A 102105-nucleotide genomic window follows, 5' to 3' on the forward strand; every position below is an offset into this window, starting at 1 on the left:
TTCCTGGTTACTAGTGGACTGATCAGATCACCCCATAACTACTGCTTTACATTGCAGTGCAGCAAGGGAGGTCTAACTGCCAACACTAGTAAGCGCTCTCTGCTTGAAGCATGCAATGGTCTGCAAGCTGTTAGATCACTAGGATGATTTGACCAAAAATCTAAAGGAAGAGGGAAATAATCCTGGTAGAGAGCAACTTGTCAGGGTCCACATATGCTGTATCTAGTTGTCTTTGAGCAGGAGCCAAATTAAGGATTTGGCTACTGTGGGTAATGAGATACTTGCCTTGGCAAGCAAGGCAGTAAAACATGGTGACTTAGCTTTCAGATGCCGAAATAGACACAAGAACGGTTTACTTTCCTGTCACCGTAGCTGGGTGGTTCTGAACCTTTTTTAGATTCAAGACCTCTTCAGAAAATGCCAGCTCTGAGCTTTCACTTGTTTGTTGACAATGGAAAAGTAATAGAGTAATTCTCTTGTTGCAAAGAACTCAAGACTATAATGGGTCAGAACGTTTGTGATGGTATGGATTTGTTTGATATGAGTTTACTTGCAAATTGTGTGTAGGTGCATTAAGAGTGCTAATATTATATGGCACTCTTAAAAGGATTTTGCACACCCCGATTGAGAATCGGTGCTTTAGGTAAAGTGAGCCTTGCAATAAAAGGTCACTACAGTTCTTTTAAAACCTTTTCCATGCCTGCTCCCCAGTTAAGAGTTCTGTTTCTCAAGCTGAAGTGTGTTGCAGCCATGTTTATCTGAAACCTCATAAAAAAATGTGGCTGGAAAGAACCTATGGAAGTCATCTCCAACCCACTTCATCATGTGATTAAGTGAGCTTCAACCCATGAAATCTTGTGTTATATATAATCTACTTTGGTCTATAAAGTGCAAATCAACCCTGCCTTGTGCTTGACTACAGACTAACATGACTAAGTCTGTCTACTAAAACTACACACAATCATTCCTGTCACAGCCACAAGGCATAGCACCCTTACCTGCCACTGGTAAAGCAGGGGGACAATGGCAGTCAGTGTCAGGTGGCTATTAGGGTTGTTCAAACACATTTGAGAGATCCAAGAAAAAGGTCCTTCCCCACCACTACAGAGGAAAGGAAAAAAACAACAAAAACTGCAATCCACACCAGTCTGACTGTGGGGTAAAATTCCTTTGTGGCAATTGGTCTGACCCTGAGCAGAGGGGAAAGATCCTCTAGCCAGAAACGACCTGGTTTTAGGACCACTAGCATACCTCAGTCAAAATCCCCAGCCTTGGTTACAACCAACACCCGGTGCTTCTGAGGAAAATGGAAATACTCCTCCCCCTCAAAACCTGTAGCAATAAAGGAAAGAAATTCTTTCCCAGGCTTGTGTGCCAATCAGCAAAGCCCAGAAGCACAGGAAATACCCACAATATATTATAGGCCTAACTATTCTTAGATTGTCCCTGACCAATGAATACCCAACTTCTTGACAAAAAGATTCTACAACCTCCGTAGGGAGTTTAATCTGCTACCTCACTGTCCTGACAGTGATGTTTTTCCTGATATCCAGTCTGAACCTACTTTGCATTGGTCCGTGTCCTGCTCTGTAGCAAGAGAGAAAAGGTGTTCTTCTTTTTTTATGGCAGGCCTTTAGATATTTGAAGACTGTCGTCAAGTCCCCCTCTTGAGTGCCTTTTCTGCAAGCTGTGTGCGCCTATTTCCTTCAACTTCTTGTATGGCTCGCTTTGCAAATCCTTTATCACTTTTGTTGCCTGCTTCAGGACTCGCTAACCTCTGTGCCTTTTTAAATGTGGAACCCAAAACAAAACACTACTTTAGATAAGGCTTAGCCATTGTGCAGAGGTGGATCCAGGGAGGGTACACCAGTGCAGTTGCAGCCCCTCCCTCTCCCCCTTTGATTCCTGCTCTGCCCAAAGTTTAAAACCAACTGCCTGGCAGTGGCAGCAGCATTTCTGTTCAGGCAACAGTGAGCTTGAATTCATGGCTCATTAAAATCTGATTCCTTCTACACTCTTCATTCCAAAGGTGTTAATGACCTTTTAGTCATTTTAGTAGTCTTGGTGTTTCACTAATCAAGCTAGCCTTTCTTTTGCAATTCTGCAGTCTGCGGGCTGCTCCTGGTAATGTAGTTCCTATTCCACAGCCTTGCAAACTGGTTTTAACTTATTCCAATGAAGGCTGGTTTTTTTTGCTTCAATGTTAAACTGAATAATGCAGCCCTAGGCCACTAACAAATTAGTAAAACTTCTAGTTTTTTTTTTACCTGAAGAAAAATATATGTTCTGTTATATGGGATGATGGACCACATTATCTGCACACTCCTTTTCAAAATCTTAGATCTGCCTATGTCACTGCAGAGTAAAAAGGCACTATTTACCTCCAGTGTCTTGCACCTAATGCTCCTCTTGATCCTGCATTAGTCTTTTGTGCAGCTGCATCACACTGCAGACTCATATTAAGGCTGTGATCCACCAAGACTCCTAGATCCTTCTTTGCAGTGCTGTCATCCAGAGAGATGTCACCCATTTTGTATTTTTTTTTTTTTATTATTCCCAAGATGTAGCACCTTGCATCTGTCAGTACTGAACTTCAGTCTGTTAGCTCCTATTAAATTACATTAAGCAATTTTTGCTTTTATTTCAGTGAGCTTCTTATTTTCAACAAGATAGCTAACAATAACATGGCATTCATCCTTATGACTGGCAGCAAGGAGTACTGTAATAACTGTAGGCCTCAAGACTAGATCTTTTATGACAGCAAGGGCCAACCTTTTTGCAGGCATGGCAAAAATTATAGTTTCATAGTTGGTAGGGTTGGAAGGGACCTGGGCAGATCATCAAGTCCGACCCCCTGCCATAGTTAGGAAAGGTTGCTGGGGTCAAATGACTCCGGCTAGGTGATTATCTAGCTTCTTTTTGAAGACTTCCCGATGTCTAGCCTAAACCTACTCTCAGTCAACTTGTGGCTGTTATTCCTAGTTACTCCTGGTGGTGCTCAGGGGAACAGGTCTCTGCCGTTCCCCGCTGGTCTGCCTTGGTAAGTTTATAAATGGCCACCAGATCACCTCTCAGCCTTCTCTCGTGGAGGCTGAACAGGTTCAGATTCCATAGCCTCTCTTCGTAGGGCCTGCCCTCCTGCCCCCTGATCATGTGAGTGGCCCTCCTCTGGATCCTCTCAATGCTGTCCACATCCCTCCTGAAGTGTGGGACCCAGAACTGGACGCAGTACTCCAACTGTGGCCTGACCAATGTTGCATAGAGGGGGAGGATCACCTCCTTGGACCTGCTCATGATGCACCTGTGGATGCATGACAAGGTGCGGTTAGCCTTACTGACCGTGTCCCCACATTGGCGGCCCATGTTCATCTTGGAATCAGTAATGACACCAAGATCCTTTTCTGCCTCTGTGCTGACTAGAAGGGAGTTCCCCAGCCTGTAGGTATGCTGCTGGTTCTTCCTCCCCAGGTGCAGTACCTTGCACTTGTCAGTATTGAATCCCATCCTATTCTCATTTGCCAACCCCTATAACTTGTCCTAGTTGTAGCCTGTCGCTCCCTTCTATCATGCCCACTTCTCCCCACTTCTTAGTGTCATCTGTGAATTTGAACAAGGTGCTTTTCACCCTCTTGTCCAAGTCACTGATGAAGATGTTGAACAGTGCGGGTCCGAGGACCGAGCCCTGGGGGACCCCACCACCCACATCCCTCCAGGTCAAAAATGACCCATCTACCACCACTCTCTGGGTGTGGCCCTCCAGCCAATTTGCTACCCATCTGACTCTGTAGGCATTGACACCACAGTTGCCTAATTTTTTAATGGGAATAGGGTGAGAGACAGTGCCAAAGGCCTTCCTAAAGTCCAGAAACACTACGTCCACCGTGACACCTGCATCTAAGGATTTTGAGACCTGGTCATAGAAGGCCACCAAGTTGGTCTGACAGGACCTGCCTCTAATGAACCCATGTTGGTTGCCCCTCAGCATAATCTCCCCTGCTGGTCCCTCGCAGATGTGCTCCTGGATAATTTTCTCAAAGAACTTCCCCAGGACCAAGGTAAGACTAATGGGCCTGTAGTTTCCATGGTCCTCCTTCCTCCCTTTCTTGAAGAGACCACCCTCCTCAAGTCCCACTCTGTCAGCCCTGGTGCTGTATTGCCTATCTTCTCCCTGATATGCCACCTGACAAGAGGCTACTCACGCAACTTGTGGCACATGTACCAAAGGTTAGCCACTCCTTTTAGATGCTCCAAAACTTTAAGGTAAAGGTTTTGTTGCTGTTGTTGCGCGCTTTTCCTGAAATGCATTCAGCTATAATCAAGCCACAAAACAAAGACCTGGGGTACAGGTTGCCATCAGCTTTCCTGGCATGCAGAGACATGTGTTGTTGACTCCATACTCTGGCAACATATAAGGTGCCTAACTTTGTCTTTGGGTGAATGGCATTTTTAATGCCTTTAGTTTCCCTGGTATATCTTTAATTTCTCAGCATCCTTGTGCTGCCAGCTCACAGTCCAGCTCTCCTTCAGCAATGTCTATGGTATACAAGAACACTCAGTACATGAATTAAGAACCACTGTATCAGTTCCTTCACTGTCCTCAGGAGAAAGCACACCCTCTGTGCTCTTACTACAAATATCCCGTTCACTAAGCAGAGATTCCACAGCAGTCCCCAACCAGAGGAAGGAACAACTCTCCAGCTAGCATCCAGCAAGGGGAAGGAACTCTAGCCTCACCTTTTCCTCAGGACAGAGCTGCAGAAATAAACTGGAAGTAGAAGTTAAAACAGTAGAGTAGAATGAAGAAAAGGGGTAGGGAGTTATAGCTGTGCTTCAGATTTAACCCTCTGAACTTCCCCATGGGTGTAGCCTATCTTTCCTCTGCCCCTGTTATGCTGAGACCAGGACAGGTGAATGGGTACAGCACATAGTAATGCTACAGATGTTTTCATCCCCAGAAACAAATGGAGCAGGCTGTACCTTCCTGAAGTTTCTGTTATAGATGATCTATTCACTAAACCATGACTTGGGATAGACTCCACATATTCACTCATTTGTTCTTTCCTACATGCAGTCTTTTCATAGCCCCTCCAAGCTTGTAAGATCAAAGAGAAGGCTGGAGTGGGAATACAAGTCAGTGGAGAACAGGAAGTAGTTGGAGGAACAGACTTGATGGAAAATAGGAGAAATAAATGATGCTGGAAGATTCAGCTCTGTTCCCCCTTCCTCAGCATTTACGGACCAAATCTAGAGGCTCTGACTTAGCCCAGAACTTCTTCAATGTTCCCTGCTCCAAAAGGCAATAGGCCTATGCATTAAATTAAATAGTTCTTACCAATGATCAGTTTGCAGAGGGCCAGAGCCATAATCAGTATCCTTTCTCAATTTTGTAGAAAGCTATATTCACAAGTCCAGACTCACTAAAAAGAAGGGCAGCTTCCCAATTAGGAGCACTACCTGTAGCAGCAGTGGGCAATTATTTTGACTGGAAGGCCACTTACGGAGTTTTAGGCGTCTGTTGCAGGCCAGATTAACCCCCCACTTCCCACAACAGCTCACCAAAACTCCCTAACTGGCCTCCCATGTGGGTCCTGGCTGGTCTCCATGGCGATCCCAGGATCACAGGGTGGTGATAGCGTAGGGCCAAGGCAGAGCTGATTCCTGCATACCTCTCCCTGTGAAACCAGCACCAATCACGGGGGCAAGCAGGGGGCAGATAGTGGTTCTACCCTGGTCCTGTGATCCCACACCTAGCCCCAATGCTGGCCCTGCCTGCCCATCCCGGTCATGGATGCCTCTCCGCATCGACCCACAGCCCCATCCCAGCGCAGATGAGACAAGGTCATGGGCAGGCAGGTAGCAGCATCTGGCAGCAGGATGGGCAGGCAGGTCTGGGGATTGGGATCACAGGGCGGTAACAGCACAGGGCCGGGGCTGAGGCAGAGCTGCAATCTGCTGCCCGCGTGCCCCTGCCACGAGGGCCGGTTCCACAGGTAGAGGTGTGCAGGGAGTGAATCGCGGCTATGCCCCAGGCCCTGACCCTGCACTCACTGCCCCATAATCCTGATCCCCAGCTCTACCCCACCACCCTAAATGAGGTTACCTGCCTGCCCGCAGCCCCATCCCGTCTGCCCAGCCTGCCTGTGCAGATCCCACCTGGTCTCCATGGAGACTGGGCTTGCCCACTCACTCCATCTGGTGCCCTGAACAGACAGGCTGGAGTGCCTGGGCAGCAGGGCTTGTTCCAGAGGCATAAACCGGAAGGAGCCACCACGGGCTGCCAGGAAATGGAGTCTGGCTGCTGCTCTGTCCCAGCCCTGCTGTGCATCTGGCGGTGGCGGGACCAGCTGCATGCACTACAGCCTTAGCCACGCCCGTGCCTGGGCCAGGTGAGGCCAAAGGACCCACTGCAGGCCAGATAAAATGCCTTCGACTGTATCCGGCCTGCAGGCTGTATTTTCCCCACCCCAGACCTACAGGATGTGGTGGCCCATTCTATGACAGAGGCTACCAGCACACCAGTGTCACTTGCTATTGTAGCTCAGATAGCCATACTCAACCTAAATTGAAACAAGTCTGCTCAGATGCTGGAGTAGGTTGGCTGTGACAGTATGGAGCTTAACATGGGCTAGCCACCCAAGCATTTCGTCAGCTCAGAGTTTTGCAGCCCACACTAAATTTCATGCTGCAGACATACTAAACAAACTACCAAGTTTAAAGTTAGCCTGTCCTCTATCTATTTGCACAAGCTGTAGTGACTCTATAACCAAGATACATTGCTTCATTTACTGCTACCAGCAGTTCCCCTGATTGCTTCATTGTCAGTATTAAGGATCTCAGTGTTGGGCTCTATTACACCATGCATGTATAAAAAGGAATGGATCATTGGTTGAAAGTATGCATGGGAACCATGAAAAATCATAGTTAAAACTAGTCAACTGTACTACTGTCATCATCACCTTCTAGAACAGTGAGAGTCAACCTTTTTGGCAGGCATGCCACAAGTTAGCCCCAGCTCTTCCCCAAGTGCCATTCCAATCCCCTTCTGCTGCCCAATCTGCTGTGCTGTTTTCTGTTCCACTTTCTGTGCTCCCTGCCCAATCTCCTGCTCTGCTTTCTATTCCTGCCCCCTACCTGATCTGTCATGTGCCACACAAAGAGGTTATCTGTGCCATTTGTGGCATTCATGCTGCAGGTTGGCTACTCTGCTTTAGAACAAGGAGACTGATTATTTAACCTGATTTCCCTTATATGGACTATATGTGGTTTGCACAAGTGTGCAGTATGCACAAGTGTGATCCAAAAGCCACTTTAAGTAATAAGAGAAATCCCCAGAAATTGCTATTTTTAATGACCTTATTCATGGACTTGTTCTTTAAAGTAGTCTGACTCACCCTCACTTGAAGGTTGGAAAAGCTTTATCTGAGATTACAGGCTACTAGGTTGTCGTCTTCACTCGCATCCTCCAAGGAATATATTCAAGTAACATTTTAAAAATATACCTGATTAGGATCCCCCACCACTCTACCCCCTTTTACAAGTCAGCTTCAAAAAAGGAATAGATTATGCAAACCATTTAAATAACTGCTACTGCTCAGCAACATTTCTGTACTTATGTCTTTCTCAGTTTCTGTAGACTGTTTCTATTATGCTGTGGCCAGAACAGAAAGCAATTTGTTCTTGTCTAGCAATTTTGATGGACAGGCTTAGTGTATCAATCAAAAGAGCAAGGAGCCATGGTTATAATTCTTGTAAACACAAAACTTGGACAGTTAAGCTAACAGCAATAATTCACCTAACCAACACAGATTATTCAATTTCCTTATTTCCAATAAGCAAGTTTGGTTGTATATGTCACATCCTTTCACCACACCAGCTGCCCCAGAATAACACAGACTACAAGGTATGCTTGCATTTATTTAGAAACCTAGATAGCACAACAGCATTCATTTTAAAACATGAGACCAGAGTTGGGATAGTTTGTTTTACCCTTGGCTGCCATCAGCAGAAACCAAGTTGGCATATACCTATCACCAGCAGGATAAACTTTCTTCTCCACTAGGGTCTACAACACTTGATGAAGAGTTATTTTCTCCATCTTGCCCTCAGCCCCTGGATGAAAACTGAACTCAGCCCAACAAACCAGCCCTGTAAGGAGACTGAATTTAGCAGAAGGGAGTCACCCTAGGCACTAGTTCCCTGTTAATGCTTCCTGAAATGCTCAGTTAGTGCATCCAAAAGTTCTTGCTTCTTCCCAACAACTTTTAGCCCATAAGCCTTGCACGCCTCCTTCAGAGCAGGCACAGTGAGCTTGCCAAGAGTGCCCTTCTGCACAAAGCTCCTCAGCTCATCCTCAGAGATTTCTATCTTGGGCTTTTTCTCCACTTGCGCATCACCACCTCCTATTGCAAAAAGGAAGTTGGATCATTGACGTTAGAAGGACTATTAAAAGAGGAAAGAGAGTTCAATCAGTCTAGTAACAATTAGTACATCATGCCATAAAGGCAATGCATCATGCATGCATGCAACAAGTTTCTAGGTTATGTATTTCACCCTAAAAGCAGCTACAGTTCATTGTGCAATGAAAATTTCATGCAAAGTCTTCTCTCAGCTGTACAAGGGGGTAAAAAAAAAAATGAAGGGTTTTTATTAGCCTCTCAAAAATATTCAACTTGGGCCAAGTAAGCAACCACGCCACTTCCTGCAACAAGCTGAATATCCTTCAGAGGTTTCGCATTCAAGTGACCTAGTTTGACCCCACACTACTTTAGCTTGCAAGATTTGCCAAGATCATAGTCTCAGGTGATATATTACTCTATTTGAATGTGGATGTGGAGCAATTTATAGAGAGTACTTTTCACTTTAAACCCCCAAGAGAGAGAAATGAGAAATACAAAAGCCTCTGAACAGCTGACAACAACAGCATGTTGTATCTCACAAAATCCTGGCCTGTTGCTTTCACTACTCACCTTGCTTTCGTTTCCCAACCTTTCCCTCAGGACTGTAATCAGGTGGATAAACCAGCTGCTTAAACTCTTCCACTAGATTACCCAGTCTGCGATTCATCTCCTCATCTTTAGGCACTGACAATAGAAACAAACTTGTGCTCACCAAAATGCAGCCCACACAAAATATAATCACCAAATTCTACTGTATTAAAAAATAAATGCTCTTAAAGAGTAGCCATCCTTTCCTAAAAGCTTTCCAAACATGAAAAATGATGAAATGCAAAAGGTATATTAACACAACAGTAACCACATTTTGAATGTACAGGAATCAGGAAATGAGAAGGTAAAGGTTCTCAATACTATCACTAACATTGTATAATGCACAGTTGATTACACTTTGTTGTATACCCGATAGGAAAAAAAAAAGTACATGCCTATACACAAAGGAAACCAAAGAGAAAACATAGCAGGATGTGGGGAGAAAGGTTTGCCATCTCTTTTATTTCATAATCTTTTGCTAGCCCTATTTTTTTTTAAGTTACCTGTTTTTTTTCTCATCAAGACTGTCAGTTCTTTGTGGCAGAAAGTCTTTTTGTCATGTCTCTTTATACTGCATAGTACAATAAAGTCATGATTCTTAAGTGGGGCCCTTAGACTCTACTATCACAATGCAGGAAAGCAGTAATTTTACCTGAAAGTACAGAGAAGTGAAAGAGAGAGAGAGAAGTTACTGCTTTTCTTGGGAAGAGTACAAGAGCTATGTGCTCTTACTGGCCATGGGGTGGCATCTTTCCCCACCAGCAGACAGCCAATTAATTCCATTCATTTTTTCAAAGTTAAATGCCAGTGGACTTTTAGGGAAGTGAATTTTAAGCCAAAAAGCTGTCTGCCAGTATAGAAAGACTGTTCAGTCATTATTTTAAAAGATAAATTAAATAATTCCTTTTTACTTTCATTGGTCATGATTTTAAGACCTACTAAAATATTCTGTCAAAAAAAGAGAAGGCAGGGCATAGTTGCTCTTTAACATCTCAAGACCTAAATTTTTAAAAGTTCATGTTTAGGACCTTTGGAAAAGCAGTTGCATCTCTCATGACTAAAGTGAAAAAATGCAGAAAATTTAGCTCCAAGTGATATGAGTTTGGTCTTAATTTAGCCCATGCAAATATTTGCATAGACAGAAATATCACCAGTTTCTCAACAAGACTAGAAGGGATGTTTTAACAAGTACACATTTTGGGAGTGGGGGGAAGCAAAGGGCCAGGGACAGTAAAATAACTGCAACAGCAAAACCAGAGCTACAAAATTAAAAACAGACCTTGAAGCAGATCAACCATCACCACATATTCCAGATTAAGTCTTAGAACTGCACAATGCTAACAGTTTTGTTTTGCTTTTTTATAAACATAAAAGGAGCCCTTCTGGATTTTCCAGTAACACATTTCTATGACCAGAGTGGAAGATGCAAGTGACCTCTCCCCCACTCTTTTTGTATCAACTAATAATTCTCACTTGTCAGATCTTCAGCTCGTTCAGGCTCCATCAAGCCCAGTGCCAAGGCCTCCAGGTTCCTGAAGTGCTGCTGCAGGACGGGGTTCTCAAAGCTGTCACTCCTGTCAACAAAATCCAGAAATATTCAACAGAGATACCAAGAAGTAAGTGTAACTTATTAGCAGGACTGAAAACATGCTTATTCAAAAGCCATCGTTAGCCACTTTTTAGTAACTCTTATGGGAATATGAAAAAAGCCTAAAGGGGTCACTATTCCACATTAATGCTTGTTTCACTCTTTCTACATACCCAACATCTAAACATACATCTCCTTTAAAATACTCTCCTTCTTATGGTGGAGAGACCCCAGCTCATTAATAACTATTATCTTGTGTTTTCATTTCAAAGACCCTTCAATACCTTCCTTACAAAAAGTTCAGGCAAAGGCTCTTATTCCATCACTCAAATATACTATCTCTGGACCATGGTATAACATCCCTTTGAGCCAAGTCAAATGTTTAAGAAGTCTCATAACGTACTGGTACATTTGCTGTAAGGCATACTGTGTATGAGTACATCAAAACAATTCTATCAAATAAGCAGAGCTGCATATACATAGTGACTATTATAAGGGTAAAAAAAGGTAGCAAACTACTTTGCAATCAATGTCCCTGCAAGTTTCCCAGCTAAGCAGTGAGATAGGCTACATCGGAGACTACCAAAAAGGGTAGAAAGTCCCCTTCCTTTTGTGTACGCGCACACACACATGCACATGTGCTTCTGCAGATGTGTGTGCATACATATTCTACAGGAAAATGAGGCCTCCTTTGTTAAAAAAACAAAACTAATTTTCCCTTATAAAACCAATTTGGGCCTGCATATGTAATTTCTACATGTGAGACAAATTAATTGAGTGACGAAGATGGCAGGACTAATTGAATTTATCTAGACAATGCACCCACTACAGTTATGTTTGATCAAGTATAGCTATATGCATGTCATGGAATTTTGACTCCTGGAGCAGAAACCCAACGTATTACACCAGACCAATGAGAACAAATCTTTAGATATGTTCTCAAGTTTTGCAACCAACCATTATAAATTAACATTTGTAAGAGGTCCAATTTGGCCATCATGTTTGAATCCATCACACAGTTCAAGTGTTACACAATCAATTTCAAGCAATGTTTTTTTTCCAATGTTTAGTGTCAATGTGCTCCTGGATGTCCAGAAAGCTTACTGGACTCAGAGGTGTTAAAAAAAAAAAGCCCTAATTATATTATACATTGCAGAGTCTTAGCTCCCTAATGTGTTGAAATTTATGATTTTGTGTGACTGCTATAGCTGCTTGCCACTGAATAATGTACAATATAGCAGGTGACAGGCTTTATAAAAACTTTCATGTCCCACACCTCCAGCTTCCATTCACCTGTACTTGAATCGAAGCTTCTGGACTATTTCCTTCATTTTGTCCACTTGTTCTTCATTGGCTGGCACCTTCTCTGTAAAGTCAATTTTCCGTATGTCATCTGCATAGGGCAGGAAAATGAGGTGGAAACCTAGGTGGCAGAAACAGATATACAAACCTGTCATCCAATGACAACTTCAAACCACATGACAGAAGCCAAGAATGGCTGTGAACAGTTTATTCATACTAACTAGACAGTACCATATGCAAGTGCACGCACAGGATTAACAAGTAACTCTTTCTTTTTCAGAAATGTCCCTATTCTCAGTCCTGAATTGCCAAGAGTATCTTTATATGAATTCAAAGATCGCCTCAAACACTTAGGCTTCTGGACATTGCCAAAACATCATTACCACTAATAAAAATACTAAAGAACACCTGTGAGAGACTAAATACATGATGGGAAGCTAGAAACTGAAGTTTAATGCCATCCAAGTTTCCTGCATCACCTTCCAATCATTTGAAAAGGTAAAAATCCATCTCACAGGGATGTTAAAAAAAATTAAAACTGGTGCTTATAAAGCACTTCTATGATAACACTCACTAAATGTGGGCACCATTATTCTTTTTCCTTGTCTTCCCCAACACGAGCTTCACCAGCTATAAGAGGAGGGAAGACAGAAGGAAATAATCTACTCCTGCTTCCTAATAATATTCTACTCAACTGATAAAACTGGGGTGATCAATACATGGAATTTGTTGTCTCTCATTACCCCTAAGTGCCCGACAACAGAAAACATTCACAGAACCGCAGAGGACTCTAAGCAACCAGTAGTGAAAAAGGTTTCTGTGTTTAAAGGTCAATCACCTACCCTGCTAGCAAGGAACTAAGAGGGAAGAGAAGTATCACACCTATGTTAATCCTGGAGGTTATGTTTTCTTGGGCAAGTATGGACTTAAATGGAGGTTTTCAAAAGGCTTTACCTACACTGTTATTTAGGCTCATCAGATTAACGTGGCATAAACTCAACTATACCAACACCATCCTGGTATTAGAAATTAAGGGTGTACCAAGAGAGATTTTGGGAGTCAATACTGATAGCTGATTTTTAAGGAGGTATATTGGCCAATACCAATCCGATTTCCGATACAGCTTCGTCCAGCTGGTGAGTCATAGATTTCATAGATTTCATAGACATTAGGGCTGGAAGGGACCTCGGAAGATCGAGTCCAGCCCCCCGCCCAAAGGGCAGGAATTCAGCTGGGGTCATAGGATCCCAGCAAGATAAGCATCCAGTTTCATCTTGAAGGTGTTCAATGAAGGTGCTTGAACAACCTCCGGTGGCAGGCTGTTCCAGACCTTGGGGGCTCGGACAATAAAGAAATTCTTCCTTATGTCCAGCCTGAAACGATCTTGTAGTAGTTTGTGACCATTCGACCTCGTCATCCCTTGGGGCGCTCTGGGGAACAAACGTTCCCCCAGATACTGGTGGTCACCCCTGATAAACTTGTAGGTGGCCATCAGATCACCCCTGAGCCTGCGCTTTTCCAGGCTAAAGAGCCCCAGGGCTCTCAGCCTGTCATCGTAGGGCCTGCTTCCCTGACCTCTGATCATGCGCGTGGCTCTTCTCTGGACTCTCTCAAGCTTCTCCACATCCTTTTTGAATTGTGGAGCCCAAAACTGGACACAGTACTCCAGCTGCGGCCTCACTAAGGCCGAGTACAGGGGGAGAATGATGTCCCGGGATTTGCTTGAGAAGCATCTATGGATGCAAGCCAGCGTTTTGGTCGCTTTACTAGCTGCAGCATCGCATTGCAGGCTCATGTTCATCTTGTGGTCAATGATGACCCCCAAGTCTCTTTCTTCCATAGTGCTAGCCAACATAGCACTGCCGAGCCTATAAGGATGCTGCGGGTTTTTTTCCCAAGGTGGAGAACCTTGCATTTATTGGCGTTGAATACCATCAGATTCTCGTCCACCCACTTGCTGAGCCTGTCCAGGTCAGCCTGGATCATCCGCCTGTCTTCTGGTGTGGATTCTTTGCCCCAAAGTTTGGTGTCATCTGTGAACTTGGCCAGTCCGCTTCTGACTCCAGTGTCCACATCATTAATGAAGATGTTGAACAGTATGGGTCCAAGGACAGAGCCCTGGGGGACCCCACTGGTCACAGGACACCACGATGAGTGACTTCCATCAATTACTACCCTCTGGGTCCGACCCCAGAGCCAATTTTCCAGCCAGTGGATCGTGGGGGACCCAAGGCGACAATTGGCCAGTTTCTCCAAGAGACGATCATGGGACACCAGATTGAAGGCTTTTTTGAAGTCAAGATATATGACATCAATCTCATCTCCCTTGTCCAGGTGATAGGTCACCTGGTCGTAGAAGGAAATGAGATTGGTCAAGCAAGACCTACCCGCAACAAACCCGTGCTGGCTATCCCTTAAGATGTTGGCGTCAGCCAGTCCATTAAGGATGGCCTCCTTAATAAACTTTTCTAAGATCTTCCCCGGGATAGAAGTCAGGCTGATGGGCCTATAGTTAGCCGGATCCACTTTCCTCCCTTTCTTGAAGATAGGCACCACATTGGCCTTCTTCCAGTCTTCGGGCACTACACCAGAGCGCCAAGAGTTTTCAAAGATCCGCGCTAGAGGCTGGGCTATGATGCTCGCCAGCTCCTTGAGTACCCTGGGGTGAAGATTGTCAGGGCCGGATGACTTGAAGGTATCCAGCTTCTCAAGATGTTCCTTCACAAAGTCAGCATTAATGGAGGGCAGGGGATCACCCTCACCCGGACTTCCCGGCCCTGTAGCGGGCATGGGCGTCCCATGGGGCTGATGAAAGACTGACGCAAAGTACCTATTTAATAGGTTGGCTTTTTCCTGGGTGTCAGTTGTCAGTTGCCCCATCTGGTTCAGCAGGGGTCCCACATTGCTCCTGCTTTTCCTCCGGCTCCCCACATATCTGAAAAAGGACTTTTTATTGTCCTTGATGCTCAAAGCTAGCTGGAGTTCAGTTGCAGCCTTGGCTTTCCTGGTCAGCTCCCTACAGGACCGGACCAGTGCAGAATAATCCTCCTTGGAGGTGACTCCCATCCTCCATCCTTTGTAGGCCTTTCTTTTTAGCCTCAGGAGGTCTGCTAGGTCCCTGAAGAGCCAGGGGGGCTGCTGTGCCCTCTTGCTGCCTTTCCTCCGAGATGGAATAGACTTAGTTTGTGCATTGAGGATCGCTCCCTTGAGGAGCAACCACTCTTCTTGAACTCCCCTCTCCCTGTGGTCACAGTCCCTTAGGGCCTCACTGACAAGCCTCCTGAGCTTGTCAAAGTCGGCTTTCCTGAAGTCAAGGACTTCTGTGTTGCTGACTGACTTGCCAGCTTTTCGGTGGATGGTGAAGGTGATCAGCTCGTGGTCGCTGTCACCCAGCTTCCCATCGATCACTAGGTTGCCAACTAGGTCATCCCCAGTAGCCAGTACCAGGTCTGCTGTAGTAGACAGGGAACAGGGAAGGAAGGGGTGTGGGGGGGCAGATCAATGCCCCCCATGGTGAGGGAGGGAGTGGGGCAGGGGCTGCCCAACCAGGGTGGGGCAGGCATGCAATGGAGCCACAGTTCATCTGGGGGGCGCGGGAAGGGGGAGCAGCTCCCACTGCTATATGCACCCTGGGAAGGCATTGCAGGGGAGGGGGGGGAACGTGTGCCCTCAGATCTGCGCAGGGCAGGGCAGGGCAGGCTGCAGCTGCAGGATGGGGCCAGGGTCCACGCTCTTCCTGGCACGTGTCGGGGGGCCTTGGCCACACTGCACTCAGGGAGGAGGCTACAGGTGGGCTACGGCAAAATTTGGGGTGGCTGCAGCCCCCCCCGGAGCCACTCTCCCAGTGCCACCATCACCTGCCCAAAGCGCAGCGTGGCCAGGCCCAGTGTGGACCCCAGCTGCAGCCTGCCCCACACAGATCTGAGGGCACGCCCCCTGTGCCCTCCCAGGGTGCGCACTGCAGTGAGAGCCATTCCGCACCCTGTGCCTCCTGGACAAGCTGCGGCTCTATCCTGCACCCTGCCCCACCCCAGCTGGGCAGCACCTACGTCAGCGCCATTCCTTCCCTCACCACGGGGGGCCTTGATCTGCCCCGCCATGTCCCATCCCTCCTCCCTCCCCTTCCACCACAACAGACTTACCAGCTGCATGCAGCTCTCCAAGCTGCTGAGCTCCGCTCCTCACCGCCTATGTACTGCGCTGCAGCTGCGCGCACACCCAGACGTTTATTGGCCAAATTATCGGCCACATCAGGCCGATTTCCAATATAGTCAATTTTCTTTATATTGGTGCTGATCCAGTATTGGATCGATGCATCGGTGCACCTCTATTAGAAATTCTTAGCAGCAGGCATCCCATGTAAATCTGTCTCAGTACATTTATTTTGCGTGAGTCTATCCCAACATTTTAAGCAAGAAACTCTGGCCAGAGTTGCTATGAGCAGCTTGCTGTGTCAGATTCTGGACATGGGAAAACGGCAGCAAGAGATTGCGGGCAGTTATTTTCTCTTCTGTTTTTGAGATGCACAAGAAACACCTTGCAGTACACAGCATGCTTGCTGTCTAGTTCCTTCTTTTCTACTGTGATAAAGAAAAATGCAATTTTTCACACACCTGGAGAGACTGTCTGCACATTCTGCTCATCCAGCTCTTCCTCTTGAGGGATCATGGCCACAAAGCAGGGGGGAGTGTTCCGGCGGGGGACATATCTGCACAATGCCATCACTTCTTTCTCCAGGCACTTGGTCAGTAAGGCATTAAACAGAGTCGTACTCCCTACACAATAAAGGCTGTATCAGTCAAATTTGGGTACAGGGCTCACCTCTGGAGATTCAGGCACATAGTCTGAAAGTATTGCAGATTTGGCACCTGCCTCTTTTTGGCAATATCTATAAGACTCCAGACAGGAAAAACAACATTAAACTGTTGTGGGGGACTGGGAAGGGAGGGAAACCCTCTAGGATGACGACAACACGTTCTCTGGACAAAAAAGGGCAAGAGAACTCTGATGAAAGGGCAAGATTTGCCAATATATGAAAGAGGAGGTATTTGTCCTGATAATAGAGGTGTCACCCTTTCAAAGAGGATATAAGGGACAACAAAATCAGGTTTGCTATGATGTGAGCATAAACACACTCCATCCTTGGAGATCCAGTCAGTGGCACACCACAAGCCTTCAGTACTAAGAATCAGGGTCAAAACTGTTTTTCAAGAACAGCCAACATTAGCCTGTTTTTTTTTACCAGAGGTTGGCAAAAAAAAAAATGCATACCCAAACTGTACATCCACTGGACAAGGCATGTTGCTGGAAATACTACAAGGCAGTCAAGTGGACAATCAGGTATCTACTCTTACCTCCCTGGAGATGTTGCACCCAGATAGCAAGTGCGTCTTAGACTCTGAGGGAGTGGAACAACCTGTTATGACAGAGTCCTTTTTATAAGCAACACACTTACTGAACTACTTCACTTAATCCCACTTCCCTTACACAACGTGACATTGTCCCTATCCCAAATACACAGTTAACATGGTAAAGGGAGACAGAGACACCCCTAAAGTTCTCTCCTAGCTAATATAAACGAGCATCAGAAAATGCTGCTAGCTCGCATGTTCTTTCTTAGCATTGCACCTATCCTTCTAGCTGACATAATTGCAACTTCTGAATCCAGATGTCCTAATCATCTCTCTCAAGCCCTATATCTTGATCCCCTTGTTGATTGAGTCTCCATACACCTCAGGTTTCAAGATAAGTATTGCCACGAATGACAAAAATTTTATGGGGTGAACATTACGTCAACAACAACGAGAAAAAAGAAAAGAAAAAAGAAAATAGGGTCAGCATGGCAAATGAAGATGAAAACACAGGTTACAAGGGCAAAAGTGTGTGTTAGTCAAATCAATGAATCAAAGTTAATTTAAACTTTTGTTCTAGACAAGGAAGCACAAATGAGTCTGAATATCTCATGTCCCTCTTCAAATGATATTTGTCCCACCCTTCCCCTGTCCCATCCCCCATTTCCCTCCCTGCTAGGAATTAGTTTGCAGCCACACTACCAGATGATTGCCTGTTGGGTCTTTACACCCCGCCTTTTCTTACCACTCATCAAGGACTCCTCAGGATAGATGAACTGGGAGGGCTTAATGTGATGATGCTGTTTGAGCATTGCCAAAGGTTTGAAACCAATCAAAACCAAACCTGGGGAATCAAATTTCTTCAGTTCCTCAGTCTCCTCTTTCTCCAAAACAATCTGACGGTTCCCATATGTCTAAAATGGGGGGACGGGGGGGGAACAGTGTTAAGAACAGAGATGTTATCCATTCAGACGTTACAGAACCAATTGAATTGTCCCATATATCATGAAGAAATAGAGGAGGGGAGGCAACATCAGTAGCAAGGGTGGGGGGGCAGGGAAACCAATAACCTGGAAGTATTTGTCCATAATGAAAATAAATACCGATATGCTATCCTTAAAGCCAATTTAAACAAAATTTACTGTGTTAAAATCTGAAAGGCAGCAGGCCTTAAGAGAGGCACATAGCCAATCTACAAAGAATTACTAGCAACAAAGGAGAAACTCATGCTCCTTTCAATTGTATAATCATTTTTTTTTAGCTGTTATACACACAATATTTTCATTTAACCTATCCCTTGCAATTCTCCTGAAGATTCACTTCATAATCCTGTGCCTTAGTTTCTATGGCACCTCAACAGTCATCTCTAAAAAAGTGGTGGTGGGTTATGGAGCATTGCTTGCACATGGAGAAAAACCTGCATGTGAAGGGCTAATCTTTTGCTGAATTAATTATTTAAGGTGAACTAATTAGCCACAATCTTCCACAGCAAAATTATATTAGCAGTCCCTTGCTTAAAAGCGCTGCTGTATATTTATATTCACAAAGCAATTGATAACTATGTTCAGTTATGAACTTCAATCCAGTCTACAGATGTCAGAGAGATTTTGATCTTAGGTTTATGCTTTTTTTAGAGATCTTTTACTGCAAAATGCTGTGTTTTTGACACACTACTTGCTTACTCTAAAGATACAAGAGCCAATAATCTTATATTTCCATAACTTCCTCCATCCCAAAGCTTTCTGAAGCATTTTATAAACTGCGTCTTAGTAGTAAAAATAAAAATTCATTTATATCTGACCAGAGACTGTCGTAATCATTCTGATGAACAATGCTAGGGCATGAAGAACAAGGAAATCTGTTTTGGCTTTAAAAATAAATAAATAAATAAATGTCAGAACCCTCACACCTTTACTCTTTAGTAAAGAAGTACCATAGTATCATTAAGTGATTAAAACACTGAATAGACTATCAAGATGCAAGATCACCAGCAGAACAAGGCCTTCTACTGTCTACTCTTTCAGATAAACTTGAATCATTGCAAAGGGAGAATGCAACCCACAGCCCCCAACCTCAATTCCATCAACAGCTGTCCTTTTCTGGAGGCTCACCCACATAACCTACTCCAAGTCTGCCTAGCTTCTGAATGCAACAGGATCACATTATCTCTAAGAGAAAATGGATCAAGCAGTATAAACCTGTCATCCTCTGCATTTCTGCAGCTCACTTAAGAGCCATACAAAAAGAAGTAATGGTTTTGGTAAGTTTTTTGGTGTCCCTGCAAACCCCCCACTGAGAAGAAAAGCAAGCACATATGGGATGTATTACCTGAGCTTTCTTTGTATCACTAGGTAGAAGCAAACTACCTGTCTCTTGGTTAAATGTTCGTGTCTTAGTTCGAACTGGCTCGTTGGTTTCCCGATAAAGCTTCACTGGATATGGCTTTATTGCTTTTTGGACCAAGTTGTAAACACCAACAGTGAAGGATATGTCTTTGCACAGATAAAAGTTTATCCTGTATGGGAGTTACAGACAAACAAAACGAAGACTTCCACAGTCAGTCTCCAAAAAAGTTCTCTCTTCCAGCAATTTATTCCTCAGATTCTCTTTTGTTCTCCCCCAAACATCACATGCATTTCTGAAATAACATTACCAGCATTGTAATGCTGTTTCTCTAAAGATATCTTAATTTTGACACAGAACTGAAAAGTTCTTATTAAAATGTTGTGGGATATTTTAAAGGGGAGGTTTCAGAAAGGTCAAGCCCAATCTCGATCAGATAACAAGAGCCTGCACAGATACTGGTCCATGTGAGAGTAATTCATAACAGACTGACACAGCTCTTAAGCTTATTCCATCTCAATGTGTTCAAATCACACTCGAGCACAAGAGGGTCAATTGATCAGTTTTGTGCCAAGATTCAATTTAACAGTAACCAACTTACAGACTTTTTGTTGTTGCTGTTTGTTTGTTTGGGGTTTTTTGGGGGGTAGGAGTGTAAATAGTTTCTGAAATGCCAGAAAGACAAGTGATTTAGACTCCATACCCATGTATACTGACCAAATCAGGTTCCTGAGTCAGGATGGAGCAAGCTGTCTTTTTTCCCCTTCTAGGATGATGACTTCATACCTGACTCCATTGGGAAGATGGCATATAACAACCAGGACAGGGCTTAGTTCAAAGCTCTATTCCCCACTACTGAAAGCCTCTAGTCAAAAATCTCCAAAAGCTGGGGAAGTTTCACCAATCTTGCACTAAGTAATTAGGACCTAGGAGCGGAAATGCTGCTCAAACACTACCTTTACAGCACCATGCTTCCACCAAGGAAGCCTTTCCAGAGGCTGCTGATGCTATTTCAAATGTCGATACTTGGCACGCACCTGGCTAAAGCCCGTTTCTTTGTCTCCTTTGCTCGTACTTTCTTCATGAGATCTTCCAGTTTGCCTGACTCAACAGGCTGGACTCCTAAATCCTCATCTTCTGCTACGTTAATGATATCTCTGTAGAACATGGAAATATCAAACCCCCCAGGCTTCTTCAAGTGCATTAAATCAAGGATGATACCTAGTCACAAAGTAAAGATGTGAGGAGGGTTATGTAAATTGATTTCTATGTACTTCCAGCAGTACATTTCCACAATACTCAGATATTTCCTTAAAATGGGAAAGGAAGTTGAAACATGCATAGATTTTGCTTTTCTATTTGTGTTGGTCACTAAAAGAAAGCAATTAAGGACAGCTGGCTTGTTTCTTTCACATTTGATCAAGTCACATAGCAGAAAGAGTAAGGATGTGATCTAGTAGCTAGGACACAAAGCATCACTGACACGTTCATGTCCCTTTTACCAAAAATGTCCAAAATTTGTGGCTGTGACATAGGTAATGTGATTTTGTGCTGCTATTTTGTGGTTGACATCTGACTTGCTTTAGGGCAAGTAAGCATAGGCAAAGCAAACCAGAGCTCTCCATGCTCTCTGGCTGCCTCAGGCAGGCATTCCCAGGGTTTCAGGGGAAATGGGAATCTCCAAGATGTGCTGATTTGATCCCCTGAAGCCCTGGGAATGCCTGCCCAGGTTCCCCTATTTTGGAGTCATCTAACTGGTGGTCCTAGCCACATTACCACGCTGGAGAGACTCTAGGCATACATTTCTATAAATGGGAAAACCCTGTTTATACCCTTAAATTCTATTTGCATACAGGCACCTCAAGCATTGTCCTGCAATATTGGGCACTGGCTGCTCCTGGAAATGACAAGGGCCCAACCTTGCAGGGCAATGGGTAACATTCATTTCGCGCAATGAAGTGGCTCAGCTGTGCCAGGACTTATCCCAGAACTGATCCACTTTACCTGGTGATCTTTGTTTATACCCCTACTCTTCATGAAGCTCCATCACTAAATGAAAAGTGAAAATGCTGACCTGTGTCTCGAAGGTCAGCAGCTCTGGTCCTAGCCAGCTTGGCTTTAGTGCTGTCATTGGCATGAGGGTTATCTTCATTGGTGAACAGCATGATCCTTTTGTGGCTCATCTTGAGCTGGACATCACTGAAGAGATTAGAGCAAGCCCAAAATGCCTCACCCAGTGAGTACTCATTACTATGGCCAAACAACTCATGAAAGAGTGCTTTTCCCCGGTTTCCCTTGTATTGGTCCAGTTCTAGCACTCGCTGTGCACCTAAAGGCAAAGAGAGCAAGAGCAGAAAATTGGTCTGTATTGCCTATAGTTCATGCTACATTTCCAACCCAAGAAGCCTACAGTTCTTTACAGCTAATGTTTCATTGCATTATCACAGCACTGCACTCCGAAGGCTTGGTTAAGATGTTCAATACTTTAGGTGCACAAGCTAATAGATAACTGGTCTATTTTTCAAACTCTACAGGTTACCCAACTTTGACCAATACCTCCTCCTCCCTGTTTGTCTATTTGCAGCTCCCCTCCCCTCTCATAACTACTTTGGCAATGGGTGACGTGTCTTCTGTCCTGTAGCTGCTGTTTGATATATATATATGTTCTTCGTATCTTGCTTCCTCATTTGCTTCTCCATTTTTAAACTTTCAACCACAAATAGATCTTTTCTCCCTTGCCTAATACTTAATTTCCTTTCCCCCTAATCTTAGTTAATTAGCAACAATTTTTAAGGTTGAGGGGTGAGACCCTTCAAATAGAATTGACCGCAGGGAAAGGAGTACAGCAGCCAACATAAGAAAATCAAACTACTAACAGTATTTTTTGCCTGACTGGGCAGGGAAGCACCAACCAGAGAAGCTATTACACCTATGAAAAAACTCCTCACAAAAACTGTAGCATTCTAGTTTCTCTCACAGCATCAACTCCCTTAGGCATGACAGAGAGGGAGGCCTGATCGTATGGACTTCCCTAGTTCCTATTTTTCACAGAAATCTTCAGATCACTGTTACATTTTACCTGGATTGTCCAACTCCTGAAGAACATAAACATGTTTGAAATCTGCTGAGTTTTTGTTTTTCTCAGTACCATAAAACACAATGCTCAGGAGGTCTCTGTCACTGCTGATAATCTTGTTGGTGTACACATTCCGGATGCACTGGAAAGAAACCACGCAGGTCAGCAAGGAAAGAGTGCAAAACATTAGTTTCAGGAACCATAATAGAGTTCAGCTGTTGGCAAGCAAACAGTTTGCGCTGGCAATGCCAGGGACTGGCACAGTATTTTAAGCCACATCTCAGCACCAGGTGGGCTTTCTGGATATTTATGACTAATAGTTGAACATTAATACTCCATTGCTACAGATGAGGGCAAGAAAAGACAGAGTTTTCTTGAAATGTTATTCATAGATTCATAGATGTTAGGGTCGGAAGGGACCTCAATAGATCATCAAGTCCGACCCCCTGCATATGCAGGAAAGAGTGCTGGATCTAGATGCTTATCTAACCTCCTCTTGAAGACCCCCAGGGTAGGGGAGAGCACCACCTCCCTTGGGAGCCCGTTCCAGACCTTGGCCACTTGAACTGTGAAGAAGTTCTTCCTAATGTCCAATCTAAATCTGCTCTCTGCTAGCTTGTGGCCATTATTTCTTGTAACCCCTGGGGGCGCCTTGGTGAATAAATACTCACCAATTCCCTTCTGTGCCCCCGTGATGAACTTATAGGCAGCCACAAGGTCGCCTCTCAACCTTCTCTTGCGGAGGCTGAAAAGGTCCAGTTTCTCTAGTCTCTCCTCGTAGGGCTTGGTCTGCAGGCCCTTAACCATACGAGTGGCCCTTCTCTGGACCCTCTCCAGGTTATCCGCATCCCTCTTGAATTGCGGCGCCCAGAATTGCACGCAGTACTCCAACTGCGGTCTGACCAGCGCCCGATAGAGGGGAAGTATCACCTCCTTGGACCTATTCGTCATGCATCTGCTGATGCACGATAAAGTGCCGTTAGCTTTTCTGATGGCTTCGTCACACTGCCGGCTCATGTTCATCTTGGAGTCCACTAGGACTCCAAGATCCCTTTCCACTTCCGTGCCACCCAGCAGGTCATTCCCTAGGCTGTAGGTGTGCTGGACATTTTTCCTCCCTAGGTGCAGCACTTTGCATTTCTCCTTGTTGAACTGCATTCCGTTGTTTTCTGCCCACTTATCTAACCTGTCCAGGTCTGCTTGCAGCTGTTCCCTGCCCTCCGGTGTGTCCACTTCTCCCCATAGCTTTGTGTCATCTGCAAACTTGGACAGAGTACATTTCACTCCCTCGTCCAAGTCGCTGATGAAGACATTAAAGAGTATTGGTCCAAGGACCGAGCCCTGCAGGACCCCACTGCCCACACACTTCCAGGTCGAAACCGGCCCATCCACTATGACTCTCTGGGTGCGACCCTCTAGCCAATTCACCACCCACCGGACTGTGTGGTCATCCAAGTCACAGCCTCTTAACTTGTTCACCAGTATGGGGCGGGATACCGTATCGAAGGCCTTCCTGAAGTCTAAGTATATGACATCCACCCCTCCTCCTGTGTCCAGGCGTTTCGTAACCTGGTCATAAAAAGAGACTAGATTGGTCAGGCACAATCTGCCTGCCACGAACCCGTGCTGGTTTCTCCTCAGCATAATTTGTCCTGCCAGGCTCTCGCAAATGTGAGCCTTGATAATTTTTTCAAAGACTTTGCCAAGGATGGAGGTGAGACTGACTGGCCTATAGTTGCCCGGGTCCTCCTTCCTCCCCTTCTTGAAAATGGGGACCACATTGGCCCTTTTCCAGTCCTCCGGGACTTGGCCCATGCACCACGAGCGTTCAAATATTCCTGCCAGTGGCTCTGCAAAGATGTCAGCCAGTGCCTTCAGCACCCTCGGATGGAGCTCATCCGGGCCTGCCAACTTAAAGGCATCCAGTTCTTCCAAGTGACCCTGCACCATCTCGGGGTCTACACATGGAAGTCTGGCGCCCTGCTGCTGCCTCTCTACAACCCCAGTGAGAGACTTGTCGTGCCCCTCACTTAGGAACACTGAGGCAAAGAACTCGTTGAGGAGTTCAGCCTTGTCCCCCCTGTCCGTCACCAATTGTTTCTGCCCATTTAGCAGGGGTCCTATTCCTCCCTGGGCCTTCCTTTTACTCCCTATATATCTAAAAAACAATTTCTTGTTGTCCTTTACTTGGGATGCCATCCTCAGCTCCATGGTAGCTTTGGCCCGTCTAACTGCCTCCCTACAAGCACGAGCAGAGGAGGTATATTCGTCTTTGGTAATCTCTCCCTGTTTCCACTTTTTTCACATGGATTTTAGTCCTTATTGTATCATCTTACTGATGAAATCCAAATGCTACCTTGTCCGACTAGGAATTTGATCTTGCCAACTCCTGGCTGCTGTTTTTGCTGCATAAGACCTACCTATTTCTAGGCCAGACGTCTGTGTTCAGACATCACCATGACCTACATAAACAGGTTAGCCAAAAAGATGAACTACATTACAGCAAACATAGAATTTTGTACACAATTTCTAAAGCACTTTAGGATCCTTTACACTACAAGACAGGCATCATCAGTCATATCTTTAATACCCTTACCTGGATTGTCATCTCAAAAGAAGTCCAATCATCATCATCCTCACCTTCTTCATAGGACTGAAACATGGCTTTGGAGGCATCAACTAAGAAAATCAGACTGTCCCGACCTGAGTACTGATAATCTCCTTTGAAAAGGAGGGGAAAAATCCATAGAGTCATAAAAATCAGGCTGTCCTTTTCTTTCTAGGCAAAGCACCCAATACTGGTTGTATTTTGTAACAATAGCAAATATAAAGAGGGCCATGTGTTAACATAGGCCAAGTGCAGACCTTCATTTCAGCTGGTAAGAGTTTCTCTAACATTCTTACCAGTAGAAAAAACACTGCAGGGAAGTGGGGGGAGAAGGGCCAGACCATCCATGCATTTCAACCTTCAGGCTGGAGAGCACTACTGGCACTCTCTCCTGCCAAGGGGCAGTAGTGGGCTGCTCCCTGGGTCACCACTGCCCTTAGGGAAGCCTATTCATTGACAACCTACCTTCTCCCCTACGTGGGAGAGACAGATAGCCCAGGGAGGGCTCCAGGATGCCTGCACCACCAGTTGTCTGTCTCCTTTCCTGCCAATCTCTCATCATGGGTACCCTCCCAGCTCCTCCCACAAGGCCCCACAGCGATGGATGCCCCAGGCCAAGCCAGAGCAGCGTAGGGGTGAGGTGGGTAGAGCAGTGCCGTGTGTACAGCGCAGCAGAGACAGCAGCAAGGGGCCCAGAAGCTTTTCTCCCAGCAGAGATGCAAGGCATGTGCCTGGGCTAGGGCTGCCAACCCTCTGGGATTGCCCTGGAGTCTCCAGGAGTTAGAGATAAATCTCCAGGAGATTGCGGAGTCTCACGGGAGAGAAATGAGAGGGTGTTCATTAAAATAAATATTGAAATGTTGAATCTGATTTATGTAACACTCATGTGCATTTGCTTTCCGGAAGTGAAGTCATTTATGTCATTACATCATGTGAGGAAACCACCCGGAACAGGTTCAAATGGAGTTGGCAACCCTAGTCCGGGCACCATCTGGTCTCCTGGCCGTGGCCGCACCAAGCCCGGCACCTCCTAGCCGGCCTCCTCCTGCCCCGGCCGAGCCGCCATCTCCCAGCCAGCGGGGAGTCTCTGGCCGGGGGGGAGGCGCGGAAAGAGGACAGAGGCCCCGAGCTACCAGCGGGGACCCGGGCCCGACACTGACCGGCCGGCTCCGCGCCTTCCTCCGGCTCCTCCTCCTCCTCCCGCTCGCTGCGGTAGTAGGACACCCAGTCCGACATAGCGGCGGTGCGGGAAGGACGCACAGACGGGGTGTGAGCTGCGCTGCGGCCCAGCACCTGCTGCGGGGGTCCGGACCCGGCCCCGCACGCTCCGACTGCCAGTTACCTCCGCCCCACCGGAAACCCGGTCAATCACCTCCCGCGGAACTGAAAGCCACCCAATCCCACGAGGCGGAAGTAGCGGGAAGCCACCCCCTCGCGGAGGCGGTGTCGCGTTGCTATGACCACGCCCACCCCTGGCGACCGGGCCTGCAGAACGCACGGCGCATTTCCTGGTTATAGCCTGGCCCGCCAGGCCCCCTCCTTAAGCGTTACGGCTCCTCCGCCAATCACGGCCGTCGCTCCTCAGTCCCGCCCAAGAGAGGGCAGTAACGCCCTCAGCGCGTGGCCGCGCTCCTCTAGCCCGGCCCCACCCCGCCCAGACGCCGGCTGCCACTGCCGCGCGGCGCAAGCGCACGGGGAGAGCTCCTCTGTCACCTCACGGTCGGGACCGCCGGCGCCGTCGTTCGCCAGCATGGAGCCGCCGCCCGCCCTGCACCCGGTGAAGCTCTACGTCTACGACCTGTCGAAGGGCATGGCCCGCCGCCTCAGCCCCCTCATGCTGGGTACGGGGCCGGGGCCGGGGCCGGGGGCGGAGGGAGGAAGGACCGTTGGATGCTTCCGCGTCAGGGAGACGCCGGCTCGGCCGGAGGCGGGGAGGGAGGGAGACCGACCGACCCGCCCCTTGCGGCCCTCACTTTATGTGAAGAGAGAGAGGGAGAGATATAGAGATATATATCTCTTTTCATATATAGAGAGAGAGAGACACACACACATGCACAGAGGCGTGCTTCTTTAGACCCGTGTACAGACGTGCATGCCTATAGACCTGTGTACACATGTGCATATAGACCCGTGTTCACACATGTGTTTGTGCCTGTAGGCCCATGTACACATGCGCATGGGAGCATATTGTATGTGCACGCATAAAGACCTGTTTACCCACGCAGGTGTATAGGCCCATGTACATACATGCATGTGCATATAGACCCATGTACACACACACACGCGCGCGCGCATGCATTTACATGTATACATACATGCATATAAACACACACACGTCTAAATCCAGCAAAAGGAATTAGCTAAATGAGCAGCTGGAGAGGGTGAAAGGTGAAGGGGAAAAAAAACAGCAAAAGATTATAATAGTGAGGCAGAGAGAGTGAGAACTAGCTGACTGCCCCTTATATTTTGATTAGGTTTTTTATTTAAGTGCATTATACCCAGTGGCACTTTCCAGGCCATACATGGGGTCCTTCAGTCACCAAAGAGTAGCAGACTTGAGTAGCAGAAGGCAGTGTTTGCATCTGAAGTCAAATGAGGCAGTGGAGTGGTTGGTGGGGGGCAAAGTAAGATGGTCCAAGGAGGCGCACAGGAGCTGGCTCAGGGTCAGTGAGGCTGAACGATGAAGCCTGGCGGCATACTCAGTCAGGCTGGTGCTTGGGTTTTTTCCTCCTTTGTTTAACCACTGTAGCTGTACTGGGTGCGACCCTGGCGCTTAATGCATAGACCACATCCATGGCGATCATGGTCTTGTGCTTGGCATGCTCCATGTAGGTGGAGGCATTGCAGATGGCCTTCTCCAGGAAGACCTTCAGCACCCCTTGGGCCTTCTTGTAGATGAGGCTGGAGATACTATTCACACTGCCACAGCAAGCCAAGCAGCAGATGGCCAGCTTGGTGATGCCCTGGATGTTGTTCCTCAGCACCTTCCTGTGGAGCTTGGCACCGCCTTTCCCCAGTCCCTTGCCGCCCTTGCTATGCTCAAATATGTTGACTGAGATTTCACGCAGGCTGGGGCTTGGACCCACTGGTATCTGCAGCCTCACTGGGACCCAGCTGGAACATAAGAGCTGCCATTGCCCAGGTCTTGCCCAGTCTCCTCTGTAACACCACAGTGGAGCCAGGTCTGGCAGCAGCAGCAACACTGGCAGTGGCAACTGAGCGGAGAGAACTGCTATTGCAGGGGCTGCTAGGAAGCTGAGTCTGGCCACCAAGCCAGTCCCACCCCACTGTGTGCCTGGGGACAGCAGGACTGGACACACATGCCATGGTCTGGGCTGTGCCTATGCCTGGGCCAGACGGGGCCAAGGGATTCATCACAGGCTGGATAGAATCCCTTGCTGGCCAGATTTTGCCCACCCCTAGCCCAAGACGATGACCCTACAGAACATCAAATAGGCCAAAATAAGTCAATTCCCTCAATCTCTCTTCAAGAGAAGTCCTGTTACCTAGCCCTCCAACCATTTTTGTTGCCCTGTACTGGACTCTTTTCAATTTGTCCACATCCTTTCTGTAGTAGAGCCCCAAAAATGGACACAGGACTCCAGTGCCCAACAGAGGGAAAGAATCACTTCCCTCGAATTGTCCTTTACAAAGTCCTGACTTTTTAGTGCAATATATGTAGATTTAAAAACAGTTAATGTCAGTGGAGCCTTCCTGTTGGTTTTTAAGCAAATAGTTTTTACATTACTGTTTCTAGAAGGGGAAATATTCTTTTTAAACTGAAGGAAAGTGTGAGTTTGTGCAACTTGCTATTTAACTGATGAAACTTTTATATGGCATTTAGTTACTTTCACCTATACTCTACTTTGGGGAAATAAGACCTCTGTGTTTTTGTCATTAGAGGATCTCTTCTCTCCTAGCTCTCCTTTTTAAGCTCTTGATTGCAGTTGTCATTGTTTTATCCAGTGACTTGAAAGATTTATTGTTGGTGTTCTGTATCTTTCTCAAACTCCTTTTCAATATGAAGCAAAGCCAGATTGGAGGAAGAGATACTTTGAAATCAAAGATGTTACATGCTGAGGTAAAGCATTCTCTCACCCACTGAAACAGCCATAGTTTTCTTTAATAGATGTAGCTATTAGTTATTTTAGGAGTCAAAGTACTGTTATATTTGCAATGTTTTAAATGTGTTTACTAAAAGCGCTAATCTGGGGTCAGAGACTGTACCCCTAAATCTCTTGCTACTAATAGCTACTGAAGCCCCTTTCTTCCAAGAATGTGTCCAATCCCTTTTAGCTTATTTAGCTTTGCTTTGCTAACTTAAACTTAACCTGAGCCATAGAATAAACTTTGCTTGTAGGATAGCTCAAAATCAGTTTTCCTTCAACATAGGTACTCTCACTCCTTGGGGGTTTGTGAGGAGCTTCTAGGAGTTGGGCTCCTTCCCTGCTCTACCCCCTCTCACCACTGGATGGGAAGCAAAAAAATGTCTAAATTACTCTACTGTATCACTTTGATTTTTGGAGATGTGACAATGTAGTTGTAGGGTCACAAACTATTACTTTTCCATTGTCCACAACATGGAATCATAGGGATACAGTGCAGCTTGGCCCAAAAACGTTCAAGAACGATAGCCATTGATGAAAGCAGTTTGTGTTTCTGTTCAGTTTTGTTTGTTTTAATGGAGTTATAGGAGATGTTTTCAGTCTGCTTTTTATGTGAGAAGAAGACAAATTCCTGACTAGCAGGACTGAGAGGGAGGAGATCTGATTGGAACCAAAGGTTTTTCACGTGTTTCAATATTATTCAGTTCTGATGGATTGATGCTATCTTCATACTTAAAAGGAGGCAGTACACTCCAGATTGACTGCCGTACTAAATGGACTATCAGCCTGGTATGATGGTTTGACAGGTTCTCACCAAGAACTTGTCCTTTGTTAACTGGCTGGCCATTGGTTTGCTGACTTTGAAGTACTTTGGCTACTCTGCTTTGTTTCTAAAGTGTGAAGTAGTGATGAAGGGAAAGATCAATCTGTAACTTTTTTGTGGCAACAGCTACATGTCCCGCTAGCAGTCTGATGTAAAGCTTCCCAACAGGCTCAGTCTCTGAACAGATGCCCCATGTACTGTTATCTCAGAAATTGCTGGCATTAGTTTGATGTGCCTGTCCTAAGAGAAAGAGGTGGTTTGCTATCCTGTGGGCTTAAATAGATGAGAGCCTGAATTATTCTGAGCACGAAGACCAGTACATGCCAACAGCAAGTCTGCAAGATTGACAAGAAAAATATTCCTGTGACCCAAGTCAATAAATTCAGTCTCTGTCTGATATACGGAGGCAGCATTTTAGAGATATGTAAATTAATCCTAACTGCAACCAGATAATGTAAAAAAAACTTTGTCTTCAGGCTTTCCTCTCTTGAAAGTTATACTCTCACTAGTGCACCAGTAATGATTTTTGTAGCTAAGTTTTGACTTATGTTGAGAGAGGCCAGAAATATGAATCAATATGTACAAACTTGTACTGATTTAACTAAACTGAAAGAGGTTAGCTTGCTTTAGCCAGACTTAATTCTGACCCAAGTATCCATATGTGAACATGTATGCACCCTGTACATATAGGTAAAGCAAGCTATCCATACATAAAACAGGTTTATTTCACTACATGTTCCATTTTATTTCAAATTCATAATGTGATCCCAGAACTAAGGTTTTTAGTTGTGGTACCACCCACTCAGATGTAGATCTGAGATTTTTATTGCTTCCTGAATTTGTATCTGATAACTTTTAGTACTTGTATCCTTTTCTGAATGGTAAAAATCTGCAGTGATTTTCACAGTATCCAAATATCTACAAAATGGCATTCTGGAAAAACAAAGCACTCGGGGCTAACCTGTATGAGGCTCCACGCATGAAAGAGAAGATTCATAAATCAGAACAAAGTTCATGCAGTAGCTAATAACTGGTTGAGTTGAGGCAAGCCATGACACAGTCTTGGAATAGAGCCTACTAGGCCTTGCATGATCACAGTGACAAGGCAAACCTCAGGATATTCAAGGTCACATGAATTTGGTGACTAGATTATTCCAAGGCGAGATGCTTGGGTTTTATCCTCTGTGTAATAGTACATCTTTAATGTGCGTTTCTCCCTTGCTATACCTGATCTTTATGATTTTCTAGAGGTTTCCCCAAGGGGACGAAGAAGGGTATCCTACTTGCCCCACATATACCCCATTCTCTCTTCAAAGGGCCATAAATTCCACATTAAGTTCCATGTAGCAAACAGGATTGTTTTCTTAGAAACCCCGAGCAGTTTCACCCTGTGAGATGCATAAGCTTAATAAAATCACAGAAGTTAGGGAGGAAAAGAGCTTTATTACATGATTTAGTGCTAAAACCCTTGTCATCCCTGGCCAGAGCAGGATTATTCCTTACAGTATTCTTGCCATAGATTTACTCAGTTTAATTCAAACAAGGCAGCTTTCACCCCTTTCTTAAGGGTGATAATCCCTCAAGGCCACCTTCTACAATACAGGTATTTTCAAGGAAGATGAGTAAGCACTAGGCAAACCATGATTAAGAAATTCATAAAGTGATCTGGAGGAGAGGCAGGAATTAAATGACGTGTGTTGAGGGGGAGTAGATTTCTCTGGCATGGCCCACCACTCCGAAGAACAGTAAGAGGTCTTATGCCAGCAGCAGTCTCTGCCCTATCTCCTTACCACTTCAGAGGAAGAGGGCCTGAGATGCCTGAGAACATTCTCCTTTCTATTGGCATCATGCTGCAGCTTGAATGCTTCAGGCTACATGTGGAAAAAAATGCTTGACTAATTAACATAATATGCTTTCTTAAATGGCATGGCAGCTTAAGTGACTAGAAGTGCTAACCTTTAATACACCCTATTTCCTTACTTCACAGATGAAGGAACAGGTGCTGCTGTCAGTGCCACAGTGCCATGTCAGTGCAGACACTGGCTTTACTCTCATTCAGGGTATACAGTATCTTGTGTGGTGCCTGTCTCCTTATATAACTTTCATGCATCACAGATGCACCCCAGTTCAAACTGATTAATCCAGAGCCCTCTACAAACATCTTATATGGAATTAAACTACATGTGTCTACTCTCTGTTCTGTAAACCCTCAAGATTATTAAATGAACCTTGCCAATACAACAGACTGGCAGCCATCTAATCTTCCTTCTGCTTGGCCTTCAAGACAAACCCAGACGTGGATGGTAATTCTATAAAACAGTCTGAGTTTCTAGTTTAAAATGCCCTTACATTCTAACAATGACACCGTGTCCCAAGTTGATCGCAGAACATGCAAAATCTAGTCATTCTTCCAATTCTTGCTGTTAATCTGAGGGCAGTGGGATTGTTGTCCATATCCAAGAGTGTTGGCCTTTTGTCTTGTTTTCACATTGTTTAGATTGGCTTAACAACTGCTTGGAGTTAACAGGGGGAATTTTAAATAAAGCAGCAAACAAAAACAGTTCTGCATGTTCCCATTCAGTGAAGTATCTAAACCTACAATTGGTTCCATTGATTTCAGAGGAACTCCTTGCACCTTTAAAGACGCACAGGATAGAACTAGGTTAGGGTATCCTGCATCTTCCTGCTGAAACTGTTGGACTGTGCAGAAAGGAATGCAAGATTTGGTAGTGGGGTAGAGTGTGCAAAGAGAAATGTGACTCTGCAGCTTAGTTGGTGGAGCACTCAGCTGGGAAGGGGAATTCTGGATTCTGGTCACTGCTCCCTGAACTGTGCATTTTACATTAGTCATTGTATAGTACAGTGATCTCCAACCTTTTTAAGTAGATCACCTTTGGCATTTAAAAGCAACCCAAGATCTACTGTGCACTGCCACCATCCCCTCCCCCCCCTCCTCCCCGCCTACCAGGTAAGCCTGTGGGGAGGGAAGGGGCAGATCGAGGCAGAGGGAGAAAAACTTATTTGGGGGTGTGCCTCCTCAGCAGGTAAGTCACACCCGACCTGGGCCCCACTTAATTTACCCCTCCTCCTGCTTCTGCAGCACTGTTTCTCACCGTGGGAGCCTCAATGTAGCCCCTGCCCCTTCCGTCCCCCACGGATTGACCTGCTGGGCTAGGGCATACATGTGCATGCACAAGGGCACTCAGACCCCCACACCAGCTCGGATTAACCACAAGAGGCTCCGAGATCTACCGCAAGAGGCTCCGAGATATACCGGTGGATCAAGTTCACTAGTATAGTGGAACAGTTGCCAATAGAAGGGTGAAATGTGTCTCCACCCAATTTAGCCCATAGCCTGGTAGTCCAGAGTACTTGTCTGGCAGTAGGAGCAAATATGGATTTGAACCCCCTCGGACAAAGGAGGAGATTAGGGACACATTTACATCAGTGTAATTGGTTTTTACAGTAGTATAAAAAAGGAGTGGATACATGATGTACTGCCCTACACCATATAATTTACTCAAATCTGGTATAGAATGATCTTGGGAAAAATCAGGGTAAACTACAACAGTGTAAGATACATAACTGTATGTACTGTGTGTCTGCAGCTTACTCTGGGGTAATTTTTCTCAAGGGAAACAAGCTTCTATGCTACTCTGTCACCTACTGGCAAGGAACTGTATTATTGCCTGTTGCAAGCAGTTACTTGAAGAGAGTTGGCTGTCTGTCCACTCTGGATCCTAGTGTAAATTACAAGTATACAAAACTAATATATAGTAATCAAAATATCTCCAGTGTTCTGTGTTTCCTACTAGGCAGATATATGAATCTCCTGGCTCAGGGTGTGAGGTTTTTGGACCACCCTTCTGAGCCACCTAACTCTCCTCCCCATAAACTGTATATGAAATGTAGGTGCCTAATCCTGGGTTCCAGCTTGGAGCCGACATCTTCAAGGTTAGACTTGGTGGTGTCAAGCTCATATCTGCTTATGTCCCTTATTTGATTTAGTGCCTAATTCTAAATTAGTATATTTTTTAAAAGACAGTTGGAAATGTCTTTATTATTTTAATTTAGATATTTTTTCCTGCCACATGAGGAATCCAACCACTGCATCTCTTTACTTGTAAATGGAATTCATAAGGGGAAGTATCCAGTATAGCAGAGCTTCAGTATCCAGGATGAGTGACGTACAAAAGTAACGGTATTCCATATGTCCAGTGTAAACTGACACTGCCTGAGAAAATACTGAATCTTGATCTTGACATGAATAGAAGCAGCTATTTTTACATTTAGTTACTAGATGTGTTTATAAATTTTAAGTCTATCCCAGCCTAGTATTTTTAAAGCCCTGTATTTTCTCTTTAAAACAGGGCCACACTATTAGTGTCTCTTCGAGGCAAACTTAGTTATATTCCAGTAATACATATAGGGGTCACATTATTCTAAATGATACACAGAAATAAATGTAGACATATAATTTGTTGTTCAGCACTGTTTTATGTCCAAGTTGGAAACTAATTCTTCCTCCCTGAGCCAAGTCAGTTTGAATGTGATCATTTTTAGTTCTCCTCCATTTAATGCCCTGAGGCTCATCTTTCCATCTCAAAGTGAAAACCAAAATAACCATCTTATTTCATCCTCAGTGTGATGAACAGGAAAATAGCTATCTTGTTTCTTCTGAATATTATTTGTGGTTTGGTTTCCCTGGTCAATTTTGTACCACTTCCTCCTTGAATGCAAACATTTAAGGCAGCTTGGAAACAAGGTTTGACCTAGACAGGAAATTAAACAAAAGCTTTGGGCTTACCTACACAAAGAAGTAACCTGGAAGAACCTAAATGTGGAACAGCTATTCTGCCCTAGCTCACTTCATAGATGTTCTTATTCCACACTGAGAGTGCAGTGCCTTAGAGTTTAGCTCTTTCCACCTTGGGAAGTTACTGTAGAATAACTTGTGCTTTAAAAGTACGCCTCGCTATTTCACAACAACTCCCCTGCATAGACCAGCCCTAAAAGAAAAGACAGCTTCAGGTACACATCTTCAAAACAGCTGAGGGTAATAGGATCAACAGGGATGCTACCTTCAGTATTCAGTGAGGGTGTTAGGTTTTGCTTTGCCCTAAAAAAAAAAATCAGAAGGCCCAATTAGTTTTAAAAAAAACACCCTTGAAAGAAACATGGGAAGGTTATACTCGATGTTTGCACTTTGACTGTATTTTTAAGGGGCAGAGGGACTAGGACAGAGCTAGATTTTCACTCTAAATCACCTGTTCCAATCTGGCCCCTCAGTAGTAACTGAAAATGAAAAAAATTATCATACAGTGACTCTGTATCAGCCTGTGCAAAACTTCAGTGCGGCTAGTCCTAGATGAGCACCCTTGTGGTGGAGGACTAACTGGGCTACTGAAATGGAATACTTTTCTCATTCCTAGTATCAAGCCTGGGGAGGGTCAAGGAGGTGTTTATTGGCAAAAAAAAGCTGTGACCAAGCTGTCATTTAAGCAAACAGAAATTAAGTGAACAGAGGAGGCAGTGTGGTTTCCCTTACTAACACCCCAAAGAAAATTAACATAAACTGTTTCCTGTGCCTTTGAAAAGAATTATGTTGAGGTGAAAGCTGCAGTCTGGGGTTTGAGGCCAGATGAGATAATGGGGGAAGATAAAGGTGTTGGTTGTAGCCATGTTGGTCTAAGGACATAGGCAGACAGGGTTGTTTGGGTAAATGTGATATCTTTTATTAGACCAACTAAATAGTTGGAAAAATTGTTCTTTGCAAGCTTTCAGGTGCAAACACCCTTCGTCAGGCAGAGGGAAGTGTCTGCATCTGGGGGAAAAGATGTATTGGTGATTGACAGTAAGTGGGCTGAAAAGTATAAAGTGAATGGCTGATGACTCTTTCTCTCTTTTTCCCCCTCTCCACACAGGGAAACAGCTGGATGGCATCTGGTAAGTCACTAGATTTAATGTGCATTAGATACTGAGCAGTATGGGAAGCATTTCCAACAGGACATCATTACATATGCTTCAGCCATTAAGAAATTGTTCTGATGCTGTAGAGAGTGTTTCTGAATGTTTTTAAGATTCCTGGAAAACAAACTAATTTAGGGCAGACACAGTGCAGTCAGGTACTGTTCAAATCTTTGAGCTCTTGCCGATGGACCTGAGTACAAAAATTATTAAAAACAGTTGCATTTTATTGCAGTATCACCCAAAGCTTGTTGGCCCTTTCAAACATAGCGTGCTGTCTCTTTTTTTTTTTTTTAAGCAACTCGACTTCTAGCTGCAGACTTGCCAGCACACAAGAGTAGGTGGGGAAGTAGGTGGGTGAAAGATGAGGCTTATAAATAAGGTCACATGGTTACTTACTAATGCATGCTTCCTGATACAAAACAGCACTACATCCAACTTGTTAAAATTCCCACCTCCAGTAAAGTGCCCACTTAGCTGTCTTCTGCTGCCCTGCCAGTGGGCTCAGCCTCCACTCACTGTCCCATGTTTATATCCACTTCCCACCATCCAGCCACTATCTCTTCTCTGCCTACTGGGGTAGTTCATGCTCCAGGCTCTCCCAGTTTCTGATTCCCTGAGGGTACTGGTCCCACAGCTGGGAGTTCTTCTGCCTATCTGGCTGGAGGAGGGAGGCCACAGAGGACCTTGTGTTCTGGCGGGGAGGGGTCTTCCTCCTATCACCCATTTTAGCATCTCATTATGTGGTTGAGCCACATCTCTCCCACCTATCTGCAGTGTGACACAAGGCTTGATATTCATGTGGACCATTTTTATGTTAACATCCCAGCAGACACTGGGATATTAGAATTTGTTCATGATCATAGAAAGGCCATGATCTTTTCTTTAATCTTGCTACAGTTGTTTGCCTTAGTAACATCCTTAAGTAATAATTTTTGTGGATGATATTTATGCTGAGTAACCCATTTCCTCCTCTCTTTACATGGCTTCTGGCCCTCCCATGACAGGCATACCTCCATAATTGTCCATAAGGATGAATTCTTCTACGGCAGTGGTGGAATTTCCAGCTGTGCACCTGTAAGTTCAGCTTTCCTAGAACTTAATTTTTTCAAGCTCTATTTCCCAAATAAATCCTATTAGTCTGCAAAAAATTATTTCTTTAATCAGGAGAACCTTGCATCTCTGCCCTCTAGAAGAGCAGGTGTAGTGTATTTAGTCTGAACAGTTTTCAGAATGCAGCTAGGTGAAGTACTGTTTGCCATAGGGACTGGTCACCTCAGGGGGGAAAAGGGAAGCTTTTACTAATGATATATAATACAGCCAGAAGTTAAAGTTTGTTTCAGCCAGCGTTCCAAAGAAATTGTAGGGCTTCCTGCCACTCAGAGTTCGAGAGGGTAAATGCTTTCTGTTGCTGAGCTACCTATAGGCAGCCTTGGCCGGTCTTAAATTGAAAGGTTTTTTAATGGTCTGACCTTGATGACTCAAGATGCATAAAAATATGCTCATGCCTTTACATTCCTTCCAGTTTTTGAGTCCAAGCCCAGGCCCTCCTAAACAGAAGTTAGCCACATGTCAGAGGTCTGTGTGGAAAGCATAGGACCAAGTGGCAGTATAAGCCACATGAACTCTGTTACTTCATTGTCTAAATAGGGAGTGAAGGGAACAGCAGGGCTTCTCTCAAGCTAACATAGTCTAAATTCCTTTCTCTGATCCTAGGCAAACAACAACAGCTGGAATGGCATTATGGACAGTAGGAAATTGCCAACCTCTAAGTGAATCCATTCTGTCCATTAAGCTTATTTTCTTGGTTTTCAATTTTACAGGGAGGAACACTGCTTGGTCCCCCAGACTCAGTTGTTGACCTAGGAAACACTGAAGTTACAGAAGAAATTTTCCTGGAATACTTGTCCTCGTTGGGGGAATCGATGTTCCGGTGAGCATTAACTTTTTTGCTGCTTTTTTTTTTTTAAATACTTTCTTGGCATAGAGCTGCTATATGCTAGAGAAAGGTGGGCTGGGGAGCCCTGGGGCCAATTCCACCAATACAAAACTTTATCTGCCCAAAAACCTGTTTGGTGTTAGTCAAACATTGGGGCTAGATCTAGCATGTTGGCAAGTAATAAACTGTAAGCTACACAACAGTCCAATGGACCTAGACCTTTAGCTAGACTTTACAAAGCATTCTGCCAGGAAGCCTGCAGTGCCAATACTTGACAGCAAAACAGGGTCATAATGCCTTGGTGAGAGGATCTCTAGGGAAAACGCATGTGGTGCAGGAAATGGTATTTCATTAGCATGTGGTCTTTCCTGAGAATCAGTACTGAAATGTTGCAATAATGCATAAACTTGAGATCCTGATGCCACTTGTGTTTGTTAGAGATCCTAGTGTGCATTCCACAAGAGTAGGAAACATAATACGTAGTGTTTTTAATAAATTCCAACTTTTGTAATTCATCTGATCTCATAGCCCTTCTGTAGTTTCACTTGAAGAAACTGGTCCGCACTTCCCCTCCAAAAGACTGTTTTGTAGCATCAGTGATACAGAATGTCTGCTGTCTTCCACCCCCACCTCAGCTGAATGTGTAGTTGAACTGACTAATGTACATTGCCTAAAGAGCCATGCATTCTTTGGGATTCAAGGTGCTTTTCTAAGGGGTTATTTCTCATTATTGATCCGAGTTCCTTTTAGCTATAGCTGAGTCTCTCTTTTCTGTTTTTTAACTCCTTCTCCTGGGCACAGAGGAGAGTCTTATAATCTCTTTGAACATAACTGCAATACCTTCAGTAATGAAGTGGCACAGTTCCTGACAGGGAAGAAGATCCCTTCCTACATCACTGATCTTCCATCCGAAGTCCTTGCCACGTGAGTTTGGCTTCTGTTTGTATAAGGAGCACACTGTGTCTTGCTAATGTCACACAGCACAGATAAGGCCCTGCAGGAGACTGGCATCTGTTCTATTTTATGAGATGGGGAAGAAGATGCTTACTTGCTAAACTTTAACATACATGTGTAATGACAGTCTGTGTACCACACACACCAGGTACAATTGTACCTAAAGAAGGGTGGAATGTTTTCTCTCTCCACCCTCAGCAAACTTAAAAACAGTTGCTTCCCTGTGAGTTTGTCTCACTTAGCAAGAGGAAGAGAGGAGGGATGAGAGTGCTTCTAGGTGTACTGGCCCAGGACACTAATACCTTTTTTAAACTCCTGTAGGCTGGGCCTTAGCTCAGGATAGAGCCCAGCAATGCTTAAATCCCTGTTTCTATCCCACTGTAATGGACTCTGGCTTTCCTTAGAGGAGGGCAAAGGGAGTTTAAATTTTTAAGTTGCTCTCGAGACTTAAAAGTTATGGTTGGTTGGAAGCATTTGGAAAGGAGGGCATGAGAGAAAGTCCTCTAACATTCTATTCCACCAGATTGGAGTTTGGAGACTAACCCAGGCTCCCTTGGTGCATACCCTGAGTTGAGGCAGTGAGGAAACTGCAATCAGATGCTCGGGGGGCTGCTGCCTTGCCAGCTCACATAACACTACCCATTTTGGGATGTGCAATACCAATTGATAGGCAAGTTTTTCCAGTCTTGGGAAATCATCCCCTTAGATTTCAAAAGTCAGACATGGCATATACTTGAATGGGAAACTTTCAAAGAGAATCCAGATGCTGTAGAATTCAAATAGGAATTAGCCTTTGATCATTTCATCTGACAGAACAGCCACTTGCACCTTTGCGAGATGTTGGTTCAATGCTCAAACTGGGGCTTGGGCTACTCATGACTATTCAAGACTCCATGCCCTTTCCCTTTTCTAATACAGAGGTTACTTTTTTAAGTTATGGCATTTCTGGCCAAGTTCAAACTTGACCTTCCTCTTCCCTGATTTTCCTCCTAACAGCTTCAGTTGGAAACACTATTACTTCTCTGTTTAAAGTTATTCATATGATACCTCATGGAAAACTGCATTGCAAAATGAAATTCTGATCTTACATCTAGTTCAAGTAAGTTACTGGGAGTTTCAAACAAGGTATCACCACCATGTCAGTACTGCATGTTAGGTCTAGAGCTAACATGTTATAACGTGCTAGTACTGTATGTTAGATCTAGAGCTGGCTCACCTGAAATCAAGTTTGTACAGACATTCCTAGTTAAATTCTATTCCAAGAAGTGGCTGAGTTTCAGTAGGGCACAAGAAAGTCTTTTGAATATCTTCTGAGCACTTGAAGATCTAGGTCTTATTTTTTGCCTCCTCAGACCCTTTGGACAAGCTTTGAGGCCTCTCCTGGATTCCATCCAGATCCAGCCACCAGGCGGGAACACTTTCAGCAGACACAACGGACAGAGCTAACAGGAGTGGAGGGGTGTGCCCCACCTCACCAGGGCTTCCCCTTTTTAAACACAAATCTGCCAGATTTCTATTTTATAATTTTACATCAGAATTAACTCCAAGAAAGCAACAAGATGGTTTTTTAGACTTTGTAGGTGGAGGATTTATCAGGTTGCATGTAAGATGCTACCAAAAAGGTTGTCATCATTTCTGATAGCATTATACTAATTTATTAAGGCTGTCTTGTCCAAGCACACTGATGCTTTCTAAGTAGCCCCCAAGCTAGTGAAGGGGATTTAATTCTGTGAAAACTTGAGGACCTGCCAGACAGTTGGGAGTACCCATAGGGAAGCACTGAGTTATAAAGCCTAGCCATCCCTTAGCAGACTACATCTTTTTTTCCCCACTGCCCATAATATGGAACATCTACTGCATCCATGATGGGAAAAAACAGTGAGTTTTATAACCTTATAGTGAGGGCCCACCAGTATTAAAGCCTTCTGAGTAAGTATTAATTTAATGTTGTGTTGCTTACTCCATGCAGAAGTTGACCTAACCTGGTCAGAACATGCCTAGGAGCATGGTTTCAGGGGAGGAGTGTCCTGACTGAATTAGCTGCTCACTTATCAGTGATGCTTTTTTGTTACAACCTTCTATGCAGTTGGGTGAGTGGGAGAGCATCTACTGCAGAGGCTCACCAGGAACAGACAGGAGAATATTCAAAAGGAGATACTCACAGATCATCATCTCCTTAAGTGAGAAGGGACGAAAAACCACAGTCGAGTAAGAACAAAATGCAATAAAACTTTTTCTTCTCCCCAGTCTCATCAGTGCAGGTACAAAACCCTTGTAACTTTTGCATGGGAGCTGATGAATCAGTGTTGCATGTGCATTAAGGCAAGAATAGCATGGCAGCTGCATAAAAACATGTGGGCTGTGGGCTCAGCCTTCAGCATCTAATGACAGCCACAAAATAGGCAGTAAAAGTCCCAGCCTTGTCTGATATCACAATCCTTTCCATGATAGTTGAATCAGATGGGAGTCTGATTAAGTGCAGGTGGGGAGTAGATATCAGGTAAGCTGTCCAGAAGCAGCTCTCTAGTCTTCATGCAGATTTGCCCAAATTTAAAGGGGAAAAAACCAAAGCTGAAGCAGCTGTTTCTAAATTTTATTTTTTCCCCTTTTTTTCCAGTGGGTGTCAAAGATACTCAGGGGCTATTGCTGGGAGTGAGCAGGGCTGAGCTGAAATCCAACAGTTGTGTCAGGACTTCATCCTCTGACTAAAGATTACTATAGCCTTTTACAAACCTTCTTAGGGGAAGGAGGTTATGGAGAGGAAGAAGGTAGACCAGAGTACTGGTATCTGCTGTTTCTAGTTTAGGAGTGCTTTCTCCCTCCAGCAGTTGGATTTAGGAAAGACAACATGAGACAGACTTTGCCATGTGCCCTGTGCAAGGGAAGTGCTCTGACCTGCCTCTCGATCTCTAATTGCACCAAGTGCACTGAAAACCTCCTAGGATACTAAAATAAGCATGTCCTTTCTTTGCTAGGCTCCTTCTCCCCTTGACAACTGTTCCAAAAAGATGCGTATTAGGAACCTCTCCTTTCCCTCAGCTTTATTCAGTAAGGCCTCCCAAGTAGCTCCCAAGAGTTTGAGGGTGGAGGAGGAGGATGACCTGGTTTCTTCCGGGTGTGTGCAATTCCCCATTGCCCTGGTGTAGCCCCTAGCATACGTGCAAAGTGGGAGTCAAATGCCTTCATCTGATGTGGCAGCATTTTACATCCTCTTTCCACAGCTGCAAGTAATTCTTCCAGGACCAGGGCACTGGTCAGGGTAGCCCAGAATGTCTTTGATTATTTTATCTGCTTGTGCCATCGCAGACCTCTGCAGAAGCCTTTCACTGTAAGAGATTTGCCTCTAGGTTGGAGAAAACATAAGCAGTAGGAACCCAATGGCCTTAGGATCAGGCCTTGCTTTGTTACACAAATTTGTAGCTGGCAGAAAGTGCATAGTATGCAGAAACTTTTCTAAAGTAAGTGCTATCAGACCCCTCCTTTCTTCCTAATCCAGAGGCACTAATAGGTCTTTGCCTTCCGCTAAGGAAGGTATAGCTCAGTTTTCACGTGCTGTGTATGTCCTGTCCTTCCTCATTCTATTGTGTAACTCAGGACAAACCTGTAACCTAGCTTTGTATCTTTAGGGAGACAGTGGTCCTGAACCAGGTGTCTACTTGACTGCCCTTCACAATTTCAGGACTTTTTACATCTTTGCTGGGAGGAGGGGAGAAGATGAATGACTTCTCCTTCTATGTTTTGGAATCTGCCCTTCTTTTTCCCTAGAATCTTAGTACAGAAATAATGCTGCTATGTGAATTACTTGGCAAAATTTTACTCAACTATACTGTGTTTGCAATAACAATGCACCTCTGATGGGGAATTCCCCAAAGGGTCATCTCTGTTTAAGACTTAACTCTGGGTTGCACAGCAAATGGACTCTATGAAAAGGAGTCCTCTTTGCTCTTAACTAATGCAGTTGAATAGTGAGTACTCACGCTCTGTATGCCTTTTAGAAACCCACCCCTTCAAAAGATGGTTATGCATAAGTTGCAGAAACATATACTCAGCATTCCACCCAACCACACTTATTTATAGGTATATAAAATAGATCGAGATAAATATGTAGTGTATATAATGAAATACTTCTGCCAGTTGACTGACAAAGGGACAGGGAAACTGAACTTGTTCTCTTGGAAAAGAACAGAATCCCTTTGCCCCAAATCCTAGTTCTGTCTTGTATTGCTGGGGCTGCCCCATGCCATTTTTAAAACATGAATTAATAATGTTGTTAGGCAGAAAGTGGTGTTTGGTTTATTCTGTTTTTTTCTATTACAATAAACAGAATTCCACCAGTGTTGTATATTTGTTCCTGTGTCTGCACAGCCGTCATGTTAGAGGCCCTTCTGCTTCAGTCAGGTACCAGTGGTCTAGCCCCAGTAAGATGCAGACTGGAAGAGTGCCCCAGCTTGTGCTGTTTCATATTACAGAAGGAAGTTGTGGCTGCCTCACACTGCTTATGACTTGTCCTTCCACATACACTGATCTTGCATTAGGGAGATTTCTTGGGGGCTGGGTGCAGCTCTAAGGGGCCTGTTACTGTGCTGAACAATGGGTGGACTGAGTTAGGTGGTCTTCCCTCACTTGAGATTAAGATTCCTTCATACTGCTGCTCCCTTCAGGTGGATGGTGAAAAATGAAACCTGATCTCTCTTGGTAATGGAGGAGCCCAGCTTAGTTCAAATACAATGGAAGACAGTAGTTTGGGGAGGGTGAAGGTCTTAAGTTGGAAAGTCGCTAAGCCCTTCTCAGTGCTCTTCGCGTTTCAGCTACTACCCAAACACTATCATGGGGAGGAGGAAAGATTAAACCAAATGGATGCTTAATGTCTGGCTTTCCCAGCAAACGCAAGGGAGAGATTGCATGAGATACCCAACTGCTCTTAATATGTCCATTTCTGAACTCTGTCAACATGGCTTTCCTAAGAAAGAAATATTCCAGTCCAGTCATAGTAATTGCCTCAACCATCTGAGTGTAAACAGGTTATTATGGTTGGGATCTCTCTGCATGATCTTGTACCACATCTTTATCCAAGTGACAACCCAACCTCCTAATCTCTTTTATTGCTATGAAGCTGGATTCTGTCACTAAATGGTAGAGGGCAGAACATTTCAAATGGTGGTTGCTGCACTTGAACAGAGGGGTCAGGATTGCAGCCGTGGTGGAAGGTACCTTGTTAACAGAGGTGGATTGTTGCATGGAAGGGCTGGTTTCATGTTGGCCACCAACAGTTGTCTTGGGGAAAGTAGGTGTTTCTACAGCCAAGCGTCAAAACTGGATATAGCTGTTGCCTCAGAGCATAATGCCCACACACACAGTTACCTCCTATTCTAGCTACAAAGTATTGGCCCATCCCAGGAGTCTTGAAACACTTCTTTTATGCCAGCAGCAGCTGCTTCAGATCTAAGTGACAGCAGAGGGAATGTATCACAGAATCTCCCCCATGCAGTCAGAACAGGTGGTTTGGGAAGATCTGCAAAGTGTTGAGTAACATCAAGATGGCAAACTGTTTGCCCAGGGCAGCTGCATGCTTAAAGCAAACCCAGATGATGGGAAAATGGGGAAAGTGGTGATCAGAACATACCTAGCTGGCTGTTACTGAGCAGAGTCAAAGAGATGCCTGGGTTCCCTGTGAATCCTCCAAAAGAGGTGTCCAAACACCAGGTGGGAGCCATAGTGGGGATACAGGTTGTGAAAAGCACAACATACTAAATGCATCGCTGGAGCAACTCAACAAATTGAGAGAAAAAGGTTATAGTGTCTGCTTATACAAGCAAAAGAGACAAAGCTTAGCAAAATTTCAGTCGGATTGTTACAAGAAGCTGCCACCAGGTGGCACTGCTATTATGTCCCTGGTTATGCAACTCATTTTCTGTGAAGCACCTTTGGCCTCATTACCACGCTCCATAATCATCCACATTAATACTCACTGGGAAACGGTGCTTGAGGGTTGTTACCAAGGGCTCTGGTGGTCCAGGTGTAGAATGTGTTTTTCAGTGACCTCTGAGGGGACAGGCATCTGCAAGCAGGACCCTTCACTAGCCTCTTTTGAGATGCCAAGGAACGAACTGGTTGAGTTGACCTATAAAGGCAGACTCTTCCTATTAAGCTAAGAACCCAAACAGAATTGCAGGTCTTCACATATGCCAAAATGCCAGTGAAGTCCTCCACTCTACCAAGCCACAGACTTTTAATTTGTTCCAGGTTTTTAGGATAAACTCTATTTGAGACCAGTTCCTTGTCCCTCTAACATTATATAGAGGGAGAAAGCATAGCTGTTTGAAACATGGGCTTAACCTCCAAAGGGCTCAGCCAGCACCTGGTGTGCTGTATTCTTATCTAAACTATCTGCAAAGCCAGGCTGGAGGTCAGCCCTTCCCCCTGAAAGCAAAGAGTGCAGGGAGAGCTGTGAAATGGAAGGCAGGGAGGAATTGGGGAGCACGTCCCCAGCTCTTCTGATTCTCTAAGAAGGCTGGGATTTCACACAGGTTGGAGTAGGTTTGTTCTTTCACCTTCATTTGTTGCCCTCCTCAGGGCTCTGCCATTACATTTAACTTGTCTGAACATCTCTGGTTGGGACCATACCAGCTAAATACCAACTCACTGTGAGGAAGCTACAAAATATTTACCGGGCAAAATATTTATTTGGGCAAAATATTTACATTTATGTATGAGTGTTGTGCCCCAAAAGGGAGAAAGTGGAGACCCAGCTGTAAGCAGACAGAGGACAGCTTGGCTTTACTGCTACAGATGCTTCGACACATGGGCAAGTGAGCCCTCCTCAACTTTCAGAGGGGACAGGAAGTCAAAACAAGAACATCTTTCAAACCGAGAGCATGATTTGGAACCAGGCAAATGAAGATGAAGATCAGGGCTGCTTTAACTATGTCTATACAGGGATTCAAAGATCAGAGCTTGAAACCAGTTCCTTCCAATCATTCTGCTCTACATAAACATACAACATTTTGTTCAGCCTGCAGCTTAACACGGCAACCAGACCCCAGGTTGGTGAGGCATACTTATTCAAAATTCATTGCACCCTCACAATGAATTAACAGGGACATCTAAACAAATCAGTCCATAGGTAAAATAGGTTCTATAAGGACAGCTTGTTTCTAGATCAGTTTCTCAAACTGCAGAATACATTCCTGGGATTATGAAGCCAACTTGGAGCTGATAGGAGAGAGGAAGGACTGCAAAAGCAGAAGAAAAAGGGAAAATGTGAGTGAAGAAAAAGGAAGGAAAAAAGAACAAGTCTGTAGTGCCTCGCAGGTTACTGGTGAGGGTACAGTATGGTTCTAGTAACATAAAACGTTACTTTATTATTCATAACATAAAATCAGAGCAGTGCATTTAAATATTACAAACACCATGTGGTATGTGACCCAAAGAGCTTGAGAACCACCATTACCACTAATCACCCAGCTGCGCTCCAGCCATCTTAGACACAGTTTGCCAGTGGCTCCACACCCAGGGAGTTCATACACATCCAAGAGCTAAGTCCAGACTCCCTGTCTCTCTCATACCTGGGTGATGGAAGAAACAGTACAGAAGAAACCATATATGCCACAGAGACACCAATTGTGAGGGAAAAGAGTTTGCAGTGCATATCCAAGAAGACCAGACCACAGCACTTCACTCCCCAACATGTGGGGAGAGGAGTTATCCTGGTACCTGACCATCTCCCAGTTTGCAGCCCATTTTCACACACAAAGCAAATAGGAAAATCACCCTTCTGAGGAAAAAAATCAAGAGATCAAAGATTAAAGGGCACAAAGATGCCAAGAGGGTTCATAGACTCATACATTGTTAGGGACTGGAAGGGACCTTGCAGATCATCTGGTCCAGCCCCCCCCCCCACTCTAGGCAGGAAGACAACTGGGGTTAGGTGACCCCAGCGAGGTGACTGTCTAGTCATGACGATGGTGGAGAGGAACAGACTGAATGACCTGGAAGTCTCCCATTCTATGCTGACAGCTGGAGCTGCCAAGCTGCCCCATGTCTGTGCACTTGTGGCTAATTCCTGCCCAAACTCACCTTCCAGAACCTCCTCACAGGAACAGCTGCCATTGTCAAGGGCACGGTGAAAGAGACCCAAGCCCAAGCACATCTGTGGCACAGCCCCTGACTTTGTACAAAGATGGCAGAGGGTACGTTTGTTTTGCTCGCTCACTCCTTGGCTACACAGCAGCAGTGGGACTGCAACTCAGCTGTGTAGGGTGGTTAATGAAGTGCACTTGAAAGCTCCTGGGATTGTGTCTTTCCTGGCTGCTAATTGCCAAAATGGTGTGGCTTTTTGTGAAGGGGCCACAACAAAAGTACTCTGTCCTCTACTGCTACAAAACCCAATGTCTTTATGTTCTCTATGTTTCTCTTCAAGAGAAAGGCATTGGGTTTCGTAGCAGTAGAAGACAGAGCACAACTGGACTGTCCTCTATGATGGCCACCCTAAGGCCATACCCAGGAAGTGTGCCCACCAGATAGCTTAACCCAGACATCCAGCCCCATGGCATATAACTGCTATGAGTTCAGCACATGCAAATGTGAGGAATGTTGCCATCTGTGTTTTTGGAAAACAAGCTGTGTTCACATAGCAAGGAAGGAACACCTTCACAAGCATGCCAGGTGACCAGCTAACACTTCTGGAGTTCCCAAAACACCTGTATGGAAAGAGTTTAAGTAAAACATGCTTGCTAATGCAGGTTTAGACAGCTCTTTTCCTGGTTTACGCATGGCTTGAAGCAAAGCCAGGACCTACGGCAGAGTGATCTGCTCAGGCATCTGCTGTTCCTGATAGAGTAGTTAGTGCAGAAGAGACACCTAGTCAAGTAGCTATTGTCTGTAAGGGGTAGGGCTATAAGTACACTGCTGTACCCTCTGTTCGTCCAGGCCATGTGCTGTTTCCCCCACCCCCTGCTACACACACAAACCTTTCAAAGGCCAACACAGACACATCACTACCACACTTTCCAAACATTCTGGAGCACATACCTCCCATTTACTTGAGACCAAAGTTCAAAGTCCTGACCCTAATCTACAAGGCATTTCACGTCCTTGGACCTAGTTACCATATAGTCAATCCTGCCCTGCAGTCTTCCATGTCAGGTACACTCCATGGGGATGACCCAGAAGAAAGAGGATGGTCTTGTGGTTAAGAAGTGGCATGGGCTCTCAGGAAATCTGGGCTTAAGTCTCCATTTTGCCACCAATTCCCCATGTTACCTTGGATTAATCGCTTAAGCAAAGCGCATCTCAGCTTGAGAAGGGAACTTCCCTACCCACCAGGGTGCTCTGAGGAACATGCATTAGCTGTTATGCGTTGTTGGTTGTAGTCATGTTGGTCTAAGGACATAGGCAGACAAGGTTATTTGGGTAGATGTGATATCTTTTAATAGACCAACTAACTAGTTGGAAAAATTATTCTTTGCAAACTTTTGAGCACAAACACCCTTCTTCAGGCATATCGAGTCTGATGGTGAACTGCGTGCTCTCCTGGGTAGAATAGAAGCCAACATGCAAAATGTAGGTCTGTGAAAATGCAGAGGTGCAGAGGTGGATCTTACTTAGCTGTTATGAGGTGCTCAGGTTCTAATGTGTCCTGTAGGATGGTCAGAACATTGCTGGTGGCAAGACCCGGGCTGTGTTCATCTGTCAAAGATCAGTCTGACCCCAGACACAAAATTCTTCTAACCCAGCTGCATTTCTTCAGTAAACCTTCCCCAGAATCGATCCTGTGGAGAAAAGACCTAACACACAAAGTCACTCTCCTCTGCCCCCACAGAGGCTGGAAGGGAAAAACAACTTTTGGCCAGGGCTTTTGTGTGGCTCAAATACCACAGAGAGCTGTTACATCAAAGCTCAGGTAAACTGAGACAAAGTAGCTTCTTAACACTGACCACAATTTGCTTTCCTTAGGGATAGAAGTGTCTGGAAATAAAGTGCATGTTTGATTGCATTGGGCTCATCGCAGCATTCCCGACAGATGCTCTCACCCAGCTGACACATGGAGCTCATTTTAACCGGAATCAGAATAAATTATAGGCCAAGATTTTCCAGCCTCCACAATCATCAATAGATTCAGCTGCTCTTTGGAACAACCCTCAGTCCCAAGAGCATGCAACAAAGGCTGCACTTTAGGGGTAAGAATAAAACCTCCAAGGTTTCCACGTGGGAGCAATCTGCTTGGGTGCTCCTCAGGAATGGCCCCAAAAGATGCTGAAGTCTGGCTGAACACAACACATTTTAACACCGCAGGCTCTATGAACAACTGCTGAACTGAGCAGCTGCTGTATTTGTCTTACCAACAGTTGTGTTCAGCCATGTAACACAGTCTAGGAAGGCAATGTGGTGAGGGATAGGGATTTATTATTTACTATTGCTTACGAGAACTAAGGGCCACAAAATGAAACTAGTAGGTAGCAAGTTTAAAACTAACAAAAAGATGTTCTTTATTACACACAGAGTGCCATTAGAGTGTGGATCTCCTTGCCACCAGATTGTTGTGCGTGCTGACAGTTTAGCCAGGTTCAAAAAGAGATTGGATGCTTTCTTGGAGGAAAGGGGCAGCAGTCGCTATTGAGCACAGGAGTGAGGGGCACCATCCGAATCAGACCTTCCTAGGCCCTAAATGCTGGAGGCTGCAAGTGGGAGAGCAACAGTGGGGAAAAGCCCCTGGTCATACCCTCATCTTTTGCTACCCACTCTCTGCCACTGCGTGACAGGCCTTTTTGACGTGCCTAGCGAATCATGGGGTTGAGCCCATCAAGGAAGAGCTTTTCACCTTCCTTAGTGGGGAAGCTACTGGAGACACATCAACTGAGTTCAGGGGAAAACTAAAGAGAAAACAGGGACTGGAGTCACGTCACAGGTTCAAAACAAGTGCTCCGAGGGGGGACACTAAGCAGAGCACACCAGCCAGTGCCCACTGGCCTTCAAACACATCCTGGGAGCCAGTGGACACTGCATACTGAAACTCTGCTCGGATACATGAATGGACAAGGGACAGGAAAGCAGCCCCACAGTCCCCAGGAGTCATCCCAGCCAGTCTCCTTCCTGGTCAGATAAATTGCGAGTTTAGCCAGGGCCAGAAGGAGGTTCATCAGGAACCTCCGGGCACTTGGTGGGGCCAGAAGACTGGACAAGTCAGGTAAATTTTCTATCCAGTGAATGGCAGCTCTTAAATTTTTAACATACACTCCATCCTTGATGAAGCTGAAGTTGGTTCCTTATTCCCAGTTCCTTATTCCCAATTCCTGTTTTTTTCAAAAGTAATCTTTACACAATTAAAAGTTTCTGGTAAGGGATTTGATATGCTAAAGAATTAGAATATAATAAAAAATGTATATTTACTAATACAAATGTAAAATAAGATTATGTACCAAGTATATAGCCTTGAATAAACAGCTGAGATTAGGCTGAGATTATGGGGGAAAATCCTTTTAGACTCACCCCAAAACACACATCTCCATCCCTGGGGGATACTTTTGAATACGTCACCACCGGGGGACTTCTGCCACCGGGGGACTCTCCCAAAGAAGACTGGGCAGAGTCCTGCCCAACCTGAAGGTCGGTTTCTGCGCTGCTGCCTGATCCCCATCACATGCTGCTGTCCACCCCTGGAAAAGTCATGACAGGTGCTTATCCAAAAATCCTCATATTGGCCTAGTTTTTTGTCTAAGACTGCTGCACATTTAATAGGGGGGAAAAACCAAGAAAAAACCTAGTGTAATGTTTAACATGGTTGAAACCTGAATCAAGAAGTCAAATAATACAACGATGTCCCAAGTCAGCGAAGTAGGCTCCATCCTCATAGCAACAGGGTTTCCAAAAAATTCGTATTTCTACATACATGGGCCCCATGAGCTTGAAGTTGGTTCCTTCTTCCCAGTTCCTTTTTCAAAGCTCATCTGCACACAACTAAAGATTGTTAACAAGGAATTAGGCGACAGAGTTAGAATTGCGTCAGAAATATAGATTTATTAATAACCAAGGATCCTGGTTTTCTCCAATTTAAAAAAAATCCCCAATTTTCAGTTTAAAAACAGTAACCCCAAAACCACATTTTTCCATGATCAAAATGAAACACTATATATAAAAACATATATATATATAAAAATACCACATATATTAAAATGAAACACTACATATATGTGTGTATATACACGCACATACATATACACCACTAATATACATAAACCCCACTAATAAATGTGTGCGTGTGTATACAGAGAGAGAGAGTGGTGTTTTGATCATGGAACAATGTGGATTTGGGGTTACTTTTTTTTAACTGAAAATTGGGGATTTTTTTAAAATCCGAGAAAACCAGGCTTTCCTGCTAACAATAACAACGTAAAGATGCAGGCTGGGTGGTGGAGCCGTGATCTCATTCGACATTTGTACTAGCAAATCTACACCGCCGGTGACGCCCCAGCTGTTTGATCTGCCTGGTTCCTCACGAAGAGCCTGAACGTCGGTGGCAGAGGCGATATCTTTCATTAGACCAACTAGACAATTGCAAAAAAAAATGTCTGTATTAGCAAGCTCCCGACTTCAACCTATATTACTAACAGCCGGTCACTGCGGAAAGGGCTCGGGGAAAGGAACCAGCTTCGGGCTCCTCCATCCTCGGCTGCCCCAAGGCGGCGGCGGCGGGAACAGGGTCGCTCCGCGGCGCTCTACGTGTATCCCGGCCTGTGCCGGCGCGGCCACGTGACGCGGCGTCGCTCCCGGATTGGGCAGCGCGGGCAGACGCCCCCGGCCGGCCCCGCCCCGCTGTGCTGTGCAGCGCTCTGCCGGCCGGCCAGGCGGGGCAGGCGGCGGCGGCGGCGGCGGAATGGCCGAGTTGGGCGGCGGGGTCCGCGAGCGCATCCTCTGCCTCTTTGATGTGGACGGGACGCTCACGCCGGCTCGCCAGGTACCGGGGCTGCACGCGGGGAGGGAGACCCCCTGTGCCCGGCCTTTGCCGCGGGCCGGCCAGGGCAGGGGCATCGTGCTGGTGTCCGGCCGGGCTCTGCGCGGCTTCCTCGTGGGGAAGCAGGCTCGGGCTAGATGCCAGGGTTTGAATGACGCTTTGACTCTTGGGGGGGGTCTGCAAAAAAAAAATAAATAAAAAAATTGGGCTGCCCGTCACGATGCCCTGATAAAATCGGAGACCCCCCCCCCTTCCCCTTTATGATTTTTAAATCTTACAGGGGGCTCTTGTGTCTTATAGGGCCCTGAGCTCCCCTGTTACTCAAACCCTGCTAGATGCCACCCTGAGGTCCCTGCCACCCCATTTTCTCTGAGCCCCTGTGATGGGGGAGGGCAGGAGCCAAGCAGGGCTGGACCTCAGAAGCTGCAACCGGGCCCCCACACGTGCCATCCCCTGCGCTGAGAGCTACCCAGAGAGCCTGTGACATTTCCCTCTTTGGAGGTTTTGAAGCCACAGGCAGACCAAGCCTTGGCTGGGATGATCTAGTCGGCGCTGGTCCTGCTTGGGACAGGGGGTTGGGCTAGATGCCCTCCTGTGGTCCCTTCCAGACCTCGTCTTCTAGGAGTCATCCCTGCGCCACTCCGGCCAAGCTAATCCAGGCCCCACTGCCCTCTGCTGCGTCTTCGTCCTGAGCTAGCTGGACCCAAAGGCGGCCGGATGCTGCTGCAGGCCCTGGCTCTCATGGGGGCAGCTGCTTCTGAGGGCAGAGGCACATGGAGCAGCTGCCATCTCAAGCAGAGATCCCTCAGGGGTGCCAGCCCCGTGTGCCCACATAGCCTTGCACCGCAGAAGCAGGAGGTTGGCTGTTATGGTTCCCCTGCTTTTCTTTTGGCCCGTTAGGGCGGTAGGTTGCATTGTGTCAGGGTGGACGGCAGTCTTATGTGGAGTTTAGATGATGGTTGTATGGGATGGTTTGGATAGGGAAGATCCTGCCTCAGGCAGGTGTTGCACTAGGTGACCTTTGGAGGTCCCTTCTAGCCCTGCTCCTCTATGATTGCATGAACTGCTTCTCGCATGCAGCCCCAGAGAGACTCGAACCCGCTTGCTAAGAGCACAAGCGAGGGAGGATGCTCTTGGGGATACCAAAGGGAGGAAATGAGGCCATGTCTTCTGTGACCTGCATGGTTTCTCATCCCCTCTTACTGCCGCCCAGAGGTCGGCACCCTTTAGGCACACCTGGAACCAGACTGGTGCCGGGTTTGCGCTTGCATGGCTCTGAAGCTGGTACTATCTGCACATGCAATGGTCAAATGGGCCTGGCAGGGCGAACTCTCTCCCCTGCATCCCAGTTGTTTTGTTTCTAAGGGCCTCAGCAAAGCAGGCCTCTGCTGAAGTAGAGAAGGGTTCCCTTTCTGTTGGTTGACAGCAGTGTGAGAGTGTTATGCAATGGGCAGCCTGCAGCATCTGCTTGGTTTTCTAGGGAGGAAAGGGAAGCCTGCCCTCTGCTCACAGCCTCGTGAAAGCTGTCTGTGGTACTTGCTTAACCTGTTACCATAGTGCCTAAGGCTCACCCTACTTAATATGTTGATCCAGGAAGTAGGGAAGTGCTGTGGTGCCTATTTAATAGAGAAGCAACTGAGGGCACAGACGGAGTCATGGTCACCCAGGGAATCTGTGTTCGAGAAGTGGTTTGAACTCTGGTCTCTTTCAAGTCTGAGGCTAGGGCCCTAGAGCACTGGGGGATGGAAGATGCTGGCATCTTGTGAGGGAGGAATGGGAGCCGGGCTAGTGAATCCAGGTGGAGAGCCTGGAAGCACCTAGCTCTTCCAAAATAATGCTTCCTGCACCCCCACATCCTTTCATCCATTGCCCTTCCTAGATGTCTCACCCTTGCAGCTACAGGCCAGCTGATCTCCACCCTACTATGGGTTGCATGTAGACCCACATATGCCTTGGCCTCGTGCAGCCCTTTTGTGACTGTTTACCCATCTGTACATTCTGGCCCGGTCCATCTTTGAAGAACTGAATCTGCAAAGATCTGTGTGATCCCTTTCCCATGCCTGCAAATGCATTGTGCTCGCAGCACACAAGTGTTCCCAGTGTTTCACTTACATATTAAATATATTTGGATTTGACTTGTGATTTGCATAGTAGGCACAAGAGCAGTGACCAGCACAGTGAAGTCCTGCTTCCTGGTGGGGACCTTCCCTTGCTGGCTGCCAGTGAATCGCACCACCATGTGTTTAGCTGGGCAAAATATGGCTCACTTCTTGACCTGTTTCAGTTTGAGTTTGATTGATGCCAATGTGGATGGTCCCAAAAGAGGATCAGGCAGTCTTCTCCTTCCTGTGTCATGGCCCTTGGAGAATTCTCTGAATCCACTGCTTTGGGGAGGTCAGCTGGGAACTGTGGGCTGCCAACCATGGCAAAATGATGTAGAACAACAGTAGCATGGAAACAATGCAAAACCATGAGAGGTTGGAGCATGGGTCAGAATGGAAACAGTGAAATGTTTGTGTTTAGACCAGCCTCATCCCACCAGTTCAGTTCTCTAGTGCAGACATGGCCTGGAGGGCTCAATATAATGCAGCAGGATAGTGACAGTGCTCTTGTCCCCCTCATTTAGCTGTAGCAAATTAAGATGTTTTTGGTGTTTTGGGGCACTGTGCCTGGTAGTTGTCAGAGAGGGTTGTTCATGCTGTTTTTAGATTAGATTAGATTAGACCAACGCTTTTATAGGATGGCTTAGTCAGGGATAATCCTGCCTTGAGCAGGGCATTAGATTAGATAACCTTCTGAGATCCTTTTAGCCCAGTTTTCTGTTATTCCTTACCTTGGGCAGGGGTCTTGTGAGGCTAGATATGTGTCTGTAAGGCTCGTTGGGAACTGCAGATGGAAGGTGTTGCAGAGGGCAAAATATCAGTGAGTCATTTGTCTAGACCTTTGGAGGTAGTCAGTTTTGAGGTCATCCCCCAATCTGCAGCAAGTGATAAAGGAGAAAACAGGGCCCCAAGCATAAGCAACAAGCAGGGAGGCATGGGGAGGAGCAGAAGCCTGTTGCTGGGTGGAGTGCACCATCTGAGCAACAGCAAGAGGTCTTTATCTTGCGGAGATGGAATGAAAAAACAGGCAAACAAGAAGGTGGAGGCCCTGGAGCAGAGTCCATGCCTAAGATGCCCCTTACAGAGCACCTCTGCCTGGCTTGTGAGCTCTCAGAGGGGAGGGGTGGGCTGGAGAAGCCCTTTGGTCAGTAAGCACTCGGTGGGGCCTTTGCTGTTTCACCTGGAATTCTGTTAATGGGATTAAGCAGTAATGAGCAGCTCTTCAGGAGAGGGCAAGGGACAGGGAGCAAGAGCTCTTGGGAAGGCCTTATTTGCCGATCTGTCCCAAGCTATTTACCTGTTGACACAGCTTTGTTTGTTCCCAGGCTGGGCCACCCACTGGAGTACTGTGTTCAGTTTTGGGCCCCCCACTACAGAAAGGATGTAGACAAATAGGAGAGAGTCTAGCGGAGGGTAACAAAAGTGGTGAGGGGGCTGGGGGACATGCCTTATTAGGAGAGGCTGAGGGAATTGGGCTTATTTACTCTAGAGCAGGTGTGGTGGCAATTATTTCGGGTGGAGGGCTGCTTACTGAGTTTTGGCAAGCGTTGGAGGGCCACATGACAGGCAGCTAGGGGCAGATAAATACTAATTTTTTTAGGGGCCCTGTGAGCCAGATAGAATGGCCTGGTGGGCCGCATCCAGCCCGCAGGCTGCATTTTGCCCACCCCTGGTCTAGAGAAGAGAAGACTGAGGGGGGATTTGATAGCAGCCTTCAATTACCTGAAGAGGCTGGAGCTGGACTGTTCTCAGTGGTGGTAGATGATAGAACAAGGAGCAATGGGCTCAAGTTGCAGCAAGGGAAGCTGAGGTTAGATATTAGGAAGAATTTTCTAACTAGGAGGGTGGTGAAACATGGAACAGGTTACCCAGAAAGGTGGTGGGATCTCTATCCTTGGAGGTTTTTAAGACCCAGCTAGACAAAGCCTTGGCTGGGATAATCTAGTTGGGAATGGTCCTACCTTAAGCAGGGGATTGAACTAAATGACCTTCTGAGGTCCCTTCCAATCCTAATGTTCTATTATTCTATATTGTTCTGAGGGGATCCAGCCTCTTTGTGTGGGGATCGTTGCGGGGGGGCGGTAGGTATGGCACATCAAGTGATAGGATATTTCATAGATTTCATAGACATTAGGGCTGGAAGGGACCTCGGAAGATCATCGAGTCCAGCCCCCTGCCCGGGGGCAGAAAGTCAGGTGGGGTCATAGAATCCCAGCAAGATAAGCATCCAAATTTGTCTTGAAGGTGTTCAATGCAGGTGCTTGAACCACCTCTGATATCAGGCTATTCCAGACCTTGGGGGCTCGGACAGTAAAGAAATTCTTCCTTATGTCCAGCCTGAAACAGTCTTGTAATAGTTTATGACCGTTCGACCTAGTCGTCATCCCTTGGGGCGCTCTGGTGAACAAACGTTCCCCCAGATACTGGTGAACACCCCTGATAAACTTATAGGTGGCCATCAGATCACCCCTGAGCCTGCGCTTTTCCAGGCTAAAGAGCCTCATAGCTCTCAGCCTGTCGTCGTAAGGTCTGTTTTCCTGACCTCTGATCATGTGTGGCTCTTCTTTGGACTCTCTCAAGCTTCTCCATATCCTTTTTGAATAGTGGGGCCTAAAACTGGATGTAGTACTCCAGCTGCGGCCTCACCAAGGCCAAGTACAATGGGAGAATGACGTCCCAGGATCTGCTTGAGAAGCATCTATGGATGCAAGCCAGCATTTTGCTCACTTTACTAGACTCAGCATCGCATTGAAGACTCATGTTCATCTTGTGGTCAGTGATGACCCCCAAGTCTCTTTCTTCCATAGTGCTAGCCAGCATAGCACTGCTGAGCCTATATGGATGCTGCAGGTTTTTCCTCCCAAGGTGGAGAACCTTGCATTTTTCAGTGTTAAACATCAGGTTCTCATCCACCCATTTGCTGAGCCTGTCCAGGACAGGACAGGATATGTCAGAACAGGGTGCTTCTCTGGCAAGACATAGAAGTACAAGATGCTTATCTTCCAGTGATCCTCCACACACATGCATAGACAGAAGGAACCGTTTCCCTTCCCCCTCTACCAGTCCTGTTCTGTCTGTTTCATCCCCCTCATTTTTTTTCCTTCCCACTTTCCTCAGTCACCTCAAATCTCTGTATTGCATGGGATGGGAAGATGACAGCACCTATCTGTCTTTCCCTAGGGCTAACCTTCATGTGCTTCTGTGGTGCTGCCTGGGCCTGGAGCAGCATGCATTCAAGCTGTCCCCATGTCTCCCTCACAGAGGCCCCCCATGGGCTTACAGATTCACAGAAGTTTAGGGCTGGAAGGGACCTTGTGAGATCATTGGGTCCAGCCCCCCGGCTCTGGGCAGAAAAGACTGCTGGGGTCAAGTAACCCCAGCAAGGTATGCGTCCAGTCTCTTTTTAAAGATCTCCAGGGTAGGTGCCTGCAAAACCTCCACTGGGAGACTATTCCAGAATCTGGTCACACAAACCATAAAGAAGTTTTTCCTTGTATCCAGTATGAAACTTTCTTCTCGGAGTTTATGACCATTGCTCCTGGTTTTCCCCTGGTGCTTTGGTGAATAGTTGTTCACCTAGCCCCTGATGCTCTCCCCTTATATATTTGTAAGCTGCCACCAAATCCCCCCACATGAAGGCCTGGACTCTCAAATATCTACTGGCCACTGTGTTCCCTTTCATGGGGGCCCACATGCAAGACGAAATGGTGGATTGATCTGTAGTCATGCAGCCTTCCCGAGTTCCATGGCAACCCATCCCAGGACAAATGGGGCTCCTAGTAGGCTGGGAAATACCATCAAGAGTCACCTCTGGTGTCTGGAAAGGCCTGTCCTGTACACTGCAGCTCGTCCATTACTCTGAATTCTAACCCTCTGTCTCCATCCTGCTCTTCCAGAAAGTTGAGCCGGAGGTGGATAAGTTCCTGCAGGAGCTGCGTGGCAGAGTCAAGATTGGCGTAGTGGGTGGCTCCGACTACTCCAAGATAGCCGAACAGTTGGGAGAAGGGGACGAAGGTGAGAGCCTCCCCTTCGGCAGGTCCTGCAGAGGTGGGTGGGCATTGGCAGGGTGGGGCTGTTGGAGACTGGCGGGAGCAGCTGTTCTCCTTGGGTGAGAGGAGCCAGTTGAACTCGTCTTTGGTAAGCGCACGCAGCTCTAGACACCTGAGCACTGAGGACACATTTGCACACCATGATGATGCCTGCTCATTTCTGCCCAGTGTGTGTCCTGTCCTGCAGACGTGGCAATGCTGCCAGCTGTAGAGGGGCCCTGAGCTCACACCCAGCACTTCTTCCAGATGTGCTTATTGGTGTCTGCTCAGGGTTGCTTTAAGGAGGCTTATGTTACCTCATCTCTAGGCTGTAGCACACACAGAGCTGGAGTGGGCAGGATATACTTCACAGCAGTGGTCCCAGGTGTGGTACAGAGGCAGTGTAACAGTGCCCAGCTGCTCCAGAGAGAGCATGGACTACCAGTGCCAGCTCACACTGCTACTGTTGTTACTCATGGCACTGCACAGGGGGCTTGGCCCAGACCGCCATTATTGCTAGGGGCCCAGAGCTCCTCCCCAAGGACCATCTCCCAGGCTCACTAGCATCAGGGGTAAAACTCTTGCCCCTTCACTGAGCAGGGGGTTGGGCAACAAATGAGCAGCTCCCCAAGCCAGAGCTGCTGTTCTCCCCATTGACAGGATAGCAGAACAGAGGGCAGCGTTGTGCCTGTCACCTACTGTGATCTGGTGCATCTGTACCTAATGCACAGATACAGGGCTCTCTTGGGTCCTGTCTTTGTGCTGACCTTGTCTTGCCCAAAAACAACACTCTCAAGCATGCAGCTCAAGGCAGGCAGCTTCCCAAACCAGAGCTGGGGTAGCCACATCCGTTAGCATTGCTGGATGACAGGGCCAGTTAGGCTGCTTCATGCCAGTTATCCTGCTGACAGCACCACATGGGTACAACAACACTGCTTCCAATTTAAGAGACAGCCTGCCAGAAGTAGCACAGCATGCTTGGAGATACTGTTCCAGGCCAGGGGAATTTACCCTGTAGACCACGTGTAAGAGCCCATGCTAATGAGTCTTAGTTTGTGCTTTATGCTGTCCTGGTCTGGCCTGGTCATGGCTGGGTAGAGACAGGGCTGCATGGCTGGAAGACTCTTTCCACTTGCTCCCAGCGCTGCTTCATGGCAAAACATTCCAGCTTTCTTCAGCTCACAGAGTCTCTCTGAGCACCCATTAGGGTTGCAGTTTTATGGGAATTCTGTCAAAGGGAAGGGGGTATGTGCTCAGACATTCTGCACCAAGGTTGAGCATGAGTGAAGGGCTGAGGTCTTAAGGCCCTGATCTGCTGTAGGAGGCTAAGCAGAGTTCTTGGCAGGGAGGGGAGGAGGCAGGAGGGATGAGACAGGTGGCCTGTCCTCCCTCTTGCCTTCCTTTTCTCCCCTTCTCCAGCTTCAGAGTAAAATCTAGAGCCGAGTTCTTCCTTCTGGCTTGTTGACAATGACAGGTCACCTGGTGATGTAACTCTCAGCTTAAGGGAGCATGAAATTACCTGCTGAGTTGGCAGGGGTCTGTTTACTGCAGCCAGGAGAGGCTGGAGTGAGATAATCAGCTAGGGTGCTTGGAGACATCCTGGGAGGGGGACTGGGGGTGGCAGGGAGGGAGGGAGGAAGCAAAAGGGAAAGTGAGCAGCCTGGTGTGGGGAAAATGAGCATGTGTCTGGGAGGCTGCTGTTCCTAGGCTCTGATCTCAGCTCTGCCACTGACTTATTCTGGGCCTTGGGCAGATCACTTCCCCTCACTGTGCCTCAGGTCTCCACATCACACTGGGTGTTTCTCAGGCATCTGGATCACAGAGAGCACAGGGCAAAAGATTGTGGAGTTAAGGCTTGGGGGGAGGTAGGGGCTCTGATGCAGCCATCACTCAGCACTGCCACCTCTTGGAACACTAGACCCTATTGTGCTGTTTTTCTCTCTCCCTCTGCCCCACCCCCTCCCTGCAGTCATCAAGAAATTTGATTACGTCTTTGCAGAGAATGGTACTGTGCAGTACAAGAATGGGCAGCTGGTCTCCAAGCAGGTGGGTCTTGGTCTCTTGATCTGCCTCTCTTCTCAAAGCCACTGGTTTGCTCTTTCCTTGTCCCTTCCAAGTTCCCTCCCCAGCCCAACCCTTCCTCTGCCTTGTCTCCCCCAGTTCTCTCAGCCCCAGATGCAGCAGCTGTCTGACATCCTCCCAACATCTGACCACTCTGCACTCCCAATCATAATTAGACCTGTCTGACTTCCCTTGTCCCATTGTCCCTATCCTGGATGGATATTGTAGAACAGTCCGTTCTGGGAAAGCAGCATCCTCCAGCCCCTGCAGGGCTATCTGGCAATAGCTTTGGCTTCACATTCCATCTAGGCTCTTCCTAATTTCCCCACCTCCTTTCCCCACAGGCTATCCAGGACCACCTGGGGGAGGAGCTGCTGCAGGAACTAATCAACTTCTGTCTCAATTACATGGCACTTCTAAAGCTGCCCAAGAAACGGTAATGATCCCACCCAGCCCCATAGCTGCCTCTTTGTAGTTCAGATACAATCCTTTACAGAAGGCTTTGGGCCCTGTGACCCTGGTTAGAATCTCAGTCCCCTGGGTTTGCTCTTGTACTAGCTGTGTATAGTGCTAGCACATCAGATACCTCCACAGGGCACAATGCAGAGCTCTGCAGAAATCTGTGAGCTAGCTCAGGTATGGGCAGTGGTAGAGCTCTGTTAGGGCAACTTTTTGCTCAAGCTGATCTACCCTGCTTCTCGGAGAAGCTCATAATCCAGAGCATTGTTTAACCTGGCTGGTCTGTTCCTGGTGCCTGAACTGGCCCCATGAGACTAAGTGGGTGTTTCTGCTACAGTATTGCACCTTGCACTGTGCCAGTTGATACATCCTAGCCAAGATCAGAATCCCATTGTGCTGCCTGAGAAACAATCCAGAGGGCAGTCCCTGTTCTGAAGGGTTTGCAATGTAAATAGGTGAGATAGGCGAAGGTGGGGAAGTACAAGAGTTGTCATCCCCTTTTTGCACATAGGAAATGGGTACAGAGATTAAGCCCAGATTTTTAATGGTGTATTGGTGCTCAGCTGCCAGCTGAGCCTAGACACCTGTGAAGACTTGGGCCTGAGTGACTTACTCACAATATCTGGCAAAGCTAAGAGAAGAACCAGATGTCTTGCATCCCCCTCCAGTGTCTTAACCACAGAACCGGGCTTCCTCCCTGGAGCTGCCCTAGCGTAGTCCTTTGCTGTGCTGTATTGCCAAGTGTGGAGAGCTGGTTCCTCTTGGGTTCAGCATGATAAACACTTTCTACCCAACGTATGGTGTAGCTCTCATTCTACCAGGCTCCCTACAGGCACACTCCTGATATAGCACCATTAACAGCTGCTCCCATGTAAATGCTGGATTTGCTCTCCTCTGACCTCCTGAGGTCCCTTCCAACCCTAATTTTCTATGATTGTGTGATTATTAAATGTGTTAAACCTGCCCCTCCCCCCTTAGAGGGACCTTCATTGAGTTCCGCAACGGGATGCTGAACATCTCGCCCATTGGCCGGAGTTGCACCCCAGAGGAGCGAATCGAATTCTCTGAGCTAGACAAGGTAAATTGCCAGGCCTCTCTGTCCCCTCCTCTGCTCTCACAGGAGACACAGCGAGCTATTTTGGTCATGTAATGTCATGGTGTTTGCTTGTCCTCTTCATCCCAACCTACATTAGAGTCCCAAGCCTTGTACTCAGGTAGCCAGGCCAATAACAGCCTTGAAGGCCTTGGGCTTGCCTATCTTGACTGTGAAGGTGGAGGCAGCAGTGTGGATGGGAACTCCCAAAGGAGCTGTTTTGGGGTGACACTGAAGAAGTGACCTGATCCACTGCCACTGGTCAAAGTGGGCTGCTCACTGCTTACATGCAACCACACCTGGTACTGGAAAACCTTCCTCAGGAACCCCTTCCATTTTCCATGGCATTTCTTCAGCATAGTAGCTGGAGATGGCTCCGACCAAAATGCTTGGACTTCTTAGCTCAAGTCCCATCCAGCCAACACTCTGCTCCATTTCCCCAACCCAAACACAGCAGGAATCCATGGTTTTCCAAACCAAGAGGGGCCAGGATGTGTGTCACTAAGGTGTGTGGAGAACTCTGTGATTCTGTCAAGTGGCAGCTGTACTGGACTATCCTTGAAGACTTCCTTTTCCCCAAACCAAAGCCTGAAGTGATTGGTCCAATAGGTGCAAGACCTAGAGACACAGCTGGTGATATCAGTTCCTGGACTGGGCCCCCAAAGACGAGCAACATTGCAATGAAAGGCATCGGCTCCCAGGCAGCTGTGCAAAAAGGGGCTCCAATCCAGTGTAACCAACAACTGACCCATGCAGCCCTGATCTAACATCCCTTAGGCTAACTCTGAGGTGGGGTCACAGCAGCAGCATGGCACTGTTCCCAAGGGAAGGGAACTGCGTGAAGGGAGAAGCAAAGGCAGCATAATTGTGAGATCATCTAAGATCCTGCACAGCCCACACCAAATCCTGGGCCCCAGGTGCTCAGTGCAAGAGACAAAGAAAAGCAGTTGTGTCATGCTGGTTGTTGGGATCTGAGAAGAACAGAGAAGCCTAGGGCTAGAGCTAGAGAGGCAGTGGCACAAGAGCCCCATTGAGGGCTAGTCATTCATAGCTTCCCCCTCCATTCCTCTCTGCAGAAAGAGCGGATCCGAGAGAAGTTTGTGGCAGCCTTGAAGACAGAGTTTGCTGGCAAAGGCCTGCGGTTCTCTCGAGGTAAGCAGAGGGCCCTGTGATTGCTGTGGCTGCCCATGCATTGTGTGTTCTGTGAGAATCTCAGGTGGGAAGAAGCCCTGGCCATTTCTTACCTAGAGGTGACTGAGTGAATGTCAGGGATGGGAGCCCAACCAAGACCCCTTGGAAGAGAACATGGGGTGGATTTCCCATGTGGATCCTTGGGTGGGGAGATCTCAAGCCTTGGGGTCCTATGTAATGTGTAGAGAGAAACAGAAAATAGGTATAAACAGTACCTATGAGTAGTGGATCTTTTTCTTGGGAGATCAGTCAGATGCACTGGCTTTTGTTCCACTGAATTTCAATAGGTTCTCACTTAGCTCTGCTGTACCAATAGAAATGTAGGAGAGGAAACAGGGATTGCTCTTGCTTCTGACACTAGCAGTTGAATTGTTCCAGCTGCAGAGCCAAATCCTTCCCTCTGGTTCACCTGTGCAGCCCCAGTGATGCCAGGGGCACAGGAGAGGGAAAGCCCCCAATTTGCTTCTTGGCTCCCCTGCTGCATTTGCAGGGCAGACTGTTAAGGAAGCAGTCTCTTCTTCTCTGGTAAACCTAATCTGGAATCATTGCATTGCTGTTTGTGCGCAGTGGTACCTCCAAGTAGGACTGCGTTCTCATGGCCAGACTTGCAGGAGTGAAACAGGCAGCAAGTGTCCTGGGGGGGAGTTTGGCCAGGATGGAGGTGGAGGTGAATGTTGGGGAGGGTGAGGGATGGGGCTGCATTCTTTAAAACTACTCAGAGGTGAAGGTAGAAAGAATCAAAATGTAAGGTGCCTATTAAAGAGCACCTGTTAATGAAGAGCATAGCAGGTATGGGGGGGTAGGACGCTGTAGGGTGATGGGACACTTCCCTATTTAGCTACATAGTAATTCAGAATCTCAGTCTGCCTGCCAGGAACTTGTGTATCCTGGTAGCCTCTCCCGGCTGTGCCATCTTGGCATTGACACAGGCTATTTGTCATAGCAAAGACAGACAAAGCATCGCAGTCCTGTTCTCCTCCCCAGCTGCACACTAGGCAAGCACAGAACAATGGTCCTTTCTCCCAGTGCTTTGGTAAGCTGCTTTCACTAGGCCACTCTTGTGACCCAGTGCACAAAGATGACAGGATCTGTGAGCTCTCTGGTCCTCTGAAAAGAAAGCACAAGATGTTTCGAGCTGGGCACCTGAAAGTAGAGGTGCATAAAAACGGATTCCCCCATCTCCCCTTAAAGCAGAGCTGGAATTGATTTGTCTGAAGCTCTGAAGTGGTAGAACCCAGGAGCTCGGATACCCAGTGCCGCTGGGCAGTGCTGAGACAGCACTCACTGTCCATGAGTAGAGCACCCTTCTCCCTTCATGGGACTTTTCTAGCCATATCTGCTGGTGTTGGGAGCTCCTGTTGCTGCCCAGCTCAGCTTGAAAGGGACAAAAGACCTTGGACTATGCCATCTTCCTTGCTCAGTGATGGATCAGATTTACACATTCTCCTGGCACTGGGGTGGCCAGTTGGATTCCTGCACTACCACAGGCTTAGGTGACTTTGGCATTGGTCAAGTTGCTTCACCTTTCATCCATGTCCTCCATGGGTGCTTGGCTGTTGCCCTACTCAGCACAGTAACACCTCACCCCAGGTGCCCTGTCACAGAGCCAAATTGTCAGCCCTAGGTTCTGTTTTCAGGCTTCCGCATGCATCATACTGGCAGAACTAAGCACCCACAGATGGGATCTGCTAGAACCAGCTGATTGGGGAGTCACCAAAACTAGCCACAAATGAAAGGAGAGGAGAAGGGCAGGGCCCAGCTGCTCAAGCAGCTGACTGGCCAGAGACCGGTGCCGTTCTTCTGGCCAGGCAGACCCCGCTCTTTACTAGGGATTATCAACCAGGAACCTTCCCCTGGAGCTAAGTGGCTCATAGGTAGTCTATGCCTGGTTTTCTCGTCTGTGAAAAGCTGGAGAGTACATGGACCCCAGACTAGTCAATAGCCTAGTAGCTGGAGCACCCACAGGTGGTGTGGTTCTGAGTCCTTCAAATCACATGGAGTGGGGATTTGCACCTGAGATCCTGGTCCAAGCCCCTGTGGGCCTGTCTCAGAGCAGGGACTTGAATCCACACTTCTCCTATTTTAAGTGACTCCTCTGACTAATAGATAGTTGGCCGTTTTTAATCTCAGCTGTTTAAATAGGATATTTATTGGGCCACAGAGACAAACAGTGTCTGTAGCCTCCTGGTTAGGGCATTCCTCTGGGATATGGCAAATTGAGGTTCATGCCCATGCTTCAGGAGCTATTTATTTATTTATTTGTACAAGGTGGGGCAGCTCCAACAGAAGAGATTAGGTATGCCCTACTCCAGCCTGCTCGAGAGCCTTGTGGCAGTGTCCTGAGAGTTGGGACACTTGGCCTTAAGTTCTACCCAATCTGGAACAGGAAATCTGCATCTCCAACATCCCAGGGTCAGTGGCGTGCGTACATACGCGCACAGAGTTGTTCATGCCTTTGTCCTGAGCAATTCTTAATCTGCTTACACTCAGCCCCTGGTGCTGTTGTGCCTCTCTACCTATCCATAGCCTGCCTCAGCTCCCCCCGCTCCAGGCAGGATGTGTCAAGTAACAGGTGTTTGGCCTACTTTCAGGACTAGCCCCTGTTGATGAAGTACATCTTCCCCTGTCTAATTTGATAACCCCATGCTGAGGCCTCAGAGCAGTTTCCTTGCTGCAGGGCAGTTTCAGCATGTGGGGGTTCTGCACATGCTAACCAGCAGAAGCTCAGAAGCAGCTGAGCAGTGGTTTTAAGAGTCAGTGATGCCTAAAGACTGTGGGCTTAGGCAACCAGAAAGTGCCTTTGAGGCTTAATGCCTCAGCTCACCGTCATAAGGTGGGAGTGCCAGTGCTTCCCTTCTTCATGGGTATTAGGGGGATGTGTATATCGCAGACTGTGAGGCCCTCGGACACTGCAGGGATGGCGGGGATTGTTAATAGCCTGCTAGAGCTTCTCGCATGTTCCCTGGTAACAAAGCTGACCTCACCACTCCTACACCCCAGGCTCCTGTGTTCTTGCTCATGTCCTTGGCTGAGATCAAGGGCGCCTTGCTGACGCCCTCACAGCTCATTGTCATAGAAACGGTAGCTGCCTGCCTTCATCCCAGCAATGCATTAGAGCAGTGGTTGCCATGGCAGGGTAATGTCTTGCTGCCGTCTGGGAAAGACTGGGTTCACGCAGCCAGGCCCTCTATACTGCCCCAGCCTAGTGCCCAGCACCCTTCCCACTTGCCTGACAATCCCTCTCCTGCTGGCAGGTGGCATGATCAGCTTTGATGTCTTCCCAGAGGGTTGGGACAAGCGCTACTGCCTCAACGTTCTTGATGATGAGAGTTTTGACACCATCCACTTCTTTGGGAACGAGACAACCCCTGTGAGTACACCCTTCACACTGGCACCTGGAGCGGAGAGAGAGGGGAAGGGGCATTCAACTGTTCTCTGAAGGGAGGGACCTGTTCCCCTCATTCCCCAGCTCAGTGGTTCTCAACCTTGTTAGAGTCACAGTGCCCCTTGGAAAATGCCAGCTCTTCGTTTTCACTCTTTTTTTGACAGCAGAAAAATAGCACAGCAATGCTTCTGGTGCAGAGAACTCAGAAAGGCCACAACAGGTCAGAACGTCTTTTTCCCCTATGGATTCCTATTTGAAATCTGTGGGTTTATTGTGGGAATCGCATGTAGGTGCTTGCTCGCCTGTCAGTGTTCATATTGTACAACACCTTTAAAAGGCTCTCTTGGCGGCCCAGGGTGCTGGGATGCCCTGGTTGAGAATCCCTGACCGGTTCCTATTTCTCTGGTCTCTCTTAGTTTTGTTAGGCGATGCTGTCCTCTAGTGGTGAAAGAAGGGAGAGCTCTTGTGTACCAGAACATGCTGCTGCACCATGCCAGACTGCTATCCAGCCTACTTTAGATGCTAAGCCTACAACCAAGGGACCAGTAGTGCTTGGGATTATCAAGTGATGTTCTTCCCACCAAGCCAGAACTGACTTCCTGCAGCATCACAGTCCTCAAAGTCATTCTGAAGCTGATGAGGCCACAGAACTAGGGAGATGCAAACCTGAAACTCTGACCACATCAGCAGAGGCAGGAACATCTTTGCTGCCTCTGCCAATGGTGCAAGGTGGTCCTTACCTGCTGCTGATGTGGCATTCATTGGTTTTGCTTGTCTCCTTTCATATATCAGCAGTCTCTTGTGCTCAGTTGAGGTTCCAAAAGACTCTTCACAAATGTAGGGGTAAGGTGTTAGTACTGGGGTCCTAGCCAAGCCCCAACTTAAGTTGCTACACTGAGCTGGCCTAGGTCTCTCTCCATTATTTCACTTCATATGGTTACAGTGCCCTTCTCCATCCCTTAATGTGTGCTGTAAAATCATGTGGTGGGTGCAGGATGCCAGGGACTGCAGGCATACTTCCAGTCTGATCCACAAGCAAAGTCAGTGCAGTAGGGATGTGGGCAGATGTTCACTTGCCCTAGTGTAACTTATATGAGCTTTGTATGCTAATGTAAGTACACTAGGATCAGGGTCGGATATGCAGCTGTTCCCAGGGTAGTAATAGGTGCTATTACAAACCTTTGCCACTCAGTGGCAGGGGAGCAAATAATAGCTTGTTTACATTTAGCAGACATTACTACCCCAGGTTGGAAGCAGACAGATGATACCTAAACAGAAGTAACTTATACCTTTATAGTTTTACCTTGACTATTTCAGAGGAAATTCTCCACAAGATTGGGTGAAGTTACCCCAGCATAGGAGTTTGTGTCATCTGACTGCTACTTCTTTACAGAAATATAATGCTTATTAGACCAATGGAAATACTTAATCCGTCCACACTTTTTGACACGTCAGCCTTACTCCCTACATGGGGTTTGGATTTGGTGTTCTTAACAACAACATTGGGACAAAGACTAGTTCAAATCACTTTCCTCCCATAGGGACTACTCAGCCCACAATTTAAATTCTCTCTCTCATAGAGCCACCCCAGCCTCCATTCTGTCCAGTGAGCTAGTAAAACCCTTGTAACCCATCCCCAGCAGGATCACAATCTGTGAACAGTGCGGTGCATCTCAGGTGAGCACTGTTTGCCTCTCACTGACTGTGTTTCAGTGACAGGTGGGTGACCCTTACAGAGTCTGAAGTGCTGTTGGGGTTGTACAGGACAAGGGAAGCTATATGCAGAGTGATGGCTACAACTCTCTCTTTTCTTTCCCCCTTCAGGGAGGGAATGATTATGAGATATATGATGACCCACGGACAGTGGGGCATAGCGTCCGGTCTCCCCAGGACACAGTCCAGAGATGCCGTGAGATCTTCTTTCCAGAAAGAGCCAATGAATGTTGACTCCTGTACCCCTTTGGATCTTCCCCAGTACCCATCACCAACCTCCAAGATCCCACATTGTGAAAAGCACCTTCATTTGAGGACTCTGTTTGGGGTCCACTGAAAACTGCTTTCCAGAGCTGGTCATGAGGGAAAGTTTTAAAGTGTTGAGTGCAAGTGGGTGTGTGCAGGGGAAGGGGGAGGTACGTTAATCCTTCGCTACCTCCATTGATGGCTGGGGACTTGTGGGACCAGTTCTACTCCCACCATCAAAAAGACTCTTCCTTTTCCAGGTAAGCGCTCCATTCTTGGTGGGTGATGGTTTCCTGCCTTGTTGGTCTGTGGCCTGATAGGGACCAATCACTACAGGCACTCTTTTTCTCTCTCTCTCAACATATCTGCACATGGGAATACACTTCATAGGTTCATCCCTAGACACAGTATGTGGGGTAGGGTGATCACTTGGCTATAGTTGGGCAGGACAGTCCTGAAATGGAAACATCAAGTCCTGGTCCTGGGCTGCATGACTCCAGGACAGCATTTGTCCTGGATTCCCAATATCGTGCAGGGATCCAAGTTTTCTGTTCACCATGGAAAAACGCAGGAAATGGCAGGTTTTCCCTTGCAGGCTGGCAGTATTCCAGCCTGCCAGGGGATGCAGGAAGTGGGATGCAGGGGGTGTCATGTGCATGTATGTGTACACATATGTATGTGGCCAGGAATACAGCCAGAGGCAGTGGTGGAGAGCAGCTTCCCCAGATGCCTGCAGGGAAGTCTCCAGGAGCCCCGCATTGGCCGCACTGCTATGGCAAGGTGCTCCCTACCCACCTGGCAGCAGCAGGGCTAGTGGTGCGGAGTTTTGCCCCCAGGTAGACGGGGGCATCACCATGGCAGTGCAGCTGGTGTGGGACTCCTGAGGGGAGGGCAGTAGGGCAGGGAACCCTAAGTCACAGCAGATATCCTGCATCCTCCTTTGCCCGCCCACAGGCTCCACAAAACTCTGCTCTGGCTGTGCTACTGGGAGGGAGAATCATCTTAAGTGCCCCTCTGCCAGCAAAAGTAAAAGTCAGTGCCTATGGGTCCATCCCATTAGTCCCTGTTGCACCTCTAGCCTTGGGAAAAGGCCTGGGACCTGCAGAGATCAAGGGCTCTCAAACTGTTTCATTCTGTGGACCAATCCTTAAAGGTGACCTGGAAAGAATATTTTAAAATGAGTGTGCGCCCTTTTATTGCATGTGTTCTAAAGGCCAAGAATTTCTTCCTTTCTGTGTGGAAAGGATGCCTTGAGTTTCCACTTGGGTTTTTATATGCAAGTGAAATGAGGAATGTGCAGTCTGATCTCTTCTGGTTTTGCTGGAGAACTTCAGGTCTGCAGAGCTTTTTTTGAACTCTGAGCAACAGTAATAGACTGGGAATTAGAAGTTTTAGTAGAGCTATGCTTCATCCAAATGGTAATTAGGCATTGGAGTGAAGTAGGGGTTAAAAACAAAAAATGTTTTTAGCAGTCTGGCCTACAGTGCTTTGCCAGCAGAACAGAGAGCTCCCATGCCCAGAGCTGCTCTGCCAGCAGAGTTACTCCACCCCTGCTGAAGAAAGTAGGGCTATTACTGCCCCCTGGTAACTGGCAGAAGGTGTGTGCAGACAATCCCATGCCTTCTGCCAGCTGCTATGATCCCTTGAGTAACTGGTGCCTTCCCAGGCTGCACTCTGTGCTCTGGCTGAGTATAGACCAGGCCTGACTGCTCCCTTCTTTTCCAGTTGCTCAAGAGCTGGATTTCTATTGGAATATTAAAAAAACCTTTCCAACTTTCTTTATCCACCTTAACAGGGGTGAGACAAGTATCCTCTCTCTTTTCCTGGTCACTTCTAAGGAGGCAGATGCAGTTGCACAAATGCAGCTGTCTTCTGGTTTTTGTCCTCCCTGAGAGCAGGACTTCACATCCAGCAGGACCAAATTTCCTGGCCCTACATAATCTCTGATTTTTGTCTTTTTGTTTCTTATCCTTTATCTTGGGTAACTTTTTGTGCATCAGGAAGCCTGACCCCTGTTATATGTGTATTGAGGTACAGTGGCTGAAGAAAGTCAGGGATTCAGTTGGAGGAAGGTTCTCTGTTATATCCTTCCTACTGATGTAGTGTTTGAAGCTCTGTGGTGAACAGAGAGCTAGGAGCTCTGAGTTCAAGATTCCCAGAAAAACCCTATGGGTTTTGAGCATCTCCAGCTTTGGATACAGTAGACAGATGCTCCTCTGTCCATGTCCTTCATGCCATTGTCCTCCAGAACTGCTGCTGCCTCCTTCACCAGCCCCCTTTATTTTTCCCAGTCCATTTTCTGTCTCCTCTTTCTTCTGGGCTGTTGCTTTCCTTCATTGTCTGTGTTTTTTGCTTTTTCACTGTGGGTCTGCTTGGCCCATGTAACAGATGGCTCTTTGCTTCCTGCTAGTGGCTGGACCACTTACAGAGGTTCCTGAGCGTGCTTCTGACAGACACTAGAGACTTGTGCTTTTAGGTTCAGGGGTTCATTTCCTCCTTGGAAATGAGGACCAACCCCTCCTTGAAAGTCACTTGCTTTGTGGCTCCCTCCCAACTCCATTTCACTCCACAGCAGGCTGTGGGGACCTGGAGTCGAGCTGAGTGTCCGCACCTCATTTGGAGTTAGTGATCTGTGTGTGTGTGCGTGTGTGTTTGAGGGCTGTGGGAGCAGCCCCTTGCCTGGTCCACAGAGGAGAGGAGTCCATGACTGCTCTACGGGGCTGGTGGTGCACCTTCAGACAGCAGAGTGGCCATCATGGCTCTGGTTTTAAACCAGTCTTCACTTGGATCATGCAAGCTCCCTTCAAGCCATCAGCCCAGATGCCTGATGGCTGGGAGCTGGGAAGATCCCACTAGCAGCTTCCTCAACAGCAAAGTTTAAGCTTGTTTCTCAGGGTTCAACCCTTCTTTCCTCCCAAAACACTGCCTGCCCTGGCAGGAGTACGACATGGCTCTTAGAGGGGGATTGGCTTATACTGACTGGATTGATCTGTACCACTGTCAAAAGCTGGCTCTGATTTTTGGGTATGCAACCTGAGACCCAAGAACATCAGAAAGGTCATGTGAGATCAGAGCAAAAGCCCTCCTAGGCCTGGGTCCTGTTTCCAACAGTGGCACGTAATGGGCACTTTAAAGGAAGCACCCCCAACCTCCGAGTCCTGACACTGTCTTGCTGAAGCCTTTACTGCCCTCTTTGCACACAGCTGGTAATGCCACCCTCCTCCCCCACTGTGACGCTCCCTCCCACCTGATAGTGTCAACCCTGTAATGTCACTGCACTACGGGAGCCCTCACAGCAGGAGCAGCCATTGGTGGGGAGAGCATATTGTGTGCTGAGACATGTGGGCCTGTGGGAACAGTTGTGGAGACAATTGCCGTGAGGCGTCTTTGTTTTCACCTGGTCTTAAGGCTGCACCTGAAACTGCTGTATGGTCTCACTGTGACAGAGGGGGTGCTGGGGCTTGTGCAAACTGAGCCTTCTCCCTCCGCCCCTGCCACCTCACAACTGGAAAATGTGAAATGGGGAATATGCCACCTCAGTTATGCCACCAACTAGTTGCAGCCATCTCCCCCACCACACCTGGAGACAAGAGGCCTCTCCCTGCACTGCCTAGAGCTGGCCTCAGTTCTGATTGAGCATGAGCACCTGTGGGGTTTATCACTGTATGATCGTGTGTGTATGTAAAAGTGGAAGGACATGTGTCATTGACTGTGTAGCCTGTGGCTCTGTCCGTAGCTGTGTGAAAGAAAAGAAGTTCCCCTGTGACTGACACTAGCTGTTAAATAAAGCAATTTTATTTTAAAATGCTATTAAAGGTATGGAATGGAGCCATGGAGGGCAGTGTGCTGTGTATCTCTGGACTTGAATGCTCACTGAGCCATACAGGGAAGGAGTGGGAAGATACCGCTCCCATTGCATACGTGTTGCTGGAGAGATGTGACAGATCAGAGAATAGCTGTGCAAAGCCTGGGTGATTCCTCAGCTGGGGAGTCTGTGCCCATTTAGAGATGGGCAGCAGTGGAGAGAGTGGGAGGCCCTGGATGGCCTGTTCTATGTGGCTGGTTGGAGCCTAGGTGCCCCCTCATCTGCTGGATGGCTGAAAGGTACACAGAGCATGTGCTAAGTATGCAGTCAGCCCTCTGCACAGGCACCCCTGTCCTTCCATTCCTGCAGCAGCCTGCGGTGGAGGATTGAGACCTGCAGGCTTCAGGTAAGGCTTATCTGAGTAGAACCAGAGCCTGCTCCTGAGTGACATGTCCTAATGGGAGCTGGGAAGGGCATGAAGAGAATTCAGCATCTCCCCAGCGCTAGAGGGAAGCAGTTTGGTGCAGCATTTTCCTTTGAGACAGCTACAAGAGCAACGGAAATAATGGGGCTCTGCTTATTATGATCCTTTTTACCAAAACAAAAGCTGCTTTACAAGCTATGAATTGGCTGCTGCTCAGCAGAGCTCAATTGCAAGCAGACTGGATCATGGCTGTACTACTGGTGTGGGAGCTGCATGGGGTGTCTCAGCACCACACTGCCTTCTGTCACACAGGCCTGCCCATAGATATTACAGGAAGTCTCACAGCACCACTCAGAAGTGAGCTAGGACTGTTCTCTGCTAGTAGAGACAACTGCTAAAGGTGATCACACTGGAAGAAATCCTTGCAGCAGGTTGTCTTTATCACCTTGCAGCACTTAAGGCCCTAGAGCTCTTGCTGATATTCCTACAGGTGCTTTCTAAGCCTGTTCCTACAAAAGCATAGGACAGTGCTGCCCATCCATACCCTGGGATATTGCTCTACACTCCCTAGCAGAAGCAATGGATTGCAGTCTTTGGGGCAGAGACTTACCTTTTCCTTCTGTGTTCATACAGCATCTCCTACAAAAGGGTTCTGGTTCATGACTAGGATTCCTGGACAGTAGTAGAGCAGTGAATGCAAGGAAGCTGTCATACTACCCTTCTGGACACTCACTCCATATGGTGCAGAAGACTACGCAAAGGCTCAAGGCAATACAGAGTAAGCTCCTCATAGTCTGAGGTTTATGGCTCAATCCTCTATTTGCTCGTTAGGTTTGTAAGTAAAGGACTGTCCTGCTGGATGTAGCTAGTGTCTGGAAACACCAAGCCTGTCTCCCCAGAAAAGATAACCCCCACCATCACTACCTCTATCCAGGAACTCTTTCTTCCTGAGGATTGTGGGAGCTGTCCTGCACTTGTCAACATCATGCCCAACAGAGAGGTATGACACAAAAAGCAGCAGGAGGAAAAAAATGACAGCTATGTAGGACTCATGGGAAAGTCACTTTTAATGGTTTATTGCCAGTGTTACAAAGGTTTGACACAAGGTCAGACAGGCAGGAACCACACCAGAGGTTTCAAAACACAAACACTTCTAGGTTTTAGTTTATTTCCAAAAGAATCAGAAAGTCTGTCTTGGCCACACCGACTGTATGTTCCAGGGAGACACCTGGGAGGGGCAGCTGCCTCTGACCCGTGGGTGCTGTGCTCTGCAGGCAGTGGCTGGAGTGCAGATGTGCACCCATTGACATCCACTCTGTGCACAAAACAGCCATGAGGAGTCCCAGGGGCTAGTCCAGGACTCGGGGCAGGCCCCATAGACTGTAAGGAGGAAGGAGTAATTCCTTGTGGACCCTAATGTGTTTGTCTTCAGGGGTTATGGGCATATGATGGCATGGATGAGCTGGTTAAAATATCCCTTCCTCCTTCAGCCATTCTTGCCCTCTATGACATTTCTCTCACATGCATGTGCATGCCTACATACACTCACAGTGTATAAAACCAATCACGTGTCCTCTCCAGAGGCTGTCAGTCCCTTGCATGAATCCTTCAGACAGGCCAAATCCCACTCACAGCAACGCCAGTAGGAGTTCTGCCATTGACTTCAGTGGCAGAGTCGCATCTTACTAACAGCCTGCGGCCTTGGAACAGCATGGCTTCAGGAGTAGGATAGCAAGGTTGTGGCTCCCTGGAAACTCACAGGGCTCCTCATGTTGCTCACTGGGGTGTAGCTGGCAGAACAGCACATGGTAGAGCCTGAGCCCACTCAGGAAAGGCAGCAGCAAGGAGCTGGCACACCAAGCTTGCTGGGCCTATGTCCCCAGGAAGGCTCTCCATCCTCCATTTATTTGAGCCAGTCTCCAGGGTATCTAGGCACTAAATAGGCATCCTTATAGCTTCCATATAGTCTTGACAGGATGGCATAGCCCCCCCCATCACCACCAGTTCATGGCTGAGCCCATGTTCCAGTGGTAACAAGAGAAGCCAGAGTGGAAAACACTGCCCTATTTTTAAACATAAAACAGACGCACAACATTTTTCTGCCCCTCCCTTTTCACAGGCCCAGGCTCTCACTGTCAGTTTCTAGAGTGCACAGCCCCTCAGCTTCCACAGAGAGGGCAGCATGTCGCTTGGCAAACTTGACCTAGCTCCCACCACCCATGAGTGTTGCTGTGTGAGAACAGCTTCCACACAGTGCCAGCTGCCTAACCCTTAGGACCATCACGGGGCTTAGGAGATGAAACCACAGTTTTGCAGTCTTCAAAGGATTCTCAGAGCTGCAGATCCTGGCTAGACCCCTGGCAGCCTAGAATGTGCCCACCAATGCCATGAAAAGTCATGCCAGCCATACTCTGCATAGAACCACTCCCTGCCCTTTGCAAGTTGCTTTGGGAGTCCACCTGGTCAAGACATTTAAGAGAAGACCAAAAATAAAGTTTGTGCTTTAGAAGTGACCCTGTCTACACCGAGGGGATGGGGAGGTGCCTGCATAGACCCACACAACATAACTGGAGGAAGCAGTGAATAAGGAGGCACAGCTAAGCAGTTAAACTCTTACCATGAATTGCATGGCCAGCTACACTACTACCCTAGACTACATACTGCTGCCTACACCCCACTCCATCTCCCTCACTCCCCACCCCGCAGCAAGCTACATAAACTCATACAAAAGGGGATTCTCAAGGGAATTTGGGCTGACAGAGGGGAAGGGGAAGGAAGCCATTGCCCAAAATTCAGGCCAGCTCTGTCTCAGAAAAAGTGCTCGCCACATCTAGTAGCACAGCAGAAGTGCAGTGAGAGAGTCAGCCCCAGGTCTCTGGCCACGCAGCAGCACAGGGCACTAGTTGCTAGTCAATCTTGTGCTTGGCAAAGAAGGATTGTGCAGCATATGGGAAGGAATGGAGGAAACAAGGCCTCACAGGTCATGCTCCATTGCAGAGTCCATGGTGCTGCTATTTGGGTGTTGGCAATTCCTTTGTCAACCATACAGCCCATCCCAGCCCAGGACTGGCACAGGCTTCCCCACCCTGTGACAAGAGTGTGACCTGTGCATGCAGTACATCATGCTACCATAGCAACTACATCAATTAGGTCATAGAAATCCATGAGGTCAGAGAGATGGAGAGCAAGTTGCCACAACAACTAGACACTCAGACAGGAGTGAACCTGCAGTGTTTGTGTGATGCTGGGGGGGCATGGAGACTAGAAGGCACCATTTGGGGCCAGAGGGAACTAAAAAAAGTTTACATTTTGTATTCGCAAACCCTTAATAGATTAAAGCTGCTTTAAGAAAATGAATATGTTTATCCTAAAGCAGGAGAGTTACTGAGTGTGTAGCTCATTAGCACTGGCAGTGGAAGATTAAAAGATGGCATTTGAGCTAGTATTTGGTGAATCTGCAGGACTGGAGCAGGAATCATACTGATGTGCTCCCCAGTACTGATGTACAGTCCTGTTCTAGCTTTCTTCCCAATGCTGCCTGGGTTGGCTCTTTTTCTTGCTCTTCCCCCCTGCCCCTCAAAACAAGCAAAACCTTACAGAAACCTGCACGGTGCTGTTGACCTGTGATACTTTGAAAGGTGCCTGAGTAAGAATGTAAAACCAAACAGCACTTCCAGGGGTTTGTGCACAGTGTTTTACCAAAGGGCAGGGAGAGGCTGAGGGAAAGAGATTTCATGGCCCCACTGGGGAAATGAAGGCACAGAGATTCAGGCCAACATTTTCAAAAGAGCACACACCAAGACACCTAGGACCTGATTTTTAGTGGTTCTGAGCGCCCAAATTGCCAGGTAAATCAGGGGGGCCAAGGTGACCTCCAAAACCTGAAGCATCAAAGAACAGTCAGAGATCTCTTCAGTTGTTATCTAGGGGACCTGCTCAACACCCTGCTGTGAGTCTGTGCAGGATACAGTCCAAGTCTCCTGACCCCCAAACCCCTGCTCTTGGCAGTGAGAGGCTATAAAACTGCTTTAAAAATTAAAACAGTGGGGATTCCCTCCCTATTAATGAGCTACAGCCTGTCCCCGTGACGTGCGGCAGAAGAGAGGATGGTGGCAGAGGGTGTAAACTGCAAAATGATACAATCCACTGTCCCCTACCCCCACATACACACAGAGCCACATGATATCTCTTGCCTCTGCCCAGCTCTGCAGACAGAGGTGATGTCCACCTGGGGGGGTGGCATGCCCAGAGCCCATGGGGCATGGCTGTCCACTCTGCAGCAGTGCTGAGTGCATGGGAAGGCCATGTCAAATGACTTGGAGGAGGTGAGGTGCCCCGCATTTTTCCACTCCCCGCTTTCTCCCTGCCCACACACCTGTCTTCAGGAATGGGGATAAAACCAGTATGTGTTGAAGGTCTTGGTGTGATGATTGCAGGACTCCGTACAAGCGGATTCATCAGACACCTGACTAGATCTCTTACGCATACACCATGATCCAGAGGATCAATGGTTGCCTACCTTCAGGGGCAATCCCAGACCTCACAGATGTAGTTGTCAATCAAAGTGCTTGTTCAAGATCATTTGGGGCTGGAACTGCCTCTCAAAGGAAGAGTGCCTCCAGACATAGTCACACCATCCCTTTGCTCCCCTCAGCCCCTTCTTCAGTTCACAAGGGAGTCAGTGCGGGGAGCTGGACCCTGGGCTGTCCTGGCACCTGACATCAGGAAGGGGATGGAGAATTTGGAGCTAATTGAGGAAATCAGGCTTTGGGCAGGGTGGGGAGTCCACACTGGGTCTGGATAGTGTGGGCAGTGCGATAAAGAAAGAACCGTTGCCAGCCCCTGCTGTGTGCACCTTCTCCCTACCACCAAAGTAAAAAAGGAGTCTTCTGTCTGCATCCCTGATCAGAGACCGTAAGAGCTTGTGCTACGTAAGAGAAAGTGGAATCCACCCTATCAGCAGCTCTGCCTTCCCCTCCCCCCTCGAACAACACAATTACAAAGAAAAATGTAATCTTATAAAAGACACAGAATGTATACATCTACATGCCACTTGGCAGACAAGAAACGTGATCCCGGCCCATCCTCCTCTACCCCAGCTGTGCCAGACTGTCTCCCACACACCCAGGCACACACATCCAACCCTGCCTATAGGCCGAGCCAGCCCATAGACCCCACAAGAACCTAGGAGCCAATGATTTGGCCAGACCATGTCTCATGCTTTGTGTGGGGGGCCAGGTTGGTGAGCACCACTTCCACAGCCTGAAACTTCTGGTTCTTGGGCGGAATGGGGCAGATTTTGTACGTGACCTCATCTCCTTCCATTGGGACATACTCCCCCTCAATGCTGGAAGAGACAAAGAAAGAGACAGGACAAATCATTAGGGGCACAACTATGATCAGAGCCATGATAGAGCTAGTGAGGTCACCAGGCACAACATAGGATGCTCTCAAGGGGTCCCTGTGTGAGCCCTGCTATCAGCAACGTACACTGGGCACCATCCTTTCTGTAGAACTGTGCAGGACTTCTCCTCCCACCACCCAGCTACAAGATGACAGCGTGCCCAAGTCCCACTATCTGGGGTCCTTTAAGGGAAAGGGGAGGGAGCCAAACTCCTGCCTGTGAGACAAAGCTTTCAAAGAGACTTGTTATATGCAATGGAGTTGGCTTTTATTGAGACTATACTTGCTTTTCTTCCCAAACAAAGAGCTGGCACAGAGGGAGGAGTGTGTGGCAGACTGCTGAGCCCTGATCAGAAAGTTGACTGTTCCTTGCATTTTCCCATCCCAGCCTTTCCAATGCCAGATTAGTGCCATTTGGAGCTAATTTGTTTATATTCACCACTGAACTTTGAGGGAAGGAGCACCCAGAGTCCATGGACATCCACTGGGATTTGGCTCCTACTTCCATTAGTGAATATGTTTGCTATGGTGGAACACTGCATTGGCCACACCTGAGGAGGCTTTATCCACAGAGGCGCAATATGGTCAGCAGGCTAAGTGGTTTTCACCCTTTTTTCATTTGTGGAACCCTAAAAAATTTCAAATGGAGGGCGGACCTTTTTGAATTATAAGTGTGGGTATTCACATATTTTTGATTGATCATAGTCAACTTTTGAGGACCCCTCAGACAGTCTGCAGCCTATGAGGTCCACAGCTAGTATGTTGAAAACCTGTGGGCTAAGTGCATGTACTGTAGCTCCAGCCTTGATAAACCATCTCCAGAAAAGGAATGGAAGGCATAAAAGAAGGGAGCCTACCCCAGGGATTTTATTCAGCCCCCTGCCTCCATAATAAACCTGATAAACCCTTTCACCCCAGTTTATTCCAGTTATCAGGGCAAGAGGAGGTGATAAGAAACTGGTCTGAGACTCTGCCCATCCTTCCTTACCACCACAAACGCCCATTCTCATCTCTTATGGGCCACCAAAGAGCCATCAAATGAGAACAATTTCTGGCCATTACCATCCTGGGGTTAAATGACACTTATCATACTTGAGTTAAAGGTCCATCCCATTTTATCTCCCAACTCCTTGAACCAGCAGGGGGTGAAAGTCTACATATTCCATTCCCCATGAGACTCACTCAGACACATGTACGAATATGTCCTCTGTGCCATTCTCTGGGGTGATGAAACCATGGCCCTGGGAGCGTGAGAACTGCTTACAGACACCCTTGAAGACAGGACCAGCTGAGGCACGAGCCGTCCTACAGAAGGGAAGAGGAGGGGGGAAAAAGATTAAATACTCTCATATTTGACTCCACATGAGGCATCATTTGACAGTATCACTTAAGGGATGTACTTGTGGCAATACAGGAGGAGGAAGAGGGAAAGGCTGAGTCAAAACCAGATCATCTGATAAAAACAAAAGCTTCCTCCCCATCAAGGGAGCAGGCAGGAGAAGGGCTAAGGGCTCCTCCACAGTAGGGGTAGCCAACTTGTGGCACAGGCAGTCTTTGTGTGCAACATGTGGCAGATTAGGGAGGGAGCAGGGAGCAAAGCAGTAGATAGGGCAGGGAGCAGAAAACAGAGCAGCAAATCGCCATGGGAAGGGGATCGGAGTGGCACTTGGACAGGATGCAGGGATTACCCTGCGGTATCCCTGCCAAAAACCTTGACCCCACTCTGTTAGACCAGCAATACTCATGCTGGGCAGATTCAAATCCATGTTTAAAAATTTCTTAGCTTCACAAATTATTTCCTTCCTCCTACCATCCTACCTGGTCCCCTCCCTTTCATTCAAAGAGGCAGTTGTTTCCAATTGAAAATGAATGGCAGGTACGTTTAGCTCCCAAACATCTCATTACTTCACTATTCAAAGGAAATAGTGAAGTAACAGAAGCAGGACTCTGGGATGCATCTGAACCTATAGGAGTGCTCCCCCCACCCACAACTGAGCAGAAATGGGAGCTGCTCCTGAGGGCTTGTTTCCTCTGCTAAAAAATAGCTGTGTTTTTACTTTAACTAACATTCATGGACTATCCTTTGGTAAGAACACGGTGAAGACCAGACACTTTAATTTTATCATGAGGTAAACTAGCTGGATTCAGGCCTATGCCCTGACCTTGACCTCTTCTTGTGATAAAACTAAAGTGCCCGTTCTTTGCAATGTATTTATCTTGGCATAGCTCATGCATCACAGTGATCCTAAGGTAAAAATGGACTTTTCAGCAGTGAATACAAAATCATGACCACTGGTGAGCAGGACAGCGGGGAGGTCCAAGCTTCACTGCTAGCAAGCTGCTTAAGATTGGTCCATCAGTGGATACTCAGAAGTTATGGTGCTGTTTCAGTGGGGCTTCTTCTAGGGCTTTCCGCCTGGGTTGTAGCTGCCTCAAAGAAGCTGAGTGTATGGTTATGTCCCCTGGGCACAACACAGGGAGCTGAGGCTGCCAGACGGGTCTGGTGTAGCAGGAGAAGAGATGACATGAATTATAGGCTGTGCAAACTATATATGAATTGCATGCCACAATTTAAAGTGCTTGGATAACCTATAATGAATGATGTAAGCAGGAATCGTTTATGTATTGCTATACTGTAAGAGCACACACTTATGCAAAGACCCACTGACCTCACTTTCCCAGAAGCCTCTACTGCTATTTGCAATGTAGGAACAAGGAAACGGGAGTGCTGGCTGAACTTTTGATCCCTGTTAGTGTATGTATGCTAAGTGCCCAGGGACAGCCGGTGCCGTCCCAGTTAGGAATGTCCAGGCAATGGTGGGCCAGGTACATGGCAGAGATAAAGGAGTTGCCCTGTCCAAGAACCTAAGCTTTCTCAGAAAGTTAAGTCTTCTCTGGTACCAGAGGATAAAATTGGACTGGTTCTCAGAGATCCGGGGAGCAAAGGAGTTTCCTGAAATTTCTAGCTTTTTGCCTAGCAAACACCTCCTTTACAAGAGGTAGACCCTTGAATATAGACTGAACAACGAAGGAAAACAGCCTTCTGACACATCGCTACAGTGCTTTGTAACTGCAGCGGTATTTGGAAAGAAAGTTAGGTAAGAAATATATACCATTCCTATACTCCTTTCCTTTTCCTAAAGTGCTGAACTTCTGGTGCTGTGCTCATAAACTCTGTAAAGTCCATTTGGGTCGTCTATGAACTTTCTCCTAATCATTTAACTCGGGGGGACGAGACACTTGACCTTTCTGGCAGGTGTGCCCCGAATTAACCCTGCGCCTTCCCTGATGCCACTCTACTGCCCAATCTACTGCTCTTTCTGCTCCCTACTTTGTTCTCTCTGCCCAATCTCTTGGTCTGCTTTCTTCTTCCTGCCTGATCTGCTGCTGTGCTGCCTGTCCTCGTCCTGGTCTGCCACATGTCACACAGAGACTACCCCTGTACCGGAGACCATTAACACATACAAACACAACATGTGCCCTCACGGCCTAGAGGTTGAGTGCCAGTTTACACATAAGCTGTTTTTCCATCCATGCCCACAGTGCACATGCAAAACTCCATGTGTGGAGAGCCCATGGCACCAATGCTTTGCTGTCATCAGAGTAGAGTAGCAGATGAAATCTCTCCCACTTTCCACCACAACAGAACAGTTCACAGGGCTTATGCTTGAGTCTAACACACAGCAACCCCCATCCCACAGCAACACGAGGCAACTACTTACGCAGAGTATGTTCTGGTTCTCTTGGTGGGGAGAGGGCTGGGCAAGTCCCGAAGAAGGAGATTGCCCCGCTCCCAGATCCGGCTTCCCTCCCGTTGAAATGGAAAAGTAGGCCAAACAGGCGACTTTGGCGAGTGGAGTGGTGGTACTGTTGGTGGGGTGGTGGAGTCAGATGACATGGTGTGGTTGACAGGCTTCTCCGACTCGTGGAGGGAAGAGGTGATGACAGGAAACAGAAGACAGAGACTCAAAGTCTTTCAGCTCTTACTTCAACCTACAGAAGAAAAAGAGAGGGATAACGTACAGGGTGCGACTGCAAGGCAAAAAGGGCTATCCTCTCCTTCTGGACAGAGATTGGAAGGGGAGAAACTGGGGGAAAACTTGATGCCGCAATAGCGGTGTTGGCAAAGTGGTAGGAAGTGGGACAGGAGAGGTCCCAAAGGCCCAGCATAGCGTTACAGCATGGAAGCTCATTCTGAAATGAGAGATGGAAAACTCAATGTCCTGACCACTGGTTCTCAGAAAAGATCTCTTGTGGTAGCTGATAAAAGGACTCATGCTGTCAAGCAAGTGGACCTCATCCAAGAATTGATGGTAGAAAGAGTTCCAAAAACTCTTCATATGACTCAGCTGCATTGACGTAGCTGCCATCTTAAATGATCTGTTATCTCCTAGTCCTTTTAGTGCTGACAGAGCAGTTTGAGTGACACAGCCCTTGGCATCTCTGCTTGAAGGAACCTCCAGATTCTTTTTGTGTAGGGGACAGAGAGGAATATTGCCCTTGCCCATTGCAGCTAGGAAAAATTAATCCTACTGCTCCCATTGAGATTAACAAAAGTTGTGCACTAAATCTTACAGTACAGCCTTGCTTATGGTAACTCCCAGGTGTTAGAGAAATGGGGTGGGATTTTCAGACCCAACTATGTGATTTAGGCCAGTTCTACACAAGAAGCTTTTGCCACTATAGCAGTGATGTTCAGGGGAGTGGTTTATTGTGACATTTCAATATCAGCAAAGGCCTTAGAGCTATAAAAGAGCTTATATCAGATCTGCTTATTTCACTTGCTGAGCCAGTATAAGCTGTACTGGCAAGAGATAACTCTGTCAAACCTTTTCCAATATAAGCTTTCCTAAAGGGCTACAACTCTCATTGACCTTCAGTAGGCACTGAGATTATGCAGGCACTTAAAATGGTTGGGATTTTCAAGTCCCATAAATGGTTGCAAGAGGTTAATATTTTGTAGATTATAATTACTTGTTGGTAATTCTTGTGGAAAAGCTCAATATCTGTGAAGAGCGTATGCAGTCTCTCCCCTACTTACAAGAATTCCTCCTAATAGCACGCACTTGTGATCTCCGGCTGGAGTTGTGTTTCTATATTTTTTATTTTATACACAGAAAGAGAGACAGAATAAGTTATAAGGCACGGAGATTGTCTTTGTTATGTGCCTTCAGACTAGAGCATCTAGCACAATTAGGCTTTTTAAAAGCAAGGCATAGGCAATCTTGTGGGTAAAGTAAGCATTCAAGTCAGGACAGAATCTAAAAATCAGTCAGAAGCTAAAAGAAGAGGATCTGAGGCAAAAACCAAGCCATAGTCCGAGGTCCAGGGACAGTGTCAGACACCAGTTGCCAGTGAATCTAGGATGCTGGAGCAGGAGTAGGAACAGAAACTGTGGGAGGACAGAGGAAATAGAAAAGTCTGTTAAAACAGTGCAGGAAAGAGGTGGAGATGACAATTAAGTCAATGTCCAAGCTGGTTTATAAGAGAAAGGAGAAATCCAAGATAGCAGGCTGAAATGGAGACAAGTCTATTCAGTAATTAGCTTTCATTTCCCTTTGGCTGATTTTGATTTGGCCCATTATACAGTTCTGGATGTTTATATGTAAAAATAACCTTACACAGGGGGCTGGAGAGAGTGGGGGAGGATTCATTTCTTCCCAGAGGTGAAACCTTTCTGTATGCCAGTTTGACACGGTCATATGAATTACTGTAGCTCCCACAGGTCCCCGCAGGGACTGGGGTCCCCTGCACCAGGCACCACATTTAACATCATTAAGGAATTCCTTCCTCCCCACCATGGCAAGGCATGCCCACATAGGCACCATCTGCTCCCTCTCTCCACGCAGCCTCAGACTCGCCCTCTGCATCGCTGCACTGCCCTGGCCCTGAGGCAGGAAGCAGCAGCTGGTGGATGGAGGGAGAACCCAGAGACCAGGGCTGCTATTGCAGCCAGAGCAATGAGAGAAGGAGCAGTGGCTGGGTGAGAGCCTGGGGCCACCAGTTGGACAGCCCTGTTATAAAGGAGCCCCTTGAATGTGTCTAAGAAACCAGAGGATGCCACCAGGTGAAACTTCAGTCAGAGATATGCATGGACAAGGGAAAGGCAGGCAGCCTGCAGTTGCCCAGTTTTCCCCTGGTCAGCATCTCCTTCCTGGTCTGTTAGAAAGACACTTTGGGCCAGGTGACTGATTCAGGAACCGAGCTCAGATCTCCCCAAACCTCAACCCAATGCCTGAACCTCCAGGTAAATCTTCCTCTTCTACTAGTTACCTACTCAGACACCTCCCACTTAGAAAAAGGCTTGAGGAAAGGGACATTCCTACAGATCCAGCAATAGAAACTCAATTTTTTTTGCGTTGGGATTTACATTGTATAAGAGACAAACAGGCCACAGAATGACTTTTCTCCAGAACCTCCTTGCCAATTGGGCACCATAATGCGTTCAACAAGATGAAGATGCATTTCAGCTTTTAAAGCAAATCACTGGGGCTGACTGCTTTTTCCCAGGTGGTGCTCATCCCAGGACCCTGCACACCAGGGCAGATTTTACAGACTGGCTCAACACCCACCAGAGGTTTCCTTTTGGAAGCACAGCATTGAAACTTTCCAGAAGTTATACAGCCCCCCTTCCTCACATAACAGAATTGGTCAGCCCCTCTCCCTCCTTTTCTCTCATGGAGGTTTCAGTGTAGGTGGCTCTGAGCTTCTCTCTCCCTGGAGTTGTCATGGGTGTCCTCCAAAATTCACCTATGCAATACCGCCAATCCCAAACATTAAAAAAATCAGGAGTCAGGCCCTCAGGAAAAATCACAAGATTGGCAAAACAATCCTAGGATTATTCTTTAAAAAAATAATTAGGATTCTTTTTATGGTGTTTGCCTTGTAGTGACTGAGCCTTTTCGGGCCATATTCTTAGGCTTGGACTGGCCACGACTAGGGTGAACTTGTTTTATGTCGCAAAGCTGGGGCTTTAAGATGGATGCCAAATATTGCAAAACTCACAATTACATTGCAAGAGAGCTGGCAATGCTGCTATATGGCCCAGATCAGATGTTGCTTTTACACTAAAAATGGGAAATCCAGTACAACTATGGACAATCTGCCCTCACTTCAATCACAAATAGAGCCATTATCAGAGTGAGATCTAGTTGCTTATTCAGTTTGAAACCACCAAATGAATGCAATCCCAAATGTTTGAGGGCTTCTTTTTACTATTTGCACGGAAGCCCTGGGTATGATGGTGCAAGAGGAACTAAGAGAGACTTTTTCCTTGTTGATTTCTTTCCCATTGGGTAATTTGGTGGCTTCTGTTTGAGGGCTGGACAGCCTTGCTCCTGTGAGAGCAAGAGTAGCAGCTCTGGACACATCATTGGGGGGGGGGGGGCAGAAATTGTTCTGTTTGTAAACTGTGTTCATTTTAATGCATTGCAAATCCACCACTCTTCCTCAAGAGTAGGGGTCTTCTGTCTTCCCTTCTCCACCCACCATGATCCATTAGTATGCAGGACCTGGGTGGATGAGTTTGGGAAACCAGGCCCTGAAAAGACAGCCTAGTTTGATACTCCCACCCCCGGCACCATTTGCAATGAAAGCAACTACCTCCTGCCAGGCTATTTTAATATCCCAGGAAATCCTGAGATGTTCAATTTATTTCCAAACTTGTCCCTGCCTCCCAAGGAAGAGTCTTCTCGGCGCGCAGATGAAAAGGGGGTCACCTTGGCCCTGAAAATAGAAAGTACCAAGGACACTAGCAATATTTTCTAGATCAGTCCAAGCATCAGGAGGCAAAGCAGCAGAGAAAGGAGCAGATCCCTGCACCCCTCTTGCCTCATTTGTTTTCTCTCCAAGCAGGTCTCTCTCTCTCAACCCAAAGCACCGCCAGAATGCATCCTGGCTCTGCCCCAGCTGAAGTTTGCCTCTGTGCCTGAACCACTGCCCACCCCAGCCACAGCAATGATCACTTCTGATCCCCAGAAAACTTCTACTAAGTTTCCACCGATCCAAAGTGCTAAGGCTGTGCTGCTGCTAACAGACAGCAGAGCTTATCCCTTAGCTCAAGTACAGGGGCTCTGCATTTGAGAGCAGGATGCTCAATGTTCTCTTCTCCCACTGCCCACAGAGCTCAGAGAAGCCATGCTGTGCAGCAGGGGGACCAGTGTAACACCTCAAGCAGCCACAAATTTGCTATTCTGCCCCTTCTCCCATCTGCTACAAAATTAGCCTTGTTCCTACTTTCTTCTACTCCCTTCTCACAGTAACTAGTCTGGGATCCTCTTTTGCCATGAAAAGTGATATTGTGTGGACAAAGAAGCACTATAGGTGTCTGGGTCCTCCAGTGAACTGACTGCCAGAACTGGGTAAGCATCATGGTCTGGGCCATCTACACAGCAGTTACCGATACTGGGTGATAGTATTGAGGTTGTTACGATGGAAACTGCTTGCTCACAGAATGCCTCTCTGTACCACTTCTGCTGACAAGTCCGATAGCACGTACCCACCAGATGAGGGACAACGGAGAGTATTTAACCTTAGCAACTGTATTTCGACAGGATGATTAGTATGCTACGGAGGTTGACTGGAGCTGGGAAAAGCTGCTTCCTTCAGCTTGTTTGCAGGGGGCTGGTTAAGTGGAAGTTTACCAGAGGCAAAACAAAGAAGCTTGGTGCTGGGAGGGGAGCATATAAGCAAAGGAAGCCTCACAGGAAGCTTTAGACAGAAGAGGTGAACAGATTTTGCTTGATTTTGGGGCAGGAAATCTAGGTTAGCTACAGGCCCAGCCTAGGCCAGTGCACGTAAGCCTAGGTAAAAGAATTTATGGTTCAAGAGACAAGCAAGGGAAAGAGTCCTGGACAACCCCAGAGGACTCCCAAGCCCAATTCAAAGAATGCTCTGGAGAAGTGAGGATCCTGAGGCAGGGAAATGCACAATGGGTCCACAGCTGTTGTCTAGAGAGGCGTAACTCATGCCAAAATGTAAGGTGTTCCGCGACACGGTCTGGGCGTGTTTGGTTGTCCCTGTCACACACCCCTGAAAACCTAAACTGTAGCCCAGAGTACCCACAGTTCTGACGGTGCGTTTGAGCTGGACTGTGGGTTTGTACCTTGAGGGTGTGACCCATCCCAGGGACAGTGCCTGGGCTCTGTTCAGACTCACAATGTACTATATATGGGCCCACAGGCTTGGGACCCGAAACGATGGCCTAGAAAGTGTCCAAATGGGGAAACCCAACCACATCTGTGAACATAATTTCTTGCAGCAATGCTCTGTAGATTGCAACACATCCCTCTGACTCCCCTGTCAGGCACAGGGGCCCGCTTCCCTCTTCATTCTTTCAGAAATTAAGTACTTGTCCTTTCCACCCTGCAGCTAAAGGACGCATGCTTAGATAGGAGCCCCAAGGACACACTGGTTCTGAAACTGACTCAGGCCTGGTAATCACTGCTGAGTTTGGACCCATGGTCTGACTAAGACAGTGAGTATATAGATGCATGCCTAGGGTCCCAGCTCCTGGAGTCATGTGATGACATCAGAAGATCAGCTATCATTTAAGAAGCATCTATCTTGTGAATACTACTGGCTTGAAAACATAATCCCAAGTGTACTGATGTTAGAGTCTACAGACAGCCTGAAACAATAGCTCCAGGGGTGGATCCAGAGGAGGTGCAGTGGTACAATCACCCTCCCCAACCCTCGCCCTGCCCCTTTGAGTCCTGCTGCCCCCAAAGTTTAAAACCAGCTGCCTGCCTGGCAGGGGCAGCATTTTTAGCCAAGTAGCAGCGAAGGAGTCACTTGACTTCAGGGCTCATTAGCATCTTCCCGATTGCTTCTAAACTCTTCATTCCACAGACATTAACAACACTCTCTCCTTTTTTAATGGTTTGATGTTCTGCTAATCCAGCTAGCCTTTATTCTGCAATCCTGCTGTCTGTGAGCTGCTTCTGGTAATGTAGCTCATATTTCAAACCCCTGTGGACTGTTTTTAACTGTAGCTAAAAACATTAACTCAGGGACTGACATAATGTTATGTGAAGCGTTGGTTGCATGGTAAAGAAGCTCAAGGTGGCTAGATTTTGCTTTATAAATCTGAAAAAGAGATGTCCATCTAATTCTAATGAAATGCAGGACTAATGAAACATCCTTTAGTTCTTTTTTGCCTAGTTGGTTGTGTTTTTTATACATCATATATAACATAGCAAATTAATGCTCATGCCAATGAAGTTATATTTGTTTTTGTGCCCATCTTAAACTGAAGCAGAGACGCCTTCTGAGCAGTTCTATTTTTTCCCCCCAAAGAAAAAATAGCTCCAATAAAAATATTGTTACCAGACCAACGTGAGGTACCTATAAGTGCATGGGGAGAAGGGAAGCAACCAGAACAGGAAGAGCACCTGCTCTGGCTGAGAATAGCAACCTGTGCTGCAGAGCTTTCCACTCTGGGGTCTCTTGTGGCAATTTTCCTAAGTCACTTTGTTCCCATTCTTGTGCCTTGGCACGCTTGGGATCAGCACCTCACAATAATCGGGAGGAGGTGTATTGACAGAGGTGTGTAGACAGCACTGGGCCCACTGCAGAAGGGGATGCAGCCCTTGGAGGGTTGCAGCCCATACAGTGCTGGAGGGTCTTGGCAGAGCTATGCAGGGGGGAGGCACCAGTATTATCAGTCTACAAAAAGGCATTGTTTGCCTGGCCTTCATTAAATCCACCTGCCTGCTCTTCTTATCAACCATTTTAGATGCCTCTGAAGTGGTTTGTCCCTTCTGAAGTGCTGCAGAGCAGCATGTGATCAGCTTTCAGGAAGAAGTGAATGTGTGACCTCATACCTCTGCTGGGAGCCAACAGGCATTTGGGGGTGCTGTACTCTTGTCAATGCACTGTAATGCATCATGATCCAGGGTGCTCCAAACCTCTGCCCACTCCCTCATCTAAAGAGCAGCGTATGAAACCTTTCATTGTATGCCCAGATTTAATGCCATCCAGCCCTGGACAGTGGCAGTGCTGCCTGCCCCGATGATCTTATTGTGAGGCTCATGCTAGAAGGAGTTTTACTCAGAGCCCCAGGTGCTAAGAAGTCTCTGCCTGAGAAGCTCTGCTCTCATTTTGGAAAAAAGTTGGCAGACTTCCTGGTCATGGACAAAGGCTGGGAAATGCAAGGCAAGTATATCTTAAAAGCTCAGAAACTAGGTGGCAAATAAAGAAAATAAATCAGTGTTTATTATTAAAAAAAAAAAAGATACAGACACTTTTTTCAAGCCAGTGTCCTCTTTTTTTTAACCCTTAGGCTGAGCCGTGCTGGAGAAAAGCTAAAGACCAGGTAAAACATGGGCATGGCAGTGCTGGCATCCCTCCCGACACAAACCAGGCCTTGCTCACAATCTGAAGGAAGCCCCTTGAGTGAGATGAGAGCATAGTCCCTAAGCCTGTTTTGGGTGATAATAATTTCTATAGACCCTTTTTTCCAATAGGCAAGAATGGAGCCGGTGGTACTGATGTCTTCCTATGTTGCTAACACCTGTCTTCTAGGAAGCAATCTGGCACCAAGTCCACCACAACCTATGGACGACAAAACAGTCAAGCAAGACAACAGCTCTGAATCACTGCCAAGTCTCTTCTTACCTGAACTAAAAGCCTTGATGTGACAGGCTGTTTCAGAGCAACTCCCTGAGCCACCCACTCCAGAAGGGCAAGGCACAATTTTCTCTAGAGGCAGAGGTGGCGTGTCATGGACAGGGAGTGTTCAGAAGAAAGTGGCAGTGGCCCAAGAAAGCACTTTCCTTCCCACCCCTGAACACCCACAGAAAGCCATTTGCAGGCAGCCAGTACAGCAGTCGAGACAGACTCCCTCCCTGTCTTTCCCTGACACGCTGCTGCATTTGTACAGACAACTCCCAGTCCCCCCCCTACAACCTTTGGTCTCAGGTACGCTTTTGTGTTGCCATGAACTAAGCCTGGAAGCAGGTACAGGGTCTCTAGTATCCAACATCACCTACTGCCCCTTGCCAGGAATTCCTGAGGGCTCTGATCCACAGAGATATTTAGGTGCCCAACACCCACCAATATTAGTTGTGCAAGAAGCAACCCCAGGAGAAGGAGGAAGAGGAGGGGGTTGTCTGAGTAAATCAAGGAGCTCATTTCCCCAAAACCTCCCATAGTAAGTGAGATGTCAGAAATAAACTAACAGCTTCTCTTTAACCCTCGTTCTACATTCCAGCCATGTCCTTGTGATGCCGTTCTCCTAGACTCACAAACATCCCTCCAGAGCCAGGGAGAGGTTGGGGGAGGGAGGGGGAGCATGGAAAAGCAGGCTGGCCTTCCCCTAGGATTTACAGAGATTTCCAAGAAGCAGAAGGACTGTCACAGACAGATAATGCAACAGCAATAAGCTGTAACACCTGGCTGGGGTCATCTGACCTTGGTCCTCTTTGCTGCCAGGGGCAGGGGGTTGGATTCGATGATCCACTGGGTCCCTTCCGACTCTATAATGTATGAATCTATTAAAAAAAACCAAAAACATGCAGGGCTTGGGAGACTCACTCCAGCATATCTGGCTGGCCTTGGAAGAATGGCAGCACTCTCCCATTTTGGCTGTGTCTCTGCCCCCATGTGACCCAAAGTCTAGGTCTGCCTTACAAAGAGCCTGTCCGCTGGTGCCAAAGCACCCATATGTTCACCACGCCATCCCCAGGAGGTCTGTCAACAGGCTTCTCTACCAGCTTTGTCCCTAGACTTAAGATGACACCTTCTCTTTCTTGCCCTGTATCAGGTTTCGAGTTGCAAATCTGAGCCCTCTACCAGCAACAATTTCTCACCTTCTCTACCTGTCAGGCTCCTGCTGGGTCCAGGTAGGGGCTGCCAGGCCTGTTCTCCTCCCTGCAGCAGTGGTGCCTCTCTCCTGTCTGATCCTGTGGCCTAGGGTAGACCCTCCTCCCTTCTATGTCTGCACCTGCCTTGGTTCCTGTATGCAGCACAGAGGAAGGCTCTGGCAGAGGGACAGCTTCCTATCTCTGTGAAACACCCAGTGTGCTGAAAAACAACACAGAAGGCTGAAGGAGAGGAATCTGTGCCAACACCACACATGCACCGCTGCCTATGATGCAGGCAGGAATCACTGCCACCTAACCTGGGAGGAGGCAGGAGGCTCAGAGAGCAGGCCACCAAGGGAGACGTGATCAACACTGATATCCACTCGCCCCCAGCCCCAGGTTCTTACACATGATGTAAAGCCAAGGCCCTGATCACTAAAAGGCCCTAGGATAGGTCTCTGAAGAAGGGCTGCTCGTGAGTGTCCTGGCTACAGTCCAAATTAAACCATTGTGTTCTTTTGGCCTGTCCCAATCTCCTGTTTCTAATTTTCACACATCGCTCCCCCTCCCAAGACAGAGTCAGACTGTCACATGCCTTGACCCCACCCATCCTTCCCCTGGCCTCCCTGTCAGAGGAATAAATCTTCATGCTTATTTAATCCTTTGTCTCCAAAGCCCTGTAAAATGCACCTGACCAAGAGGTGGCTGCATTTCAGTGGTGATACCATAATACCCAAACATTCACCTGGACACACCTTGGGGAGTACTGTAGCATCATCCCCCTGACCCATTTTTGCCAAGTTTGCTTAGACACCAGTATGTGGCTCACCACTAAGAGCTCTTTCTCTCCCTGGTCACCCTTTTGTTGCCTCTACCTCACCCTGCAGGAAGTGATACTAGGCAATGCCCATACTATCACAACTACTTCTATAGTTGCAGAAAGCAATGGTGGAACTAAGCTGCAGCAAAAAGAGAAGCCTTACTGGGGAGGACAGAGAGAAAGAGATAAAAAGCTAATTGCAAAGATGCAAACCTCTGACATAGCAGAGAAAGAAACAGAGAACATTCCTGGCACAAGGACGGGTGCTTTCAATTAGCCACTCCTACCTGTTACTGGCACCCCTTTCATTTGCCAAAGAGACCGTGAAGCTACATCACGCTCCACTTGAATCACTGCGTTGTCACTTTGGGATTCTTCAGTTGTCCCGTGGGGCTGTAAGGCAGAGCCACAGTGATCCAGGCTCTTCCACATGAGCTCTTTGTTCAGGTGTTTAGGCTAGAGGGACATCTTGTGAGAACAGGGGAAAGGGAGGTTAAAAAAAAAGAAAGAGAAGAGAGAGAAAGACGTTCACAGGAAGAGTCCCTCAGGAACCTGGTAGGATGTAACACAGCACTTGGCAGCACCACAGGGCTTTCCATCTTCAAAGCACTCTAGAAATAGGGCTTTGTTAATCCCTCAAGATCAAACTGCCTCACAATAAGAAGCCCATAAGCCTGCTAGCACATCAGCATTAACAGGGGACCGAGAGTATGTGGAGGAGTGGAGCCAGAGGGTCCCTCCCCTGTGTGGTGTTCATAATCCATGCAACCAAGAACTGTACTGACATCCTGTCTGATTTACACCTTCTCGGGGACCCAGTTTTTATCCCCAGTAGATTATGCCTCTGCCTGATGACGCATGCTTTGAGAGCTCAGCCGTAAGTAGAATTTTACTGAAGAATTCATCCTTCTCCACAGCTCAAACCTAAGTTTTCTGCTCTGTGGGCCATTAGGGGCTAGGAGAGCTTTGGGAAAGGGATGAAGACACCTGCAGGTGGGTTGTCTTAGCCTAACATTGCTTTGTACTCTGTGGTCTGTCGCATCTCATTGGGGTCCATCTTGGCATCCATAGACCCTTGAATCCCTGTTGTCCTAGAGGCACCTGCTCTGGTCGTTTGCCAGCAGTAAAAGAGCAATTTTGATGGGCTCCAAAGAGCACCACCTAGTTCGGACTTTCCACAAGCAAAGCCTGTAACACTGGAGGTCCTCTGGAGGAGAACATGTGCCTTGTGGGGAAAGAGCAGGGATGGTCATGTTATATCTTATCTACAAAAACTAATGGATTTCATCACACACCTCTAAATCCACACACCGATCCCGTGAGACCGGTTCAATTCAGTGTTCGAGTTCATTTGGGTGCCTTAATCAGCACTAGAGTACCTCCGGAGAGCAGCCATAACCACAAGAAGAACCTGAGCAGAGAAGAGGCCCTGCCATCATCACCCCCGTGCAATGGAACGACACACCTGTCCTGAAATAAAGCCATGCCTGGTCCGTACCCTCACTCCAGAGGCCTTCAAAGGTCTTAGGACATGGGACAATCTGCTTAAAATGTATAATCAGGTTGGGCAGCACTCATTGTACCACAGGGCACTATGGTTTTTTTACACCGATTGTGACTTGATTCAAATCCCTGCAGCAAACAAAGAGACCGAGGAAATTAAACTTCTAGCAGAGATGGGCTAGGTAGAAGAGCTGCATGCTATCAGCCCCTCCTCTTCCCAAGAAAGATGTTGAGGGGCTCTGAGAAAGCCTATTTCATGCCTTCCTCCCTCTGCCAGTATTCCCCTTCAGAGCCCAGCAATGACATTTCAAGAGATTAAGATCCATATCAAGCAAGATGGAGGAGGCGGCTATGGAGCAGTGCAAGGCACTTTTAACCTATTCCCCACAAGGTACCACACAGCTAGTTATACAGCTCTCTGACTATCAATACCAAGAGCTACCGGTATTTCCTTCACAGGCTCTCTAAGTCTTTATAGGCCTTGGCAACACATACATAGAGTGAAAAGAAATCCAGGTCACTCATGGCACAGCAAAATGTGAACCAGCCCAGCCCTATGAAATGGAGTTGAAACAGTTTTCTTCCAATTCAGCTGCATTCCCCATTGCTGGCAGGCTCTTGGCCTTTCCCTTTGGAGCAGAACAGAAGCTCTATGGCTTTGCTTGGACTGTAGGAGTGGCTGAAGGCTGCGTGTGAAGAGGTCCCGTGGAGCTCTTTTTAATGGGTAGGGTCAGGAGACAGTGTTCTCATTTGAACAGCAAATTCCTTCCCCACTTTCTTTTTTTTTTTTTTCCCTCAAGAAAGTGCTACAGTAGCATGCCAGAACCCTGTAGTAATACAGCAGCATTAGTGGCAGCTAGCTTAGATGCTTTCTATTTTTTTTTCTGTTTTAAAAGAGAACATTCTCAAGCTTAGCTGACAGTAGAAAGTATTCCACAGAAGAATTTGCAAAACCCAGTCCAATTACTGAAGACAGGCTGCAGACACATCAGCTTTCACCCGGAGATCCAAGTGCCCCATTCATCAAGATGAGGCGAAGGGGCTACAATTTATCAAACAAAATCCCTCCCTGACTCACTTTAAAAACAAAACAAACAAACAAAAAAACCCCCAAACCACATTTATTTTGGAGCTGACTGCGACCTCATTTAGCTACACAAGGTCTCCAAATATGGGAAGGATGCCTCTGAAGAGAAAACAATCCCATTTTCCCTTTTCCCCACCTCCCCTCGTTACAGTAGTAAGAGGAAATCCATCAGATGTCATTCAGCCAGGCTGCACTATACATATCTAGTTTGCTTAATCTTCCCTGGTGAACCAGTCCTCAATCCTCTTAATCACCTTTGTTGCTCCTCTTTATATTCCCTCCAATTTGTCAAAACCTTTCAGGCAAGGAGGTGCCCAGGATGCTTCAGGTGAGGTGGCACCAAACATGGTTAAGAGAAGAGGTCTAACATTCTTGATGCCTCTGCACAGCCAGCCCCAAATTGCACTGACTTTAATTAGCTGTCATATCCCAAGCAGCTTCCTTCCATTGACTGACTGCATTTCACATTGTTTCTGCCTCTGCTACATTTTCCAGTGGAATCACACCTAGTTATTTTGTCCCGTTTCTCTCACTTCGGTAGGTCCCAAGTGATTACAACACCTCGCAAATTCCCTTGATGTGCTCTTCACCTCTCTTTCAAATCATTAATAAAGATGAGAGATTTTAAGGAGAGTGGATTTCGGCAACACCCTGCTGGAAACCTCTCTCTCATCTCTCCCCAGCTACTGCATCAAAGCAAAAATAGAGCAAAACTAGAGGCCCCTGGCTTTATTCCCCTCACCCTGGAACCCCTGCCTTTGGCAACAGCATGGCCATAAAAAAGTGAAAGCAGTTCTCAGGCCCATTGCTGGTCTTGAAGAGGCAGGTCCAAGCCCCCTAAAAACCCAAACTGTCTAAATGCAGGAAGATCTCATTCTCTATAAATATATAGAACTAGACACGGAGGATGAGTTTGTCCTGGGAATATTATACCAAATTACATTGTCTCAGTTTTTCTGGTATTCACACCCTGAAGGACAATGAACACCCCATTGCAAGCCCTGGTGCCCAAACATGCCACTCCCAAGGAACAGATTAATTACTCCAATGGTTTGTAACCAGTTTGGCAAATGTAGCAGTTAAATAAAGAGGTTACCATAAACACAGCACCTGCAGTGAGTCACAGACTACACTCACTCTTTCTTTCATTCTCCATGCTCAGAGGAGGATCACAGCTCTGGTGTCTGGCAGGGTTTTATAAATTCTGTCTCTATCCAATGCTAATGAAAGCCTCTTATCCCTCCCTGGTTTGGTTGCAGGGTCAGATAATTAAGAGTTAAATGACATCCCAAACTCTTTAATTTACAGATCCCAGGGGTTAAATGCCTCCTTTCTGAAGCACGCTGCAATAAGATAAATAAACCATTTTGGGGAGTAGAGGCTTAAAGCTTCCCTCCCCACAAGTCTGAGGAGCTCTGGCTGGGCAGCCACATATACAAACAGCACAATTAGGGGCAAAATGTCACCTTTGTAGCTCGTTTATAAAAGCTATCTCAGTTACTGCTCCTGGATTTTGGGGGTGAAGGGTGAGGGAGAGAACAAACATGCCACCAGACCTAAGGGGTTGGGGCTGGACAGAGAGGCCATCATTGAGGCTTGCTTAACCTTTTAAAAATAGATGCAGAATAATAAAATATAAATACACACAATCAGAATACTGGCTGTTCCAAAACCACAGGCTAATGTCTTCACCCACCCTCTTCCTTCCTCCTTTGTAGATTCAACTTGCTGTTTACAAAAATTTATAATTCAGTCAGTCCAAAAGAAAAAAAAAAGCCATGTAAGCATCACTAACACCCTCATTAGTTAATAAGTGAGGTTTTACAAAGCAGGCATGCCTCCTTCCCCACCCTCTGAAAAGGATAGAGCAGGCAGGAGATGTGTCCCAGCTGATCTGAGCTTTCAGTGGTAAAACTGAAGCTCTTTGCCCACAGCAAAATCATGTACACACACACACAATACTGCTGCTTATGGCAATGTGGGGTTTTTTTCCCCTTTTTTTTAGGTTGGTGGGGAAGAAATAGAGCAGAGGAATTAATCCACAGTTAATTTTACACCTTCCCCTCAAAAAAAAAGTCAGCAAATGAACCAGTGTACATTCATGCCTCTAACTACAATATTCCCAGCAATGCCAAATGGGGCATTTCACATCTCTGCCTTCCCTGGCAATTACCAGCTCCCCTCTAGCTGCATTGTGCCAAGCATCAGTGCTTAGGGTGAATGGAGGTTCCTCTGTTACCTGATGGAGAGCAGCAGTCCTCTTCCTTGGACAGCCTAGCTCTGGGTTTGTCCTCAGCACCCCCCTTCTTTCCAAGCTGGGCTGCCCGCTGCCTCCTGATGAATTTAAAATATTTGGTGTGTCTGATGTGCACCCTGAGCTTCACACACACACTCCTTCCTCCTGACGTCAAGATGCTGGGGAGGGGGAAGGCAGAGGGGGGCAGATGGGAGGGATTATGATGATAACTTCTACTCCAGACTTAAAGAGACATGCCTTTTGGGGGGAGAACTGGGCCTCAGCTTTCAACAAATCCACAACCAGGGGGTGGGGTGGGGTGTGTGTGCATGTGCACGGGTGTGTGTGCATGTGCACACGTAAGCCAAGGGAGGGGGAGTGAGGGAGGTGATGTTACATGACATGGCAGTGGCAGCTTTGCAGGCTGCAGGGAAAAGAGACTGATAACCAGGAACAGGCTGACCCAGGCATTGAGAAGGAGGGGAACTGGGATTCATGAAGTGAAAATAATTTCTCTAATTGAACTGGCAGGTGGAGATAGGCTGGCTTTCCCCTGCTTCTGGTCATTCCTTTCCCTTTGGTCACCCACAGTGGAGATCAGTAATCTCTCCCCACTCAGGGCCCTTTGCCCACCAGCCCTATCACATCTCCTCTCCAACACTTGCGGGAGGCTGCGAAAGGGTCTCCCTGCTGGATGCAGTCTTTTTAACAAACATGGGAACAGGGATTCCCTCCTGACTCAGCAGGTCAGTGACGTGAGGAGCTGGGGGAAGAGCGTCTGGTTGTGCTGGCACCTGGCAAGCATAGAGCCTGCTACTCGGAAGAGCAAAGCCGGTTTGGGGGCTAACTGAGAGGGAGTCCCCAGCCCTCGGAAGGGGGATGCTGACTCCCGTGAGGCTGCAAACACGTGCTGTGCAGTTTGGGGGCCTGCTTGACCCCTCAGCCTCAGGATGGCCTCATGGACAGAGCTTGCCTTTTCATTCTCAGCAGGCAAATAAGCGTACCCATCACTCTCTGACATAGACTGAGCACCAGAGATACAAATAGCTGGTTCTTCCAAGCTGGATTACTGCAATTTCCTGTACCTGGGGCTGGCCACCCAAGTGACACCCAGCATTGCATGGTTCAGCAGATCTTCTAGGCAGAACTATGCACCTTCAGTCCTTGCTGCTTGCCTTATGGGTGGGTGACGTGAGCAACCACTCAGGGCTCTGTAATCAAGGTGGTGCACACATGTGAGCAGCCCGCACTCACAGCAGTGCTCTCCCCCTGCCCCACCCCAGCTGATCCTCACCCCAGGCAGGAGGAGCAGTGCCATGCCCAGCCCAGCCTAGTCCCCTCCCTCCAGCTGCTGTTCAGGAGGAGCCGGGTAGGGCATGTGCCTTGCTCCTGCATAGCAGCAGCAGTGCCTGACTGCAGGGAAACAAGTCTCCTGATCCAGCCCAGCTGCTCCCCGCAGGGCTTTATTTCTGAAACTTTTGCTAATTCTACTACATACTTAAACTCAAAGAAAGGGCACCAAAATACAAGTTCGCCCAGGGTGCCATTTTCCCTAAGGCTGGCCCTGCTGTTTGCCATTTGAATTCCAGGTGCTTTTAAAGCTCACTGTTTCACCTAGCTCAGGGACCCTCTCTTTCTGCTCTTTGTCAATCTTGCTGTACTCAAGACAGCCATTCCAGCCAGGTTGCAGCTCCTCGGAGTTTGGCTTGAGGCAGTCCCAGTGAAGGGCCTACAATGACGGAAATACTCCTGTAGGAAATCACACCAAGCCCATGTGGGGCAGCATCTTTGTTATGCAGGGCTCGTACAGAAGTCACATGCTCCAGCATTATCATGGGCTCTTTTAAAAATATCCATGACTTCCAGCCCTTTTTCTTCTAGGCAGGTGGGTGTGAAAGTAACATTTGAGCCAAGATCACTGACAAGGCTAAGAACTGCCAACTTAAAATGTAGTCTGGATGGAAGGCCAAGAGGTGGCAGAACTATAATGGTCTTTAGGGTTAGTGGTTTGTCTGAATCATAATCTCCATGATACCTCTAGAGGTTTTGAGGGGAAAGGCCAAGAGTTCCTGGAGCTGGGTAGGAAGCATCTGTGCAGTGCTGCTGCTCCTGCTAGATCCGTTAACAAGGAAGCTGGGTTGCTCTCTCGAGTCTGCTTGCACCGCTGCTGCTACAGAGCTGTCCCAGCAGAAACTGAGTCACAAGCCTGAAATGCTCTTCAGCTCCTGCTGAAATACCATGTCAATGACTTAAAAAATGTTCACTACAAAAATCAGACTACAGTATTCTGATGCTAGAAAGACAGATACCAGTTTCAGACATGTCTGAACTATACATATGTGATGCTTACCTTTTTTCCAAGATTGTAGCTCTTAATTTAATTTACCATGATAAATAACACACCCTATTCATCCCCTCTTAGGGTACTGAAAGGCATGCCTGCCTGACTATATCTGAGTCAGTGCTGAGCCTGATGCAAGGAGAAGCAAAATAGTTAGGGCACCTGTACTAATGGTATTCTCTGGGTTATGGTGCCTTCTCAGTCTGAGTGTCTGTGAGATAGCTGCAGTGTCGCCAGTGTGCCACTCTGGTAACTGGAAACAGATAGAGCATAACACCACCTCAGTCAAACCAACTCCCATCCTAACACATTTCCTGCACAGGGTCCAAGAAAGAGTGTGCCATCTCTGCACCTGCTGGCAACTCTCCTTACCTGATGAGGTTTCCCTAGGGCAGGGGTGGGCAATGATTTGAGCTGGAGGGACACTTAGGAAGTTTTGGTGAGCTATTGTGGGCTGGGTCAGCACCCTCCTCCCCACACCTGCTGGGCTGAGTCAGAACCACCTGCATCTCCCCCTCAACAGCTCACCAAAATTCTCTAAGTGTCCTTCCAGCCTGCAATCCTGGCCCATGGCAGGTCCCTTGGCCCACTACAGGTGTGAGAGGCAGCCCGTGGCACGTGAGACTGGTCCTGTCACCCCCCAGGTGCACAGCAGGGCAAGGGTAGCCAGACTGCTTCCTGGCAGCTCCGTTGGCAGCAACTCCTTCCAGCTGCCACCGCTAGTGTCTCAACCACCGCTGGAACTGGTTCTGCTGCCCAAGCACCCCAGCCCATCTGCCCCGCACCCACCACCAGGGATGCCAGACAGAGTGGGTGCATGGAGACTGGCCCAGGACTCCTGTGGGCAGGGCGTGCTCAGCCAAGCGGATGGGATGGGACCGAGATCACAGGGTGGTGACAGCATGGGGCCAGGGCCTGGGGTAGAGGTACAATCCACTCCCAGCATGGCCCCACACTGTCAGTGTCCCACCATCCTGGCTCTGATGCTGCTTCCCACACATGGCCCCATCCCATCCTCCCAGCTGAGCATGCCATGCCCACGGGGCTCCTGGGACAGTCTCCATGGAAACCCCGCCTGCCTGGTCTATCCGGCACCCTTGATGGTGGCTGCAGGGCAAATGGGTCAGGGTGCCTGAGTAGTGGGTCTGGGTCTGATAACAGCAAAGTCACGAGCGTTAGCAGCAAGAAGGAGCTGTGCCCAGGGCTGCCGGGAAGCAGAGTCTGGCTGCGACACTGCCCCAGCCCCTCTGCACCCCCAGGGGCAGCGCAACCTGCTGCACATGGCATGGTCCAGGCTGCTCCCTGTGCCTGGGCCAGGCAGGACTGAGGAACCCACCAAGGGCTAGATAAAATCCCTTGGTGGGCCAGATCTGCCCCAGGGGCTGTGCTTTGCCCACCTCTGCCCTAGGGGCAGAGCCAGATGCTTTGAAGTCTCTTTGACTCAGGACACTATTGCCAGCCTTGGCCATTTTCAAGGAACTTAGGCCACACTGTAGATGTATGACCAAAGCAGAAGACTCCAAGTCTTATTTCTGAGCAACAGCAAAATTACTTTTGTAGCTGTTACAACTAGCCTGGTCAGTAGAGCAAAGCAAGCAATTAACATGTCCAGTGACACCAGGAGTGAGATCAAATTAAACAGAGCAAAAAGGCCTTATTATGAGAAAGCTTTAAAAGAAATAATCCAAACATAGCTTAAGTTTAAGAATGGTAGTGATTGATGTAATCAAATGTATTAGATGTAGCTTTGCTATAACAAATATGCTTCTGCTAGGTTTCTCAGACAAATTTAAAAAACAAAAGCAGCCTGGTCTGTGAAGATCATAAACCAAAGTGAAAAAAATACAGAACAGTGGCAAGCAACATTTCAAGGTGGTGAAGGAAGGAGATAAGAAATCCTTCCTACCAAAAATTGAAATTTTCACAGGGACATAAATCCCAGCTAACTAGCATCTTCCAAGACCAAAAAAACCTAGCTCTTCTTGGTTCCCAAAGTCCCACTAGAACAAAGAATTTAAATAAACCAATCAGAGAATGCTTGTTAAGTAATCCATTTTAAATATAAGGCATGAACTGGAGGTAAAATAGAAGAACCCGGCCAATCCAAGAAGGCCTGCATACCATCATTCTCCTCCTCCTTCCTGAATTTATCCATGTGGGATAGATAAGAATCTATACTGGGCTGACATGGGTAGCCAGGTAAGTACTAGGATAAGTGTTTATTCTTGTGCTTCAAGTTGTAACAATAAAAGGTTAGGTTGTAGACTTGCCTCTTGCCCCATTTTTCAGTAGTGGATCTACAAAACACCTGCAATCCAAGTACTAAACAGAAGGTATAAGAAGCTTGCAGAACAGAGAATTCAGTCCACAGGTTTTAAACTAGTGGTTTTCCAGTCAATCTTGATGTTGAACACCAGTGTCTAGAAAAACATTAACATGCTATTTTTGTAACATGTTATCATAGGCTTAAGTCTGAGTCACAAAAAGCAGTGGGCAGAGGAAGGACCTAGCCACTTTGTGGGTTAACTATGTTTCTGGGGCTTGAGCAGGGTAGACTAGGATTACACTTAGGCACCTAGGCCACTTGTATACATGACGGGGGCTTAGTTCTCCCTAAATTGAAACAGTGGGTTTTTGTGTCGATTAAAAACCCACCATTTCAATGTAGGGCTTCTATCACTGTGACAGAACAGTGACAGTCTGCCATCAGCTCACTTCCCCCACCCAACCCCTGGCCATGGGCAGGCTCCAGCAGAAAAAAAAAAGCAGTGAGAGGCCCAATCGGTTTTCTTTCCCCTCCTCAGAGCTCCCCTGCCTCTCCCGTGGCCGGGGGCCGAGCTGCCAGCAGGCCCTGAGCTGCAGGGAGAGGCAGTCCTTCCCTCTGTGGTGGTGGTGCACCCCAGGTGGCACCCACCTGCTAGCACCCCACCCAGGTGGTCCAGGGGAGCCACTTTTATTTTTCTTGGCAGAACCTGCCCACACAAACTACCGCTGGGTTGCACAGCCCATGAGCTGCGGGGGCTGTGCAATCTCATGTACCAGAACAGGCCGGGAGCTGACTGGCCAGGCAGCAGAAAAGGACCGGGGGGTTACAGTGGTCAATAAGTTGAATATGAGCCAACATGGTATATCCTTGTTGTCAAGAAGGCTAACGGCATACTGGGCTGCATTAGTAGGTGAGTTGCCAGTAGGTCAAGAGAAGTGATTATTTCCCTCTATTCAGCACTGGTGAGGCCACATCTGGAGTAGTGTGTTCAGTTTTGGGGCCCCCACTAAAGAAAGGATGTGGACAAATTGGAGAGGGTCCAGTGGAGGGCAATGAAAATGGTTCAGGGGCTGGAGGACATGACTTATGACTGAGGAAAAACTGAGGGAACTGGGCTTATTTAGTCTAGAGAAGATGAGACTGAGAGGG

General features: G+C 47.3%; 4 protein-coding genes, 1 long non-coding RNA gene and 1 pseudogene across 9 annotated transcripts; 3 read left to right on the forward strand and 3 right to left on the reverse strand.

Annotated features, from left to right (window-relative positions):
* Window positions 1-7894: 7894 nt before the first annotated feature.
* Window positions 7895-26588, reverse strand: XRCC6 (X-ray repair cross complementing 6). Of its 3 annotated transcripts, none has more exons than XM_006258973.4 (12): window positions 26413-26583; window positions 25241-25365; window positions 22648-22786; window positions 21643-21897; window positions 20606-20789; window positions 19554-19740; window positions 17971-18139; window positions 16488-16649; window positions 11866-11995; window positions 10458-10558; window positions 8967-9080; window positions 7895-8399 (listed from the first exon to the last, which is right to left on the reverse strand). In XM_006258973.4, exons 1-12 carry the CDS (start codon window positions 26486-26488, stop codon window positions 8200-8202), a joined length of 1842 nt encoding a protein of 613 aa, XP_006259035.1. In that variant the 5' UTR covers window positions 26489-26583; the 3' UTR covers window positions 7895-8199. The 3 variants fall into 3 exon arrangements, 2 of the variants coding, with proteins under 2 accessions (XP_006259035.1, XP_019344898.1); XM_019489353.2 differs by having other exon boundaries at window positions 8306-8439; window positions 26413-26587; XR_001373431.3 differs by lacking the exon at window positions 7895-8399 and adding an exon at window positions 9488-9636 and having other exon boundaries at window positions 8993-9080; window positions 26413-26588.
* Window positions 10517-12592, forward strand: LOC109283613 (uncharacterized). Its single transcript, XR_002090852.1, has 2 exons — window positions 10517-10600; window positions 12155-12592. It is a non-coding gene; the product is annotated as an uncharacterized LOC109283613 (long non-coding RNA).
* A 135-nt stretch (window positions 26589-26723) lies between the features above and the next one.
* On the forward strand, window positions 26724-43375 carry DESI1 (desumoylating isopeptidase 1). 2 transcript variants are annotated; one of them, XR_009461699.1, is made up of 7 exons: window positions 26724-27093; window positions 36106-36127; window positions 37156-37225; window positions 37972-38081; window positions 38889-39011; window positions 40038-40140; window positions 40394-40478. XR_009461699.1 is itself a non-coding variant. In XM_006258974.3 (6 exons), exons 1-6 carry the CDS (start codon window positions 27003-27005, stop codon window positions 40485-40487), a joined length of 510 nt encoding a protein of 169 aa, XP_006259036.1. In that variant the 5' UTR covers window positions 26741-27002; the 3' UTR covers window positions 40488-43375. The 2 variants fall into 2 exon arrangements, 1 of the variants encoding a protein (XP_006259036.1); XM_006258974.3 differs by lacking the exon at window positions 40038-40140 and having other exon boundaries at window positions 26741-27093; window positions 40394-43375.
* LOC132249832 (histone H4-like) lies at window positions 27989-28774 on the reverse strand (annotated as a pseudogene).
* An 8480-nt stretch (window positions 43376-51855) lies between the features above and the next one.
* On the forward strand, window positions 51856-68339 carry PMM1 (phosphomannomutase 1). The gene is made up of 8 exons (XM_014607491.3): window positions 51856-51993; window positions 57989-58106; window positions 60090-60166; window positions 60526-60617; window positions 61619-61718; window positions 62810-62885; window positions 66179-66294; window positions 68134-68339. The coding sequence occupies exons 1-8, from the start codon at window positions 51913-51915 to the stop codon at window positions 68254-68256; spliced, it is 783 nt and encodes a 260-aa protein (XP_014462977.1). The 5' UTR covers window positions 51856-51912; the 3' UTR covers window positions 68257-68339.
* A 5207-nt stretch (window positions 68340-73546) lies between these two features.
* Window positions 73547-96549, reverse strand: CSDC2 (cold shock domain containing C2). Of its 2 annotated transcripts, none has more exons than XM_014607507.3 (4): window positions 96353-96549; window positions 81623-81893; window positions 79083-79205; window positions 73547-77844 (listed from the first exon to the last, which is right to left on the reverse strand). In XM_014607507.3, exons 2-4 carry the CDS (start codon window positions 81796-81798, stop codon window positions 77682-77684), a joined length of 462 nt encoding a protein of 153 aa, XP_014462993.1. In that variant the 5' UTR covers window positions 81799-81893; window positions 96353-96549; the 3' UTR covers window positions 73547-77681. The 2 variants fall into 2 exon arrangements, with proteins under 2 accessions (XP_014462993.1, XP_006259037.1); XM_006258975.4 differs by lacking the exon at window positions 96353-96549 and adding an exon at window positions 90710-90894.
* Window positions 96550-102105: the final 5556 nt, after the last annotated feature.

Source organism: Alligator mississippiensis, chromosome 4 (genome assembly GCF_030867095.1).
Source record: "Alligator mississippiensis isolate rAllMis1 chromosome 4, rAllMis1, whole genome shotgun sequence".
Classification (NCBI taxonomy): domain Eukaryota; kingdom Metazoa; phylum Chordata; order Crocodylia; family Alligatoridae; genus Alligator; species Alligator mississippiensis.

Bases quoted from the DNA above. Each gene is read 5' to 3' on its own strand.
- XRCC6 (XM_006258973.4), bottom strand. From the start codon at position 26,488: ATGTCGGACTGGGTGTCCTACTACCGCAGCGAGCGGGAGGAGGAGGAG. The intron at 25,366-26,412 runs GTCAGTGTCGGG...TCCTTTTCAAAG, and splicing joins GGAAGGCGCGGAGCCGGCCG to GAGATTATCAGTACTCAGGT. The intron at 20,790-21,642 runs GTCAGCATTTTC...CTTTGTGACTAG, and splicing joins TGCTGACCTTCGAGACACAG to GTATCATCCTTGATTTAATG.
- DESI1 (XM_006258974.3), top strand. From the start codon at position 27,003: ATGGAGCCGCCGCCCGCCCTGCACCCGGTGAAGCTCTACGTCTACGAC. The intron at 37,226-37,971 runs GTAAGTTCAGCT...TCAATTTTACAG, and splicing joins GAATTTCCAGCTGTGCACCT to GGAGGAACACTGCTTGGTCC. The intron at 39,012-40,393 runs GTGAGTTTGGCT...TTGCCTCCTCAG, and splicing joins CCATCCGAAGTCCTTGCCAC to ACCCTTTGGACAAGCTTTGA.
- PMM1 (XM_014607491.3), top strand. From the start codon at position 51,913: ATGGCCGAGTTGGGCGGCGGGGTCCGCGAGCGCATCCTCTGCCTCTTT. The intron at 51,994-57,988 runs GTACCGGGGCTG...CTGCTCTTCCAG, and splicing joins CGCTCACGCCGGCTCGCCAG to AAAGTTGAGCCGGAGGTGGA. The intron at 62,886-66,178 runs GTAAGCAGAGGG...TCCTGCTGGCAG, and splicing joins AGGCCTGCGGTTCTCTCGAG to GTGGCATGATCAGCTTTGAT.
- CSDC2 (XM_014607507.3), bottom strand. From the start codon at position 81,798: ATGTCATCTGACTCCACCACCCCACCAACAGTACCACCACTCCACTCG. The intron at 79,206-81,622 runs GTAAGTAGTTGC...TCCCTTCTGTAG, and splicing joins AGAACCAGAACATACTCTGC to GACGGCTCGTGCCTCAGCTG. The intron at 77,845-79,082 runs GTGAGTCTCATG...TGTCTCTTCCAG, and splicing joins ATATTCGTACATGTGTCTGA to CATTGAGGGGGAGTATGTCC.